The sequence below is a fragment of the Zalophus californianus genome, chromosome 3 (assembly GCF_009762305.2).
Source record: "Zalophus californianus isolate mZalCal1 chromosome 3, mZalCal1.pri.v2, whole genome shotgun sequence".
NCBI lineage: Eukaryota > Metazoa > Chordata > Mammalia > Carnivora > Otariidae > Zalophus > Zalophus californianus.
Genome location: NC_045597.1, coordinates 91,596,144 through 91,740,322, shown reverse-complemented (window position 1 = coordinate 91,740,322; position 144,179 = coordinate 91,596,144).

The following is a 144,179-nucleotide window of genomic DNA, read 5'->3' as shown; positions in this document are numbered from 1 at the left end:
TAGGTAGAGGACAATGATATAACTGGTCCTTTGTAAATGGCTTATGTCCTGCTGGAAACTAGTTCCTAAAAATTAATAAATTTCCAGAGATTCCTTGAAAGCTGTCAAGGGAAAAAACTCTCCATGGGATATGTTAGAGTTGTTTGGTTTATAGAAATGTCAGAGTCTTTCTCTTGCTGATATGTTTTCTCTTAGGCATGAAATGCATTCCAGTGAGAGCCAGAAAAGTGATAGAGCCAAGGAGTGAGCAGGACACATGTGTTTGTTAAGAGATTTGACAAAGCACCCAGAAGGGGGCATCTGTTATTAACAGTGGGAGCTAAATTGCACTCTTTTGTTTCTCTTGGCACAAGCTTAGAAATGAGCCCAAATGTCCCCTTTGGTATGATCACTGAAATGTGAGCTCGCTGGAAAAGAAGAGGGATTTACCATCTGAAATATGTGTATTTTCTTGATATAATACTCAGAATGTCTGAATTATAAATAATGGCTACGTGATTATTCCTGATTCATATTTTAACCCTCAATATTGCATAACAAGGAGAATGTTGGCAGCGTTATGGCTTCTATAATAAGAGGAACAAAGATTCAGAAGCAAACTCACCTATATCCGCAAGATAGCCTTGATATGCAGTGAAACCCTAATCTGCCTTCATCTGCAGGCTGAATGAATTAGAAAGTATGGACTTGTGTCAAGATCCTTTCTCGGGAACTAGGTCAGCTCAGTGGGGACTTTTCACCACTGAAGGGGATACTAAACCCTGCATTTGTAGCGTCAGAGGGAGAGGGCGAATTATGGATACTGGCGAGACCCAGCGGTGCAGGAAGATGGTACTGAAGGTTGATATAGAGGGAAAAATGGAAGGTGCATGGAAGGGCAGACTTGGGGATTTCCAGAGGAGAGCGAAGTATGGTTCAAGCAGTGGGCTGGGGAGAGGAGTTCACAGGTCCTGGGCTTGCTTTTCCAACTTGTGTCTGTGGAGGCTGAGTTGGCAAATCAAAGCCCCAGGGCCAGGCCTGCTAGTGCCTGGAGACCTGGTTGTACCCAGGAATGGCACCACAGGGCAGCTCTGAGCCACCACTAGTGAGTGTCCTCCATCTAAATCTCTTCTTTGTTAACTTCAGTTTTATGCCTACTTCCTCCAGGGGCAGCGTGTGTCAGCTGGGCTCCAACTTTCTGGATGTGGTGAGTACATGGTGTTGGCCTCTTCTAAATGTGCCTTGACTCACCTCATCTGGGGTAGGTCCTGCCAATTTCACATTATCTGACTTCCGCTGGAAGCCATTACTAGCCGAGACAAGCATCTGTTGAAATAGGTGATTACGTCCATGGGGGTTGCTTTGGTTCCAAGCGACAGAAACGCAACTCAAGCCAGCTTGCATCTCATTGCTTCATATAATTGAATAGATCTAGGTTCAAACAGATCAGGAGATGTTTTTCGAAAGCAAGGTGGGTGGGGCGGAGCATAGTGAAATGAGTGAAGGTGGTTGAAAGGTATGAACTTTTGGTTATAAAATATATAAGTCCTGGGGATGTAATGTACAGCCTGGTGACTGTAGTTAATAATACTGCATTGTATATTTGAAAGTGGCAAACAAAATAAAGCAAGAACGTCAGAAGACAGAGAAACAGATGATGTTATGATTCACAGGGACTCACAGGGACTCAAATGCCCTCTCTCACTCATTTGTAAGGATCTCCAACTTGGTATTTCTTTGGGGCAGGTTTTCTCCCTGTAGCTGAGGGCTTACAGTTTCATGAGCTCAGGTCCATAAGTAAAAAAAAAAATGTTCCCTTTTCCTGGTGGTTCTGGTCTAAGTCCTGAGACTGAGTCTCTTTGAACCAGGTTAGAATCTGTGGGCATCCTTGGTATCATCTCTGTGTCTCAGTGTTCTGACTAGGCGGGCCTAACCCATGTACCTGCTTCCAGAGATAGGGGTGGAATTATTAATCTGCAAGTGGGGAGGGTGGATGGTTCCCTGAAGTAAATTAAGGTTCTGTTAGTGGAAGAAAGGGCGGGAAAAAAATGTCAGCTGCATATGGGGAGCAGCAGGAGATTAGGCCAATGAGGTTGGCTCCTGGAGCATCTAGAATAGCAGTGGCAGATCTCAATCATGAATATCACTTGATTGAAATGACTGCCTGAAACGTGGTGTTGAGAAGGATTCTGAGGCTGTCTCAGTATGCAGTAACTGGTAAGCAGTGTCTATCCTGGATGCCAAAGGGAGCGCTGGTGATTTAAGGGCCATGTATTAGCCAACCCTGATGTGGAAGATGCCTCTATTTGGCCACACACATCACTAAGGCCTTGAAAACAAGAAAGCTTTTTTTTTTTTTTTTTTGTCTCCGAGAAAGATAATATGAAACTGGAAATACCTTTTCTTGTTGATGGTGAACAATGTATTTAAGTATCTCCTGCTTTGTTGAAGGCCCCAGGGTATCCTGCTAGCCTTTTCCTTTTGTGGAAATCAAGGTAATGCAGAGACCCTGGCAACTATTGTCAAGATCTGTTCATTGCAGCAATGTCCGCAATAGCCAAACTGTGGAAAGAGCCGAGATGCCCTTCAACAGACGAATGGATAAAGAAGATGTGGTCCATATATACAATGGAATATTACTCAGCCATCAGAAAGGATGAATACCCAGCTTTTACATCAACATGGATGGGACCGGAGGAGATTATGCTAAGTGAAATAAGTCAAGCAGAGAAAGTCAATTATCATATGGTTTCACTTATTTGTGGAACATAAGGTATAGCATGGAGGACATTAGGAGAAGGAAGGGGAAAAATGAAGGGGGGACGGAAATCGGAGGGAGAGACGAACTATGAGAGACTATGGACTCTGAGAAACAAATAGGGTTTTAGAGGGGAGTGGGGAGGGGGGATTGGTTAGCCCGGTGATGGGCATTAAGGAGGGCACGTACTGCACGGAGCACTGGGTGTTATACAAAAACAATGGATCGTGGATCACCACATCAAAAACTAATGATGTATTGTATGGTGACTAACATAACATAATATAATTAAAAAAAAAAAACAGTGCTCTCTGAGTGATACTGCAGAAAACAATTCCTATTCTAGAGATTACAATCTACCAGATTAATATAGTAATCTATATTACTATTCAATATAGTAATCTTGGTAACAGCATACTAACCAGAAGCTGTGATTGATCATTAACTCTGTTTTAATTTTTTAAAAAATGAATTGTTTCTTTATATTAATCTTTTGAAATTACTTTTTTTCAAAATACAAGTTCTCTCAGTGAAAATACAAATAAGCCTTTGGTTGTAAAAAATTTGAAGAAGGATTTATTGTTTAAGTATTCATACTGTATAAACATAAAGTTCTTCAATAAAGAATCAGAAGGTAACACAACTTAAAAAAAAAAAAATCTGGGTAGAAACTGCCTCCCGATGCCTGGGGAGTACTTGCATGCCTCTGCTTCTGGCATGATTACATTGTGAATGAGCCAATTGTGTGGAAGATATAAAAAGTTTCCGAGAGGATTTCTCATCTTGACAAACTCCTCTGCTAACTGCCAGGGAGCAGGGATCTCTTTAGCGGTTGAAGGAGATAGGCATTAACGATGCTGAGAAGTTGGGGCGCTAACAGCCCAAACTCCTCCTACCCCTGCCCAGTACAACCAGCTTAATCTTCCCTGGCACTGCCACTGCCCCCCACCTCCAACTTTGGGACCTCATTATACATGCTCCTTGGGCCCACATTTTCTCCTTCGTGTACCCAACATTTCCTAATGAAGACAATTAACTCAATTTTTTACCACTGCTGCCCAGAGGCAAGTCAGTTTCCACTGATGCCCTAGTAGTTGAGGGGCCCAAGAACTGACCACCAAGCTTGGGGCTCAGAGAGATGTTTTCAGGGGTGCACTCTCAGCAACACCCCTGAGCATTTGTACCTGGCATGAGGACACAGAGGTAGGCATCACCAGTCCCTGCCCTCCAAGAAGTTGAGTCCGTGAGCCAAGATGGACTCCATCAATGCGTATGTTGTCATACAGAACACTGAATTCAAAATGAAGGGGTTGCCCAGAAGATGCAATAATGAATGTAGGCTTATCCTCCTTGCCGATGCTCATGGTCATCTGGTGAGGTTGACAGGACCTTTATCATCCCCATTTAGTTGACATATCCATTCATTCATTCATTTACTTTCTTCTAGTACCTACCATGGGTTAGGTACATGGCCACATGCTGGGGATACAGAGGTGAGTAAGCTGTCCCTGCCATCTCTGATCTAGATGCTAACACGTACCCCTGGAGAGAGAAGGCTACTCAGTAAATGGACCTGGGGTGCTGGCTGAGTACTCCTTCCTCTATGTCAAGCTCTCTCCCCCAAAGACCCTGGATTGTGTATTTCACTGCACGGCAGCCTCAAAGATAAAGCATTCTTAAAATGATCTACTTTTGAAAAGAGCACAGGATATTTTACTGTCAGATTTTTCTCTGACAGTTTTCGGAGGCTTTGTCATGAATGGAGGAGGGGACCCTGAGTATACAAATACAAATGCAGATCAAAGCTAACAGTGAGAAGATAACTTGGTGAACAAAGCAAGTTGACTCTTTCAAATTGTCTCTGCTCAAATGGTTGTTGATATATCCTTGAAGAATTTTTAAAGAAAGTCCTATAAACACCATCCTTCAGAGTTATGTTTACAAAGCCATCTATTATGTGTACAAAGAAGACCGTGAGGAAGAAATCTTTGAGTTCTGCAGGCACCGCATGAAACCCCGTGGTGCCATCAGCAGGCTCTGCGCAGGGCAGCTGGAACCCACCCCCCAAGACCCTGGGGATTCCTGGGCCACTGCCACCTCTCCTTCCCTGGACAGAACATGGTGGAGGGGCCTCTAAGCCTTTCTCCCAACTTGTGCAAGGCCATTAGAAATGACATTACAGTTATTTTTCTGAAATCCCCTAATACATCTGTTATGCCAATGATTTGTTCAGACTCATTTTTACCACTTCCCTGAAAAGTCGTTTGTAAGGATAATTCTCAGCTGATATAGAGAATTCTTATTTTGCTCCTCCAAGGTTAGGCTGTCCTAGCTAGAGGCAGGAGAGGGTGATGGTTAGCCCCGAACAGCACCCTCTTGTCTGGATTTTGACAGTTCTACAGGACAACATAATGGCTCCACCTTACAGTGTGGAGGAGACTGCCTGTCTGGGCCCACAGAGGGCTTTCTGGACAGCCCTCGATCCTGCGACCAACACATACCCTGTGCGGGAAGGGTGGGGACCGTGTGGTCCCAGACATGGCTGGCATGTTGCTTTGCCCTTTTTATGTACTTCTTTCTCCCCTTGGGGGCTTGGAGGATCTTTGGGAGGCAGAACAATACAGCATGAGGCTGGGTAGAGTTGAAATGGGACCCACGGTTCTATTGTGTCCCTCTGTGTCTGATAAATCTACCTCAGGACTCAAGGAAAGCAAAGAACCCTTTCCACAAAGCCAGGTAACTTTTGCTCTTTCCTCCAGAGCATACCGTTTGGGATTATTTAGGGTCAGTTTTGCTAAGTCCATTTCAATTAAAAAATTTTTTTTCTTAAACCTCTCCACTTGACTCCATACTGCCTTCATAAAAGTTGAAGTGCAATTGCTAACTTTATCCTATCATCTTCAACTAATATCTAGTACCATAGGATTTTAGATGAAAACTTGCCATCCTCTGGAGTCCATGCCTGCTGTGGAGCCGTCACTGGGTTATCATGAGCTCCTCCCTCAGGAAGAAGCTGCCTGTTTCCAGAGTACTCTGCAGTGAAGAGCCACATGTACGAGCAAGTTTAAGATCAAAGGAGAGCAAGCCGTCCCTGCCCCTTCCTCTGGGAAAGAAGATAGGGAAGCCGCTGGAAGGCTGTGATTGCCCATGGCCACGGTGACTGACCTGGTTCTTGCCAACCCCTGGCCTTGTCCCTGGTGTCCACACTTTCTTCTGGTGGCTGTTAGCTAACACCTAGAACATTCTTTCCTCAGCCCCTTATGTGAAGAGGCCATGTGTGCTTGGCGACCTGCACTACAAGTTGAACATTTCTGTGTTTCAGATGAACCCCTTTTGGGGCACGAGCTAGTCTGAACAAAGAGAGACGAGGACCAGAGAGATACTTGGGCTTTCTCTTACCTCCTGGGGGACACGGAGCCAGGCACTCAGCTTTACCGAAATCTCCATGCCCCCCAGCAAACCTGGAGAGGTGAGGAGCTGCCAGGAGTACATTCTGTCTTGGAGGATGAGCTACTGGCAAAGAGCAGGATCTTTTGGGCTGTCAGGACTTTCCCACGGCGAACTGAATTGACTGTGGTTCTCTGTTTTGTAACCATTTGTTTGATGTCATTTTTACAGAAGCTCTACTTTTTTTTTTTTTTAAAGGATGCTCTTTCGCGTTGCAGTTTGTCTTGTGATTCCTTCCTTATTATTTCCTGCTCCTGCTATTCAGAGCTGGCTTTCCACAGGTGCTCCTGGAGCCCACTGCCATCCATCAGAGTGATTTCCTCTGACTCTGTCTCCAACGGGAGCTCCCAGGATGTCCCCCTTTTGTTAAGATATGATAAGATGACATTAACAGAAAAATTCCCACTGTTAATCCACGTGGAGATGGAGACTTCCAACTGCTTCTCTTTGCCTCTCTCCCATGCCATTATTCTCTCCGCTTGATATGATCTGATGCTACGCATGCCACATCCTTATAAATGTGAAAAGATCACAATGCCTCTTCCTCTGGAGAGTTAATCAAGCTCCTTCCAATTTTGGATGTTGCTTTCCTTCCACAAAAATTACGCAGAGAGTGGGAGAGTGGTTGATCTTCTTCTCTTGAGGCAGCTCTAAAAGGAGAAGGGAGATCAAATTGTGTTATTGAGTGCTACTTGGCCGTATTCCAGTGACGGGAGGAACACCTTGCCTTGCGAACTCTCAGCATTAAAGGAGCTGGATCAGATAGCTCAAGAGGAACTTGGAGAAGCGTCTGCGGCCACCTGCAGTGTTTATGTAACCAAACACTTTCTAAGTTGCCCGTTTTAGTCATTCAAAGGCTCCTGACATTTCTTTTCTTTCTTCCCATTCATTTCTTGGAAGTGAAACGTCATCAGTGCTCATAAAATATTAGTTTTGATAACAGTGAAATTAATGACAATAGCAGCCGCCCTTTGTTGGTATCGAGTCTACATTAGAGATGCTACCCCTGTGTCGCACTCACCGGGGTCCTACAGGATAGAAAGTATTATCTGCATTGTATAGAGAGGGAAAGTGGACCTTGGAGAAACTGAACTATTTGTCTAATATCACTGAGTTAGCAAGAAAGACGAGGCAGGATTCAAACCCGGGCTTCCCGGACTTCGACAAGTTGTGCTGTTTCTTGCATTTTAAGCCTCATCCTAATTCCCTTTTATTGTAGGTCTTTTCTCTGTCTTTGGTCTCTCTTGTCAGGGAAGATAGTGTTGCTCTGATTTTGGTTAAGAAACTTAAGAAGAAATGGGTGAGAATTTTGAGCAGCAAGATCTTGGAATAGATGGAACAGCATGGGGTATTCGAGATCTCGAATACACACACACACACACGCACACACACGTGCGTGTGGGCACTGTTATTTGTTTATTTTATTATGGAAAGACCAGTTGATTTCATTTTCACTGTGAAAGATGCAAATAATGCAAAATTATACAGGAAAAGAAAAATCACCCAAAGCCCTGGGGAGATTGTAAAAGAGGACAGATGCCTATGGCCTACGGTGGAATGACTGATCAAGGGTGTGTGTGTGTGGTGCAGCCTTGGGGTCTATATTTTAAACAGTGATTCTGATTCCCAGCCCAAGCTAAACACTCATGGCCTCTTCTAGGCTAAGACAAAGGATTGCAATAATGGTCAGGCTCCTGGCCTTCTGTGGGAGTCCAGTTGGCTTATGCCCCTTTTTCTGATTCCTTCTGACTTGAGCGCTCTCTTTCTGAGTGGGAAAGGGGCCTGTCAGTGGCATGGAAAGAGAAGTACTGGAAGGGAGGCATAGAGTGGTGGGTGTGGAAGGCTCCATGTGCCTTGCAGGTCCATTCAATGCCTTGAGATCGGGATCTGGAATTTGCATGGCAAAATTTGATAATCACCATTTCCAGGCAACCGCATCATCTTCATTCTGAGATGTAGCGTGATACAGTGGAAAGAATGTGACTGTAAGGTCAGACCCACACGCAGGGAACTGGGCTCTTCCCTTAACTGTTTGTGTGGGGACCCAGCAGGAGCCTGTGGTCCTAGCATCAGTTTTCCCCATTTGAATCCAGTCCTTCCACATATTTGGGCAAGTCACTTAATCTGTCTGAACCTCAAAGTCTTCTTTTATGAAATAGGAATGGAAATGAGTGAAGTAATTATTGATTAGCATTTGTATAAGAGTTAGCTGAGATAATCTATGAAAAGTTCTTGATGTGGTTGGTGCCTAAAAATTCTAGGGCATTAATTATCTTGTGCAAGAAGTTAACTCTCTTTTGAAAATTACCCACAAAAGCATACACCAAATGTGCCTGGTTCGTTGTAGGCATGCAATAAATTCTAGTTCCCTCTTCCTTTCCCCTGAATATACCAGACTACAGCAAGATTTCTAAGGCTAAGTCAAGGTCCTCTGGCTTAAGCCTAAAGAGAGGGCACTTGAAATTTGCAACCTTTGCACACAGAACACCTTCCTTTGACTCTGCAATGTGCCAAAGTGATCCTCAGGCAAACCAAACAGTCAACACTCTGCCTGGACCCAAGGAAGGAGGAAGTCTTTCAAAAAATGTAAATAGCGGGAGGAAAGCGTCACCTTGGTAAAGTGGAGATGCCAACTTTCCCCCCTTAAAGGGAAGGATTTATTCTGTAGCCGTTTCAAGGAGACTTGCCGAGGGTTATAATTGGTGCAAGATATAGAAGTGATTCATGGATACTTAGGTTATTAATTTGATGGCTGTCCGGGAAAGATACCTCGGCTGACTGAAGTGTAATAGGTACAGGTAGAAGAGGTCTGAGGAAGTTCCTTGACCTTGTCTCATGTCTCTTGATGTGCATAAAAAAACAAAGAAAGACCAACTTCTCTCCCCTCCACCCCGCCCACCCCCCCCCCCCCCCCCCCCCCACCCCCCCGCCGCCCCAGGCAACTTGTGGTTATAGAACAGTTCCCTGCCTCTGATCACATTTGAAATGAAGCTTTTCAAGCTTTTCTCTGTAAGCTCACTCCGTTCTCATCAATCAGCGACTGCTAGTGTGGGGGCCTTTTTGGTCACCCCATTCATCCTCGTGGCTGTCGACAGGCCTGTTGGCCTGCAAAAATCTCAGACAGATGTGCGACTGTCCTTTTCGGAGCTTTCCTGAGAAATAGATCATCGGCATTCTCTGTAACCCATGCCGGTGTGGAGTGGTAAGAATGTCTCAAATTAGCATAGCCTTCAAAAGGAGGGGAGTCAAACGTCCAGCTCTGTGTTTGGTAACATGGATTATGCATTGTAGAATAAAGGAGGCATGTGACTCTAATATGTAAGTGTCAGGAACAACTGACTCAACTCATCACCCTGTGACTTGGCCATTATTCCTGACTAACGGCTAATGTTTCCTGTGGAAAAGCACCACCACTTCCGGTAGCTACTTTTCAATTCTGTCCAATGTCGCATGATGACATTCAAGGTGTAAGTCAATGGAAAAATGCTGGGAAATGGAACGATAGTTTTTCTCTAATGCAGAGCTGGCCCTTAGTGTAGGTCCACATGGCAGTCCTTTCCTGGGGGTGTGAGGGACTCCAAAGTCCTCAGTGGTTAGCATTGTTGTTGCCTATGCGTTTTGAGTATCCCTGTCCAATTTCCATCCCACCCCAACCCACATGGGCCCTAATATTATGCCAGTATGTTTTCCCTAAATAAACTGCATATAATCACCTGAGAGTTTTCTAGGTGTTGTTGGATGATGCTAGGCTAGCGGGTTGGTACCAATGAGTGCCACCAGAGATGCCTGGCTTGATAGGATTGAGAACCATTACCTGTATTGATGGCTGCCTCCCTCTGCTCTCTTTCCCCCGCCATTGGTAGGAGTCGTTGTTGACCTGTGGTGACTTTCTGTCCCTGGTGCCTCCTCCATTCCATATCCCAGACCAGATTAGCCCATGATGATGGACTGATAGTCCTGGTCCTGTATGGTCTGTTTCTCTGCCAGGTACCCTCTTGGGGTCTGGGGAAGACATTACCTCCCAGCGCCAGCACTTACTGACCCCATGAGTTAGGACGCCCTTGGCTGTACACAAGAGAAGACAGTGACCCACATTTGTTGGAATGCTAAGGGAATCTATTTCTGCATATAACAAGAAGCTTAGTTGTAGGGCAACTCCAGGCCTCCTGTGTTGAGAAGCTCAATGATGACCTCAAGAGGAGTCTCCCTCCACATTCTGCCATCCTCAGCATGCCACCTTTGCCCTTAGGATAGCTCCCTCATGCTCCCAAGATGGCACTGTCTTCTAGGTATCACATTCAGACCTAGTGATGCCCAGGGGCAGAGGGATGCCATCTCTTCTAAGGTCTCTTCCTGAAAGAGAAATGACTGCTTTCCCAGATGCCCCTAAGGACCTCTCCTCCTGTGTCATTGGCCAGTAGGGGGAGGAGACCACCGTGATGGAACTGAGCAGGCTCCACCTTCCCCTATGGCACCAACGGGAAGAATCCTGTTAGAGAAGAGGATGAGGCAATCAAGAGTATTTACAATGAACTGTGTGATCTTCGACAAGGGATTTTCCCATTTTGAGGACTAGTTAGGATCTCACAGCTCTCTCTGCCTGACTAGCAGCAATGGCCTGGGTTCGCACCAACTGCGGAACTCAGGAGACTCCACAGGCTTCACCCAGACCAAGTTTAAGTTGAAGAAAGGATATGAGACAGGCAAAAGCACAGTATGCTCACCAATAGTGCAACAGAGATCTTGGGGGTCCTCAGGTTTCCAACGATCCCCAAATTGCTGTATACTTGACACATTCATGGTCACAAGACAAGGCTGCATGGGCGCAGACAGCAATCAGCTCTGGGAACTGTGACTTTTACCTCTTGCTACACCTCACTCAGGGACCAGTGCCCATTTCTAACAGACTACCCTGATGCCAGTTTGCCTAAGTGGACTTCCACTGGAGTGGATTTCAATGAATGAATGAGAGTCAGGTTTTCTTGAGCTATTCTGGATAATATGCTGGAGCAGAAATAAGAATGGTCCCTGTTCTCAAAGGCACACAGTCTTAAGGGGTGTGGAAGATTAGATTATTGCTCAGCAAGTACTCATTCCCCTGCCCACTGACCTCGGGCTTGGCTATGTACTTGCTTCAGCATGGAGAAAGCAGATAGAAGAGTCCAATACCCCAATTTGAGCTGAGTGTTTCTGCCTGTCCTCACACTCTGTGCCATTACCAGGGAAGGACTGCACCCCGGGAAGCCTGCTGGTCCCAGGAAGATGAGAGATGCGTGGAGCAGACCTGGACTGAGTCTGTGGACCAGCCAACCCAGGAGGACCCCTGCCCCTTCCTCCCAATGAGTGAGAAATAATACTTACTGTTACACCAATGAGATTTTGTGTTGTCTTGCTGCAAACATTGGTATCTGGGGAGACAGGATGATGATTGAGTATAACCATAGCATAATGGATGGGAGGGGTCTTTACTTAGGTTCCGCTGCAGCTGTGCTCGTCCTTACATGCACACCCCACCCTGGGCTCCCTGCTGTAGTTAACTGGGTTATTCGCTGAGAGACATGACTGTCTCTTCCACATCCTATTGTTTAATTCTCCTCACTTATCCTGCACAGTTACTGCTTCCCTAGCAACCTCCAGGCAAGTCAATTATCAGCCCCCAGTTCAGCTAGGAACACTGCAATTATTTGGGAAGTTTTATCGGGCAGTGCGCATTTAACCTTAAATGTTATAATTATGTCAAAATTTAAATGACAACCTTTTGTCCTTTATGTGGCATTGTGGGAGATCTGGAGATCTATTTTCTTTTCAAACACAGTCCAGTAGGTAATGACTCCTTTGTTGGATCTCAATGCTGAGGTAAGTGTGTTAGTAAAGCCATCCTAGTAATTATAGGCAGAGCAAGATGTCATTAGGGCAGTGCAGCCAGGGTCTAGAAGGCCATCACTAGGGGCTCCTGGAATGGTGACGTCCCGAGAAGCCATGGAGACAACATGGTCCAAACAGTATTTGTGCATTTGGAGTTCAGAAAAGTGAAGGGACATGTCTACAGTCGCAGAGCTGTTTGGCTGGAGCTGGGAAGTAAGGTTTATGGAGTACCTACCATGTGGCTTCTACTCTGCCTGTTTTGTGTGTGTGTGTGTGTGTGTGTGTGTGTGTGTGTGTGTGTGTGTGTTATCACATTTTAATTCCAACAACAATCTGTAAGCATTATGGTACTTTCTATTGTTCCACAGTTGGATAAACTGAAGCTCAGAAAAGTTACTGTCAAGCCTGCATCCCCATCCCTACCACCGTTCTGCAGAGAGGAAAGAGGAATATTCTTCTTTTTCCACTAGCTGCATACATTGAAGACTTCTAAGATTATTTCATTAATTTAAGGGTTTCAAATATCGTGAGCACTCAAACATTGTTATGCCCTTGATTTCAGTCCATGCTCATATGTCATCATGAATCACTTGCTGGGCTGAATGTCTTTGCAGTTCAGCAGATGCCCAGAGGAGGTCCTACCGCTTATGTGACCAGAAAATGGTTTTGCTGGTCTGCCAGGTATATTAAGTCAAAATAGTTAACAAATTTGAAAATTGGGATATTTCATATAAAAATCTCAATTTCCTGCTTTCTTTTGAAAGAAAAAATAAATGTCTGAGTTTGGCAATACTCAGGCTGCGTGTAGAGAGGGCTTACCAATGTCCCTACCATGTGCCATGGCCACAGGTGCTCGTTCATTTGGGTCTCACCAGTTTGTCACCTGCTTGGCCCCCATAGACAGTTGAATCTGCAATTTCTGCCTTTAAAAAAATATTTTTATTTATTTACTTGAGGGAGAGAGTGCCGAGAGAGAGAGAGAGAGAGAGAGAGAGAAAGAGAGAGAGGGAGCATGAACAAGGGGGAGCAGCAGAGGGAGAGGGAAAAGCAGGCTTCCCTCTGAGCAGGAAGCCCGAAGTGGGGCTTGATCCCAGGACCCAGGATCACGACCTGAGCAGAAGGCAGACGCTTAGCTGACTGAGCCACCAAGGTGCTCTCAACTTCTGCCCTTTATCGTGGCGAGGGTGGGCTATTCCTGAGGGGATAAGTGGCTGTTTTCTCACAGGCGGGGCTTTCGTTGACTTGCTGGGTGTTTCCCCCAGTTTACTTCAATTGCTTCCTCCACGTGCTAGGGGCTTTATCGGGGATGAGAGAAGAGGAGGCACCATCTTGGTGACCCTCCTCCTTCTGCAGGTGAAACAGGTTTAATCACGTCATGAAATGGCCACCATAACTGAGTGGTATGTATTTTGGCCAAGAAAAGTGGTTACCCTGAGATGTCTCTATTCTCTCAGAAATCTGGGGCAGCAGATTACTTCCAGAGGGCATTTTATCACTCTGATACCAGGGCACAACCAAGGAAAATGATGAGGACAAGAGCCATCCCAATAGTAGTCATTCGTGGGCCCATGGGAGCCTGGCTGGGCTCCCAACAGTCTCTGGCTCTAGAGGGAGTGGCCTTATTCTCCTTGGAGAAACTGCGAACCTGACCTAGGGCAGGAAGTCAGGAAGGCTTTGCTCCTACCTGGAGAATACCACTTTTTCTAACTTTGTATGCATTTTTGTCAGGTAGGTCTTCGTGCAGCAACTTCTTTTAACTGTGCACAATCTTTCTGCTATATTGAGTGTATCTTTTGTGAGATGATTATTATGACCCCCATTTTCCTCCAAAACGCCCATGACACAAGGAGTACATTCCCAAGTGTGAGATTCCTCTGAAGTGTTCAAAGAAATGAAATCAAATTCCAAAAACCACCATGAAACTAAATTAAAAGGCATATGAAGTAATTTCTCCTCACATTAGGTTTTAGAGTACGAGAGATCAGGCTCTAAACTCGGGTCTGTCATTTCGCCACTGTGGGATTTTGTTCTTTTCTTAGCATCTCTTTCCTTCCTCTTTCCCTCTATCCGTCCCTTCCTCCTCCCTCCCTCTTTCCTTCAAGTTGGTTACTACTTATCTAAATCGTTGAGACCAAAAAGGTATACTTTCAAGAAGAATTTGAGGTGGAAAAGATAATGATTTAGAAAAACTGGATCTTCAATTTATAGATCACAATTTTCTGCTCTTTTGGCTCCCTACCAACATTCTGAGGGGAGGTAGGACTCCTGCTCTCATCTTTGCTTATAGGAAAACGATTTAAATGCCTCCCTTAAGATTCAATCCACTGTGTGATTTGGTAAAAATCTGGGCCTAGGACCCCTATCTTGAACTTGCTCCATTCAGAGAAAGTCTATGGAAGTCTAGAGCTGATGACATTATGACACCCCTCCTCCCATCACCCAGCACAGGCATGTTCTTCAGTCACCCAGAGGTGGTGGGGAGTCGGGGCTATGAACAGGGCTGAGGAGCCACCTGCTTGGGTCAGCCTCCTCTCCTGCTGCTTACTAGCTCCATGAACTGGGGCAAACTTAGTAGCCATCCTAGCCTCAGAGTCTGTATCTGTGAAATGCATAGGGTAAGGACTGAGTTGGTCATATGAATGAAAACCTTAACATACAGCCTGGTATAAAAGGTCTCAAACATGGCGTTGGTACTATTACTTACTACAATTGACATCATTGTTGCCTTGCTATGGAAACCATTGTTCAGAGGCCCGAAGGAAGACTCGTGTTGGAGCCTAGAGTGGCAATATCAACATTTGGAATGCTACCATTATTGGGAATATGATTGATTTTTTCAGAAAGTTCTGACTATATGATGGTCTAATGATTTTATTTATACTAATTTGTCTTGCTAGTAGAATTACAAATCCTAAAACAATGAACAAACAAACAAAAACCCCCAAACCAAAACACAACCTGTTTTCTTGTTGAAGGTAGTAAACGGGCCTAAAATCCAGAAGGGAATAATTTTGCCATGATTTACAAGGTAGATGAGTGAAGATTCCTCTCACTCTAGAATGAAATAGAAAATACTCATGCTTTATGTTAGCTCTTTCTTCCTGGCTCAAAGCTTCCCTCACCTGTAATTTCCTCCGGCTTTAGGAGTAAGCACCAGTAGTTAAGCAGGGTAGTGAGTATATATTCTGTGTTATTATTTTTGCTGCAAATAATTTACACCTCGGTTGATGTTTCTGGTGCACATATTTTTTTGGACTGGGGTCGGAAAGGAATTTGAATGCTTGTAAGTAAAAGAACTGGTCTCCATAGTCAAGGATCACCCATAGAAGAGTCTTCTGGATTCTGAGCTCAGGTCCGTATCTGCACATAATGATTACTCTATCATCACTAAAAACAGACAAACAAACCCAGGAGAAGGTAGAGGAAAGCTAAGCTCTATAGAGTTTCTATATTTCATTTTCTTCTGGGTGAGACAAGGATACCTCTGTTTGTAGAAGGTGGGATGACCTCAGTGAGCCCACTTGGCAGACACATACAAACACACACACACAATCTCTACAGTCGAATTGTTTTTAGTACTCCCCGCAGGGAGGAGTCGTAAATGATATTCCAAACACATCTCGATCTTCTAAATACTTAGCTCATCTGCTCTCCTAATGGGCTCTCCAAGCTGAGAAGTGATTGCTCCCATTAGTCTTGAACGGAATATCAAATATATTTGATCTTCTGAGCACTTCGTCCCAGAGTAGGCCTCTGAAAATCACAGCAAATTACATTTGGCTTAGGGATGGGGAGGATTGTTTTCTAAACACCTAAAGCGATGTTTGAAAAGTGTGATTCACAGACCACCTGTCTCAGAACCACTGGTGACGCCTGCTCGTTAAAAATGGGTTTTCTGGGCCCCTCCCCAGACACGCTGAATTAGAAAGTCTGGGGGCGACTCTAAGAAAGCTTTCTGAAAAATCATGATGGGATTCTGTGCCCATCAAATTTGAGATGAAGTGGTGACAAAGCTCATCTCACAACTCAGGATGAGGGAACCCACTTCACGCACTGGGTGCTTTGCATTGAGTTCTTTCTCCCCAGGTGCATCTGAACATTTGAATTAAAGTTTTGCAGCTAAGAAATACAAGAGAGGAAAATGCGCCATTTAGAAAGACTCCTCTCCTCCAACCTGCCAGGGTCAGCGTGGCCAGAGGCCTGATTTAACTTGCGTAGCAAGGAAGTGCCTGGAAGTTTTGGCAGCTGTGAGAATGAAGAGGAAAATAGCAATCTTGCTATCTGCACATTTCTTTCAGGAATTTTGACCTCAGTGGAGTTTTTTTTTTTTTAAGATTTATTTATTGATTATTTTAGAGAGAGAGAGCCGGGGGGAGGGGCCGAGGGAGAAGGAGAGAGAGAATCTCAAGCAGATTCCCCGCTGAGCATGAAGCAGGATGTGGGGCTTGATCTCAGGACCCTGAGTCTGCCGCTCAACTGACTGAGCCACTTAGGTGCTCCAACCTCCGTGGAGTTTTGAGATGCTTCCAGGATTCATTCATTCATTCATTCATTCACTCATCCTTTCGTACACTCAGCAAACATGTATTCATTCGCTCTGAGCCGGGAAATGTGATGATCAGCAGGAATACAAAGATGAACCAAATGGAACCCTCGTATTGTGTGTGTGGGTGTGTGGGTGTAAGCAGATGACAGGAAGGTGCAATGTGTTCTGTGACAGAGGGAACCCATGATTATGGGAACTAAGGGTGAGCCTTCCAAATCAGACTGGTGCCATTCAAGCCTTTTCAGAAGAGGCCACCCTTAAGCTGAGTTTTGAAGAATGAGTAGGGGTTGGCCAAATGCAGGGCAGGGGCAGGGCGAGAGAGAAGTCTGAGGCAGAGAAAGCTATGTGTGCAGTGACACAGAGCACGAAGCATTGGGGACTGAGGACTGCAAATCATGCTGTAACGGGGGAGTCAAAGGGAACAGGCTGGATGGGCAGGGAGTAGTCAGATCTAAGGAGTTTGAGTCTTACTCTGCAAGATGTGGAGAGATGCTGGTGAGGTTGTGTAGGAGCATCCAAAATCAGATGTGCGTTTCAGAAAGATGACCTCATGTCAGTGTGACTAATAAATGGAGGTGATGAAACTGAAGGCAGTCCTCAGTTACGGCAGTGGTTCTGGGATAGAGGGAAGGTGACTGGAAACTCGTAAACTAAACTGCAAAATGGTAACCCATTGAATATGGATGAGGGAGGAGAGGGGTCAAGGATGACTCCTCAGTTTATGCTCCTTGGGCAGTACAGTGGGTGTTACCCTATAAGAGAAAGAAGCAGGAAAATGAAGTATTTATTGAAGGGGAAAGAAGAATTACCAAGATTGCTTTTGGACTTGTTGAATTTTAGGTGCCCTGGGCATTTTGGGGAGGAGATACTCTGTAGCAGTGGAAATCCTGGATTTGGAGCGAAGGAGCTCTAAGTGTGGGAGCCCTCAGCAGGAGCCGGTAGCCTTGGGAAGAGAGAGTAAGCATGGGGCAGACTTGGAGTGAAGGGGCCAGAAGGGCAGGACACAACTGTGAGGAGTGGGGAAGGAGGACCCATGAAGGAGGCTTTGCATGGCTGGCCAGAGAGCCTCATTTGGTGACTGAAATGTGCCTGTTCTGTTCTCCACTTACTTCCCTGTCAGACACTGCCATGTACTGGAGCCTTGGTGACTTCTGTGTTCACCAGAACCGTCGTCCCCTCTTATCTGTGGTTTCGCTTTTTACAGTTTCGGTTACCCATGGTCAACTGCTGTCCAGAAGTAGATGATCCTCCTTGTGATGCATTGTCAGAAGGTCAATAGTGGCCTGATGCCATGTCACTGTGCCCATGTCATTCACCTCATCACGTAGGCATTTTATCATCTCAGGCATCCTGCTAAGGGTGAGGACAATAAGATATTGTGAGGGAGACAGAGAGACCACACTCACATAACTTTTATTATGGTATGTTGTATAATTGTTCTATTTTATGATTAGTTATAGTGTTAACATCTGGCTGTTCCAAATTTATAAACTATACTTTATCGTAGGTATGTATGCATGGGAAAAATCATAGTATATATAGGGCTTGGTTACTATTCATGGTTTCAGGCACCCACTGGGTTATTTTCCCACTTTTGCTCTCACCAAAGAACACAGGCAGATGCTCTTGGCGACGGAGGGTCCTAGATAACCCCTCTTGTGAGTTCAATGACTTGAGTAAATTCCAGTGTCCTCGGGACTGGTTGACATCGGTGGCCAAGGGAGGGAAAAGCAAGGATGAGCGGAGTCACTCTTCTGGGTGGCTGCTGGGCAGAGGTGTAAGTGAGTGTGGAAGCTAGAGCCCAGAGCCAGAGGTGGCCATGAGACCACAAGCTGCAATTGTCCATCCCAGACATTTGAAACAATTAACCCATGGGGGAAGGGTGGTGTGATGTAGTGGGCAGGTAAGTGCCATGGTTTTGGGGTCAGATCTCCCTGTTACACTTTCTAACAGCATGGCTTTGGGCAACATGTAACATTAACCTCTTACATCTCAGTTCTCTGTCCTACATAATTGAGAGAATACATAGTTCCCAGGGTTGTTCTGAAGATCAAAGCGAGAGAAGAGTATCTGTATGAATCCCTCAGCATGGTGCTTGGAATGCAGTAACAGGTGTTTAGGAAATGACAATCACCTTCTCCTTTCCCTGCCTTTCCTTGTCCCTGGCCAGAGGCATGTGCTGCCTGCAAGGGATTCTGAGACTTGGGGCTGGGACCTACGCTCAAGTTCAGGAGATAGGTAAGCAGAAGGAGGGTGTTTCAGGAAGAGGAGCTGCCCGAGTGTAAGCAAAGAGCTGTGGAAGGTCATGGCAGGCCTGGGAGATGACAGCCGGGCAAGTATATTGTAGTAGTTGTAATGGTGTCATGAAAACTTGTGAGAGCTGAGTCCAGAAACATACATGGGGGCCAGATTTTAAACAGCATCAAAGCTCCATCAAGGAGTTTCACTGTATCCTGTAGACAATGGGGAGTCATGATAGGTTGGGAAATGTGGTGATGCCACTACATCAGTGCCTTAGAATCATTGTTTCTTGACCTCTTCCAACAGGCAGTCATGCTTTGACTCTGCCAGTGAAACTCTTATGGAGGAGTTTTAGCACCTTGGTGGCTTAGGGGGACATAAGCACTGATGGGGGGCTGGGCTTCCCAGGATTCTCACCCACAGGAATTAATAAACTGCTTACAGCTGAGATTCCACTGCCAGAAAGCCAGCTGACCACCATTGTGTCAGGGCCTGAGAACTTTGATAACAGATTCTTGACATCCACTGATCTAAAGCTGAGTGGATATCTATGCCTTCATCACCTTCATCATTTTTCTCAAGATGGCTCTTTGTGACTAGGGAGGAAAGGTAACTCACTATGTGCTTATTATGTGCCAGGCTCTGTGCTAGGCCTTTTTTTCCTGGATTCTGGGCTTTAATGCTCACAAACACATTCTGGGAGTGATATTGTCTCCCATTTTACAACTGGAACACTAAGACTCAGAGAGAGATGGATGAAGCCATCTGTTCTCAGTCACTCACACTATCCATGAAATCAGAATTAAGCTCAGGGCTTTCTGATTGTGAAGGCCTTGTTCTCTTTCCACTTCTATTTCACCCACTCCTCCTTCCTTCCTTCCTTCCTTCCTTCCTTCCTTCCTTCCTTCCTTCCTTCCTTCCTTCCTTCCTTCCTTCTTTCCTTCCTTCCTTTATTATGCAGGGATAAAATTAATTAATTAAATTCTAATATAGTTAACATACAGTGTTTCATCATAGTTTCAGGTGTACAATATAGTGATTCAACAATTCTGTACATTACTCGGTACTCATCAAGATGAGTGTACTCTTAATCCCTTTACCTATTTCACTTATCCCCCCACCTATTGGTCTCAATTTTCTTATCTTTTAATTTTTTGGGGGGGAGAGAGAGAGAGCGAGAGCGAGGAGGAAGGGTGACAGAGGGAGAAGGAGAGAGAGAATCTTAAGCAGGCTCCATGCCCAGCCTGTAGCCCAACATGGGGCTGGATCTCACACCCCTGAGATCATAACCTGAGCTGAAATCAAGAGTTGGACGCTTAACCAACTGAGCCACCCAGGAGCCCCAATTTTCTTATCTTTTAAAGGGGATTAGAGGAATGGACAGTTATACTCATAGGGTTGTGCTGAGGTTCAGAGCAAATAGTGTATGCAGTGCAACTAGGGCTGTTCCTTCCACTTAGTACATTCCAGTAAGCAGCAATACTAAGTGTCTGGCAATTTTTCTGCACATCAGTTCAGTGTGATTCACATCCAGGGGCACCCGAGGCCTGAGATATACAGATGTTACATTCTGTAGCGTAACAAGCATTAGATCGAAGTCTGAGCAGTCCGGTGCATTCCTGCATCAGCCACCTGCCAGATTCAGAAACATGGATGAGACACTGAATCATTATGTCTCAGTTTCTTCATCTGTACAGTGGGAGCTTAATCCTGACCCTTGTTCCTCATGCCCACCTCATAGGACTGTTTTGAGGATCAGTGAGCCAATGTCTGTGCAATAGCTGTGTGCATGGAAGTGGTTAATAGTTATACAAAAGAGGCACAGGACCCTATCCCCAGGCTGGAGGAAATTTTGGTGTGGTTGGTGGCATTACACACTCAGCTATGAAACTCTTGGGCACAACATTGGTAGCACGTGAGGACCAGAATGGTGCTACGGACCACCCTTGAGAGTACGGCTGATGGCCTCCTGCTGGTGTGGAGCTTATTTGGATTTGTTGCATCCTCATTGCACACGGAGGTGATCAGCTAAACTCTAGAGGAGATTTTTGCTTTCAGGAAACAAATTTAATTCCCATATTGGAATTCTCAGGGTCTGTCTGAAGTCTTGGCTGTCATTTGAGGATATTTCTGTGCATGGAGATCTTTTCGAAGAGCCTGCCCACTGGTTCTCATCTTTTCCAACTGCTCAACATTTTAAGGGAGAGGGGAGAGTAGATTCCCCATTGCTGAGTACTACGTGTGAGGGTGGGGTTAGGCTGGTTGCATCTATTTTTCTACTTCATCTTGACCGTGACTTTACCTGTGGCCATTACTGTCATTTTGCAGATGAAGAAATGAGGCTCAGAGAGGTTGCATAACCTGCTCACGTGTTCAAGGGAACAAGTGCGGAGCTGGTTAGCAGAGTTGCTGGGATTTAAGCCAAGTATATGATCTTGCTTCTGTGTTCAACTCCATATTTCCTTGCAGAAGACTCTCCATTCCTGCCCCTTGAGAGACCTTACACTGCTGTTGCCTCGCATGGCTTCCGGTTTGTACCTTCTCCGAGCACAACCCACTAGACGGCTTATGACACGTCCTGTGTGGTTGGTTTATGTGTGGTATTTGTAAGGTTGGTTGTTTCCTGGATGGAGGAGGGGAGAGTTTAGTTTACTTTTCTAACAGGTAAGATCCCTGAGGGTAGGATGTTTATTCAATCAAAAGATATGAGTTGTGTACCTACTATGTTCCAGACACCATCTTAGGCACTAGAAAAATAGTTATGGACAAAATAGACACTCTGCTGTTTTCCCGAGACTTATATTTTGGTCGGAAGATAGACAATTTAACTAACCAACCAACTAATCAGCTAATGAGCATGTACCATTTGTTAGAAGATGGAAACTGCCATGGAGAAAACAAACAACTATGTGAACAAACAAGAAAGGGGATGGAAGTATCCTTGGGGAAGGGGTTTACAATTTACAAGGGATGTTCAGAGGCAGCCTAGCTGTAAGGTGCCATTGGAACAAAATGTGAAGGTGATAAGGGATAAGAAACAGAAATAATGGGAGGAACAGTCTAGGAAGAGTGTTCCAGGTGGAGGGAATGACAAGTGCAAAGGCCCTGAAGTAAGAGGTGCGGGTCTATTTACGGAGCAGTGACTTGGACCGAATGGGGCAGTGGTAAGAGGTGATAGGGCGAGGCAGGTGATGGGGAGCTCTGGGAGGACATGAGTCATTCTGTTGAATTTGTCTTTTATTATGAATGAGATTGAGTTAGAGAAGGGTTCTGAGCCCAAGAAAGACATGACTCCAGTTATATCTTAACAGGGCTGCTTTGCAGGGAAAAGCCAGAAGTCAGGAAGGAATTGCAATAATCAAGGCAAGCGGTTAGTGTCTAGGATCGGATCTGCCCATGTTCTTTGGAATGCACTCTCCTTCTACAGCTCATAGAAGAGTGCTTGGCAGATTGTAGGTGCTTGATAAATGCTTGCTAAAACCAGAACGCAAGGAGGGCAGTGTAGTGTCGTGTCTGAAGAGGGTGGGCATTACTGTGGGAGTTCAAACCTCAGCCTTGCTGCTGCAAGGTGCCCTGCTATGTGTGACCTTCTATCTCTGTGCCTCAGGTTCCCGAGCTGAAAATGGGAATGATGACAGTGTCAGGCTTACAAGCTTTGTGTGAGGATCGCACGTATGTCATGTGCTTAGAAGAGGCCCCGGCCCACAGTCAGTGGTCAATTAATACCAGCAATCACCGAGGCAAGAGCAGAGGCTTTATGTTCTGTGCATTTGTTGAAAAGCGAAGGGAAATTTGAGAGGAAAATACTAGAAATATTTGTGCAGTATTTGGAAATGTGGGACATCCAGAGTATTTCTTTTGCTATGTTTTCATTCAAGCAATTGCAATTTTTGTTTACCATCATTTTTCTTTCTTGTGATGCCGTCAGATTTTCTTTTTGGTGACATAAGTTGCAAATATACTGGTGGTCCAATCAGGTGGGAATGGGGATATGGGTTCTGTCCTCTGCCTCTGCTCCTCCATGCGGAACAGCCTGCTGTCTTTCCCTTTTGATCAGGCTTCATGGCAACCATAGAATAAAGTTTATTGCTAATTTATTAGTTTCTAATCAGAGCCTACTGTGATTATTACCTAATAGTTATTGCTTTGCACTTCCAACCAGATGTCAAAAATAATAAGCCAATAAAACTGCTATTAATTTAGTCTGCATGACAATTTTAGGCCCTCAGAGCTCGAGATTCAGGGCCTCATAAAAGCAGGGCACACATAATTTGAGTGCTCAAAAGTAGTAACAAAAATGGTGAGAATACGAATTAATATGTTAAGTGTTTCTAATTTAAAAATGAAACGTGTGGCTCTGAATATCAACATTTCTCAGGTGCTTTTCTAGGCTGAATGGAGCCGTTCTCCCAGATTCTGTCCTGCAGGATTTGGGCAACATGGCTGAGGGAGTTGGCTTTTTATAGGAAGAAGATATGGTGCTACCGTAGATCTGTTTGGTTCTCATGAGAGAAGAGGACCAGGTCTGCAGGTGCCTGGAAGAGGGGTCTCCTGGAATCATGGAGAACTCAGTGAAGCCTGTTGGGGCTGCTGCTAGGCTCTGGGATGTTCGGATGGACCCCTGCCTGCCCTGACACACACCCCATTTTAGAGAACCATCCTCTTTCTACTCATGTCCTCTGTTGTCCTGTGTACTGTGGGGTGTGGGAGGCTTGTGTTCAAACCCTAATTGCCTCTTTATCTGAGGGAATGATCTGGAGCATCATCTCTGAATCTGAGTTCCTGAGTCTCAGAAAACAGCAACGTTAATAGCACTTACCTCATAGGATTACAGTTGAGTGTTCGAAGAAACAACAGGGAGGCACCTGGGTGGCTCAGTCTGTTAGGTGTCTGCCTTCAGCTTGCATCATGATCTCAGGGTCCTGGAATCAAGCCCCATATTGGGTTCTCTGCTCAGCAGGGAGCCTGCTTCTCCCTCTCCCTCTGCTCCTCTGTCAAATAGACAAACAAAATCTTGAAAAAAAAAAAAAAGAAACAACAGATAAAAGGAGCTTAGCGCAGTGCCTGGCACACAAATGAATTGGGTAAGAAATCAGCATTCCTTAAATGATGCAGATGCTCTCTTCCCCTTCACTTTGTTCATTCATTCCTTATTCATTGGTGGTACTTGAAAAAGTCTGCTTTTCCTTTTCCCCCATCCTCTTGTGCATAAGCCCCTGCCCTGTTTCCTTTCACTTTGCTGCAGTATTTTAAAGACAAACATGCATTTTGCAAACACATACGTGGCTCATTTTGGTGGTAGGGAGGTCGGCACAGGGGCTGAGGCTTCAGTCAATGTTTCAGGCTCCTGATATCTGGGGGCTGTAACAGAGGAGACCCCGAGCACACCAGGGGGAATGGGGTGATGTGGGGCCTGACCCTGAGAAGATGTTGCCACAGAGACACAAGCTGATTGTTCTCCAATGGCTACTTTTTCAGATACGCTCCATTTCCTAGCCAGTGGACTGTGGGAAGAAATGGGGTACAGTAGCTGCCCTTCCCTGTGGACCAACCCTTAAACCCTCCCTCCCAGTCCTCCAGGGGTTTCTTGCTTTGCCTGCTGGCTGGCTACAAAATATGTAGTGAGTACTTTGGAGCCTGGGGATGTCAAGCCACTGGATGAGAGGCACCTTATCCCTGAATGACCTCCTCAGTCACCTGCACTGAATGGTGAAGGCATTGAGGTTTGGGGCTGTTTGTTACAGCAGCTGGGCTTCCTGACTCATTCACATGGACGGGACCTTGCCAGGCAGGTGAGCAGAAGAGGGCACTGCAGGCCAGTGGGCAGCATGAGTCCAGGCGTGGAACAATGTGCTTTGGGAGCTGAATTGGTCAGCGTTCTAAGATGATCTGCGGGAAGGCTGAGGGCAGAGGAGGGTGGCCACAAAAGTGATGGAAGGGCTGTGCTTATCATTTAGGATTACACAGTAGGCAGTGGGGACAACTGGGGAGTGCTAAGCAAGAGCTTGGACCATCCTTTTGCTTTAAGGATGCTGTTTTGGGGGAAGTCCTCCAGGAGGGTGGCTGAGAGTGGCACAGGTACTTGTTCCAGGCTGGTGGATAAGGAGACTTGCCAGATGACCGGGGGGAGAGAGCGTGGAAGCCTGGATCGGAAAATGGTGGTAGCGGCACAGATGGAGCTGGCCAAGTAGCTGTTTAAGAGGGTGAATCTACAGGACTGGCCACTGAGTTGAGCTGGAGGTATGTGGGGGGGGAAACACCTACTGTTTGCTTTCCCTTTTATATCATCTCCCCCCACTCCCCTTTCATAATGACACTGGCTGTCAGAGTGTGAAATTTGATTCTTGTTTTCTGGGTGTTTTCTTGCTTGTACAGAACGTGCTGGATCCATGCTGATACCTGAGCAAACACCACCTTGCCCATCAACAAAATCACTCGTGTCCTGGCCCGGCTCTGCTGTCACCGGGGTGCATCATGCGTGGATGGAGAGGGCGTCCACATGCATGTTCTCTCACTTCTGCCTCCCTTACTGGGGCCCCCTCCATGCTTCGATTCTTCCATTAGTGGACCTGGGGTATTAGGCTTGTCACCCACTCTCACAGGTGGGTGGTGGGCATTGAGTCATTCCTTCAATTGAATCTGTAGTAAATTCATCACAAAACAGAAGAGGGGAAATTATTTCAAACTGATTCGAGTAGAATTTTAACATGTTCGGCACAGCCAACTTTATGCTCAGGTTTAACACTTGGTGTGTTAATTTAGTTGCCAGTTTGGCTGGATTATCCTGTTAAAGTAGAAATCAATATTATTTTCCTCCTCGCTGTTAATTGTCTTTCTAGAATCGGGATTTTTCTTCCTTTTCTCCTCTATGACTTTGTTACCTTTGTGTTTCTAATTGTGTCTGGAATTGATGGAGTTTTTGTTTTTTGTGTTTTTTTTTTTTTTTTTCAAAAACACAGGTGGTTTGTGATGCTGCTGCATTTCCCTTCACGTCTGGGATCAGTGTTTGTAATAGATTCGCTTTTATGCCCAGCTCCTGAAGAGCATTCTCATTATCTGATAAGAGAAGCTGATCTCTAGTAGCCTTCCAAGGTAATGAATTTTTCATTTGTTTGCTTGCACGTCCCAGGCTGGTGGGAGGTTGGGGGGAGCTTGTCTGACATACATCTTGGAGGAGAGCTTTACTGGCCACTGGCAAGGTCCCTATGCTGCCCACACCATCCACTTGGGACCGACCTGTGTTGTCAGCCCTCTCTTTCGGTGCCACATGTTCATCATCTAACAAGGTATGTGTGCTCATCTGTGTCCCCTGGAATGTTCACTCATGTGTGTTCCCCCTACGTGGGGCACTGGGGTGCTTCAGTCTGGGTGTATCACTGGTGCTTATGCCAACAAGGACTCTTGTTCCTTTTCTCATGCTCCTTATTGATTATTCTCTCTAGGAATGGCTCTTGATTGGTTAGATGTAAAGTCCTCAGCATGCCATATAAAGTTCCCTGTAATCTATCCCTGCTTATCTCCTTGGCCTCATCTCTAGCCCCTATAATGGGGGCCCAAGTTGGAGTTATGCAGAGCTGCTCGCAATTTCCCTTAGACACCTTGCAGAGCTGCCTTGCAGTGCTGTTCCACCTCCCCAGAAAGCCCTTCCCCTCTAGCCAGCCCTCTAGGCTGAGTCTGAATGGCTCTTCTGCTCAGAAACCCCCTGCCTTAGAGGACTTGGTTCATTTCTCCCTTTAGAGCCCTTGTTTGTCTTTCCCTCCTCCCTCACCAGACACGGAGTTCCCTGGGAGTTAGGGCTCTGTCTTGCCCATCTCTATTGTTCCCCGCTAGCATGCAGCCTGGCGTGGAGACGCGCTCGGTCACGGCTAGCTGCGGGACATCTTTTCGCGTGTATTATGATAACCGGCCCCCATGGTAAGTATTTCCGGTGCCTCGCTTCCCTCCATCCGCAGCACCTCTGTGAAGTAGGTGGTGTTCTTTACCTCTGTTCCACAGATGAGTCATTCGAGGTGCAGAAAGGTGAAGACCTGTCTAAGGTTGCTCAGCTTGTAAGCGGAGGAGACCGGAACCAACTGCTGGCCTCTCGTGCTTCAAACCCTACAGACTGAGCCACGTTGATATGTGGCTCTTTCTCTGCTCTCCGTTGCTCCTGCCCCTGCTTCGTGACAGGCTTACGTTCTCCCCTGTGACCTTCCCGCCTCTCTCAGAGGATAGACAGTGTTGTAAGAGAAGGCGGTGGTGTTGTAAAGTCTAAAAATGGAGCTTAAGTGTGCTGCACGCAGGCTGTTCTCGGCCACCCTCCCCACTCCCTCTCTGTATACTCTCTGGCTCTTTCTGCCCTGCTCTGTGCCCCAGGAGCTCAGCTCTGGGGGCTCTTCCCCCTGCCCTCTGACTTCCCACACAGTTGGCCAATGGAGGCACTGGGATGGGGGGAAAGGGGGCAAGGTGGCTCTTTGCCCTGCTCCCTCCCTGTGTCCTCCCAGAGCAGCGGTTGTCAAACTCTTTCTGTAAAGTGCCAGATGGTAAATATTTTAAGCTTTGTGGCCCAAGAGACAAAATTAAGGTTGTGATTTAAGTACTTATATAACCATTTGAAATGTAACCATTTGAAAATGTAAAATCGTTCTGAGCTCATGAGCTATAACAAAGCAGGCAGCAGGCCAGATTTGGCCCATTGGCCATAGTTGCCAACTGATGGTCTGGACGCTAGAGCCAAGCTTCTTCTGGAAGGCTGTTCCAGTGCAGATCACAGACCCCCACCGTCAGATGTTCTGATCGTGTGGATCTGCAGTGGAGACGGAGGGGGCCTGTCTAACAAGTTTCCAGCTGGTGTTGATGCCACTGGCCTGGGCCCTGCCCTCCGGGAACCATCAGGGTAGGGAGGGCACCTGCCAAGTGTTCCCTTGGGCTCAGGGACTCCGTTCTCTCCCTTTGTCTTTAGGCCTGAGTGCTTTCCCATCGTTCATTGGTCCCCTTAAATTCTGCCTAAATCTCTGCAAATTGTCCTTCCCTCTGGCTCTCTTCACTTAAGCCCTTTGCGCGTGCGGCCTTTGTTTGTTGGAATCTTAAGGATACTACAAGCATTTTCGTTTTGCAGAAATGGTCTGGGAATAGTGTGCCTGTGTACTTTTCATGGATAACTCTTGGAGGAGAATGTTGCATCACTGAATTATTCTTGTATTGTCTGCCTCAACATTACTTAGGGGTCTCCTCTGTGTGTGGTTCTGCAGGAGCTGGGAACAGGTTACACGACGAATAGGATAGGGCCGAGTCCGTGTTTTGAAACAGGCTTCTGTAGAGTGCTGTTGGGTGTGTGAAGGCTGCCCCCTCGGGGGAAGTGGCTCAGAGTGGGCTCTCCAGAGGAGGTGACATTTGAGATGAGTTCAAAGAAAAAGCAGGCATTGGCTCAGGGAACTAAAAAAGGGTCTTGGGAAGTTGACCGTGCAGAGCACCCATGTGTGGAGGTATTTAGGGAGCCATGGGACTTTGTTTTGGCCTAAGAATGATTGTGTGTGTGTGTGTGTATGTGTGTGTGTGTGTGTGTGTGTGTGTGCGCGCGCGCGCATGTGTGCACAAGGGAGGGGCAGAGTCTGAGAGTGGCCAATACAGCTAGAACAGCGAATAGAGGCAAATCACAAGGACTTCACTGCACCCCAAGTAAACATGAGGACACTGGGAATTTTTATCAGGGAATGACATAGTGAGATTTCCAAGTAGGAAGATCACCTCAGTGGTGATTGCGTGAATGGAGAGGCTTGGTGGCAGGGAAGGATGGGCCCCTAACAGGCTGCTGGGTTGGATCCCGCCGATCCAGGTTGGGACTAGCTGAACCTGGAGGTGGTGATGGCAAATGAGCTTTAGGATAATCTCAAATCAGTTTCTGTCATCAGGCATGGGCCCCCCCAGTAGGTCTAATTAGGCCTAGCCTAATCGAAGCCTTTGCCCCCTTCCTCTGGGAGGTGGTATTCTCGCTCTGCCAGAGGCTGAACACCCCATGACTCCACTCGATGGCTTCATTTCACAAATTAAAAATATCAACTAAGCGAATCATTTCAAAGACTTACAGTGTAAGGAAACCATTGCAGCTCAAAGTCTGTGTTTCCTGTGAAGCATGCGCTTTCTGAAACATTTACCCAACACCTCAGAGAGCTCCCACCAACACATCTACCTTTTTGGAAAGGTCAGGCTTTTTAAAGGTTAATTGTTCCCTTAAGAAAAACATAAAAACAAACTGCACGGCTGCATATTTAATAAGTGTTGGGTATAGCATTTCCCAGAAGCACAATTCCTGATGATTTGATTTAAACAAATAAAGCAGGGTCTGGAAATAAAGCGCCATTGGCAACTTCGGACTTGGAGAAAGCGTGCATGCTGTCTGTGGTTTAAGGAGTATCCTTATACTTCTGAAATGTCCTCTGGCCAAAGAACCCCAGCCGGCCAGGAATGTGAGCAGTGCTAAATCCTTGGATGTGTGTGTGTGGAGTATGGTGGCTGAACAGCTGAGCTCAGAGAGGCCTCAAGATTTCACTCCTGGCCCTCTTGTCAGACCTCTTTCTCCCTTAGCAATGTCCTCCCCTCCCAGGTTGACCAGCAACCTCTCTGAGGGGGGCTGCTCCCTCTGTCTCCTTCCCTCTCTCTCCTTGTGGTCTGCTGGAGAGCTCTCCCTGAGTGCCCTGCAGGTGCCTCTAGCCATTTGGCCAAACCAGACTGGTGTCTCTGTTTCCCTTTGGGCTGGCTCTGCCGTTCACCCTCCCTATACAAGCTCTCCCCCCTCCTCCTTGTACAAACTCTTCCCTCCTCCTCCCTGTGCTCACTGCCCCCAGCTTGAACCCAAGCTTGTCTCTTTTCATTGCTGTGGCCCCCTCTGGTCAGAACCTCTCTCCTAGATTACCACCATAACTTCCCACCTGTCTTTGTTGCGGGGCATCTGTGTTGCCCACTGACACAGACAAATTTTCCTGAAGATCCCCTGTGATTCTGTAAATCCCTTGATCAAAATTCTTGCTGTTTTCTTTTTACCTCTGAAATGGAACTCAGAATTTCAGTATTCACTACCTTTGTCCTAATCTCTTGGCTTTTCACCCCCCCTCCCCCAATTTAAATTGTAGAACATTCAAGAGATCTCCCCTCCTAGCCAATTGGTTAAGTGTACAATATGGTATTGACTAGAGGCACCTTGTGGTACAGATCTGTGGAACTTATTCATCTTATATAACTTTTCCACATCAAAGTGAATGGTCTCTATTCCCCAAACTCACAGCTCACCTTTCTCCCCTGTTCCTTTCCTGTTGCCCTTCATGCCTGGAGGCCTGGAATGCCCTCTATGCTCCCCTCCTTCAGGGGTCCACTGGGGTGCCCCATCTGCTCACCCCCTTTCCTGGTCACTCCATGTGTGTTCTTTTGGTGTCATTTCTCACAGGTTGCTGGGTCTTATGGCTATTTTGTCCATGGGTTGTTCATCCTGGTGGAATGTAACTTATTTACCTTGTAGCCTCACAGGCAAACTTTCTGAAGCTTTCTTTAAAAATCTGTTGAATAAGGATAGCCATTCTTCCAAAATAGATGTTTGGGGAATATTAAATGACTTACCTATATAAGTTCCTAACAGAGTGTCTGGGATACTGTAGTAAACACATAATTATTGTCCATAGTATGTACAGTCATTTTCGAAGGAAGGAAGGAAGGAAGGAAGGAAGGAAGGAAGGAAGGAAGGAAGGAAGGAAGGAAGGAAGGGAGGGAGGAAGGAAGGATGGATGGAAGTGAAGGAAGGATGGAAGTGAAGGAAGGAAAGGAAGGAAGTGAAGGAAAGAAAAAGGGAAGGAAGGAAGGAAGAGAAGGAAGGAAGGAGGCAGGAAAGGGAGGAAGGGGCAAAGTAAAGCTAACTACTAGAACATCCTTCACTGTATTTCCCTCTGCAGTCAGACTGTATCCTTCCTGCCCCTCTGGCATAGCAGACTCCATCCCACCTCTGTGCCTTTATTTTTCCTGAAAGTACTGGCATGTGCCAAATCCCTTAAGTATTGAGGTAAGATTTAGGAGGGATATGTTTTCCCCTCCAGATCCCTCATTGGGCTGGCTTCCTTGGAGGAAGTCTCCAGCTCTTCTACCCTCTCACTTATAGTTGTGCTGGCTCAGTGGTGCACATCAGGAGGAGAGGGAGACATAGGTATTTATTCCTGGTTTTTTTTTTTGCTTGGTTTCCCAGGCTGGCTGTGTCCCTGAGTGAAGGCCACCCCACCTAACTTTGCCATCTTGTTCTCCAGGTCAGGTGACCACTCCTCCCCCTTCCCCTCAGCTGTTGCTCCTGGTTGTTACTCACTCCAGGGTGACTGTGTATTCCTCCATCTCTGCCCACAACTTAAATAGCCTCTTTATTAAACTCCCCTAACATTTTCCAGAACTTCCTTCCAAGATGCTAATGTTTTGACTGATACACTCCATGAATGCCCAGTGGATCAAATCTCAGACACATTGTGTCCAGCAAAAAAAGTCCCACACTAAAGAATGCATGTGAAGTTCAACAACGGATAAAAATAATCCACAGTGATAGAAGTCAGAGCTGTGGTTGTTTGGTTTTGAGTTGGGGTTTGGCAGGAGGGAACTTTCTGAGGTTTTCAAAATTTCTTTCTTAATCATGATTGGGAGGGATGATGGCTATGCGACTATATACCATTGTCAAAACTCATTGAACTCATACACCCATTTCCTTGTATGTAAATTATACCCCAATAAAAAGTAAATATATGGGATTACATAGAAAAGTCCTTACACTGGAATATATTTGACAAAACATTAAACACAAGTTTGTGGTATGGCATAAAAAACACCTGCCTTGCTCATCAACACACATCAAAATCCCATACAACCGATGTCTTGAACTCGCAACCTTGGTGGGGGGCCTGTGGGTGCCATCCCTTTCTTCCAGCTCAGCACTGGAAGTCTCCACTGTCTCCACAGGGCACTACTACAGACTGTGGTAACCACTGGATGGTCAGGTGTCACTGAGTACAGGCAGTGTCTTTTCACAAGGAACGTACAGTGTTTAGAAACTGGGGCACAGTCCCTGGCACAATCCTATACACAGAGTAGATGCATAAAGCTTAAAACCAAAAGTCAGCCTTCATTTCATAAACATTCAAAGAATTCTTGTATTGAGCCAGGCAGTGAGTTAGCTACTGGGAGAACCTATTCTTCACTTTCAAAATTGAGTCTTGTGTACTCAGAAGTCTCTTTGGCCCTTGGAGATTTGGCAAACCTGGCTCAACCCTCCAAGGTCATGGGCTTGTGAATGAGCGGGACCCTCCCACATTCTGTGATTTTTTTTTTTTTTCCAGCTTATTTTTCTCAGCAGAGGCCCTCGTCTCTACTTCTGTGGTCATTCCTGTCACGTCAATGACACTCCCATGACAACCTGGGCTCTGAGGTGTGCTGTTTAAGGGATTTCCATAAAAAGAGAAAATCTACTCTAGCCAAGCATCATGTGCTGAGTGACTTTATGAAGGATGTTGGGGTGTCATGGTGGAAGGTCACCCCTAAATAAGGCCAGCCTCCTAAGTGTTCTCTGCTTGCCGGCTTGTGGTCCACTGACTTCCTTCACTTGGATCCCTGCCAGTGACCTTCCCTACCCTGAGCAGCCCCTTGGGAAGTGGAATCTATTTCTTCCACTTTTCCTTGAACCACTATGTCCCTTTCCCCACTTTTTCTGAGTTTTTTTTTTTTTTTTCAGGGACCAATCCAGCCGGGTTATTTTGCCTTTCATACAATTTTCTGAAATTCTTGTAAATATATTTTTTCCATCTTGTTACATCTGCTAGAAAAGTATTTCAATTTCCTGTGATGGTTCTAATGCAGATTATTTCTGCAGGGGATGGATGAGGAAAAGAATAAATTGTGCCCAACTGTGGCCTCTGGCCACCCCCACCCAACACTGCTTCCCCCTTAGGTGATGGGTAGTGCTTGCCTCTGAGACCCTGCCTGGGTCTGTTGCCATGGCACAGCCTGGATATGGGACATATGTTGTCCCTTCTCCACAGGGCTTCTTAGCCAGGGTGGGACACTCATGGTCAGTGGTAGTTGTCAGGTAGCCTGGGGGTATCCAGCTGTCATGGATGCAGACAGAACTGCATGAACATTTGAAGGCAGCTGGATATTAACAGCTGGAACTCCCCAGCTGGATCTTCTACATCTACTCCACTCTCAGAGCCATACGTGTCTACAGCCATATCCTTTGGGAGCTAGGATTGTGAAGGGACAGCTACACTGACTCTTCTTCATTCTCTGACCTTCATTTCTGGAGTTCCCACAAGAATTCATCTTTTTGGTGCAGTTTGTCCCAAGATGTCATCAAGAGTTGAATGCAAAACAAATGGAGTGCCGTTCCACTTCACAAAGTGTTAAGCACCATTTTGTATTTTCCTGAATCTGTTCCATGTAGTTGGGCTCTGAAGAATGCTACGGGCAGTTGCCTGGGAGATCACACATGTGCCTGGAAGGGAATGGGTATAGTATTTCTCCACAGCCTCTAAGTTGTTCGGAAGATCCTTTCTGACCAGAATTGAGGAACCTAATATGACCTCTTCTGAGAATCCTGCCTGGTTGGGGGTTTAGCCTTTTGAACAAGCTTTAGTTTGGGGAATCTGAATGTGAGCTTCTGGATTTCTGTGAGGATTGTCTCCTGAAGGTAGCAGGTTCCCTGAAGGTAGCAGTCTACCATTTCCCCAAAGTCACAAGAATTGGGAAGCCTTTGTCTCAGCCTTTTGTGTGGGCTCCGTTTCTCTAGCTGTGTCTCACAGTCAATCACTTCCTTGCCACCCTGCTCCAGTTGGGTCTGATCTTCCAAATTGCAGTCATGAGGGGTTGGTATATAGTTTACTGCCAAAATCTGGAGAGGTTTTACACCTTGATGTCTTTTCTCCTTCCTATTGGTGCAAGTTCAGAAATGTGCCTTGTGGGTCATGGTACCATCACTTTGCTGCATGCCAGTGTGAGAGCTTTTGTATATTCTGCCCTGGAGACAGATTTATGACTTTTGACCTTGTATAATTTCTAATTCTGAACCATGCATTTTTTTTTTTTTTTCTATTAGTCACTGTTTCTCCACATCCAAGGCCTGCCTTCCTTAGGGCATTTCACTGGCACATTGCCATTGCAGCTCAAAATCCTCCTCTTCAATTTGGCATTACCTTCCCACAGATGCCTTACCTAGGCTGACATCCATGTATCTGTGACCAGGGATTCCAGGCTTGCTTGAATTTACCCCTTGGCAGAAGACCAGACTCTGGGGAAGTCTGTGCTGGCAGGAGAAGCAGAAAGCCCTTCTCAATGATCTCAAGCTGGGTGATCAAGGACTGACCTTTTGTAGGATTGAGCATCACTAGAAGCTGCATTAACCACCAATTTCCAGGATTACCTCTGGTTGATCAACTGATAAGTTTATTTCTTGTTCTTCATTACCCTGGCCAGGACACCAGTGCATGTTCTGTATGCATTGCTCTCTACCTGCTTTGACAGGGATATCATTCCCTCACATTGTCATGTAGATCTCAGGGTTCTGTCACTGATGTCATCTGACCCAAACATCAACATGGCCCATGTGGGACTGATCACCTTTCTCTCCTTACCTGTACATCCACTGGTTTGGCAGTCAGGATAAGGGTGCCCTTTGGCTCATCCCTAGGGTGGTCATTTCCTCTTCATTCCATTGGGGTTCAGTTTCTCAGCTTTAAGATCCTAGCCTAGCACCCTAGGATCACTCAGGGCTGCTTTTCCTCCTGATGTTTAGGTAAATAGGACTCAAATATTCAATTTCATGGACTGTGTGTGAGCTCAGAGCTTTTCTGCACAATTCCTGTGGATTCTCAACTTGAGTCCCCAGGGTGTCCCCACGAAGATCTCTTGGCTGACTTGGGTGCAAATCTGGGCCCATTCATAGTTTTCCTTCCAAATTTGACTCAAACCAAGCTCATATTCTGCCACTTTTGTGTTCTGTTTGTTTTTGTTTTTGGTAGGAAATAAGCTGCTACAGTCCAGTCAGTTTTCTTTATTCTCCTTCCCTCAATTATGATGAATATAGTTTTCTCTCTTTCCTTAGCTAAGCATTCCAGAGTTGGACCTTGCAGTAGTCACCAATATTATTCCAGGCTCAATTGTGGGCCATATTGCCAGCATGAAATAGGTTTGTGTTTACAAACAAGGAGGTTGGCGATGATTATTAAACAGTATTTGGCTGAAGAGATGTGCTCTAAATGTAGATACACTGAGAAAAATGAGAGTTAAACCACTTATTTCCCCATTCAGATATGTTTCCATAAAAAGCACATTAGCCTTTTTCCTTACTCCTTGAGCTTACTTTTTATTAAAATAATTGCATTCCTATTATTAAGTATTCACTGTATCCATATTGTAAATAAGATTTATAATATGCCTTAAATAAATGATACATACTAAGTTACAATTGGTACTTGGCTTAGTTCAACTTCCCAGCTACTTTTAATCACCACTTAATGCAATTTTTAAACATAAGATGTTCATACCATTTTCTCTTCTTTTTTACTCACACATTTCAACATTTTTCCAGAGGCTTCAGAAATGTAATTCTTTTTTCTTTTTCTTTTTTTTTAATTTTTTATTTTTTTAAAGATTTTATTTATTTATTTGAGAGAGAGAGAATGAGAGATAGAGAGCACGAGTGGGAGGAGGGTCAGAGGGAGAAGCAGACTCCCCGCCGAGCAGGGAGCCCGATGTGGGACTCGATCTCGGGACTCCAGGATCACGACCTGAGCCGAAGGCAGTCGCTTAACCAACTGAGCCACCCAGGCGCCCCCTCTTTTTTCTTTTGCTTTTCCTTCTTCCTCTTCTTCTTCTCTTCCTCTGCCTCTTTCGCTTTCTTCTGGTTTAGACTGATAACTTATTTACTTATGAGGTATAGTTGACACAGAAATATAATTCTTTTTTTTTAAAATTTCTATTGTTAATGTTAAGCACCATACATTACATCTTAGTTCTTGATGTAGTGTTCCATGATTCATTGTTTGTGCATAACACCTAGTGCTCCACGCAGAACGTGCCCTCTTTAATACCCATCACCAGGCTAACCCATCCTCCACCCCCTTCCCCTCTAGAACCCTGTTTGTTTTTCGGAGTCCATCATCTCTCATGGTTTGTCTCCCCCTCCGATTTACTCCCCTTCATTCTTCCCCTCCTGCTATCTTCTCCTTCTTTTTTTTTTTCTTAACATATATTGCATTATTTGTTTCAGAGGTACAGATCTGTGATTCAACAGTCTTGCACAATTCACAGCGCTCACCATAGCACATACCCTCCCCAATGTCTATCAACCAGCCACCCCATCCCTCCCACATCCCCACCACTCCAGCAACCCTCAGTTTGTTTCCTGAGATTAAGAATTCCTCATATCAGTGAGGTCATATGATACATGTCTTTCTCTGATTGACTTATTTCACTCAGCATAACACCCTCCAGTTCCATCCACGTTGTTGCAAATGGCAAGATCTCATTCCTTTTGATGGCTGCATAATATTCCATTGTGTTGATTGGATTATTTGTTCTTTGGGTGTTGAGTTTGATAAGTTCTTTATACATTTTGGATACTAGCCCTTTACCTGATATGTCATTTGCAAATATTTTCTCCCATTCTGTCGGTTGTCTTTTGGTTTTGTGGACTGTTTCTTTTGCTGTGCAAAAGCTTTTTATCTTGAAGAAATCCCAATAGTTCATTTTTGCCCTTGCTTCCCTTGCCTTTGGGGATGTTTCTGGGAAGAAGTTGCTGCGGCTGAGGTCAAAGAGGTTGCTGCCTGTGTTCTCCTTTAGGATGTTGATGGACTCCTGTCTCACGTTTAGGTCTTTCAAGCATTTGGAGTCTATTTATGTGTGTGGTGTAAGGAAATGGTCCAGTTTCATTCTTCTGCATGTGGCTGTCCAATTTTCCCAACACCATTTGTTGGAGACTGTCTTTTTGCCATTGGACATTCTTTCCTGCTTTGCCAAAGATTAGTTGACCATAGAGTTGAGGGTCCACTTCTGGGCTCTCTATTCTGTTCGATTGATCTATGTGTCTGTTTTTGTGCCAGTACCATACTGTCTTGAGGATGACAGCTTTGTAATAGAGCTGGAAATCCGGAATTGTGATGCGCCAGCTTTGCTTTTCTTTTTCAACATTCCTCTGGCGATTCGGGGTCTTTTCTGGTTCCATACAAATTTTAGGATTATTTGTTCCATTTCTTTGAAAAAAGCAGATGATATTTTGATGGGGATTGCATTGAATGTGTAGATTGCTCTAGGTAGCATTGACATCTTCACAATGTTTGTTTTTCCAATCCATGAGCATGGAACGTTTTTCCATTTCTTTGTGTCTTCCTCAATTTCTTTCATGAGTATTTTATAGTTTTCTGAGTACAGATCCTTTGCCTGTTTGGTGAGATTTACTCCTAGCTATCTTATCGTTTTGGGTGCAATTGTAAATGGGATCGACTCCTTCATTTCTCTCTCTTCTGTCTTGTTGTTGGTGTATAGGAATGCCACTGATTTCTGTGCACTGATTTTCTATCCTGCCACTTTACTGAATTCCTGTACGAGTTCTAGCAGTTTTGGGGTGGAGTCTTTTGGGTTTTCCACAAAGAGTATCATATCATCTGCAAAGAGTGAGAGTTTGACTTCCTCTTTGCCGATTTGGATGCCTTTGATTTCTTTTTGTTGTCTGATTGCTGTGGCTAGGACTTCTAATACTATGTTGAATAGCAGTGGTGATAGTGGACATCCCTGCGGTGTTCCTGACCTTAGGGAGAAAGCTCTCAGCTTTTCCTCATTGAGAATGATATTTGCTGTAGGTTTTTCATAGATGGCTTTTATGATATTGAGGTATGTACCCTCTATTCCTATACTCTGAAGAGTTTTGATCAAGAAAGGATGCTGTACTTTGTCAAATGCTTTTTCTGCATCTATTGAGAGGATCATATGATTCTTGTTCTTTCTTTTGTTAATGTATTGTATCACGTTGATTGATTTGCGGATGTTGAACCAACCTTGCAGCCCAGGGATAAATCCCACTTGGTCGTGGTGAATAATCCTTTTAATGTACTGGTGTATCCTATTGGCTAGTATTTTGGTGAGAATTTTTGCATCCGTGTTCATCAAGGATATTGGTCTGTAATTCTCCTTTTTGATGTGGTCTTTTGTTTTGGGATCAAGGTAATGGTGGCCTCATAAAATGAGTTTGGAAGTTATCCTTCCATTTCTATTTTTTGGAACCGTTTCAGGAGAACAGGTATTAATTCTTCTTAAAATGTTTGGTAGAATTCCCCTGGGAAGCCATCTGGCCCTGGACTTTTGTATGTTGGGAGATTTTTGATGACTGCTTCAATTTCCTTAGTGGTTATAGGTCTGTTCAGGTTTTCTATTTCTTCCTGGTTCAATTTTGGTAGTTGATACATCTTTAGGAATGCATCCATTTTTTCCACGTTATCTAATTTGCTGGCATAGAGTTGCTCATAATATGTTCTTAAATTGTTTGTATTTCTTTGGTGTTGGTTGTGATCTCTCCTCTTTCAGTCATGATTTTGTTGATTTGGGTCATTTCTCTTTTCTTTTGGATAAGTCTGGCCAGGGGTTTATCAATCTTGTTAATTCTTTCAAAGAACCAGCTCCTAGTTTCGTTGATCTGTTCTACTGTTCTTTTGGTTTCCATTTCATTGATTTCTGCTCTGATCTTTATGATTTCTCTTCTCCTGCTGGGTTTAGGCTTTATTTGCTGTTTTTTCTCTAGCTCCTTTAGGTGTAGGATTAGGTTGTGTATTTGAGACGTTCCTTGTTTCTTGAGAGAGGCTTGTATTGCTATATACTTTCCTCTTAGACTCCTTATCCCAAAGATTTTGAACAGTTGTGTTTTCATTTTCATTGGTTTCCATGAATTTTTTAAATTCTTCTTTAATTTCCCGGTTGACCCATTCATTCTTTAGTAGGATGCTCTTTAGCCTCCATGTATCTGAGTTCTTTCCGACTTTCCTCTTGTGATTGAGTTCTAGGTTCAAAGCATTGTGGTCTGAAAATATGCAGGTAATGATCCCAATCTCTTGGTACGGATGAGACCTGATTTGTGACCTAGGATGTGATCAATTCTGGAGAATGTTCCATGGGCACTAGAGAAGAATGTGTATTCCGTTGCTTTGGGTGGATGGGATGTTCTGAATATGTCTGTGAAGTCCATTTGGTCCAGTGTGTCATTTAAAGTCTTTATTTCCTTGTTGATCTTTTGCTTAGATGATCTGTCCATTTCAGTCAGGGGGCTGTTAAAGTCCCCCACTATTATTGTATTGTTGTCAATGTGTTTCTCGCTTTTGTTATTAGTTGCCTTATATAATTGGCTGGTCCCATGTTCGGGGCATAGATATTTACAATTGTTAGATCTTCTTGTTGGATAGACCCTTTAAGTAGGATATAGTGTCCTTCCTCATCTCTTATTACAGTCTTTGTTTTAAAATCTAATTTGTCTATATAAGGATTGCCACCCCAGCTTTCTTTTGGTGTCCATTAGCATGGTAAATAGTTTTCCACCCCCTCACTTTCAACCTGGGGGTGTCTTTGGGTCTAAAATGAGTCTCTTGCAGACAGCATATGGATGGGTCTTGTTTTATAATCCAATCTGATAGCCTGTGTCTTTTGATTGGGGCATTTAGTCCATTTTCATTCAGCGTAACTATTGAAAGATATGAATTTAGTGCCATTGTATTGCCTATAAGGTGACTGTTACTGTATATTGTCTGTGTTCCTTTCTGATCTATGCTGCTTTTAGGCTCTCTCTTTGCTTAGAGGACCCCTTTCAATATTTCTTGGAGGGCTGGTTTCGTGTTTGCAAATTCCTTTAGTTTTTGTTTGTCCTGGAAGCTTTTTATCTCCCCTTCAATTTTCAATGAGAGCCTAGCTGGATATAGTAGTCTTGGCTGCATATTTTTCTCGTTTAGTGCTCTGAAGATATCATGCCAGTCCTTTCTGGCCTGCCAGGTCTCTGTGGATAGGTCTGTTGCCAATCTAATGTTCCTACCTTTATAGGTTACATATCTCTTCTCCCGAGCTGCTTTCAAAATTTTCTCTTTGTCTCTGAGACTTGTAAGTTTTACTATTAGATGTCGGGGTGTTGACCTATTTTTATTCATTTTGAGAGGGGTTCTCTGTGCCTCCTGGATTTTGATGCCTGTTTCCTTCCCCACATTAGGGAAGTTCTCTGGTATTATTTGCTCCAATATACCTTCTGCCCCTCTCTCTCTTTCTTCTTCTTCTGGGATCCCAATTATTCTCATGTTGTTTCATCTTATTGTATCGCTTATCTCTCGAATTCTGCCCTCATGATCCAGTAGTTGTTTCTCCCTTTTTCTCAGCTTCTTTACTTTCCATCATTTGGTCTTCTATACCACTGATTCTCTCTTCTGCCTCATTTATCCTAGCAGTTAGTGCCCCCATTTTTGATTGCACCTCATTATTAGCCTTTTTGATTTCGATTTGGTTAGATTTTAGTTCTTTTATTTCTCCAGGAAGGGTGTCTCTAATAACTTCCATGCTTTTTTCAAGCCCAGCTAGTATCTTTAAAGTCATGATTCTGAACTCTAGGTCCGACATTGTACTAATGTCCGTATTGAGTAGGTCCCTGGCAGACGGTACTACCTCTTTTTCTTTTTGCTGAGGTGATTTCTTTTGTCTTGTCATTTTGTCCAGAGGAGAATAGATGAATGAGAGAACAAAATGCTAACAGGTTAACAATGTCCCCAGAAAATATACTCTAAACAAATCAGAAAAGACCTGAAACCAGGGGAAAATAAAGGGAAATAAAGAAAAAAGAAAGAGAAAAAAAAAAGAAAAAGAAAAAGATAAAAACAAACAAAAACAGAACAAAACAAAACAACCAGAATATGATCAAATATGATCAGGCTAGTGCATAGATCAGTGCCACACACTGGATTTTGGGTGTATTTTGGTCTGTTAGAAGATAGTGCCTCCTAAAATTGTAAAGAAAGAAAGACTTATATATGTACCAAATAAGGGTTGATACAATGAAGGGATGGAAGATGACTGTAAAGATGAAAATTATAAAAGATTTTATAAAAGGAATTGATAAGTTGTTTGAAGAAAGAAAGAAGAAGATTTAAAAAAAAAGGGAGAGAATGTGATCAGGCAGGAGACTAGAACAGAGGCATACACTAGAACTATAGGGTATATTTTGATCTGTTAGAAGAAACTGTATCTCAAAATTTTAAAGAGTGAACAAGTTATATATATATATATGCCAAAAATCAGGGTAACTACTATGAAAGGATAGAATATGACTCTCAAAATGAAAAATAAAAATTCTTTTAAAGGGATTGATAAGATGTTGTTTGAAAAAGGGAAAAAGAAAAATTAAAAAAAAAACAGTTAAAAAATTAACTTTGAAAAACTAATGAATCATGGTAAAAAAAGCCATGAATTCTATGTGCAGTATTCCACTAGCGCTGGAGTTCTCCCTTTCTCCTTGATCGGTAAACTTGGTCTTGGCTGGCTGTTTGTGCTGATCTTCCGGGGGTGGGGCCTGTTGCCCTGGTTCCCAAATGTCTTTGCCGGAGGTGGAATTGCCCCGCCCTTGTGAGTCTGGGCTAAGCAATCTGCTTGGGTTTGCTCTTGGGAGCTTTTGTTCCCTGCAAGCCCTCGGTACAGCTTTGGAGGATGAGAGTGAAAATGGCGGCCTCCCAATCTCCGCCCGGAGGAGCCAAGAACTCGGGGCCCCGCTCCTCAGTGTGCCCCCAGAGAAAAGCAGTCACTCCCGTCTCCCCGGTCTCTGGCCGCACTCTGTTTTCACCCGGCCTGTGATCGAGCGTTTCTATGTCTGGCACCCGACCCCGTGTGGAGTCTCCAAACCCAGCAGATCCCTGCGGTCCGCTCCCGCGCCGCTCCTCCCTGGGGAGGAAGGGGAATCTCCCCGGCTTTGCTGCTTGTTGGGTCCCTGCTGGAGGAGCAGTGGCCTGACTGTGCCGCGGATCACAGTTTATGGCAACTTCGAGCTGAGAGCCCGCGCCTCGGCTCCGTCTCTGCAGCCGGCTTCCCGGCTCTGATACCTGGGAGCTCTGCTGCACTCAGGCACCCCTGGTCTTTCTGTGACCCGAGGGTCCTGAGACCACACTGTCCCGTGAGGGTTCCCCCCTGCTTAGCCCCTGGAGCGACGTCCCTCAGCGGAGCCGACTTCTAAAAGTTCCGATTTTGTGCTCTGCGGCTCTATCACTTGCCAGAAGCGGCGGACACCCCCTCCCCTGCCATCTATCCTCCCGAATATCGCCTCGGATTCACTTCCCGCACGTCCTACTTTCCAGAAAGTGGTCGCATTTCTGTTTAGAGAGTTGCTGCTATTCTTCTCTTCGATCTCCTGTTGAGTTCGTAGGTGTTCAGAATGGTTTGATCCCCATTCAGCTGAATTCCTGAGACCAGACGAAATCCAGGTCTGCTACTCCTCCGCCATCTTGCTCCCGAAGCCAGAAATATAATTCTTAACGCCCATACAACCTGTCATACTACCTGCATCTGAAAAAATCAAAATTTTTATTTCATTTCTGACATCTACAAGTGCATTTGCACAGAAACCTTTTAGCCTAGGGCTTTAGGTCAGACTGCCTGCTGACTGTGGAGTTGGCTCGGCGGGGGCTCTGTGACTTCGGCTAGGTCCTCCTTGCCCCACTGTTCTCATCCACACAGGTCTGATAACGAGAGTACCCATGCCAGAGGATTGCTGTGAGTACCAAATGTGAATTACATGAAAAGCCTTTGGGTCAGTGTCCAGCACAGAGTAAGCCCTTGATAAAAGTTGCCTCTTAGTCTTTTCTCATTCTTATTCTTAGTTTTTGCCAACATCTCCATTAGAAATTACCATCTTAGGGGGGTAGGGGGATGGGTTAGCCTGGTGATGGGCATTGAGGAGGGCACGTTCTGCATGGAGCACTGGGTGTTATGAACAAACAATGAATCATGGAACACTGCACCAAAAACTAATGATGTAATATATGGTGAATAAGATAACAATAAAAAAAACAAAAAAAAAGCCAAACAACAAAAAAAAAAAAAAAAAGAAATTACCATCTTGTTCCCCAGGCTGCCTGCATTTCTGCACAGGTTGTGCGTTGCATATCCTTAATTCTCTTCATTCTTCACAGTTTATGGAGAATCCCTTGAAAATTCTCTACTCCTTGATTTAAGTGGCTTTCCGGGGAGAGTAAAATAAAGTAGTTTTGTGTGGGGGCCAGCTGGAGGCCTTGCATTAATTAGAGGAGTAATAATAGTGCTCCCTAGGAAGGCAATTGTTGCTTTTTGGAAATCTCAGGTGAACAGTGCTTTCTAGAATAAATACGCTTGGTTGGGGCGCCTGGGTGGCTCGGTTGTTAAACGTCTGCCTTTGGCTCAGGTCATGATCCCAGAGTCCTGGGACCGAGCCCCTCATCGGGCTCCCTGCTCAGTGGAAGCCCGCTTCTCCCTCTCCCACTCCCCCTGCTTGTGTTCCCTCTCTCGCTGTGTCTCTCTCTGTCAAATAAATAAATAAAATCTTTAAAAAAATAAAATAAAATGCACTCTGTTCAACAACAAGCAATTTTATTTCTTCACAGGTAGATGCAAACCAAGAGTCAACTAAGAACTTAGGAAGTTGTGTAAGGAGCTGTGTGGAATCAGAATGACTGCATTGTCTAGAAACCAACCTAGCTGACTTTCTGAATGAATTTATTTTCAACTAATTTACTGTTAACCTGTATAGCTAACTGTATAACCCCTATAGCTAACTATATTGCTTACAAGTCCAGTTAGATCACATGAAGTCTGCCAAGTTGAATTTCATTTCTCTGTCTCAATTTTTCACTTATCATTTCAAGAGAAACTTCACAGGGATGTAAAGTCTTTGAAATGTAAATACAACTATATATTTAATTTTATATATATATAATAAACTACAAAATGCTATGCAAATATCTTATTAAAATTGTATGTTTTCGGGGCACCTGGGTGGCTCAGTCATTAAGCATCTGCCTTTGGCTCAGATCATGAACCCAGGGTCCTGGGATCCAGCCCCGTATCGGGCTCCCTGCTCGGCGGGAGGCCTGCTTCTCCCTCTCCCACTCCCCTTGCTTGTGTTCCCTCTCTCGCTGTGTCTCTCTCTGTCAAATAAATAAATAAAATCTTTAAAAAAAATTGTATGTTTTCTCTGAAAGAAGATAAAGGTCCAGAGATTGTTTTAATTCACATTTTTTAGGAAGACTATCTTTCAGTTAAAATTAGGAATAGTGGTCTTTGTGAATAAGGAAAAGTCTATTTAGATATTGGTTTCATTCATATGGTGAGGGACTCCAGTTCAGATCTCTGTATAATATAGTGCTGTTTTTTTCTTTTCAGAAATGCCTTTAGTTTTCAAAGGTCATCTCTGTAAGCAGGTAAGACCAAGGTCATAGACCTTCCCTCACTGTGTCCTGATGAGGTTGTACTTTGGGTGAATTTTATTTTGGATCAGCAAAGACAAAGGGTGTAATATGGTAGAAAGCACAGTGGATTTAAAATTAGCAGACCTGCATTTGCCTTTGATTCTCCTGAGTAATCTCAGATAAATTAATGAATCTCTCCCTACTACCTTGCTTTTCTATCCTCTTGCTGATCCCTCTGAAATGTATTGCATGTCTTAATTGTTCAGACACCCACCTACTGAGTATCAGTGGACTCAAATATAGCCATTTGTTGTTATCTCCATAAAAACAATAAACATAACCTTTTTAGCTAGCTAGATTATTTTCTAGCACTTCCTTGGAATCTCAGAGATAAATTTTGGTTCAGATCTCAGAGATTATCAGATGTCTGGTTTTTTAATTGCATATTAATTTGATACTAAGCTTTAATTAGAAAATATATGATATTTATTAAAGTAAAAATGTTCTTTCATGTCCTGATATTCTATTAAAGACTTAAGAAATTATATACTTCCAAAGGAAGAAAGATATATTTAAAAAGTAAAAAACATATATGAAAAAAATTTGTTGCAGTTAGAAATGTGCTCCCCAAATTCATATGTGGAAGTTCTAACTACTAGAATGTTATCTTACTTGGAAATAGGGTCATTGCAAATATAATTAGTTAAGATGAGGTTGTCCTAGAGTAGGGCAGGTTCCTAATGTGATATGACTGGTGTCCTTATAAAAAGGGGAAATTTGGACATAGGCACACCCTGGGAGAATGCCCAATGAAGACGAAGGCAGAGATCCAGGTGCTGCTTCTACAAGCCAGGGAATGCCAAAGATTGCCAGCAAGCCCCCAGAAACTAGAAGAGAAGCCCCCACAGGCTTTTAGGAGATTGTTGGTAGAAATACAATTGTTAAAGATGCTTCTGGTGAGGTCTCAGGTGGAAATGAGGAACATGTCTTTGGAAACTGTAGAGAAGGAGATCCTTGTTAAAACGTGGCAGAGGATTTGGCTGAATTGTATTCTATTTTTGGAAAATAGAACCCATAAACAACGGACTTGGATATTTAGCTGAGGAGATTTCTAAGCCAAGTGTTGAAGGGGTGGCCTGATTTCTTCCTGTTGCTCACAGTAAAATGGAAGGTTAAAAAAAAGTTTAGAAAAGTTAAGTCTTCTAAAAGCCACATCTGAAACATTTCTTCAATAGAAATTGATTGGACCATAATTTAATCATGAAAAGCAGAGAAAACATGCAACTATAGGAGATTTTAAGGAAAGACAAGAAAACACTTTCCAACAATATTCAGGAGTTTTAAAGAAGGCACCAGTGTAACAGTGGCCATTTAACTTCATTTTGTCAATGAAATTAAATCTGAAATTGGAGAACTAATTCAAAAACAGAAAATAGAATGGGAAATAGCCCCTTTATTTGAACTACAATAACTGGAAAGCCATTTCGAAGGAGCTTTAGAATAAAAATGAAATAGGACCCCAAATAAACTTATGCCCTGTAGATCAAGTAGCTAGGTATCACACTTCCCAGTTGATCACCTTCTGACAAGGACATTTACAGTTATTGTAAATAGAAGGGAACCTGGAAAAAAAGATGGTCTCATCTTGCCAAGTAAAGACAAGACAAGGAAAACTCCTTCAAGGGGGCGTCTGGGTGGCTCAGTTGTTAAGTGTCTGTGTTGGGCTTGGGTCATGATCCCTGGGTCCTGGGATCAAGCCCCGCATCAGGCTCCCCGCTCAGCGAGGAGCATGCTTCTCCCTCTGCCTCTGCTGCTCCCCCTGCTTGTGCTCTCTCTCTGTGAGATAAATAAATAAAATCTTCTTTAAAAAAAGAAAGAAAATAAAACTCCTTCAAGTCAGATCAGTGAGCATGCTTCAAGGAAAGCAAAAGCACCCAACACCCTGCCTTACCTTAAAATACTCATGGTGAATTAGCTATATAGATAGAGGGCCAACCTCATCAATTCCTGGTGGGTATGGTTGCTACTCTTTCTATGTTAAACTCTGACATCTTTGCTCAAACTCTTCCAGATAAACATGCCAACAGGTGGTAGATGTTTCAGATAACACACAGCTTTTCCCAATCTCCCAGCTTTTATTGGTAACCTTTTGGCCCTTTGGCTGGAACATTCCTTACTTCTGTGATACCACCCTTGCACATTTAATAGAGAGAGACTTATTTTGCAAATGGAATTGTAATATGATATGCACAGCAGAGGAACTGTTTCTTGAGGTTCTAGTGGATACTTCTACTTATAATCGGATGTTTTCTGCTCTGGATATACCTTTGCCTTCTCCATTATGTTTGATGTATACCCCAAGTCAAGGTCTTGACCCCATACTTGAAATTCTATGGGCTTAAAAATTCCACTGAAATATGAAAAAAAAAAATGAAGCAGAACCCATTAATTCAAAAGGATCCACCAAACTGTTAGATAAATTTCCCTAGTATTCCTTAAAACCAGAAGCAAAGGAAGGGCTCAAATCCCTAGTTAAAATGTTTCTATCCAAAGCCCTTGTAATACTCTGTACTAGCCTTTATGACTCTGGTCTTGCCAGGAAAGAAACCAAATGGGCAAGGATATTGATTTGTTCAAGACATCAAGGCTGTCAACAAAATTATCTCTTACTTTGTAGCAGTACCCAACCCAAATACCAATGATGTTCTTCAATTCCATCTGAAGCCACTTGCTTTACTGTAGTATGACTTTGCTCTTTCTTTATTAGTGTGCCTTTAGACTAGGACAGTCAATACCTTTTTGCCCTCACTTGGGGAGGACAACAATACACCTGGACAGTCATGCCCCAGAGGCTCACTGAAGGCTCCTCCTATTTTTCCCAGGTCCTTAATACTTTAATCTAAATTTTCCTTGTGATTCGCATCACTATTCATTGTTACAACACCTGACTTTTGCCAATCGCCTGCCCCTGTAAGAAGGGGAACTTCACTATTTTCTTACCTTTCTTACCTATATTAGGAGATATTTTGTACTACACTCAGATTTATTAGAGATCCCCACTGAGAACTCAGACCTAACACTATATGTTTATGGATCATTCCTCAAAGCTGAGACTAGAGAATATGCTACTACCAGTTTAAGCTGTGCTCTAGAATATAGTCCTTACCATAGGTAAAATCAACCCAGATGGCAAAGTTTATTGCACTTACTAGAACTTGTCAACTAGCCAAAGAAGAGAGTGTGAACATGCATACAGATATTGGTAATGCTTTCGGAGTAGTGCTTGACTTTGGAATGCTTTTGAAACAAAGAAGGGTTCTTATCTCTATTGGAATCCTTATCAGAAATGGGCAACGAGTTAGGGGACTTATAGATGCACTCCTACATCCAAAAGAGGTGGTTATTATAAAGGTCAAGGCCCATGAAAAGAAAGATACTACGGATGCTAAAGGAAATACTCTAGCACATCATTATGACAAATAAGCAGGCTTAACCAAGGTTATGATCTTAATTAAACCCTCAAAGGATTTAACCAGGTCATTATAAAATATCAGTGATTACCCCTGATTTTGAAAAGGAAGAATGGAAAAAAAATCTGGTTGCACGACTCACTCTATTTCTGGCACTACCAAGGTGGCCACTTGGTGGTACCAGATTATTTCAAATAGGTATTAGTTAAATTTCTCTATGAACTACTCATTATAGTACAAATTGGTTACCCTCTTAAATCAACATTTGCGGGGAAACTTTCAAAGAATGGTTGGTTATTTTGAGGTCATATGTCACCTGTCAAGAACATAATCCTGAATTATGTTATCCTGAATGAAAAAAAACTATAAAGAGGCAGAGCCAGAAGACAAAGTCTTAGGGACCCTTTTGAACACCTTCAGTTGGATTTTATCCAATTTCTAGCCGCCATGGGATTTGAATATATTTTAGTTATTGTATGTCTATTTTCAGGACAGGTTGAAGCCCTTACTTGTCAAAAACAGTAGTACAGTAGTAAAACACTTGCTTGATTCTCTGTTTCCAATCTGGGCATACCAACTTTTATATCATGTTACTGAAGTGCATACTTCATGGGAACCTTTATAGAAAAACTCTGTAAGATATTATCTATTACTCAAGAGCTACATTACTTTTACTACGCATTATCTGGAATGATCCAAAGAACCAACGGTATTCTTACTTTAAAACTAGCAAAATTTTCAGAAACCCTATAGCTCCTTTGGCCAAAGCTATTCTGAAATAGCCCTTATGGCCATTAAGTTTATTCCCTCTAAAACACATTAATTATGTCCCTATTAATTGGTAGGTTGAAGTCCGATGAATTTAAGGTTTTACTTCCAATAGAAGAGTCTGCCATGCTGCATGGAGACCTAGTAAAATATTGCAAGTAACTCATGTACTATACCCAGGCTATCACCAGCAGATTAACTCAACATCCCACAATATCTTCCTGAACAGCTTCTTCATGAGACTTCAGTTGTGAGATTTTGTGTATTAGAAGAGACATCAGAGAAAAACTGTTCTTGAGTCATTTCGGAAGGGATCATATGTTCTGTTAACAACAAACACAGCAGTGCAACTCCAGGGAGTCAAGTTTTGGGTTCACATTTCACAACCAAAGAAGGAATTCAGAGGAGCACACAGTTGGCCAAAAGGGGACCTCAAACTGTGGATTCTTAGAAATCTAGTAAGAGCTGGTCTTCAGAAGTATACAATTGACCCAAGACCTTTGGAACAAATATATGCCTTCAGATAGTGGAAGCTCTGCCCAAGAATGTGGACAAAGACCTCTGGTCTAATTCTTGTTTTGTGTTCATCTGTTCCTTTAGCATCATTCTTCTTATTTTCTCTAGACCCCTGGTTGTTGTCAATCCATATTGGATCTTTTAATGGCTTCTTTTGTCTTTTTTATAACTTAAGTATGAACCTACTCATGTTCTAACACCATTCTTAGATTATCCCAAACAGTACCCACTGCCTTCACCCTACTGATTGCTGGATATGCCATCCATCATCAACCCCCCATGACACAAACCTCTGGGCCATTCTGGTTTCATCCAATGAGACAGTCATAGACAATGGCATTGCCATTTGCACCATAGACAACTGACCCTAAACAGGTCACCTTAATTACACCTTAACACTTTGACTTTGCTCATGTTTCTCTCTCCCAGAAAAAGAATTATTTATTACAATCTGTTGATCAGACCCTAGGAAAGTCTAAATTTGAATTCAACAAACATTGTAGGGTGATAAGCCAAATACACTCTAATAGAGATCCAAATGTAACCCAGTTAGTGTAAGGCCTTGGTTTCAATTTCATGTCACAAAGAGCTGCTTTTTTTCCTGATCTTCATGTGCCCCTATAGGTATTGTTTCCTTTACAGCCGGGATGCCTTGTTCTGTTTGCCTTTAACACCTCATGTACTTTAAAAATAGTATTATGAGACTTGTTGATACAAAGAGGCCATATTTCTATAAGTCATGAAGGCTGGAAATTCTGACTCTCATGTAGGCTCCAAAACAAAGCCACCCTTGATTGTTCAGGCACTCTACTGGGAAGAATTATTGACCCACTGTTTATGTGACTGATCAGAGCAGTGTTACCAATGGGCACTAGCTCTTGTACAGGTTATTAATGATACCACCTCTGCCCTCACTGGAATACAATTTGGTCTCAACTCATTGGCATGAGGAGTAATGGACATTGCTCTAGATGTTTTCGTTGGTTAGTTATGGTGGAGTCTGGGCCATTGCTAATACTTTTTGCTGAGCTCAGGTCAATATTACAGACAGGGTGGAGCAGGTTTTACATTGCCTTAGGGAAAAAGCTACTTGATTCTCTTAAGGTTGATCCTCATGGCCAGTATGGGATTTGTTCTTGGCTTGCGTTGGGCAGTTGGGATTTCCAGGTCTGAAGCATTTTACAGGGACTATAAACTGTTCTTGTTTTTGTCAGGATGCTGGTCTGTTGGCATTCTACCCAGAGTCTTAAATGCTTCTCCGCAGTGTTCTCTTGTTGCCAAGATGCTACAATAATAAAAAGATTAAGAAGATCCCACAATGCAGTTGACCATGGAGAAAACTCTACAGTCCAGAAATGGTGACAATCTGGATCCCTAGCCTTCTCTGTATTGGTCAACCTCTCACGAGCAAGAGGTTGACCAAAAGGCGGGGTTGAGAGACTGAATAGACAAACGGACAGTGGCCGGACCATCTATGACAATAGAATTCTGACCCACACCAGCAGCAACCGGTCCAGGGAGCCAAACCAGAACCTCTTCAGTAACTGCCCCAGAGTGGTCAGCTTGAACAATGACAGTTTCCCTAATTTTTGTTCCCACCCCCAACCTGTTTCTGGGTCAGGACCAACCAGAGAAAGCCAGATATGCTCCGCAAACCAATTCAGTCAGATGCCTCACCTCTAGTTAGCCCACCCCTACCTACTACCCTGGGGCAATACCCTCCAGGCAGGGCAATCCTGAAGCCTTGCTTTTCTTCCCTGTGCCACTCTCCTGCTCCCCTGCCTGCCTTTGAGTCTCCGCCAAGCTCACGGTGGTGGCTGACTCCCTGGCCACAGCAAGTGCCGAATAAACAGGCTGTTTGTTCTCACTTGCAGAGTCTTCATTTATTTCCACACTTGCCAGCAATAAAGAATAAAGGGCATTCTCTCTAATTAAGAATAATGTGCATATGGGTATGGGGGAGGAGGGAAGTCTGGATAGGAGAGGGAGGAAAAGGGCAGTCTGATTTAGTACAAGGATGAAATAGAGAATATTTTCCGAGTTGCAATTTTCTTTACTTCCAGATAATAACCTTTTTCTAGTCATCATCTTGCACATGGGGGACAACTAATACATGTTTGTCAGATGAATGGGTGGATGGAAGCTTGTTCTCCCCCTCCTGCATCCCCCACAGTAACTCTCGGAGCTCCTATTGTCTGCAAGATATTATTGAGCTGGACAGCTGGCCCTCGACAGAACTGCATAAGCTGGTTTCATGCTCATCCTTCTGATCTTTCTTTTGGTGCTAAGGTTAGGTTCTATTGTTCTAGGACCCGTAAGTTCAAAAAGGTTGCTATTTAATATTAGATTCCTGAGGCGCCTAGGTGGCTCAGTCAGTTAAGCCTCTGCCTTTGGCTAGGGTTGTGATCTCGGGGTCCTAAAATCGGCTAGGGTTGTGATCTCGGGGTCTTAGGATGGAGCCCCAGGGTCGGGCTCCCTGCTCAGCAGTGGGGGTCTGCTTCTCCCTCTCCCTCCTCCCCCCTGCTCATGGTCTGTCTCTGTCTCTCTTTCTCAAATAAATAAATAAAATAAAAAAAAAACATTAGATTCCTTTAATTCAAGAGAAAGACCCTGTATGTTTTCAAGGGCAGCAATGATTTAGGAGTATTTTGTTCTGAAGAAATTATACAAGGGGTATTTTTCAATTGTTGAAGTCCTAGGATTGTGGTTTTATAGGATGCATGATTTATTCCTGCAGCAAATGATTATAAGCATTTAAGCAAGTTTCAGGAGATTAAGCTAAAGTAAAACACTGGTGAAAGGTATGACTTTATATTAAAATCTCCATGGAGACAGTGCATCTGGTTGGACTAAGTGAGTCACGGTTCCGGGTAGGCATGATGTACACAAGTTCACCCTGCACTTGCTCTAGTCTTCTGCTCCTCCTGATAGTCTCCTTCTAATCATGCCTCCCTTATTTTTTTTTTCTTGTGACAGTTTACTCACCAACTGTAAACATGCTTTTTTTTTTTTAAATAAGTGGGGGACACCTGCCTCAACTTTCCTGACTTTGGTCGCCTTCTGCAGCTAACTTTCCTGACGCTGTGCATCTCTCTTTCCTATCTCTTACCCTGGGTGCTATTTTATACTCATTTTATGATCATTTGATCAGTAGGCTAGGACAACGATTTTTTTAAGGTTTTATTTGTTTATTTGAGAGAGAATGAGAGCACAAGCAGAGACAGAGAGGGAGAAGCAGACTCCTCATCGAGCAGGGAGAAGGACGTGGGGCTATCCAGGGACTCTGGGATCATGACTTGAGCTGAAGGCAGATGCTTAACCGACTAAGCCACCCAGATGCCTGAAACTATGTCTGTTTTGCTCATGCTTGGCTCTGTAAATACTTACGGAATTAGTGGAACAGAAGCATTAAAATCATCTAATTACCTGTTTTCATATCTCTCTCCTCAATAGGCAAAGCTGCTTTCTGAGAACCCAGTGGTGAGCTGTTTCATCATGTTGCACTTTGGACACGTAATAAATGTCTGTTGTTGAAACGAACTGGTTCTGTCTATCCAGTGTCATTATACCATCCCTGTGGGAAGCCTGAACCAAATAAAGTACCAACATGCCTGACCGAGGAGAAGCCAATAATAAATTACAAAGGAAAGATGTGGCTATATCAGGGAAACCTCTATTTCTTGCAGAAAATGCGTGATCAAATCAAGGGTTAATTTACCTTGAGTGGCACTGGATTTATTGTCCTTTTGGTTTCTAGGCTGTTTGATAATTGGGTTAGTAAGTTGGTGAAGGAACTAGGAAATTTTTATTAGAATGTCATGGAAAACTTGGTCTGAGAATCAGACCTGGCTTCTTTCTATTGTGTGTTTGGCTAACGATGGGCAAAAATATTGTACTCTCCGTGCTGCAATTTTCTCAGCTTAAATGAAGATTCAGGAAGAAACATCTCTTAAATTTTTAACCTCAAAATCCTCCGTGTCTTGTAAAATAAGACAGGGTGTTATGTTTGAATTTTCTTTGATTTTATTTATTTCAGCCACGCATTCTGGCAAGTTTTGTTTCCTATAACATTCATATAACAGAATAACATTCTCTCTCTATTTTCATACCCACCTGGTCTTTCCAGGCTGTCTTCACGATGATTTCTTACTCCTCATGAACATATATGTCGATTAATCGTGCTCTGGCCCAGTTCCCTAATTATCTATGTATGGTGCATTTTACATGTGTAGTAATAATTCTTTTCTCTAACTCATTATGGAGACATGGTGTAGTGCATGGACTTGTATGTCAGACACAACTGGGTTCCAGTCCCAGATCTGGCACTCAGTAGCTGTGTTATGATGACAATCTATACTACTGGCTTTAATTCCCATTCCTTCCCCTAATAAAGGATGATGGGGATATGATAGCTGTACCATGTTGTAGGGTTTGTAAGGATAAGATGCAATAATGCGGAGCCTCTGGGAGTGGCTTTGATTGAGTTCCCACTGTGTTCCCAGGGCTGTAGTTCATAGTAGGTTCTCAGGCGACGGGCTCTTCACCTTCTACACATTCAGGAAGCTTCTTGAATCAAGCAACTCTTTCCTCTTTGTAACTGCTACTTCCCTGTAACTAGAAATTGTCAGAGTAGGAGCTTAATGTTGGTGGATGTGAAAGAAAGCTTAATACCTAGAAGGAATATAGAGTTGAAGAATGTTTTCTTCAGGTCAGGGAATTAGAAGGGGGATCAAACCAATAAAATGTAAATGTCATGGGGAACAAGGGAGACAGGAGACTTCCCATGAAGGGTGAGGTACAATAGTGGCTGAGCTCTCAGGGTAGACTGAAAAACAATTCTCCCATTAAAATGTGTCTCCTCTGGTTCATCTCAGCAAGGTGGCAGAATTGTAAAACTATTGTGCATTATTTCCCGGTAAATCATGATGGAAATGCTATGAGTTTGTGCAGGAGAACTTAAAGGATTCATCATGGTTTATTCCATTACAATAAACACCAAAGAAAGTAATAATGGTATGCCATTTATTATGTAGTATTGTCAACCTTTTTATATGTTAGACAGGATCTCTACAGGCTTGCTAATGGTATATAGGCCATAAAACCTTTACACAATAATGTTTAACTGTATCTGAAATAGTGCAATCTTCTGGTGGTTGCATAACTGGTCTGGTTCTAGAATCTTTTCTAGGAGAATAGCAGAGGCGCAACCAAAGGCCTCTGGGATTTTTTTTTTTTTTCCAGAACAGATGACAATCGATTAACAAATACTTGTTGCTTGTGTATGATTTCCAAGGCTTCATCCTGGTCATGTATGATAGCATGTGTCTGTGAGCAGTCATGATTACAGCAGGTACTTCAAATTAACAAGTCAAACAAAAAGTAAAATTGAGGCTTAACATTTGGGGATGCAAACTCCCAAAATCTGAACTGGACTTCCTTGTTAGGCTTTATTCTGTTTTGCTTTAACTAGATCTCTAATCAAATGTTCTTTTTCACTTAACTCCTAGAAAGCAAGTATCAATGCATTGAGAACGAACAGATAGGAACTGTTAAAATATTTCCAATAGTGAATCTGAAATGAACCATGTTTTGTTCCGTGGAAGTGCCTGCCACTGGTTTTCTCCCCCACTTCTCCTCCCCACGCCCTGGTTTCATGCTTCCTCCTTCTCTCCACTTCTTTGTCTTCATCCTTATCTTTCTCCAAGCTGGAGAGATCCTTTCTCCTCGTCAAATGAATGGCTATATCGTAAAACACAGCAGTCCTTCGGCAGAAAGGATTTGCAGGATGTCACAAGATCCAAGCCCATAGTTTCAGATTCAATCACCCTGAAAAACCCATTGTTGATGGGTTGTTGATGATTGTTGATCTGGTTCTTACACCTGATTGCCTCATTCTCAGCTGAAGTGGTCATAAGGAACAGTAAATTTCTATGGGGGAGAATGTCTCCAAAAATTACCCTGCTTTATATAGTAGGGTCTATTCCTAGAATTCCAGAGAAAGGTTCAGTGCCAACTACCCATGCATATATGAGGCAAACGGCACATAGAACAGTCTCATGATGCCACAGGTTAGGGTGTAATACATGGAGTGATTTATCTCATTATAAACTAAGATTTACCCTTTGTCTGTACTTCTTCCCAACTGAGTGAATACTGATCAGTGGGAAAAATCGAATGTTTTCTCCCATTTTAGCAGAGCGCTGCAATGTAGACTATGATTCAGAGTGCTTAGTTTCCATGTAAAAATGAAACATGTCCTACTAATCCCATGCCTACCAAATACATTAGACTTTTCCTGTATCAAATGAAAAATTCTCTTGTGAGTAATGAACAAGAATTTACAAAGAACTTGGCTGAGGCTATGGACAAAGAAAGACCCTAAATACGGAGCTGAAGGTTTCCTTTTGGCCTGTGATCTCTTGCAGTAATCAATCAAAATGAGCCCAACTGGAACCTAGAAGAATTGAAATGGATCATTTAAATCAGGAGTATGGTAGAGTAGTTGTGAATGTCTGGTGGGTTTTAAGCACCGGAAACAGGAATTCCTTTTGCTGTGCAATGGCAGAGCAATCTGTTATTTCTGTAAACGCGTTGCTCAGCTCCATCAGAATAGAAGGACATTGTCTGAAGATGGGTCAAGGTTATTCCAATTAGAGGAATTCCAGAAGGTGGTTTCTGTCGCAGGTGTTGCAGGGAAATTTCTGGTGACCCAATCCAGTGTGGCCTGGGTCCCTGCCAATCCCACTATTTTGGTAGGCCTCACAGGTGCCAGAGATGGAACCGAAGCAAAGTCAGCCCTGAAATTAACATTGACCTCCTTTTTAAAAAAGGCATAACTGCGTGTTAATGTTCGTATAATTATTCTTTATTTTTTAGATGATAGGTCTATTTTATAACTTAAAAAGAATGTGTTATATTCCTGTGATACTAGACTTTTGTGATGGAGAATGACAGATTGGTCAGGGGAAAGGAGATCTTCATTTTCCAAGGGAGGAATGCATGGGCAGTCAAATGAGCTCAGGCTTTGAAGCTGGCAGGGCAAGCTGAAAGCCTCACTGTCTCTGGGCAGAGAGGCAAATCACTTACCCTCTCTGATTGGCAGTGTCCCTATCTGTTAAGGGAGCAATGATAAACCCTGCTGGTAGAGATAATGTAGCAGCGTGTGGGACATAGTAGACGGGCAATACATTTCCGCTATTATAATTAAGAAAATGTTTGTCTGGTAAATGCAGAATGTCAATTAAATCCCAGGGGAAAGTTAGAACTACATAAGAAATCTCTGTGACACTGTTTACGTGCAATTGATTTGACCGTGTAAATAATACTTACCAATAAATGGAGCCTTTTCCCCAGCAAATAACTTCCTAAGGCAAAGCTTAACCAGACTCCATCAGCGTGTATTTGAAAACATTTTGTAATTCTGAGCACTCTTACACGTGATTAGGACAGAGAGGTGGTGCAGTGCTGTGCCCAGCTGCCTGGATTTAAATCCCACCCCTGCCGCTGTACGGTATAGCAGAGTATACTCTGAGAGTATAGCAGAGGCTGTGAGGACCTAGCTCCCCGATCTGGACCGAAGTTCTTCATCTGAGAAATGAGGAAAATCGTAGTACCCATTTCGAAGATGGCAATTAGGATTAAACACAAACCATGCAGAGCATGTAAAGCGAGCAAGTGCTCAACATATGCTTATTATTTTAAGTGTTTGTAGTTTGAGTCAGAGATTGGGGCAATACAAAACTTAGAAGAGTCTACCCTGATAATGTAGCGCCATCTTGTGTCTTGGGGGTATTTCAGGAGGTAACTGGTCAACAAAAGAGATGGACAGCTATTAAATTTAACACTCTGTCAAAGGTGATTGAGACTTTTTCCCTCCATATTCCATGTCTTTAACATTAGATACGATATTTTGGATGCCTTATCAGATAATGAATAAAAGACTGGTTTGGCAATGATTGGGATCTAGGAACTGATTGATTAGAAGCATGAGACCTTTAGAAGCATACTGTTAGAAGCATAATACCTAAAAACTTTATACCCATAAAACCATTAGAAGCATAATACCTAAAAAATTAAATTGGCTTCTTGTCAAAAGGGGCACTTAAATGAGCCAAGGCTGAGGTCCGAGACGGATTCTTCATGCACAGAACAGATGGGAAACAATAAGGTCAAAGACGTTGAATGTCTTGCTAGCATTCTTGACTTCTATTATTCCGCCAGAATTGTCAGTCGCTCATGCATACAAGTCAACACCCCCTTGAGACTTCAGACAGGATGTGTTCTCATTAAAATTAAAGATAAAAAGATTAGCACTCACTGGAGGAGACGTTTTGTGGATATCTTCAATTAAATCTCTGTAGTTTATAGCTGTATATTTAATTTCCTCACACAGAACCTGGTAAAGAGCTACAATACCTTCGAGGACCACAAACATTTCGTGACAAAAGGAGCCCATGAGATAAATAAAAAATGGAAAAAACCTACAGAATAGATGAAAACTTCACTAACATCTTTAATTTTTTAAAAATTGGCTCTGTGCCCATGTTTTAATGATCTAGAATTTTCAGTAACTCCCTGAGAAATGGAGAATTCTATAAGAGCAAAAATATTGAAGAAGAGAGACATTTCACATAAAGGTAAAGATGTACATATGGCCTGTTTGGTACTGTGAGTCTTTGGTTCCACCTCCCACTGCCACCAGATGTGTTCTGTGTATTCCCGACATTGACCTTTGTCTCTAATTCTTTTATCTCAGCTGTAGGTGTATTCTACAGCTCTGTATCTTCCATCAAGCCTTTTACGAGCCATTCACCAGGAAAATACTGGCTCCCAGACAATTTTTAGGCTTCAGTCCTCTCCTTTTTCAGGTTAGACTCATGTACCTTAAATTTAACTGTTTTCTCCACCTGCACATGCTCTCTGTTTTACAGGCTCAGCTGATGCTAAAGGGGTGTATGTAGCTTACAAGGTTTTTCATTCTGGAGTGGTAAATACAGATTTATATAGATATATAAAATTGGAGTTTCTTCTGTGTCAATTATGGAAAGATAACTTGATTTTTTCCCCATAATGGGATTTATCCCGATAACTTTCAAACCGAAGACCATACCCACAAAATTTGTAATACGTATTCATGACTTCCAAAAAAAAAAAAATAGCTATTAGTGGACACCACATACTCTTTTCTATTGTATTTGCCTCCCTTTTTACTTTATTTTCAAAACTCCTTATGGAAATAGCAAACAGTAATTGAAAAAAATGGTATTTTTTCAAGATAATGAAATTTTAACTTGCTGTTATAAATAAAGGAGAAAATAAGTGCATGAAACAAAGAGCCATTAGCATCCCATTTTCAAAGTGTTTTTCTCACTGTTTGTTATGTGGTGGGGTAAGTTTGCTCACACATATACAAAAAATGCTGTTATCTTAGTGATTGTTGTTTTTGTTACCATTTTCAAAGGGAGAAATGATCATCTTTAGGAAGTTTGATACTGGTAGATACATCTCTATATATGATCAAACTGGCCAGATGTCACTCTAAGGCTTAGAACTGTTATATGTGAAAATAATTCTGGCATGATAAAAATTTAGCCTCTCACCAAGCTCAGATCCTAGCTCCACGCATGTGACCCCTTGCAATTTGGGTCTTGTGAGTACTTCCAGAAAATGTTCATTGCATGGTCACTCACAAACAGGCACATGAATATTTATATATATCCTCTTTTTGAGGATACAATTATTGTTCTAGGTAGATTGATTGTTCTCCCTTAGATTTTCTTAAGCTATTAGTAAACATAGATGTACTTCTTGCTTTTGAAAAATAATTATTTAGGATAATCTATTATATACATGTTTATCCTATATACTGCATAACAGAGGTTGGCAAATTCTGGCTACTGACCACTGCCTGTTTTTATAAAGTTTTGTTGGAACACAACCACATTCATGTATTTACATGTTGTCCGTGGCTGCTTTTCCACTACCGGGCTTGTTTGAGTAGTTGTGACAGAGACCACATGCCCACAAACCTTGATTATTTACCAGCTGGCCCTTAAGAAACTGTTTTTCGACCCCTGCAATTATGATATGATATGTATGACGTATAGGAACAATGCACGTATGTGTACAGCTTGATGAATTCTAACAAAATGAACACACTCATGTCACCTGCATCCAGATCAAGTAGACAGAATATTGCTAGAGCCCCCTCACGCTGACTTCCTTTCAATATTGACAGCCCTTTTTTAAAATTGCCTTGTAATATTCCATCGTTTGGATGGAATAATTTGTTAAAACATTTTCCTATTCATGGGCATGTATGTGCTTTTGTTTTTGGTTACAAACAATGCTTCATTAACATCTCTGTACATATTTCTTTGCACCCTGGAAGCTATATATGTAGGATAATTTACTAGAAGCAGAATTTCGGAGTCAAAGGAAATGAGCATTTTAAATTATGATTCTTGCCATGTAACACTCTAAAGATGTTATACCATTTTGTACCCTATACCACGAATCAGAATGCCTTCCACATTGTAAGCTAGCTAATGGGTTAATCTTTGCCTTCTGGTATTTGACAATTGTATGTCATTTGAAACTTCCTTTTTATTATTTTAATTTGGAGTGAGATTGCACATCCCTTCATTTGTCATAAAAATGCTATTTCTTTTGAGGGGGATTGTTTTATGACAAGTTGTTCTAAATTTCTGTAGCAATTGATCTGTTAAATATTTTGTCTTTTGTCAGTGAGAATTAGCTATTTACAATTACTTAGATTAACGTCCTTTTCATCCAATTCTGCAAATATTTTTATACAGGAACAAACAAAATCTCCTTGTGATTCTTTTAATTTCTCTCTGTGTTGGAGACTATGTCTCAATTTTCACTTTTAAATGCTATAAGCTTATGCTTTCTGGTTTTCTTTATACACTTTTTTTTTTCCCCTAAGAAAAAACTCTTAGGCCTATTGTTTCAATAGTTTTCTTTTGTTCTCTTATTTCATTGCTTTAATTTTTCTGCATTACTTTTTATATTTGCTTTTTTGTATTATTTTTTTGTCCATTTCTTCAGCTTTTTAATTTTAGTGAATAACTCAATTATTTTAATTACTTTTTATTTAGCAACTTAGTATTTAAAGGTGTAAGTGTTCCTCCAAATACTGTTCAAATGATGAATGGGTAAACAAAATGTGGTATATCCAGACAATGGCGTATTATTCAGCCATAAAGGGAAATGAAGTATAGACAAAAGTTAAAATGTGCATAAACCTTGAAAAACACTATTATGATATTTATTGTGTTATTACATATTACTTGCTTAAATAATGATATATTATTACATTAAAATTCTGATAGTACTATCAATATTAATATTTTTTAGATATTGTACAACTTGACTTTTTATTTTCCCTTTGAGCCAGGGAGTATTTAAAGGAGAGTTTCAGAAATTATTGGTGGCTTGACATTCTTATTGTCCATTTGCACTATTAATTTCCAAATTTTTATATTGTTATCATAGAGCTCAGAGATTATAGGCTAATTTGTTGAGTATATTGAAGGCTTCTTTGTGGCAAAAAGTATGGACCATTTAAAAATAATGCTTTTTGGGTGTCTAAAAAGGAGATACAGGTTCTGGTTTCATGATGTAGAATCTGATATGTCTATCAGATAGAACATGTTAGTCAGGTAGTTTAGATTTGTAATTGTCTAATTTATTTTTTTTACTTTATTTTTTAAAGATTTATTTATTTATCTGAGAGAGAGAAAGAGAGAGTGAGAGCTCGTGAGTGGGAGGAGGGGCGGAGGGAGAGGGAGAAGCAGAATCCTGGCTGAATGGGGAACCCAACGCGGGCTCGATTCCACGACCCTGAGATCACAACCTGACCTGAAACCAAGAGTCGGACACTCAACCGACTGAGCCACCCAGGTGCCCCTCTACTTTATTTTGATGGCCAGAAAACAAGGAGTAAAAACATCATACTGGCTCCATATTCCGTTTGTCTCTGTCTGTTCTTGCTTCATAAATGTTTCTTGCTTTCTTGTGTGAAGATTTGTGGACAGGGCCTCATGTGGCTTGTGACTTCTGTCATCACGAAGTTCACTTCTTGGTTTCACTGACTGCTTCACGCTTTGCATTCAACCAGGACTGGTCTTCATCGTTGCCTCCTGATTTCTTTTTGTTTCCATTTGCTTGTATATTGTTAACCATTGCTTTTCTGTCCAACATTTCCACATCTTTGATTTGGGTCTCTTGTTTACAGCATGTGGATGGATTTTTATGTTTTATGCAATCTGAGAAATATTTTCTCCTAAAAGATGAGTTAATCATATTAGCATTTATTGATGTGACAGTTTATTTGATGTGTTCATTTTTGTTTAACCTATGTTTTCAGTTCGTTGTCTACATCTTGGTACATAATTTGTGTTTTCATGCCTGGCTCCGTGCTGTGTTCTTTCTGGGAGGCTGCTCTGTTTTCAGTTTTTGTCATTAATATTGTTGTTGTTTGTTTTTATTTTGTTGTGATTGTTTAACCTGATAGCTTTTAATAATAGACTTAACCTGATGTTCTTTGATTTATGAACCTCCGACAGTGCCTATTGATGTCGCATCTGAAAGAGGAAATAATTAGTGCAGATTTAATGGCTTTTACTGCTTTTGTGTCTTTGACCTCTGGTTTTTGGCGTGCTTCTCTTTTATCTTTTGAAGGGGAATCTCACTTCTGCCGTTCACCTTCCTACCTCTGCCCCTCCTCATGAACTGGGGGTATTCTAACCTGACCGTAATGCCGTATGTGATTAAAAATTTTTTAATTTAAATTTAAATTTTTTAGAGAGAGAGAGAGCATGTGCAAGCCTGGGGGAGGGGTAGAGGGAGAGAGAGAGAGAGAGAGAGAGAGAGAGAGAGAATCTCAAGCAAGTTCCACGCTGAGCGTGGAGTCCTGAGGGGGCTTGATCTTACCAGTTGGATGCTTAAGCAACTGAGCCATGCAGGTGCCCTGTGATTATCTCTATAGTTTGTTTTTTTTAAAGATTTATTTATTATTAATTAATTAATTAATTAATTTGACAGAGAGAAGGAGAAGGAGAGAGCACAAGCAGGGGGAACAGCAGAGGAAAAGCAGGCTCCCTGCTGAACAGGGAGACCAACATGAGGTTTGATCTCAGGTCCTGGATCATGACCTAAGCTGAAGGCAGATGCTTCACCAACTGAGCCATCCAGATGTCCCTCTATAGTTTATATAACGCACTCAAACTTCCATTTCTTGCTTTTCAGTATTAAACAGTACCCATCGCGTCTCTGGTATGAGAAATGAGCTAATCAACAACTGACTGTCCTTTACTTTCTTCAAGAAGCTGTATTTGTAGGAGTGTCTTTCTGTAAGTTCATCCATATGTCACTGAATTCTACACCTAGTTTTCACACACTGTGGGTTGGGGTTATAGCAGTTTTGGGGTGGCTATTTTTGTGCATATATACATTATATACATGCATTATATCAGTATAAGAATAATAAATTTATATAAGTCTTGGTATTGTTTTATATTACATAAATACATTATACATTTTGTTATATAATATATTTTATATCATATATATTATATAAGCTATTATCTTTCTATATTTTAGACTATGGTAAAATACACATAACATAAAAATGCACCATTTAAAGTGTACGGTTTCGTGGTATTTAGTACTTTCATAGTGTTGTGTAATCCTTACGCTATCTAGATCCAGAACATTCATCATCCTAAAAGGAAATTTCTCATCTATTAAGCAGTTACTCCTATTCTTCCTGTCCCACACCTGGCAACTAATCTCTTCATTTCTTGTTCTGTTCTTCTTCCTTGCCTCCTTCCTTCCTCCCTCTCTCTCTCTTTTTCTTTTCTTTTTCTTTCTTTCTTTCTTTCTTTCTTCTTCTTTCTTTCTTTCTTTCTTTCTTTCTTTCTGTCTTTCTTTCTTTTTTTCTTTCTCTCTATTGGTTTGCCTATTCTGGATATTTCATATAAATGGAATCATACAATATGTGGCCTGTGTGTCTGCTTCTTTCACTTGTATAAGACCCAGCAACTGTACTTCTAGGTATACAAAAATATACACAAAATAATTGAAAACAGGGAATACTCTTAAACTCATTTTATAAAGCCAACATTATCCTGATACCAAGGCCAGAAGAAAACTGGAAAAGAATACTGGAAAAGAAAACGCAAGCCAATACCCCTGATGAATGTAGATGTAAAAATCCTTAGCAAAATACTAGCAAACTGAATTCAGCAACACATTAAAAGAATCATTTACCATGATCGAGTGGGATTTATCTCTGGGATTCAAGGATGGCTCAATGTGCACAAATCAATCCATACGATACATCACATTAACAGAATGAAAGAAAAAACTCATACAATCATCTCAATAGATGCCGAAAAAGCATTTGACAAAATTAAATGTCCATTCATGATAAAAACTCTTAACAAAAAATTAGGCATAGAAGAAACATATCTCAACAGAATAGAGACTATATATGACAAGACTGCAGCTAACATCACACTCAGTGGTGAAAAGTTGAAAGCTATTCCTCTAAGATCAGGAGCAAGACAAGGGCACCAACTGTCACCACTCCTATTAACATAGCACTAGAAATCTTAGCTAGAGAAAGCAGGCAAGAAAAAGAATAATACATATTAAAACTGGAAAGGAAGAAGTGGAATTGTCTCTATTTGCCAAAGACACAATTTTATATATAGAAAAGCCTAAAGACTCAGCCAAAAAATTGTTTGATTTAGTCAACAAATTCAGTCAAGTTGCAGGATACAAAATTCACATGCAAAAACCACTAGTGTTTCTGTATACTAACAATAAATTTTCTGAAAAAGAGGTCAAGAAATCAGTTCCATTTACAATAGCATCAAAAACAATAAAATACTTGGGAAAATTTAACTAAGGAGGTGACAATCTGTACTCAGAAAACTGCAACACTGATGACAGAAATGGAAACCGTGAAGCTCCTAGAAGAAAACACAGGAACAGAGCTTCTTGACACGGACCTTAGGAGTGACTTTTGGATATGACACCTAAAAGAGATGCAACAAAATAAAAAATAAACAAGTGGAACTACACCAAACAAAAAAGCTTCTGCACAGCAAAAAAATGAAAATCAGACAGAAAAAGACAATTACCATATGATCTCACTTACATGTGAATCTAAACAGAACAAAACAAAACAAAAAACCCCCAACCTCTTAGAAAAAGAGATCAGACTTGTGCTCAGCAGGGTGAGGGGTGGGAACAGGTGAATTTGGAGGAAGGTGGTGCAAAGGTACAAACTTCCAGTTATAAGATAAGTAAGTACCAGGGATGTAATGTACAGCATGGTGACTATTGCTAACGGTACTGTATGATATATAGAAAAGTTGTATGAGAGCAAGTCCTATGAGTTCTCGTCACACATACATTTTTCCTTTTCTCTCTATTTTTTTCTTTCTATTTTATCTATAGGAGAAGATGCATTCTAGCTGAACTTATTGTGATAATCATTTCACAACACATGTAAATCAAACCGTCATGCTGTATGCCTTAAATTTATACAGTGACCTACGTCAGTCACTTCTCAAAAAAACTGGGGGACAAAAACTTGTACTCAGATGTTCACAACAGCTTTATTCACAATAGGCGAATTTGTGAAAACAACGCAAATTTCCCATCAGCGGAGAAATAGACAAAGAAAACGTGGTATACCCACCCAATGGAATATCAGTCAGCTGTAAAAGGAACTTAAAGGCAGATACATCTTACAGATAGACAAACCTTGAAAAACATATTATTTATTGTGTTTTACAAATTATTTGCTTATTCATAGAATTGTGTATCTCTATTTGGGAGACTGTGGCTTTTGTGCTCCAAAAGACTAGAGCATTACAGAAAGTTATTAAGGAAGGCAGACTAGGGTGCCTGGGTTGTCCAGTCAATTAAGCGACTGACTCTTGATTTCAGCTCAGGTAGCGATCTCAGGGTCGTGGGTTCGAGACCCCCTCCTCCCCCACCACCCAACTGGGAGCCTGCTTAAGATTCTTTCCCCGTCTCTCTCCTTCTGCTCCCCGTCCTTTCTTAAAAAAAAAAAAAGGCAGACAAGGTGCCCCTCCCTCTCCCACCCTCTCTCCAGACTAGACACCAATACCCTAATAGTTGGAATGGAGGCTGAGAGGGGTTTGACTGAGGATGACAAAGAGTTTGTTCAAACCCAGAAGAAGGGATTCAGTGCCCTGCTCCCTGTCTTGCTGCTTGTTCTGGGCACAGGGCAAGACCCGGAGAGCTCTAGAGGGATCGAGGGGTGAAGGGGATGTGCAAGCATTTCATGTACTGGGAGGGGAAGAGTGGTGCCTGCCCTGAGGGCATGCTGTATGGTACAGGTCTGCAGGGGCCAGCCAGTGTGGCCTGGAAGCCACAAGAGGGCGGCCACACCCTTAAGTCTCACCTGGAGTATCAGGGAAGGGCAGAGGTGTGTGCAAATGGGAAAACGGGCCCAGCGGCCAATCCTGCAGCCGCAACCTATGTGTACCCATGCCTGAGCATCTCTGAGGCATGGGCAGAACATTTCTTTCTGAGGACTTGTAAACTTGATTCTAGATGGCTCCCCTCTGCCTTCCCTGCCTCCCCCATGGACAACAAAGTACAAAGTCTTACCTCCTTGTTGTTACACAAACCTCTGGAATTTGGACATGGCCTTAGGGGAAGTCTGAGGGAAAGCAGAATCAACTGAGATTAATTTTCCAGCACTTCACTGGGTGGGTTTTTAATTGTTAGAGAAAAAGAGAGAGAATGATAATTTCTTTTTAACAGCTGGTTTGTATACTTTACTTAACCTCTTCATATATGTTGTAAATGGGGATTAGAGTTCTTTCTTCAATTTTCATTTTTATTCTTTTTGTTATTCTGTTGCTTTTGGAGAGAAAGCGGAGCAGAAATGTTTTATTTCAGCACCTGGTAATCGGAAGCTCCACATTATCTATTTTAGTATAGGTGCCGTGGAAGCGAGCACTCCACATTATCTATTTAAACACTCAGATTAAAAATAGAACTGATGTAAAAGCTTTTGGTAAAAATAAAAAAGCCTAATATTACCATGGTCAAGTTCTGGGATGGTCTAAAGGGTTGTCTTTGAATTTTCTAAACTTTGCCAGCAGACAAATTTCATTTGGGAAGAAACGAGTAGCTGCATAGATAAGGAATCATCACCTATCATTTGCACATGGAAGAGAATGAAGCCACCCCAGGATGGTGTCCTGCTCCCCTGCCTCATGTCTAGCTGTCTTTGGGTGTCTTGAGGTCATGCCTGAAGGACTGTATCAGGCTAGGCCATACACTGTTTGCAAGAAGAGAGTAAACCTCTCCAAAACGTCTTAATTAAAACTCAACATACAAACTCGAGGGAGATACAAGCAGGGATTACAAAAGCTGAACTAGATAAACCTGAAGGAGAATAAACACTTTGGCTTCAAAGAAGCAACCGAGAGGAAGCTGAATTATTTTTGAAGACAAGATGCCCATCTCTGGCCCACGCTTGGCAAATCTGCATCATCTGGAAGGGGAGAGTTTGGGTGGCGGTGAATTGGTGAGGCCTTTATCATCAATTCTGAACAAAATGAAACAAATAAAGAAAATCATTCAGTTGGGCACACCAGCAGCTCTTCTAGCTGAGTCCGCAATCTGTTTTGGAGATTGGCTTCATCATCAGGATGTTACACAGTGGAGTGACATGACCATTTTTTCTCCTTTCCAGCTGTTATTGTTTAGACACCCTCTTTGTGTTAGATATAAAATTACCTGACAAGGTAAAATGAAATGATGTTATCTTTTAATAAACGTGTAATGGCCAGGCTGGTTTCAGCAACATGATTGAGAAGCCCATCTCTGCGATCCAGAAGAATCATTAGAAGTGCAATTAGCAGTTCTCTTCTTGATGCTTTTGGGAGGGGAGTGTGGTGAGATGTCACAAGGAGCTTGCATTACTATGCTCTTTTTCTTTCTTCCAATGGCTCCTTAGCTATGCTGTGAGCATTTCCCAAGCATTGCTTCTTTGCGAGGTTATTCTCAGATGCTCCAGGGAAGGATTTGCACTCAGTAGTCAGTTTGTTCTGCCAAAGAGAAGCAGCAGCAAGTTGGATGGCTCTTTTGACTCACCTGCATGAGCGGTGCTCCTAGAGGCATCCTGATGATTCCATGACATCGGCACAGACTCTGATGATGCCCAGGAGCTCCCCAAGTCTCACACTGGAGGCGGCTGATGGAGTGCAGTGTGAGAAAGCTTGGAGCCAGGCAGGCCATGTTCACATCAAGTGCTCCAGGACTTTACTACTACTTCTTCTTCCTTTTGTCAAAGATTTTATTTATTTATTTGAGAGAAAGAGTGCCCATGTGCGAGACAGCACGAAAGAGAGAGAGAGAGAGGGCATGGGCATATGAGCTGGGGGGAGGGCCAGAGGAAGAGAGAGAGGGAGAAGCAGACTCCTTGCTGAGCAGGGAGCCCAAGGTGAGGCTAAAATCCCAGGACCCTGGGATCATGACCTGAGCCCAAGGCAGACGCTTAATGACTGAGCCACCCAGGTGCCCTAGCACTTTACTACTCCTATGGCCTGGAATGAATTTTGGAATCATTCAGAGCTCTAGATTTCTTAAATGGAATCTAAATGAAAACTTTATCCCAAATCTTTCAATGGAGTCAATACATGTATTGAATACCTACTGTGTACCAGGGTCCATTTGGAGAGACACATTTGTTTTTATTCATTCAACAAATATTATTGAGAATTTATTACGTGCCAGGCACCAAGTGAATGCAAAAAAAAAAAAAGTTTCCAGGAAATGTGTAAATACAAAGATAGAAATCATTAAGGTTTAGTGAGAGCATATAAAAGAGTCCACAGGACTGGTGGGAATAGGGAAGGCTCACAGAAGTGAGCAGCCAATGCTTAGCTTTGAATGAGGCAGAGAACATTCCAAGCAGGGAACGGTCCAGGCTCCCCTAGTCAGCGATGGAGAGAGACCCAGACTTTGGGCTTTAGGACTCTTAATCTAGTGCTCTTTTCCACTGCTGTGTTCTGCATCTTGGTTTAAGCTTTAAATGATTAAATGCTAAATGTGATAGTAAGGGTATTTTAGGAAAGAATGGGTAAAACCACAAATGAATCAGATGAGAAGAATCATTTAAAATGCAGGCTTCCATCAGACTCTCATAGCCAGGCTTGACATTTTGATGCTCTCCTGAAAGGATAATGTCCAACATAGAAAAAAAAAACCAATATTAAGGCCTAAACTGTGGGGGGGTGGGAGATGGGGGTGGAGAGAATGCATTACATGATAAGAATTATTTAAGTCATTGAAATAATAAAACCTTCATTCTTATAACAAGAATGAGATAATGAGATGTTAATCCTTCCAAGATTTAATAGATTTATTATTCTAATGAACTTATAGCTGACAGCTTTGAACTGTATCTAAAAACTTATTAATCTTTTGACAGACAGTAAGGGTTTTCTTTCTTTCAGTATGATGAAAGAGTTATGGTGAAATTGCTTACTGAAATTTTCCTCATGGCATGGTGGAATATTGAGAATCTCTCTCTCTGCCATCCTGACTTTATTGAATTAAACTGTGGAAATAAAACTCTGCAAAGTAGAATGAGAGGAGGAGTGATATGTGTGGGTCCAGTGATAAACAAAATTAAATACAAACAGCGGAGGCTTCCGTTAGCCTGCTCAGCAGGACTCCGTCTCGTTAGTTTAACAGCCTTGTAAATTTAACAAAGATGTTCCAAACACCTATTTTGTGCCAGGCACAGTGTTGGTGCCCAGAACGCAAATTTCACCAGGATATGGGTTATCTTTTTTAAGAAGCTTGGCATCCCATCCAGGGAGAAGCTGGGATGGGTGACCACAAAACTGCTTCTTAACCAATGCTCTGAGTGAGCACTGAGATGGGGGAGGGGTAGGAAAAGGGGCGGAGTTAAGGCACAGGAAGGCTTGGTGTGGTTGAAGAATTGTCAGAGCCAGGATCCTGGAGAGAGTGGATGGGACCACAGAAGGTGGTGACGACAGCTTGAAGATGCTTGAACTAGGAATCTAGGAAGGGGTGTGATTACTGGTCATGTTAAGAGCGGTGTTTTTCAAACTTTTTTGACCATGACTTAACAGAAGAAAAATACATTTTATAACTCTGCCCAGGACACATGTATATAATTGAAACAAAGTTCTATGAAACAATTCCCACCCGGACTACAGAAAATGTACTCTGATGTTTCCATTCTACTTTATTCTATTTTGTGTAATTTAAAAATTGATGTCATTACCTCCCGATAAACTGTCTCTCTGGCTTGTAAATCACTAGAAATGAGTGGCTGATAAGGGGCAGAAGGCAAAGTCATTGGCAGTGAGAAGGTAAAGGGTCTAGGTGTTGGATGGATTGTGCAAGTGTTTGAAGTCACCAAGCATCAGGATAGGAGTCGTGGGGAGAGAAAGACAGTGGTCCAGGGGATAGACTCTTCAGTAGTGAGGGGAAGTGACCAGGAGGTGAGGAGACAGGCCCAGCAAGGAGCAGGGGTGGTGGCTCATAGTCTGGAAGAATGTGCTTCAGAGGAGCCAAGAGGAACATGGTGTGAAGCAGCTATGAGGAGCAAGAGGGTACTTGACTCATGTCTGTGAGATAAACATAGCTGTCCATTGAAACGATTGCGGGAGAAACAGAGTCATCAGGGAGAGACTTCCAGTTAGCTTCCAGGGAAGCTTCTAGTTAAAAGGAGGTATAAGATAGAGAGGACTTTGCCTTCTGGAAGTTGCGGTCTGTCATCAGGTTTGGAGGATTGAGGGAAGATGGAGTTTGGGTCAGTTTAGGGGATGTGTCAAGCTTTGAGGGGATGAGCCTCAGGCATGAGTCTCAGGCTTGTCTATAGTGACTGAGGTAAAGGGAGAGTATTGCCCCATGGGCTTCAACGTGACACTCTCTGGGCAAAAGTTTGATCATTCTTTATGAAAAGAGTTATGGGTTGCGGTACTTCGTTTTTTAACAGGATGGGGGGCACATTTATATATCTGTGATTGGAATCAAGTTTTTAATGCAAGCTACAAAGAACTGTAACTTGTTCTAGACTTTGGAAGATCATAGAAGTAATAAAAAATAATGCAGAAAATAGAAATCTCCAACAGTGTACAGTATTGAGTCAGGGTGCATTTTGGGGTTCATGTCTGATGTCTCACAAAGAGGAAGGGAGATAAGACACCCTTGTTATCCTCTATGTGAAAATTTAGGAGTTTGCTCAAATGAGAGCCCACCATGAAATCATAATGCAGTTTGCAGGTGCCAATCGCCATGGGAGAGAAAGAAGAATGAATTTCTCAGAGGAACTGGGGAGGCTTCACAGAGAGGGTGAAATCTCAGTTGAGTGTTGAATAATGATGAAGACTTTGTCTGATTGCAAGAGAACAAACTAGTCCAGGCAGCGAGAACAGTGGGTCAGAAAGGACAGAGGTATGAAATCGATCAGCAAGTGGAGGGAATAGGGGCGCATCCAGGCCTGTGGAGGACGTTAGTTCAGATGAGCACGCCATTTTAAGGGCTTTGGTCATCTTCTACCAACCTGTGGGATGGTCCAGTCATCTTCTACCAACCTGTGGGCCCCCCTGCTCACATGGATGCACATGGTTTATGCTCACGGGCTTCACCCAGTAGGGTCTGCTGCCTCCATGGGAGAGGACCCTGGTCACTTGTTCAGAGCCGTGTCCCCTAGCCGGTGACAATGACAGGCTCAGAGAAGGCGAAGAACCATAGACCTGGAATTCTTAAATTCCCAGATTAGGAAGATTGTGCAGGATGGACTCTCTTTGGTAGTTTTTTCCAGGCCATTCATTCACTTGTCATTTTTTCCCTCTTTTTCAACAGCATGCACTGAATAACAACTATAAGGAGGAAAAGCATGTGGTTAGGAAAAAATCCTCCTGAGGGAGTAAGACCCTGAGCTGCATCTTGTCTCTGGTTTAGCACAAACTGTGGATTTTAATCCATTAAATGCATTAAATTAGGTAAACCAGGGGGTCTGCATTATCATCAAAAAAGCATATAACATTAGATTAAGAAATATAATACAGTAAGGGAAAATATAAATTTCCTGAAGCTTTTGCGTGATAAACAGCTAGAGTAAATGTTCTTTGTGGAGGGCCGTAACCCTTGGCGTTAAGAAGTAGAAAGGATGGTGTTCAACTAGAGCCCCCAAAAGGGATAACTCTGACACCATGCTTTGAGGGACTTGGGGTACCATGGTCCCTCCCTGTACCCTCAGCATCGTTATCTGCAAAGCAAGAGTTGGGTGATCTTTTTATTTTCTCTCAGCTCTAACATTCTCTAATTCCCTGAGTCTCATCTAGGAATATAGCTGCAAAGCTCGCAGTAGGCAGAATGCTGATGTTTATTATTTGACAATGTATTTTATCTGAAGTTTTCTGTCTCATGGGGTCAGAGAATTAAACTCATTATCCTTATTGCTAATACGATAAAATGTCTTTGAAGCCAGAGATTTCATTTCTATAGTCATCCTGATCACTGAGTGATAATTATGTGGTCAAATAATGAATTATATTATCAGCTGCATAAATAATGAATCACATAATCAGTTATTTAAAAGCTATATTAAAGTGAAAGAAACTGACTTAATCTCCTAAACCAAGGAGGTATTTCTCAGAGCTAAGTTAATTCTTTTTTTTTTTTAATTGATAACATTTAGAGTCTGGCTAAAAGATAACTGTGGAAGTAGGAAACGGTCTGTCTGAGAGGTTTTCAAGCTTTTGTATTAAGTTGCAGTCCTGTATAGAAGCAGGAAACTTAGGTGATACAATATAGTTGTTTTTCCCTAGATCCATCTTTCTCTTTCTTCCTGACAGTACATTTATCCATGTGCCTTTCATGCTGATCTTTCTAAATGACCAGCTTCATTTGCAATTTGCTGGGAAGAGGCAGAATACAACTTCTGAGTTTTGAAAGGAAATATTTTCGTATAATAGAATGATTGAATGCAAGGTACTACTGATACAGTTTCTAATAACTTTCTGGAGATTAGAGAGAAAGCCGTGAATAGAAAACATGATTATCTCTGAGTTTTCAATGTGTATGGTTAAAATGAAAGATTTAAAAAAAAACAAGGCTTGATGTAGGCTTAGAAGTTGGAGACAACAGAAGGGAAAAATAATAGCCTCGCTCTACTGTTATCTATTGTGGCTTATCATTGAGGATCAGCTAATGGGTTGCAGTACTTTTTTTTAACAGGATGGGGGCACATTTACATATCTTTGATTGGAATCAAGTTTTTAATGCAAAGTTACAAAGAACTGTACTTGTTCTAGACTTTGGAAGATCATAGAAGTAATAAAAAATAATGCAGAAAATAGAAATCTGCATTACATGGTTGCTATGAATATGAAAGAAAATATGTGTAAAATTCCTAGTTCAGAGCCCGGCACAAAGTAGGTGCACAGAAGGTGCCAGCTAGTATTATTCTTAGAGTATTTATTAGAAAGTAAGTTTTGTGACCAAGATTATCTATCTATCTATCTATCTATCTATCTACCTATCTATCTATCCATTTATCTATCTTTCCGCAGATTCCTCTCTGTTTTTCTTTTAACTTATCTGGAAATAACAAACTTTAGAAGAGCGGCAGGAATAAGAATACATAAAGAATGCCTATGTGCCCTTTACCTAGATAATAACTTGCATACACCAGGGCCCTTGACACATACATACTTTAAGTATTTCCTAAAAATATGGCCATTCTCGGTAAACAAACACAACGTAGTTATCAGCTTTAACAAATTTAACAGGGATGCAATGCTTTTTATCTGATCTGCTCTTCGTATTCTGAGTCTGTCAGTTGGCCTGATAATTGTTTTATGGCGTTTTTCACCCAGGGCCCAGACAGGATCACGTATTGCATTTAGTTGGCACGTCTGGGACATTTCCACAGGGATTTTGTTTGTTTGTTTGTTTGTTTTGGTCTTTTATGACATGGATATTTCTGAAGAACATAGCCTCCTCTATTCTTTTAAGTAGAATGCTCCTCATTTGGTGTGTGCATGTATTTCCTTATAATTAGAATCTGGTTGAGCATTCTCAGCCAGAATCCTGCAAATACTGTGTTATGTCCTTCTCAGGTATCATATCCAGAGGCACATGATGTGCACCTGTTCCTCACTGGTGATCACTGGACTCAAGACCAATACCTGGGGGCTATGTGTACTCATTACTACCAGGCAGGGGTGGGTCTTTGCTTTCGGAGGGCCAAGCTAGTGATGTATGCATCTATGTACACATATGCACCCACACACATGCAAAAACACACATGCACACATATCAACATGCACATAAACATGCAAACATACACACATACCTATACACATTTTAGAAATTGTACATTCAATTTTGTTACTGGTTACAGTGATCAAAAACCTCCCAAAAAACAAAAGAGTCCAGGGCCTGATGGATTCCCTGGGGAATTCTACCAAACATTCAAAGAAGAAATAATACCTATTGTCCTGAAGCTGTTTCAAAAAATAGAAACAGAAGGAAAGCTTCCAGACTCATTCAATGAGGCCAGCATTACCTTAATCCCCAAACCAGGCAAAGACCCCATCAAAAAGGAGAATTTCAGACCAATATCCCTGATGAATATGGATTCCAAAATCCTCAACAAAATCCTAGCTAATAGGATCCAACAATACATTAAAAAGATCATCCACCACGACCAAGTGGGATTTATCTCCAGGATCAAGGATGGTTCAACATTTGCAAGTCAATCAATGTGATAGAACACATTAATAAGAGGAGAGAGAAGAACCATATGGTCCCCTCAATGGATGCAGAAAAAGTATTTGACAAAATACAGCATCCTTTCCTGATTAAAACTCTTCAGAGTATAGGGATAGAGGGAATATTCCTCAAGTTCATAAAATCCATCTATGAAAAACCCACAGCAAATATCATCCTCAGTGGGGAAAAGCTGAGAGCCTTTCCCTTAAGATCAGGAACACATCAAGGATGCCCACTCTCACCACTATTGTTCAACATAGTACCAGAAGTCCTAGCAACAGCAATCAGACAACAAAAAGAAATAAAAAGTATTCAAATTGGCAAAAAAGAAGTTAAACTCTCTCTTTTCGCAGATGACATGATACTTTATGTGGAAAACCCAAAAGACTCCACCCCCAAATTACTAGAACTCATACAGCAATTCAGTAATGTGGCAGGATACAAAATCAATGCACAGAAATCAGTTGCTTTCTTGTACACTAACAATGCAACTGTAGAAAGAGAAATTAGAGAAACAATTCCATTTACAATAGCACCAAAAATCATAAGATACCTCAGAATAAACCTAACCAAAGAGGGAAAGGATCTATACTCTAGGAACTACAGAACATTCATGAAAGAAATTGAAGAAGACACAAAAAGATGGAAAAATATTCCATGCTCATGGATCAGAAGAATAAACATTGTTAAAATGTTTATGCTACCCAGAGCAATCTATACCTTCAATGCTATCCCGATCGAAATTCCAATGACATTTTTCTAAGTACTGGAACAAACAATCCTAAAATTTGTATGGAATCAGAAAAGACCCTGAATCACCAAGGAAATGTTGAAAAAGAAAAACAAAGTTAGGGGCATCATGTTGCCCGATTTCAAGCTATATTACAAAGCAGTGATCACCAAGACAGCATGGTACTGACACAAAAACAGACATATAGACCAATGGAACAGAATAGAGAGCCCAGATATGGACCCTCAACTCTATGGTCAAATAATCTTTGACAAAGCAGGAAAAATATGCAATGGAAAAAAGACAGTCTCTTCAATAGATGGTGCTGGGAAAATTGGACAGCCACATTCAGAAGAATGAAACTCGACCATTCTCTAACACCATACACAAAGATAAACTCAAAATGGATGAAAGATCTCAATGTGAGACAGGAATCCATCAAAATCCTAGAGGAGAACATAGGCAGTAACCTTTTTGACATCGTCCACAGCAACTTCTTTCAAGATACATCTCCAAAAGCTAGTGAAACCAAAGCAGAAATGAACTTTTGGGACTTCATCAAGATAAAAAGGTTCTGCACAGCAAAGGAAACAGTCAACAAAACAAAGAGGCAACCCACAGAATGGGAGAAGATATTTGCAAATGACACTACAGATGAAGGGCTGGTATCCAAGATCTATAAAAAACTTCCCAAACTCAACACCCAAAAAACAAATAATCAAGTCAAAAAATGTGCAGAAGACATGAACAGACACTTCTCTGAAGAAGACATACAAATGGCTAACAGACACATGAAGAAATGTTCATCATCATTAGCCATCAGGGAAAATCAAATCAAAACCACAACGAGATACCACCTTACACCTGTTAGAATGGCAAAAATTGACAGGACAAGAAACAACAAATGTTGGAGAGGTTGTGGAGAAAGGGGAGCCCTCTTACACTGTTGGTGGGAATGCAAGTTGGTACAGCCACTTTGGACAACAGTGTGGAGGTGCCTCAAAAAATTAAAAATAGAGCTACTCTATGACCCAGCAATTGCACACCTGGGTATTGACCCCAAAGACACAGATGTAGTGAAAAGAAGGGCCATATGCACCCCAATGTTCATAGCAGCCATGTCCACAATAGCCAAACTGTGAAATGAGCCGAGATGCCCTTCAACAGATGGATGGATAAAGAAGATGTGGTCCATATATACAATGGAATATTACTCAGCCATCAGAAAAGATGAATACCCAACTTGTACATCAACATGGATGGGACTGGAGGAGATTATGCTAAGTGAAATAAGTCAAGCAGAGAAAGTCAATTATCATATGGTTTCACTTATTTGTGGCACATGAGGAACAGCATGGAGGACATTAGGAGAAGGAAGGGAAAAATGAAGGGGGGGAAATCGGAGGGAGAGATGGACCATGAGACACTATGGACTCCGGGATCAGACTGAGGGTTTTCAGAGGGGAGGGGGGTGGGGGGATGGGTTAGCCCAGTGATGGGTATTAAGGAGGGCACTGGGTGTTATATGAAAACAACGAATCGTGGATCACCACATCAAAAACTAATGATGCATTGTATGGTGACTAACATAACATAATAAAATAAAATTAAAAAAAAAAGAAATTATACATTCATACCCAAACATCGAAATCCAAACTGTCCCTAAAGGATTTTTTTCTTATTTCCCCAACCCATCCCATATTTACATGTCTCTTCTTCTCAACTACATCAACACTTTCTCTAATTAGCTCAATTCCATAGAACATCTACAGTTATTTCAGAAATGCTTTGCCTTTACCATATAAAAACCCAAATCTACTGAAAAGGAATTTAGCTGTTCGCAGTTTTTCTTTTCCATCTTATTCAAGACTGAGGGTCTATGGCCACATTTATAAGTTACTTGGATAACTTCTTTCTTTCTCTCCCTTATTTATTTGAGAGAGAGAGAGAGAGAGTGAGAGAGGGAGAGGGTAGGGGCAGACAGAGAGGGAGAGAGAGTATCTTATGAAGACTCCCCGCTGAGCACAGAGCCAGAGGCAGGGCTTTATATTAAGACCCTGACATCAAGACCTGAGTGGAAATCAAGTCAGACACTTAACCGACTGAGGCACCAGGGTGGTTCTGTTTTTTCTTCCTCTTCGTTGTGGTTATGGTATTTATTTGAACTACAACAGGCTTTCTTTGTTTCAGTTGGCTTTCAGTTTTAGGTCTACACCCCCAACATCCTTTGCTGATTTAGTTCTATTTTTTGAATATGAAGTCCACTAACAAGCTCCTAAAAGTAAAGATAATTCAAAAAGCACTCACTGGGGCGACTGGGAGGCTCAGTTGTTAAGCATCTGCCTTTGGCTCAGGTCATGATCCCAGGGTCCTGGGATTGAGCCCCGCATAGGGCTCCCTGATCAGTGGGAAGCCTGCTTCTCCCTCTCCCACTACCCCTGCTTGTGTTCCCTCTCTCGGTGTCTCTCTCTCTCTCTCTGTCAAATAAATAAATAAATAAAATCTTAGAAAAGATGCACTCAGAAGAGGTCACTCCCACCCACCCTGCTGCCTCATTCGTAAGAACCCCTTGCAGGTAACTAACATCACTGTCTTCCAGTGTATCTTTCTTGTGTTCCTGTTGGTGAAGATGAGGAGATACAAGTATGTTTTCTTATTTCTCTTTTTTTTTTTACCAAAAAGTAGCATATATAGATGGTCTTTTCACTTTGCTGTACAAAACCCCACATATTAGTTCATAGAAATCTTCTTATTCTTTTCCATGTTTGCATAATACTCCAACACAGGTAGGTAACAGTTTATTCCACTAGTCTGCCTATACTTGGACTCTTAGCTGGTTTCCAAATTAACATTTTGAAAAATCAAGTGATGCTACAATGAATAACATAGCACAATTAGCTTTTGTATTGTTTGAAATGGATATACAGGCAAGTGGGATGTTGAAGTTCAGGGTGAATGCCTGTACGTATTTGTTAGAGATTGCCAATTCTGTAGGGGGTTGGACAGTTTGGCATTCTCACATGTCCTGGGATTTCTTGAGCTGGGAAGGCAATTTTGGTCCACAGTGATGTGCAGTATTGGCCGGTGCCTCTAGGGTGCCTCTAAATCTGGTTTTTTGTCAGAAGTGTTTACCGTTCTTTCTCTCCTGTATAGCCCCAAATCTTACCTCGGTAACCAAACCTGCTACAGCTTTTCACTTCTCACCTGGAGGGAAAGTAGTGCTGACTGCATTTAATCTTCACCCGGATTTTGCTTCTCACTGTGCAGTAGAACCTCCCTCTTTTCTGGTGGTCAGGATTTACTCTTTTGAGAACCCCGCCTTAGGGCTGGGACCTCCTGCTGAAATCAGAAGACAGAACAGAGTCAAGAACTGAACATGGGAAGAAAGGAGTAAGTCAGAGAGGAGAATCAGAATGTGTGGGCAGAAATGAGCATTTGGAAGGGGCACATCTGGGATGACTTGTGCCCCAGGAATTCAGGTAGACTGGGAAGAACTGTGGGTCGGGAGAAGGGAGCTGTGAACTCAACCATAATCTGGAACACACGATGATGTGTGGGAGGACAGTTCCTATTTACCTGAAGAGGAAGGTAAGTGAGTGACCACAATTCTCAAGTATCTTCTATGTGTTTGGCATTGGGTTGGTGTTTTAAGCCTGCTGGTATTTTTGCTTCATTCATGTGAATAGAATTAGTTGGGGGACACCTCCAATAGCTAAGTTTCGGTAAATCTTAGAGTGAGTAAGAGGAAGCTAATCCAGAGTAGTCCATTCTTCTTTAGATTTCTATTCCTTTTCCAGCTTAATTTGGCTCAATAAATAAGCACGGAGTGCTTTTTGTAACTCAGGACCTTGTGGACCACAGGTAGATCCTAGCCAGCCTTTGCCTTCACTGCTCTCTTGGTCACCACGCCCTCATGAGGGTGACACGGCTCAGTCAGGCAGTGTCAATCCAATGTGGAAGGTGTGAGAATAAAGTGATGTCTTGGGAGCCTTGGGGAGCCCCCAAAGATTTCTAGAAGAGGTAGTGCCTGTCTGAGCTAAGTGTGGGAAAGAGAAGGAGAGGGAACTGGAAGAAGGGGATGGAATTTCAGGCAGGGAGAGGATCCTCTAGTCTGCACACCTGGCCCAAAGAATGAAACACCAGGACAGATGTGGGGGAAACTGGGGATACTGGATATTAAACAGGAGGAGGAAGGTGTGATGGGATGGGCTGTCTTTGGGAGTCCCTTGTTACCTTCTGTCACGGGGAGGTGCACATACTTCTTGTAATCCATAACCCAACTATCTGTGCATTGTTTTTAGTTGTTAAAAATCAGGAATAACATAGCACTAGTACAATATTAGTAATAGTAAATGGTCTTTTCTTGAGAAGGTAATTGGGCAGTGGGGAACCTAGAAATTTGTCATGTCTAGGATAACCCAGTGGCTGCATGATATTTGGCCAGAGGTCCTGGGTGAGTGCTGCTGGACTGTAAGCTTACTTGGATTCATGGTATTCATTATCCTCTTCCAGAAACTGTCCCATGGAGAATAGGGAGTCAAAACAAGCCTGAGCTCTCTACTAAGATGGGTCTTGTCTGTAGTCTTCTACAGTGGGGCAAGACTTAGCATCCTGGCCTTGTTCCAGAAATATTAGAGTGATGGGTGTGCTCAAAAATGTTACTGCACCCAGAAAGCTGCGAAGAACATTTTTGTAGGTGATATGTTGGACTCACCAAGAACTATATTACTTAATTATATTTATTTTCATGTTATTATTTAATAATATTGCTTCTAGTAACCTTTGGGACAAAATCAGTGCTTCCCACAGTTACAGTGTTCTTTCCAGGTCTAAAAGAAAAAGAGTGACTTCCAACCCGCTGAAGTTATAGGATCTGAGTTATCAGCAGACTGATTTTCTTAGTACGAGCATCGGACTTGGGGGTTTCCCTGAAGAATGTAACCTGAGTTACTCATCAACTACCTCAGAGCTTCCTTTTTAAAGATAAACATTTCTTCTTCCAGCAACAAAGATGTTTTACGTATACTCTTTGCACATTTTTTTCTCTTTCCTTTCCTATCTTCCCTGCAATCTGTTGTATCTTTCCCAAATTATGTGCTTTTAAATCTCAGTTGGCCTTTGTTACCTAATGCATCCTTCCAGTGTGATAATGGATTGACCTGGTCTAGTAACATTCTTAAAACTTGTGTGTTCCTTATTATTCTTTTGTTGCAATTGATAGAGCCATCTAGAACTTTCATCTCCTAGCTGGAGGGGGATTGTGTCTCCTTAGGTTTGTTCTCTTCATTAGGAAACTTTTTTTTTTTTAAAGATTTTGTTTATTTATTTGAGAGAGTGAGAGAAAGAGCATGCGCACGAGTTGGGGGAGGGGCAGAGGAAGAGGGAGAAGCAGACTCCCTGCTGAGGCTTTATTCCCAGGACCCTGAGATCATGACCAGAGCAGAAGGGCAGACGCTTAACCTACTGAGCCACGCAGGCACCCCTTCATTAGGAAATATTTTAACATTGCAGAAAGCACCCTTGAGCCATCTCTTCTTTTGGTTATTAAATGCTGTCACTATATTAGTGAGCTATTTGAGCCAATTCTGCTTTATTTTGTGAGAGTGACCCTGTTGGCCAGTCTTTGCTGCTCTTTCTCTGAGTTCCTACTTTTTCTGGGATTGCTTGGCATATTCAGTTCCTTGGGTTTATTCCTTTGGGCTCACGAGAAAAAAATGAAGTGCCACTCTATAGTCTAGGAGCAAGTATATACAGATGAAAGGAAATAAAATATTCACATTAGATGAACATTTATGAAACTCAGTAGCAAATGTATCCTATTAGAATAGAATCATTGTGTGTTATAGACAATGTTGTATATTTCATGCTAATTTTCACCTGAAACCTGAGGTCAGGGTGTAGAGGAGAGTTCCTTGATTTTTATCAGTTGATGTCAATTCTAAGTGCCTTGTTGAACTCAATTTTTATAATAAGTCAAGTGATTCTCTTGTATTTCCTAGCTAGATGAGCATATTGCATACTAAGAATGACAAAAATACTATTTCCTTCCTTATAGCACTGGCTAGGACCATGGTTAAAGGTACAATTTTGAATTGTATGACTGATAGTGGTTGCTTTTAATTTTCAAATCAAGTTTAAAGTTGGCTATGGGTTTTTGAGAGAGAAAATTTTCAATTTAAAGAAGTTTTCGTTTCAATCTAGATAGCTGTCTCTTTTAAAAAACCAGGAATGAGGGTTGAATTTTATCACATGTTTTTTTCAGATTCTATTGAAATGATAACATGATTTTTATCCCTTACGCCATCTCAAATATAATGCAATTTCATGTAGTATAATGTATCAGCCTGAGAAATAATCTGATGATGCATGATCACACTCCTGAGAGATCCTATGGTTACGAGGTTGCCTCCGTAGTTACTGTTTTGTGTTTTTTTCTTTAACTCTGCTGTATTCAATTTTTTAATAGTTTTCTATTGTCCATTTGTTCTTCATCCAGTTTAGTATAATTATGTTCGATGGATAAGATGAGATAGGCTTTTCCTCTTCGTGTTCTGGAAGAAATCACAGAATTGCCTCTTGAAGATTTCTTAGAACTCAGAAAAATGATCCGCTCCTGTTCCTAACTTGTCAGTTACAATTTTGGTTATTGGATTATTATTTCTATTGGGTCAGTTTGAATAATTTAAATTGACCTAGCAATGTTTCATTCTAGGTTTTCAGATATTATTGAAAGGTTATACGTACTATGCTCCTATCACTTTAACATTTTTCTCTTCTGCATGTAGAAACTGCTCCCCAATAGTGTTCCAACGACGTGGATGGAACTGGAGGGTGTTATGCTGAGTGAAATAAGTCAATCACAGAAAGACATGTATCATATGACCTCACTGATATGAGGAATTCTTAATCTCAGGAAACAAACTGAGGGTTGCTGGAGTGGTGGGGTGTGGGAGGGTTGGGGTGGCTGGGTGATAGACATTGGGGAGGCATGTGCTATGGTGAGCGCTGTGAATTGTGCAAGACTGTTGAATCACAGATCTGTACTTCTGAAACAAATAATGCAATATATGTTAAGAAAAGAAAAAGAAGAAGAAGATAGCAGGAGGGGAAGAATGAAGGGGAGTAACTCGGAGGGGGAGACGAACCATGAGAGACGATGGACTCTGAAAAACAAACAGGGTTCTAGAGGAGAGGGGGTGGGGGGATGGGTTAGCCTGGTGATGGGTATTAAAGAGGGCACATTTTGCATGGAGCACCGGGTGTTATGCACAAAGAATGAATCATGGAACACTACATCAAAAACTAATGATGTAATGTGTGGTGATTAACATAACAATAAAAAATAAAAAAAATCTATTTTTCATCATTGGTCCTCTAATTTTCATCTATTTCAATAATTTTTCCAAATTATCTTTTTATTAATCAACTAAAGTTGAAGACTTTTTTTAAATTTGTTTTAATCTTTATCAATCCTATTCTGCTCATTGAGTGTATTTTTCTAAGCTTTGGACAAAGGAAATGGGTTGTTTTTTGTTTTTTAAATTTTTCAATAAAGCCTTTTATATTTTTCTCTTATTACTGTCTTAGATCTCTCATTTTATATGTACACTGTCATTAAAGTTTCTGTTAAGATTGTAATTTTAACATTGATTTATTCTTTAACCTGCAAATTAATTAGGAGTATGTTTTAATATCCAGGCATATGGGTTTTCTTTGGATGGCTGTGTGTTGTTTTGATTGCATTAGTATTCAGAGAAGGCAGCCTCTTTGATTTTTATTTTTTAGAATTTGGTGGGATTTTCTCTGTGCTCCAACACATGGTGGATGTTGTCAATGTTACTTGTATGTTTGAAGAGAAAGTGCTGATTTGTTAGAGTTGCATTTTTATGTATGAATAGACACTAGGTCAGGCTTTAAAAAGCTTATGTTATTGAAACATCATTTAGTTTTTCCTTTTTAACTAATTGATCTCTGAGAAAGGTGTATTTAAATCTCCTTCCATGATTTTAGATGTCAGATTTTCTTTTTTTATTTCAGTTTTTTATTTCAATTCTAGTTAGCTAACATATAGTAAAATTGGTTTTAGGTGTAGAATTTATTGATTCATCACTTACATATAACACCCAGTGCTCATCACAAGTGTTCTCCTTAATACCCATCACCCATCACCCCAACCCACCTCCTTCCATCAACCCTCAGTTTGTTCTCTATTGCTAAGAGTCTCTTATGGTTTGCTTCCCTCTCTCTCTCTTCTTTTCTTCCTTTCCCTTATGTTCATCTATTTTGTTTCTTAAATTCCACATATGAGTGAAGTCATATGGTATTAGTCTTTCTCTGACTGGGATGTCAAATTTTCTTATATTTCCAATAGATTTTGCTTTATATATTTCTAATCTATGTGGCCAGGTACATAAATAAATGTTAGTCCCTATTTTCATTGTCAAGTGAATTATTTCTTTAATCAACAGGAAATATCTTCCTTTGTCTCTCTTAATGTTTTCCAATTTGAATTTGAATTCTGTTAACATTTATTGTTAGTATTTTTTTTAAAACAGATTTTATTTATTTGTTTTTTAGAAATAGATAGACAGCACATAAGAGTTGGGAGAGGGGTGGAGGGAGAGAGAGATAATCTCAAGCAGGTTCTGTGCTGACTGTGGAGCCTGATGGGGTTCTTGATCTCAGGACCCTGAGATCATGACCCTAGCAGATATCAAGAGTCTGACACCTAACTGACTGAGCCACCCAGGTGCCCCTATTTTTAGTATTCTAACATTACTTTCTTATTTCTTTGGTTAACATTTGCATCTCATGTATTTTTCCATTTGTTTCAACTTTCTTGTGATGTTTTTGTTAGAGGTACATCTCCTTTAAACAACATGTAATTGGCTTTTGTTTATTATTTAATATGAGTTTATTTAATTTTTTTTAAAATGAATTACTCTTTTGTGGTAAAATAAGAAACATAAAATTTGCAATTTTAGTTATTTGTAATTGCACAGTTCTGGATATTAATTACATTCATAATGTTGTGCAACAATTTATTTATTTCCACAACTTCTTCATCACCCTGAATAGAAACCATAACCATGTAACAGTAATTCCCCCTTCTTTCCTCTCCCTGTCCCTGGGAAACTCTAATCTGCTTTCTGCCTCTATGAATTTGCCTATTCTAGAAATTTCATATAGGTGGAATTGTATAAGATGTGTCTTTTTGTGTCTGAATTGTTTCTCTTAGCATAATGTTTCTCTTAGCATTATTGAATCATATGGTCATTCTATGTTTAGCTTTCTGGGGAGCTGCCAAACTGTTTCCATAGTGGCTGCACCATTTTACATTCCTACTGGCAATGTGCAAGTGTCCCAGTTTCTCCACATCTTAGCTAACATTTATTTTCTGGATATTATTATTTTTTATTATAGCATCCATTAGGTGTATACTGGTATCTTCCTGTGATTTTGATTTCATCTCCCTGATGATTAGTGATTTGAGCAGCTTTTTATGTGCTATTGGCCATCTGTTTATCTTTGGAGAAAGGTCTATTCGAGACCTATGTTCATTTAAAAATTGGTTCCTTTGTCTTTTTCTTGTTGAGCTGTCATGCTTTATATATTCTGCATATCAAATATTTATCAGATACATGATTTGCAAATATTTCCTACCATTCCGTAGGTTGTCTTTTCACTTTCTTGATAATGTTCTTTGATGCATAAAAGTTTTTAATTTCAAGGGAGTCCAATTTAATCTTTTTTTCCTTTTTTTGCTCATGCTTTTGGTATTATAACTAAGACTTGCCAAATGGAGGGCGTCATGGACATTGACCCTTATGTTTTCTTCTAAGCATTTTCTGGTTTTAGTTCTGAAATTATGTTGTTTATCCATTTTGAGTTAATTTTTATATATGGTGTGTCGTAGGGGTCCAATTTTATTCTTTTGCCTGTGGTAATCCAGTTGTTCCAGCACCATTTGTCAAAGAGATGAGTCTTTCCCCATGCCATGAACTTGGCATGCTTGTCAAAAATTAATTTGCCATAGAGATAGGGGTTTATTTGTGGATTCTCAATTCTGTTCCAATGGTTTATATATCTATCTGTTTTGGTTACTGTAGCTTTGTAGTAAGGTTGAATTTGGCAAGTGTGAATTCTCTAACTCTGTTCTTTTATGAAGTTGTTTGGACTATTTGGGGTCCCTTGCAATTCCATATGAATTTGAGGATTGCTTTTTCTATTTTTGCCAAAAAGGATGTTGTAATTTTGATACAAATTGCATTGAATCTATAGATTGCTTTGGGTAGAATCAAGTTCTTACCAGTATTGAGTCTTCCTACTCACAAACATGGAATGTCTTTATTTTAATTTAGGTTTTCTTTCATTTCTTTTAGCCATGTTTTATAATTTTCAGTGTACAGATCTTCCTTGACTTATGATAGACTTACATCCCAGTAAACCCATTGTAAGTTGAAAATATTATAAGTCCAAAATACATTGAATACATCTAACTTACTCACCATCACAGCTTAGCCTCACCTACCTTAAATGCACATAGAACAGTTACATTAGCCTACAACTGGACAAAATCATCTAACACAAAGCCTAATTTATAATAAAGCATTGAATATCTTATGCAATTCATTGATTACTGTATTGAAGGTGAGAAACCGAGTGGTTGTATGAGTACAGAATGGTTATAAGTGTATTGGTTGTTTGCAGTCGTGATCCCATGGTTGACTGGGAGCTGCAGCTTCCAGCATCATGAGAGCATTGTCCTGAATATTGCTAGCCCAGGAAAAGATCACAATTCAAAAATCAAAGTACATTTTCTACTGAATACGTATTGCTTTTGCCTTGTAAAGTCGAAAAATTGTAAGCTGAACCACCATAAATTGGGGACCATCTGTACAAGTCTCTCCTCCTTGGTTGAATTTATTTTTAGGTATTTTATTTTTTTTAGATGCTATTGTGAATGGAATTGCCTTCTTGATTTCCTTTTCAGATTGTTCATTGCAGGTGTATAGAAACACAACTAATTCTTTCAATCTGAGTGTCTTTTTATTTCAATTCATGTTTTAATTCATGGTGAATTAAAAATATATTTGGTCTTATTTAATTTTTTTGGTAGTTTCTATTTAATGTGTTTTACTTCTTTTTTCCCTTTTCTTGCCTTTTATTGAATTACTTTCAATGGCTTTGAAGAATAAATCTGGAAATGGATTTAAAGAATGTCTGTTCTTGGGGGTGCGTTGGTGGCTCTGTTGGGTAAGTGTACAACTCTTGATTTTGGCTCAGGTCATGATCTCAGGGTTGTGAGATTGGGCCTTGTGTTGGGCTCCGCTCTGGATGTAGAGCCTGCTTGAGATTCTCTCTCCCTCTGCTCCTCTCCCCACTCTCTCCCTCTCTTAAAAAAAAAGTCTGTTTTTTCAGTGGTTTCTCTTAAATTAAGAGATATGATAAATATTAATACATATATATTTATTTTAAATTAGTTTCTAGAATTAATCAGAAAACACATATTTAATTAGAATAATAAAAAATCATATCTTGTTATTTCCTTTCCTTTCCCCCCACCTGCTGCCCTTTTTGATATAATGTAGGATTTTATTTATATTATTATTTCTTTTTATTTTTGTCCTTTATTGCACTTAGTATTAAGTTATAATCCTTTTAACTTTTTTTTAATCCTTATTTGTCCTCATATTGACTTTTAAAAATCACTCTTGGATGCACTTTTGTTTTTGTTTTGCCAGAGTGTACCCTTTAGTAGCTGTTCTGTAAAGAGTTAAGTTATTATCATCTCCAATTCTAAATTAAAAAAAATTTTCTATTTTACTGTTTTACTTGAATAATAAGTAGATTCAGTAGAGAAGTCTTGATCAAAATATTTTCCCTCAGAATCTTGAAGAAATTATTTTATTGTCTTTCTGCATTCAATGCTGTCAACAGGGAGTTTTATATCAATTTAATTGGGAGTAGTCTCTCTCTCTTTAGAAGGTTTTGAGTACTGTCTTTTTCTCTGACATGGCATTGTTTGGCCCCTGTCTGAGATTTCATATGCCTTTTTTTTTTTAATTTGAAGAAGTTTCTTGTGATATTGATTTATGTATATTTCTCCCGTCTAGTTTCTGCTTTGAGAATTGCTCTTAAAGGGTTATTAGGATATGCGTGTCTTACCTCTCTCTTTACTTTCTATTTTTTAAATCTTTTTCTGGGGTTTTGCTTGAACTATTTGTCAGATCAACCTTGCAGCTCACTTTTTTATTCCTTTAAAAATATATTTATCATAGAACATATAACTCAACACCAAAAAAACACAAATAATTCAATTAAAAAATGGGCAGAAGACAGGAACGGACATCTCTCCAAAGAAAACATCCAGATGGCCAAGGGACACAGGAAACGATGTTCAACATCTCTCATCATCAGGGAAATGCAAATCAAAACCACAATGAAATATCACCTCACATCTGTCAGAATGGCTAAAATTAACAGTATAAGAAATGAGTGTTGGCGAGGATGTGGGGAAAAAGGAACCCCTGTGCACTATTGGCGGGAATGCAAACTGGTGCAGCCACTGTGGAAAACAGTATGGAGGTTCCTCAAAAAGTTAAAAATAGAATTACCATATGATCCAGTAAATCCACTATTGGCTATTTACCCAAAGAAAACAAGAGCACTAATTCAGAAAGACATATGAACCTTTATGTTTATTGCAGCATTATTTCCAATAGCCAAATTATGGAAGCAGCCCAAGTATCCATTGATAGATGAACAGATAAAGAAGAGGTGCAATATTAGTCATATAAAAGAATGAAATCTTGCCATTTGCAACAACATGGGTGGAGCTAGAGGGTATAAGGCTGAGTGAAATAAGTCATTCAGAAAAAGTCAAATACCATATGATTTCACTCATCTGTGGAATTTAGGAAATAAAATAAATGAACAAAGAAAAAAAGAAATAAACCAAAAAAACAGACTCTTAACTATAGAGAACACACTGATGGTTACCAGAGGGGAGGTGGGTGGGGAGATGGGTGAAATAGGTGATGGGGATTAAGGAGGACACTTGTGATGAGCACTGGGTGATGTATGGAGGTGTACACCTGAAATTAATATAACACTGAATGTTAACTGTACTGGAATAAAAATTTTAAAAATATATTTATCATTAAAATTTCAATATATTAAAGTTAGAATAATAAAATAAGAATTTATGTACATAAAATCTTATTTAAGGAATAAAATAACACCACGATATTGAAGCCTCTGGTGTTACTCTCCCCAATCAGAACCTTTTTCTTTAACCAGAGGAATCATAATTTTGCATTTGGTGTTTTAATATTTACTACATGTATGACATCACATTCCCTTTTTAATATTACACAAATGGTATTATATATATATCTTTTGCAACCTTGTTTTTTAAAAACTTCAGCATTATGTTTATGATATTTACTCATGTTTATAGTTATAGTTTCAGTTCATTCTTTCAAACTCTTGGTTAGTGTTGAAATGTGTGGCAGACCTCAGTTTACTTACCCACTGTCCTTTTGGGTATGCATTCAGGCTGTTTCCAGATTCTTGTAATTAAAAGTGGCCATACTGTGAATATCCTTGTCCAGGTCTTTTTCTTACTGAGCTGTTGATTGCCTAACATATCTTAGATAGTTATATTTTGGGGGATTACATATATTTCAAATATTGTCATCCCAGTTGATTATACCTGCACTCCCCAAATGGCTTCTTTGAATAGAAGAAAAGAGAAATTCGAATATTAGTATGTGGTTGAATTTATTACTTTCTTTAAGATTTGTCTTTGTTACGTAATATTAAGAAATTTTTCCTTATGTGAGGTCATAAAATACTTTTCACTGTTTTCTACTAATTGTTTTCAAGATTTGATTTTTTTCATATTGACATTTATGATATGCCTGCAATTGGTTATTGCTTATGGACCAATTAAGGTATCCAATTCTATTTTAATTTCCATAAAGATAAGGAAATATCCCAGAATAATTGAAGCATTATGCAAATAAGAGCAAGGCAAGATGATAAATGCCTAGTGAAGCTGACCATTTGCAATATGTCCATGAGTAATTTAGACTTGATTGCCATCTTCAAGACTTTGGGAAATATCGTCTCGTAGAATTTACTCTTGTCAGATGGGGAAGACCTGAGCTAGGAATGGGAGGGACTCCTGTTGTCTTGGCCCAGAATGTGAGAGCCAGAAGAAGGTTCAGGAGACTCGTGTTAAAGACATCACTGAGTGGCAGCCACAGAGGACATTTCTACTTCACTGAAATGTGCCAGAAGATAGTGGGTCAAATGGCAAACTGATTCAGTAAACTTGTGCCTGGGAACTGCTGATTTATTTTTGTTATTTAAGTTATAGTCATGACCTTGATATCTCTAGGCTTTCTATCTTGTGGAATGTCATTCGAATCCCGTGTGCCTGCTGCTTTGTATTAACTCTCTCGTAGAAAGTAGAGGAAGCCCACCTCTCAGGACCTGAAATAAGAAAAATAAATATATAATTGGCTGTCATCACTGTCAATCATCTGAGGCATAAGAGAGGAGGCAGTGACTAGGTTGAGCCCACGAAGCATAGTGTGGATTAATTTGTTTTTGCTTTATTAGCAGGAGCCTGCCAAATTATTACATTATAAACATTATTTTATGGTATATCCTTTGTAAAGAAATGAAGGGATCTTTAAATAAACCTATCTAACTGATGAGGCTATCTTTTAAAGCTCAGAACCTTAAAAAATAATGATTTAGTAATTATCTTTGTATCTCGTAAGAGAAGGAGTCTTCCTGATTATTAACCCAAAATTCTCCTTAAATGAAATGCTATCTAGGACATAGTTCTATGACTGTGGTCCAGGTATCATCTCTACCTGGCAGTGTATCCACCTTCTTCCAGCAAATAAGCTCCTCTTCACCCTCTAAGAGCTGTGGTGTCAACCCTGCCAAGGATTGCCTTCTGAGCTAAGTAAGAGTGACTCTCAGCCAGTGTCCCCATCACAGCACTCAGCAGATGTACCAGGGTGACCTCTTCATGTGTCTTTCTTTCTCCTGGACTGTGAGCTTCTGGAGGACTTGGACTTGTCCTCTTCAACTCTATATTCTCTCTTCTTTGTTTTTGTACACACACACACACACACACACACACACACACACACGATCTCTCTCTTTCTTGCTACATTTCTGTCGAATTGAACTGAAATGAAAGTTTCATTGCCCGATAACCAGAGAAGCAGAAATAATGGAAAGCCCAAATGCTGGAGGGTCAGAAAGAACTGGATTCAAAACCTGCTGTGGGCATTTATTGCTCAGATGCCTTTAGAAAGTTAGTATCTAAGTCTTTGTTGTATAAAGTGAGAATCATAACTAGTGTTAGATGAGAGCACTTTACATACTGACTGTCACACAGCAGGACTTATATTTAAATCTACTTTCTCTCTTCCAAAAGGGGTCACTCTTAGGTTATTTTCATTTTAAAAGAGGCCTATTAATGACAGTCCCTTATATAAGCAAAGGGTCAAATCATGCCTGCTCCTTAGTTCTTGGTTATTTGCAGGAAAGAATGAGTCAATGAAGATTGGGCATCAGATTCCAGGGATCAGAAACACCTGAGCGAGCCACTTGGGAGCTTGTGAGAAATGCAGAATCCCCAGTGTATTGAGTTGGAAATGTGCATTTCTGGATGATCCCTGGGAGATTCAAATGCCCATTCAAATTTGAGGAGAGCTGAGCCAGAGCAGGTGCTGACCCCTGATTTGAATAATTCTAGGGATTTTATTCTGGCTTTTGTGCTAAGGGAAGGGCATTTGTGGGGTAAATAGGGCCAGTTGAATAAAATTTCACTGTGATGAGATGAGGGATGGACTTTAATGGCTATGAATGATGATTTCCCTGTTGCATTTTATTTCATGGGGTGTACCGGCCTGGAGCAGCTGGAGGTTATGTGACAGCTACTGTCCCCAGAAAAACCAGCCTGAATGGCCACCCTGATGAGCAAACAATGGCCTGATTTCATTTCTTTGCTGATAGTTCTTTCCTCTGCCAGCAGAATGTAAAGGCTTCCATCTCCCCAGGGATTTAGAAGACAAACAATACTTTCCTCTTTTGATGTTTTATTAAAAAACCCCTCCAAAAGCAAGGCTTTAATACAATATATATTGATCTGAAGTGTTCCATGTCTCATGGAAAACCCATTATTACTTCTTGAAGGTACAACATTTGCTGCCATTTTAAGTCAAGGATATTGGCGTGGTTGAGTATCTTTTTCTCTTAAGCATCTGTAATTTGAGATTTGAAGGTATCAATTAGATGTCTATACTCTGAAGATAACCATTCATGAGTGACTCCAGAGTTTCATCAGTGGCATATGAATGTAGACTTGCACATTCCTCTAGGTGGTGCTTTGTGTCCTGTCTTGCATGATAACTGACCAAATCCCACTTCTGAGGGTTGCATGGCAGCTTACGAAGTGCTTTTCAAAAGGAAAGATGGCTTCCCTGTTTTCCCAAAAATCAATGTGTTGATTTTATGTGTTGATCAACAAATATTTCAAACACACCTACAATACAACGTGGCTACACCCATGGACAGTACGATGGCTGCTTGTATATAACAGTGCCTAAATTTCTCAATAGATCCGTGTATACTTAACTGCTTATGTATTTACAGAAGTGATCTACACAGTTTAAGTCTTGACTTTCCACAGGGACAATTCCATCCCCCTCAAATTTTCACAGGCTCTACTGAGTTTCAGCGGCAAAAGCCCAGATATGCCCCACCCTCAAGATGGAATCAAGATCTTAGCAATCACATTTAGCCAGGGAGAAGTGATCCCTTTGGATCGTTTTTAAATCCTAGTTGAGGAGGTAGCGCCTTGCTATGGCAGATTTCTCAAGGAAACTTTTGTTCACTCATTCCACAAATATTTATTGACCAACAAACAAATAACAGGATCTGGCCAGATAAGTATGGAGGTGGAGAATAAGTTTAGATTCACCTACCCTGGTTCCCCAAGAGGTTTCTTAGTGATAGCTACCATCACCTAGATGAGGCATTACGGGGCCGTGAAGTACTTATCAAGTACACTGGCTTTGCCAAAATTAGAGGCAGATATAACAAGCCTGCAGTTTCTAGCAACTTCTGGGAGAGCAGACTCAATCCAGCTCTTCAGGTCCTCTCTTTATTTATTTATTAAGATTTTATTTATTTATTTGACAGAGAAAGGCACAGCGAGAGATGGAATACAATCAGGGGGCGTGGGAGAAGGAGAAGCCGTCTTCCCACTGAGCAAGGAGCCCATCGCAGGGCTCAATCTCAGGACCCTGGGATCATGAGCTGAGCCAAAGGCAGACACTTAATGACTGAGCCACCCAGGCACCCCAGGTCTTCTCTTTATTATCTCATTCTTTGATTTGGAACAGCCCTGGCCTAGATCCTCCCTGGACCTTACAGCAAAATGCAGCCTGTCTATGCCATGTGTTGCTTTGCTCTGATTATTATTTAGTTAATTTGCATATGCATTTCTGTATAATAATATCTTTGTCATTAGGAGGGAGTCCCATTGCCCAGGCAACTAAGAGTGGTACAAATACAGTTTGTCCTTTACCCCAAATTTAACTCTCTTCAATCAAATACCAATAATGTTCCTGGCTCCTCTGTTTTGTGTTAAAATTATAAATCATTCTATAGGTCTTCTGGTTTCTCCTTCTTGTTTTGTCTGTCTGTCTGAAAGATCTCATTGCCTTTACCCCATTATATAGTTTTTAAATTTAATTTTCACAGTAATAGGTGTATGTTCTTGAAAAGTTAAATAGTACCAGGAGATCTATGACAAAAAAACCCCATAATTTTCCCTACTACTTCAAGCCCCACCATTATCATCCCTAATTCTTGCTCCCATTAGATAATCATTTTCAGTAATTTTTAGCTGATTATTTAGTATTTTCCCTTGTGTTGCTAAATAATGGCTTCAAATGTTACATCCAGGTTTTTCAGTTTTAGTTATGATCTATGAAATTTCTACCATGGAAGATATGGATTTAGTTTTAGTTTTCTCTTATGCTTCCTATTTCTCTCCCTGATCTTCCTGATAGCATTTAGCTCAGGTTTTCCTCACAGCCACCGTTCCTGAAATTCAGTAAAGACATGGAAGATGTGGCCAGAGAGGTAGGCGTGTAGGGCCTGTGGATGCTGTGGATGAGTTTCGGTTTTATTCTAAGTGTGATGGGAAGCCATTGGAGAAATTTAACCAGAGGACTCACATGATTTGCCTTATTGAAAAACCACTTTGACAACTGTGGAGAATGGATTGTAGGAGAAAAGATAAATCAGAGACTGGGAGGAAACTGACAGTAGTCTTGGGAGACATAATGGCAGCTTCAACCCATGTGGTTGCTACATCAATTTGGAGAGAAATGGTCAGATATGGGCCATGTTTTCAAGAGAGAGCCAGTCTTGTGTCATGACTATGTGTTAGGAGCTTGGAAAGGGAGAAGAGATGAATCAAGAATGACTCCTAGGTTTTGGCTTGAACAACTGGGATAGATGGCAGAATCATTTGTTAAGATTGGGGGTGGGCTTATGTGTATTACTGTGCAGGTTGAAGGAATGGTAATCAGGGATTCTATTTGAGATAAATTTGAGATAACTATTGTTATCAAGGGGGAGATGTCAATTTGATAGTTGAATAGATCAGTAAGGGGCTCAGTGAAGACGTCTGAGCCTCATTGCATAAATGTGAGTGCCACTGGCAGGTGGGTGGCATCCAAAACCATGGGACTGACTGAGATCACACAAGGATAGAATGCAAATAGAGAAAAATACAGGGTCTAGTTTTTAGCTCAGTGTGCTCCAAAATTAAGGTATCTGGCTGAGGAAGAGAAAACAAAAGCTAAGATTGGGAGCTGGTGGCTAATGCAATAGAAGGTAGACTTGGTGGTTGTGATGGTCCTTAAAAGGCCATCAGGGATGAGTGTTTTCAGAAGGAAAGTTTCAATTATTTCAAATGCAGAAGAGATGTCAAGGGGCAGGGAAGAAGTCATTGCATTTTACAACACGGATAATCGTGGTGGTGTTGGAAAGAGTAATTTTGGTAGAGGAATGGCTTTGGGAGAGAGTCTGGAAGGGCTCGAAAGCTGAGGATATGGAGACTGTGACAAGTGCTATACCAGAACCCAGGAGGCGGTGAGAACACACTCTAGAGGGACATGGACCTGGTTAGGGAAGTCAGGAAGGTGTTCCTAGGGAAGTGAAGCTCTGAGATCTGACTCAAGGTGTGAAGGAGGAGGAGAAGTGAACTAGGTGAGAAGCTGGGGAGCGAAAAGAATGTTTCAGGAAGAGGGAACAGCATGTGGTAAGACTCAGAGATAACATGGCATGGCATATGCCAAGAAATGAGAAAAGGCCAGAGAAGACGGGAAAGTGGTATGGCAGGTAGTCCGAGGGCTACTCAGGGTTCTTTGCTTTGTGAGACATGCTAATCTTACTTGTGCATTCCAAGTGCAATGGAATGTTGTTGATAGGTTTTCAAAAGGAGAGTTTTGTGGTCTTGAAATATGTGGATATATATGAAGAGCAGACACGAAGTTGTGAGAGTGGCTAACAAGAGACAAATTAGGAGGCTTTTGCAGTGGTCCAGGTGAGAAATGGTGGCAGTTCCTTCTGAGCATTTGGGTCAGTAAAGGAATTATGCCACAGAAACCCTTCATAGAACAAAGAAGCAAGTTCAACAATAGCAGTAAAAGTGTTTTATCTTTGGAAATGAGCACGAGCTTGCATTTGACAATATCTCATGTTAATTTATTCCGTGACTAATTGTTCTTTGGAGAAATTGAACTCATTCACCATTAGGTTTGACATGTTAAATTAATCAGATCTCTTAAAAGGCTTCCAAATTCTGAAGGCATCAGACAGTTCAAAATTGCATCCACATTTATCAACACTGTTTTTGACATGATATGCAAAGAAAAATAGCCTCATTCATTCCTATCTATACACCAACACACTTCTTGCAGCATGGGGCATTTACTGGGTTACAAATTATTTCCCTGTTTTTCAAGATGAACTGATTGCCTTAAACTTGACTCTATTGTCCAATCTATTATTGGTTAATAGAAGCCTTCAAGTAGTGTTTTAAAAATTGTAACTTGCCATAAATCATGTTCCAATTCCTTTAATTTCTCATCACTCCTTTTCTGATTTTGATATTGCTTTCAAAAAAGATTTTCTCATCTCTATAATGAGATCCAGTGTCTATAACACATTGTCTATTACACTGCCATTTCTCTTTAATGGAACTCCACTCGAAGTATCCATTCTTTGCTTGGAGCAAAATGATTCTTCTGCTGAGTGAGTGCATTAACGATCCCTGTTGTGTTGGCTCTCGCTCTTCAAAACCCTAAGTGATGTACTTGATGGGTCTTCTCACACCTCACCCATCTTTCTACATTTCTGTCAGATGTTAAATATTTTCTGCCCCAAACCGGACTTCATGCCATTCTACTAAGCTCTCCCCTTACATTTTAATGCCTCACTCAGATATAGTTTATCACTGTTGTACTTAAAGATGCGCTCCTTGTTTTAAGAGGTGCTTGTACCTAAAACTAACTTTTGCAAAACTTTCAGATAGACTAAATTTTTCAGGGGCACTTTTCAATCTTGAACAAAGATTTAACTACATCTCTGTCTGCAATTTGTAAAGTCTCAACATGAACAAATACTCTAGTGGTCTTAAGAATGTTCAAAAAGTGTTTCACTTTCTTGGAGTGGGATTGCATTTGTGCTGTCTCTCTCTCTCTCTCTCTGTACCTTTCTAGAGTCTCCTGGCCTGTCTTTCTTTGCTCTTCTCTCACATGCCTCATGCCACTCTTCCCCTAGCTCCTAATAAAAGGTTTGTAGTTGTACCTTTTTCCTCTACCACCCATTTTAATCCAGAGATTATATTCATCCTTCTCACCAACCCTCTTTCTTTTTACTACAGCTCTGAAAGTTTACACTTGATCTTTTTTTAAAAAAGATTTATCTATTCTTGGGGCAGGGCAGAGGGAGAGAGAATCCCAAGCAGACTCTGTGCTGAGCAGGGAGCCCCAGGCAGGGTTCCATCTCACGATTCTGAGATCATGACCTGAGCTGAAATCAAGAGTCGGACACTTAACCAGCTGAGCCACCCAAGTGCACTGCACTTGATCTTTTTATCCACTTGTACATTGGCCATGCTTTAAAGGTACTAGAACAGCAAGCATCATTCATTCCTTTGTTCAGGAATGAATGTCTACCTCACTAGATAGTTGGCATGGTGTTATATACCAGGAATACAGACATGAATGGACTGGATTCTTGTCCTAAAGAACAGCCATGAGGGAAGGACATGTTTAAGCCTGGATTCAGAAGGAGGACCATTGGAAGACTTGCTGAGTGGAATCTGCCCACTTGGAAAGACTAGTATCAACAAGATGTTAAGGATTTTCTTTGGATTTTCTATAGTATCTACAAAGCATTTTTTGCATTATTAAGTACTTACTGGGAGCCTGGCATTATACAGGCCTATTATAATTATTAATCTCCAAAGCAATCATGGGAGGGAAAACATTATCCCTGTTTCATTGATGAGAAAAGCAGAACTCAGAAAATTTAAAACTTGTCCAATATCACACAGCTAATAATTAATTTGCAAAGGTGTATTTTTTTTTTTTTTGCCAAACAAAAATGCCCTGAGCAGACAAAACCATTAAAGCCACATAAACAAAACTAAATCTAGCTTATTTCATTAGCAGAAATGAAGCTTAACTAGGTCATTTCTTATAAATGCCTTTGATAATCATGAAAGAAATGCAAGTTATCTTCCTAAAATCGTGTGAAATAATCACTTTTAGCCAATCCCCTGTCATCTGGAAATCCTCACTGTAATCACTGATCACTGTCAAGGTCAAACAAGTTCTGCATTTCCACTTTGTAAGCCATCCTGTGGCGCCATGCCCCTGAGCTTAGATCAGTCCTGAATTCAAAAGCTTCCAGTTTGTGAACTTTTCTTAGAGTCACAATAAACTCTTACTAAATGTTATTTTACTGATCTGGTGGTTTTAATCTTGCTGTTTCTGGATTTTGGACACCTTTTATTAGAACTTTTTAAACATGCATTACTTTAGCACCTATAACCCGCCTTCATCAATTATCAACATCTTGCAATTCTTCTTTCATCCATCATGGTCACCCCCCATTTCTTTTTATTTTTGGCAGAGGAGTGTTTTAAGCAAATCCAAGATGTCGTATCACTTCCTCTGCACATGTTCAATGTGTGTCCATAATAGAAATGAACTTAAAAGTGTACAAACACAATATTATTATCACAACAAAAAAATTAGCCATATTCCTTAATAATTGCTTACTATCATCGAATACTCAACTCAGGCTCACTTTCTCCTGATTGTCTCAAAATGTCTTTCTGGTTGTTTATTCTGTACAATTTCCCACATTCTGGATTGGTCTGATTGCTTTTATTTGATTATGCTTCATGTTCCTCTATCGCCCACACTTTCAACAAATTGGCAGGTCAATGTAGTGGGATCATTAGATTCAGATTAATGTGGGCTTTTTTGGGCAAAATTTTGTCCTCATAGGTGGTACAGGTGACTTCCTATTGCATCACTTCCGGAAACACATCATGTCTGGGGTCTCCAGTTCCAGTTGGTAACTGGATTCAGGTGTTGTCATTCGGAGCCACGCTTTGTAAAAATCCCCAGGAATCTTTCACTCACAGGTTTGAAACCATGATGATTTTGTCAAAGCTGATTATTTCAGAGGGTGTTGTAAAATCGTGATTTCTATAATTCTATCACTCTTATTACATTCATTAGTTAGTATTCTTCTGGAATAAGAATTTTTCCTTCATCAATTACTTAGTTATCCTGAAATACAATTCCTTTCCTAAAGGCAGGTTAGATGCTTGATTCTGACCCTGTTTTTGCCAAGTGTCAGAACAATGAGTTGGTGCATTACAATACAAAGCTGGAAACAAGGATCATGTGACTCTAAGGCTTTTTAATTTCCACGTAACTGCAGAGTTTAAAAAGCTGTAAGAATAAAAACAAAGTCTGAAAGCCCCAGTGCTCTTTGGCAGGCAAGAAATTAAGGAGCCGGGATCCCTGAGACTTCCTCACTCTGCTGTTTCAGGAGAAATGTCAGGGGTCACCAGGTGTCACCCAGTCGCATTTCATAGCAGTTAGTGCCCTTTGCAGGCTGATTAACCATTGTAATCAGCCCAGGCTCTCAGCACTCAGGGGGTCAACAGTTACATGTAATTAACAGCTTGTGCCTGTGCAGTATCCATTCATCTCCTCCTTCTCCTCTCCTGGCTCTGCGCTGGAAGAAGAGCAGAGAGGGCGCTCCATGCTCACTGGGGCATTTCCCTCTATCTCACTTTCTGCAGTGGTCATACACCTTTGAAAGAAGAGCGGAATTATGTGAGTAAATATAGTATTTCCTCTCCAGCCCCAAGGGGGCTGCCTTTGTCAGCATCAGCAGAAAATCGTGGATTGGAGGTGACTCGGTATTCCTCCTGAGCTCTGCAGGGACAGCAGCTGGAACCAAACATGTTTCTGCATGCCCATGTGAATACTTGAAAATAATGTGTTTATCCTTGTGTTTTAAATGAAAATGATGTTTTAAAAACCCTCCAAGAGGCACCAAGTCCATCCTGGGAGCTTTGATGAACTGCTCTTGTTGCACCTGCTGCTCTCCCAGGCTGGGGACTGGGAAGGGGTCATCTCCAGCCACCACTGTCCTAGGAAAGGTTGGGTCCTTCTCTAGACCTCGCCCCCTCATCTTTGCAAAGTTCTCACTAATCTTACATGGGCAGATGAAGCCCCACCCTTAGTCTTTTTAAAGGGCTGCTGTTGGATAACAGAGATATTTAGAATTGTAACAGATGAATTTCTCCCTTCCTTCCATTCTTACTGGCAACCTTAAAAGGAAGAGAAGATGCCTGCGCACAAGTGTCTTGGAGAGGCGGGAGAAGGAAGGGTCAGAGGGTAGAAGGTTGGGCAGGCAGGAAGGGCAAGGGGGCCCAAGGAGAGGGGAGAAGTGCAGCGGGGCCTAGGAGTCAGATGCATCCCCAGGGGAGAGTGCTGGCTTCTTTGCTTGCTCCCAAGTGCCCCAGTCCTCCTCCTTACTCTCCAATGCCCCAACTGGGTAGCTCTCCACAGATGGTCCAGTGCGGAGTCTTTGGAAGAGCCTGAGGCCACAGAGTGGCTGTGTTGGGCAGGCACAGGGTGAACCCTCAGCTTGTCCCCATGCTCATATCCATGTGGGCTTAAGGCATAGACATCAGGTGCAGAAAGATGGGAAACGGTGTCATGATGGCACTCTCTGAGGCTAACTGTGTTGCCAGCATGGTCCCACGGTCTGAGCCAGCAGCTTCATGTTTTCTGTTAAGGGATAATCTGTCTTCCCATTGGTGATGGGTGGAGTGATAATGTTGGGACCAACATTATCCAGGCCAGGTGCTCAGAGTACCCCACACCCGCAAACACACACAGTGAACACAGATGCCCTTTCTTTGGCTAATTCCAGCTACCCCTGCCCTTTGAAGCTTTTATTTATTTATTTATTTATTTTGAGAGAGAGAGTGAGAGAGAGAAAGCAAGTGGAGAGAGGGGCAGAGGGGGAAGGAGAGGGAGAGCACCTCAAGCAGACCCCATGCTAAGTGCAGAGCCTGATGGGGGGCTCCATCTCACAACCCTGAGATCATGTCCTGAGCCAAAACCAAGAGTTGGACGCTTCATTGACTAAGGCCCCAGGCACTCCACAAATTACCCCCACCCTTTGAATGTGGATCCTTCTTTAGAAATTTTATTCTCTAGTAGTGAATCTTCTGTTCCAGGAACATTTATTTTGTTAGTAACTGTTACATAAGATAGCATAGTTTAAAAAATATCTGTCTCTTTGGAAGATAGGGAGAATTTATTTAAATGAGGTTTGTCGAGTGAGTAAGTGAAAGAAGCAATGACAACACCACCAACAGGAAGCTGTCCCATATGAGGCACTTCAGAAATCAGTAAGATTAAATCTCAATACTTCTCTTCCAGGGCTTTACTAGTTTTAGACCTGCTGGCTTAGATACCAGCAAAAGCTTGCATTTGTGAGCCATTCTGGCACGTCCACTGGCTCTAAGTCTCACCCTAGTCTTGAAGGCTGGTGTTACCATGATTTCACAAATGAGAACCTAGAAGCTCAGGGAGCCAAGCCCAGCAAACCAAGTGGGAATGCTCCCAGGGCTGCGGACCTGATCTGTGTCTGTTCTCCTGCGTCACACCTCTTTTTTCCAGGTGACTCTGGTCTGTGCTGCTCTGTGGGGCTGTGCTCACCCAGGAGCAGGTGGATGGAAGCCTCAACCAGGGCAGGGATGCGCAGGGAAGGAGGCCCACCGCTCAGGGTGTGCAGGTTCACCAGACCAGACCAGTAAGAAGCAGAGCTAGTTCTCACTGGTGGGCACCTACAGAGCTGTGTGTATGGTGGGGGGTGGGGACCAGGGGCGGGGAGAGGAGTGGTGGTGGTTGCAGATTCTTATTCATAAAGACTTGGGATCCCCTTTACATCCACCCAGAGAGAGGGCATTTTTCTAATTTATAAAAGTTGTGCATGGGGGAAGCTCTGTCTCCCTCCAAATTTGTTTTAGAACCAAGAATTTCATGAATACTTAGTGTCTCCATCTAAATGGTAGACTGAAACTTACCTGGCAAATCAAATCATGTCCCTTCTTTGTTTCAAACCCTCCAGGGCCGCATCACAATCCCAATCAAATCTGAGTGCCTGACAAGGGCCTCCACGCCTCACAAAGCCCAACTCTTGCCTGCCCCCCTCCCCACCTCCTGGAACCTCTTTTCCCTGGCTTACTTCCTCCTGGTCCCAGTGGCCAGCGCAGTTCTGTGTCCGGCTCTGTTCTCTGAGTCTCTCCGTCTCCCCATCTTGGTGCATTAGGATCAGTTCCGCATACAGCCCTTTACAGAATACACTAAGCAAAAGACACAGCAGAAGCCTGCAGGTTTTTATCTGTTCCATCCAGCAAGTTCTTCTGCAAAAATTGGTCAGAAACTACCTATTGGTGGATACTCTGCTGCCATCCCTGTCTGAGCCACTGAGGGACACAGGGTCAGAGATGGACACAGCCCTGTTCCAAAGAGTTTGCAAAGACATTAGGGGTAAGAGGCATGTGAGAAGCAACACTGAATGATTCAAGGCAGTGCACACGTGACTGCTAAGCCGGTGCTGTTGGAGCGCAGCCCCAGGCCCTGCCTCAGTGCCACCTGGAAGCTAGTTAAGCGGCGCCTGGGTGGCTCAGTTGGTTGAGCATCTGACTCTTGGTTTCTGTTCATGTCATGATCTCAGGGTCATGGGATCGAGTCCTGGGTCAGTCTCCATGCTCAGCAAGGAATCTGCTTGAGATTCTCTCTCTCTTCCTCTGGGCCTCCCCCACTCGTGTGAGCTCTCTCTCTCTCAAATAAATAAATAAATCTTCAAAAAAAAAAAAAAAAAGGAAAACTACAGACCCCATCTGAGCTGTATTGAGTTTTGCAAGATAGAACCCAGGCATGTGTATTTTAAAAATGATTGTTACTTGGGGTGCCTGGGTGGCTCAGTTGTTAGGCATCTGCCTTTGGCTCAGGTCATGATCCTAGGGTCCTGGGATCGAGCCCCGCATCGGGCTCCCTGCTCAGCTGGGAAGCCTGCTTCTCCCTCTCCCACTCCTCCTGCTTGTGTTCTCTATCTCACTATGTCTCTCTCTGTCATATAGATAAAATCTTTAAAAAAAATGATTGTTACTTTTTTAAAGGGATAGATGTAATTTTCTTTCTTTTTTTTTTTAAAGATTTTATTTATTTATTTGAAAGAGAGAGAGAGAGCACAAGCGGGGGTGGCACAAGGGGAGGAGAGAGACAAGCAGACTCCCTGCTGAGCAGGGAGCCCAACGTAGGGCGCAATTCCAGGACCCTGAGATCATGACCTGAGCTGAAGTCAGATGCCTTATCAACAGAGCCACCCAGGCACGCCAAGACTTAAAATTTTTAGAGCAGTTTTAATTTTAAAGAAAAATGGAGCAGATAGCACAGATCCCATATAACCAACTTCACCCTTCCCTTGCCCTTGGTTTCCCCCATTATTCACATCCTACGTTGGTGTGGTGCTTTTGTTTCAATTGATGAACTCATATTGACACATTATTATTTACTGAAGTCTACACTTTACAAAGAATGAGTTCATCCTTTGTGTTGTGCAGTTCCCCTGGGTCTTACCAAGTGCATAATGTCATGTATCCACCATTGTATTATCAAACAATATAGTTTCACTGCCCTAAAAATCCCCTGTGTTTCATCTGTGCCTGCCCTTTACTTCCTCCTTTCTCCGTCCCAACCCCTGACAACAACTGATCTTGTCACTGTCTCCATAGTTTGCCTTTTCCAGACTGTCACAGAGTTGGAATCATACAGTAGGGAGGCTTTTCAAATTGTCTTCCTTCACTTAGCATTTAAGGTTTCCTTTTTTTCATTGTGTGTTAGCTCATTTCTTTTTAGTGCTAAACGATATTCCATTGTCTGGATGTCTCAAAGTTTACTTATCTATTCACTTAGTGAAGGGCATCTTGTTGTTTCTTGTTTTTGGCAATTATGAATAAAGTTACTATAAACATTTAGGTACAGGTTTTTGTGTGGATGTAAGTTTTCAGCTCACTTGAGTAAATATCTAGAAGCACAATTGCTGGGTCCTATGATAAGACTATGTTTAGCCTTGTAAGAAGCTGCGAAGCTGTTTTCTAAAGTGGCTATACCAGTTTGCATTCACACCACCAGCAATGAATGAGAGTGCCTGTTGCCCCATGGCCTTGCTAGCATTTTGAATTAGTATTTTGGATTTTAGCTTTTCTGATAGTCATGTAATGACATCTCATTTTGTTTTAATTTGCATTGTCCTACTGATATTTGATATTGAACATCTTTTCATATGCTTATTTGTCATCCAGATACCTTCTTATGGCGAGGTATCTGCCCACTTTTTTGTTTGTTTGTTGGTCTCAATCCATTTTATTGCATATTTCTTTTTTTAAGCTTTTAATCCCAGTTAGTTAATGTACAGTGTAATATGAGTTTCAGGTGTACAATATAGTGATTCAACACTTCCATACATCACCCGGTGCTCATCCCATAAGTGCCCTTCTTAATCCCCATCACCTCCCTGCCTTATCCCCTACCCACCTTCCACTGGTAACCATCAGTTTGTTCTCTATAGTTAAGAGTCTATTTCTTGGTTTGCCTCTTTCTCTTTTTTTTCCCTTTGCTCATTTGTTCTGTTTCTTAAATTCCACATATGAATGAAATCATATGTTATTTGTCTTTCTCTGACTGACTTATTTCACTTAGCATAATACACTCTAGCTCCATCCATGTCATTGCAAATGGCAAGATTTCAGTCCTTTTATGGCTGAGTAATATTCCATTGTGTACATATGCCACAGCAACCTACAGAATGAGAGAAGATGTTTGCAAATGACATATCTGATAAAGGGTTAGTATCCAAAATATATAAAGAACTCGTAAAACTCAACATCCCAAGAAACAAATGATCTAATTAAAAATGGGCAAAAGACATGAACAGACATTTCTCCAAAGAAGACACCCTGATGGCCAACAGACACATGAAAAGATGCTCATTATCACTTACCATCAGGGAAATGCAAATCAAAACCACAGTCAGCTATCTCCCCACACCTGTCGGAATGGCTAAAATCAACAATACAACATACTTGCCCACTTTTTAATTGGCTTGCTTGTTTTCTTATTGTAAAATTTTAAGAGTTCTTTGTATAGTTTTAATGCAAGTTCTTTATCAGATGTGTGTTTTGCAAATATTTTCTGAGTCTGTGTTTATCTTTTCATTCTCCTATAGGCCTTTAAGAGATGCTCCAGGTGTTTGAGAAGCACTAGCTACACTACTGGGTGTTATGGGGCTTCCAAATAGAGGACAGAGTCATCTAAGGTAACTTCATAGAGTTGGTATTCACAGCCACTTAAAACAGTCCTGGAATTTTGTGAGGCCTAAAAGTGTTTGTAAGATAAAATAAAATGGAACAAAATTCAAAGAACTAAATCAAGGATGTTGTAGGTAGGTGGTACTTTATATGAGCAGTAAAGATAGAGAAGATATTAGGGAGGATGATACAGAATTCAGCCAATTAAGACAATGTGAGCAAAAGTCACAGCATGAACATAATCAGTGATGTTCTTAGGACAGGAAGGAAGCTATAGGGTAGAATAGAGGATGATGTTCTTCAAAAGAGAGAAAGAGCTGTGGTTGATAATAGAATAGCAATCAAGTTGAGGGCCCATTGTATATAGGATAGCATTTTAAAAGTTCAGATGGCTGTTAAACATGAAAATATTCTTTCACTTTGCTGTGTATTTTGCTAATTGTCCTAGTAGTCTCATTCAGATCATTTCCTCCTCCCCCTAAGCCACGAGAGTCATGGACTCCTGGAATCACCAGGGTGACACAGAGACAACAAAGACTGGAGTGGCTTTCAAAAGTGTCACTAGTATCATGGGACCAAACGATGTGTTGTTTCAAGTCTCGCTGAAGAAACAAACATTCAGAGTTCTAAAGTCATTACCTCCCACACAGTATCATTTGTTAGACACATTCAGCCACTTCTATTCTTATAATAAGCCACATTTCGCTCTACAAAGGGCCATTGTCCAAAGTACCTGAGAGATATTTCTTTTTTTAAAAATTTTTTTATTGTTATGTTAATCACCATATATTACATCGTTAGTTTTTGATGTAGTGTTCCATGATTCATTGTTTGTGCATAACACCCAGTGCTCCATGCAGAATGTGCCCTCTTTAATACCCATCACTGGGCTAACCCATCCCCCCACCCCCCTCCCCTCTAAAAACAAACTCTCAGTTTGTTTCCTGAGATTAAGAATTCCTCATATCAGTGAGGTCATATGATACATGTCTTTCTCTGATTGACTTATTTCACTCAGCATAACACCCTCCAGTTCCATCCACGTCATTGCAAATGGCAAGAACTCATTCCTTTTGATGGCTGCATAATATTCCATTGTGTATATATACCACATCTTCTTTATCCATTCATCTCTTGATGGACATCTTGGCTCTTTCTACAGTTTGGCTATTGTGGACATTGCTGCTATAAACATTGGGGTGCACGTATCCCTTCAGATCCCTACATTTGTATCTTTGGGGTAAATACCCGGTAGTGCAGTTGCTGGATCGTATGGTAGCTCTATTTGCAACTGTCTGAGGAACCTCCATACTGTTTTCCAAGGTGGCTGCACCAGCTTGCATTCCCACCAACAGTGTAGGAGGGTTCCCCTTTCTCCGCATCCCCGCCAGCATCTGTCGTTTCCTGACTTGTTAATTTTAGCCATTCTGACAGGTGTGAGGTGGTATCTCATTGAGGTTTTGATTTGGATTTCCCTGATGCCAAGCGATGTTGAGCACCTTTTCATGTGTCTGTTGGCCATTTCGATGTCCTCTTTGTGCAAAAGCTTTTTATCTTAATGAAATCCCAAAAGTTCATTTTTGCCCTTGCTTCCTTTGCCTTTGGCAATGTTTCTAGGAAGAAGTTGCTGCGGCTGAGGTCAAAGAGGTTGCTGCCTGTGTTCTCCTTTAGGATTTTGATGGACTCCTGTCTCACATTTAGGTCTTTCAACCATTTTGAGTTTATTTTTGTGTGTGGTGTAAGGAAATGGTCCAGTTTCATTCTTCTCCTTGTGGCTGTCCAGTTTTCCAAACACCATTTGTTGAAGAGCCTGTCTTTTTTCCATTGGACATTCTTTCCTGCTTTGTCAAAGATGAGTTGACCATAAAGTTGAGGGTCCATTTCTGGGCTCTCTATTCTGTTCCATTGATCTATGTGTCTGCTTTTGTGCCAATACCATACTGTCTTGAGGATGACAGCTTTGTAATAGAGCTTGAAGTCCGGAATTGTGATGCCGCCAGCTTTGCTTTTCTTTTTCAACATTCCTCTGGCTATTCGGGGTCTTTTCTGGTTCCATACAAATTTTAGGATTATTCCATTTCTTTGAAAAAAGTGGTTGGTATTTTGATAGGGATTGCATTGAATGTGTAGATTGCTCTAGATAGCATTGACATCTTCACAATATTTGTTCTTCTAATCCATGAGCATGGAACATTTTTCCATTTCTTTGTGTCTTCCTCAATTTCTTTCATGAGTATTTTATAGTTTTCTGAGTACAGATCCTTTGCCTCTTTGGTGAGATTTATTCCTAGGTATCTTATGGTTTTGGGTGCAGTTGTAAATGGGATCGACTCCTTCATTTCTCTCTCTTCTGTCTTGTTGTTGGTGCATAGGAATGCCACTGATTTCTGTGCATTGATTTTCTATCCTGCCACTTGACTGAATTCCTGTATGAGTTCTAGCAGTTTTGGGGTGGAATCTTTTGGGTTTTCCACATACAGTATCATATCATCTGCAAAGAGTGAGAGTTTGACTTCCTCTTTGTCAATTTGGATGCCTTTTATTTCTTCTTGTTGTCTGATTGCTGTGGCTAGGACTTCTAGTACTATGTTGAATAGCAGTGGTGATAGTGGACATCCCTGCTATATTCCTGACCTTAGGGGGAAAGCTCTCAGTTTTTCCCCATTGAGAATGATATTGGCTTTGGGTTTTTCATAGATGGCTTTTATGATATTGAGGTATGTACCCTCTATCCCTATACTCTGAAGAGTTTTGATCAAGAAAGGATGCTGTACTTTGTCAAATGCTTTTTCTGCATCTATTGAGAGGATCATATGATTCTTGTTCTTTCTTTTGTTAATGTATTGTATCACATTGATTGATTTGCAGATGTTGAACCAATCTTGCAGCCCAGGGATAAATCCTACTTGGTCGTGGTGAATAATCTTTTCAATGTACTGTTGGATCCTATTGGCTAGTATTTTGGTGAAAATTTTTGCATCCATATTCATCAAGGATGTTGGTCTGTAATTCTCCTTTTTGATGGGGTCTTTGTCTGTTTTTGGGATCAAGGTAATGGTGGCCTCATAAAACAAGTTTGGAAGTTTTCCTTCCATTTCTATTTTTTTGGAACAGTTTCAGAAGAATACGTATTTATTCTTCTTTAAATATTTGGTAGAATTCCCCTGGGAAGCCACCCAGAGGGATCTTTGCACTTTAAAGATTTTGTTGCCACTTAAATTGGCATGTGTTTGTCCCAACATCCAACATCCTTACATCAAAATAAGGTATGTGCTGAAGTTCCTTGAATAGCACTGTGAAAATGTAAGAAAGGTGAAAGATCATCCCTAATGATAGTACCTAGAGTTACACGACCCTCCAAAAAACAGGCAAGGCATTCAGATGCCATCAGATCCTGGAAAGCAAAAGACAGGAAGACAAAGAAATAACAGTTTTTGACCTGGATGCAAGGGGGAAGGAGATTACAAACCCAGGCAGGCTGAATGTGGACTCTGCACTTGGTGCCTTGTAGAGACCAGTCCAATTTCATATGAATATTTTCCCCATTACATCCTCTTTGCTATAGAAAACTGAGAAGCAAGGGTGCCTTTCCTGTACTCTGGCAAGGTACACACCACCGTGGGGACATTCATCACAATATCAAGAACTAAGTTTAAAGAGAAGTGAGTGCCTTGTTCAAGAAATAAAATGCCTGCTGATTATAGTTCTGTCCCCATTAATACCAAATGAACATTTTCCATTTCACACAGCTGTTTGAATCCCAAGCTGGGTGTTCTTTTTAAGATCCACAATTAATCACCTGACAAGGAAGGCAGGGGATGTGGGTGGGAAATGAGCAAACCAAGTTGGTAGGAGAACCGTGGCAACGGAATTTGCAAGAAAACACACAATTATAGCTGCCTAAGGGGCTTACACCATGGGTGGTAATTTCCATTTACCCACAGGCTTCCATTCTGCTGAATGGAAACAGCAGGAAAACAAGCAGATGGACCTATGTGATCGTACACATTTTAAGCACTCTTGGCTGCCCCCTTTCCTTGGTCTCTGTGGGCCACATAATTTGGGAGGCTGGGGTCAGAAGAAGCACAGTTATTAGTTTTCAAATTCTGAAAAATTTTCTCTGGTTCTTGAAAGAGAAACACATGTGCCTGGAAGAAGATGAGCACACCTGGGCACAGCCCAGCGACATTCCTCCGTCTTACCATTTAATATCTCATCAACATGTGTCAGTAGGGAATGTGAGCACCTGGAATCATCCCACCAGTCCCCAAACATAAGAACTCCATTTGCTTCTCTCTCTTACTACTTTCTTCTTTTGCCTCTCCCTCTGAAGAATGCTTAGATGGGCATGCGTTCAAATGGCCTATTTAGGATTCCACTTTTGGAAAAGGCCACTTTTGGATTCTAAGTTCAGCATTTACTAATACAGCTATGTATCTTGCAGAAATTTTTTTTTTAATTTAGAATTTTTGTTCTTTCTCCTTTTGTAACCAGCGTCAAGTTAGATGTGTAATCATTTTTATTTTAAGTTCCTTTTACTTGATTTCAATCTATTGGAATATTAGTTGTTCATCTTCTGCTCATTCCATAATATTTTATTAGGCATCTATTGTATGTGAGTAACTCTGGGCTATAAGGATGAATAAAGCATAGTGGCTGTCCTCAACGGGCTCCAAGTGTAGAAGGATCCCTGACATTCACAAGAGAAGCCACGTTGAAGCTTTTAAGTTTGATTCCATGGCCTATTATTGACCCCTTCCCCCATAACATGCAATAAATGAAAATTAAAAAATTAATCTCATCCAGGTCCTTTATGATGCTCAAAGAGTCATTAATTAATTAAGCTATTAGTTAATTCAGCAAATAATTAGGGAGCATGTACGTGTCAGGATGCTCATGAAACTTACATTTGTGTTGGGTAGTCATGAAAGCAGTGAAGTGTAAAGTCAAATAAGGGGTTAGAAAGAAGTAGTAGCGGTCAGGGAAGGCCTCTTGGGCATGATGACATTTGAACAACGAAGTGAATCTTACAGGTATCAGTTCCCTGCGAGTGCAGAGGGGCTGGGGCAGGAATGACCCAGGCATGCCAGCTTGGCTGTGGCAGAGAAAGGGGAAGTGAATGATAAGGAAGAGAGGAAGTGAAGGCTCTCATGTAAGGATGCTTGGTGGCAGAGGCTTTGGTAAGCCTCTTTTGGATTTTACAGAGTGGCTAAGAAGCCCTGACACAGATGAATATAAAATACATGTTATTTAATATAATGTTACAGTGCAATAAAATAATACTATTTCTGTTTCCAGACTTTATGGCCACCTTGTATAAGGAAAGAGGTGGGTAACTTGTGGTGGGTTTTGAACAGAAGAGGTATATGATCTGGCTTTTGAAGGGGTTCAGAGTATGCCACCCAAAATATGCCATGCAGACCTAGGATTGTTTTGAGTTAGAGACATTGAGAACAGAGAGACACAAAAAACTCTCTGCCCTCTCCCTCTATACTAGAAGGGACAGATTTAGTTCTTTTTTTTTTTTTTAAGATTTATTTATTTTGAGAGAGTGAGAATGAGAGAGAGAGAGAGAGCACATGAGAGGGGGGAGGGCCAGAGGGAGAAGCAGGTTCCTCGCCGAGCAGGGAGCCCGATGTGGGACTCGACCCCGGGACCCCAGGACCATGACCCGAGCCGAAGTCAGTCGCCTAACCAACTGAGCCACCCAGGCGCCCGGGACAGATTTAGTTCTTAATCACCCCAGAGACAATTTCAGATGCTTATCAGCCCACAGATGGAACCAGAAGAATCTACATAGCAAATCTTGCTAAAACTGTCCTTTTCTTCCTTAGTTTCTTCTATATAATTACTTTCTCATGATTTGCCACCCCTTCAAGCTCAAAGTCCCCTTCCTTTCTCTTGTCACTTCTCTACAGAGTTATTACTCTTTCGTTAAGATGCTACACGAGCCCAAATTCTAATCAACCCTTTGAATTACTCACTGCTGAGTGCTCACATGTATAAGCGCAAGGCACACATTAATGCATTTCTGTTTGTTCATCCCTTGTTAATCTGTCTTTTGTCAGTCTCATTTGCAGCGTCCTACCTAGCTGGAGACCCTGGGAGGGTAGAGAGGGAAAAAAGGTAAGTTTTTCCTTCCATATACTTTTCATTTTACCAAATCATTCCACCTGCTACATTGGGAATAACCGGGGAGGTGACAAGGGTGAAGCAGGGAAAGCAGGTGAGGGACTATGGAAAGAGTTTTGGTGTAATATGCTGACGGTCAGATTATAATGGAGGTGGTAAGAAGGGCAGATTCAAGACATATGTCCAAGGGAGAGCAAACAGGATTTGATGTTGGGTTGGGATGTGGTATGAGACTTAAAAAGAACAAGGACTATTCTAGGCTTTTGTCCTAAGTGACTGGTAGCCAGGAGTGGATGCTTACCAAGATGGGGAAGACTAAGGGAAGAACATGTTTGGGGTATGTGCTGGGGAGAAATGAGGAGTGGGTGGGCTTGGGCTTGTTGCCTAGTAGGAAACAAGTGGAAATGATGATTGAGCACTGGGGTATGGGTCTGGAGTTTGGGCTGGGGTGAGGGAGAAGTCTGGGCTGGCGGTCGAGATTTGAGGTCTCCAGTGTATGGCATTATCAGCAGCCCTCGGTGAGGCTGAGGTCTCCTGGGGAGTAAGTTTATTGAGAGGAGAGAAGTGAGGGCTGAGCTCTGGGCCGTGTTAGATGTTGGGAAGACAAAGAGGAATCTGGAAAGGGGACTGGGAAGGAGTGGATGGTAGGATACAGGAGTGCTGAGAGAAGGAGGGCTCCCGAGTGCCAAGTGAAGAAGATGTTTCAAGGTGCTAACGTTCAAATTGACATATGGCTGAGAGTTTGACTTAAGGAGGAGACCCCATTTTTCTTTTCTCATTTTTTACCAGCCCTGAAAGTTGACTTTTATGTCTGCAGGTATTAAGAGCTAGTGGTAGCTTTTTTTCTTTAAAGGATATTTTCAACTTTTCATTATATATATAATTATATATTATATATAATGTATATATACATAATTATATATATATATATATAATTAGAGAATAAAGTAAAGTGGGTTTGTGTTGAGATGAACTGCCTCACTGAAGGTTTGGCTGTCTCCCTAGGTATGTTGATCTTAAACATTTGTATTTCATATTTATACCTCAGCAAAGAGACAATTTTCTGTATATTGCTGACCTTTGGGTCTCATAACACATAATTGAAATTGCAAAAGTTAAACTCACAAACACCAAGAACCAACAATGAAGAGTTACAGGGGTTGTGATAGAGGAACATGTACAATTTGGGCACAAAAAATAGGAATAGTCAATTTTGCTTGCTCAGTGGTTTGTTTATTTATAACTGGCTTTGTTCCAAACTGTAATCTTCCAGTAGGTAAAATCTGTGTCTAAAAATACACATTGTTCACAGAAGTTTAGACTAAGTGCCTGGGGGTGTAACAAAGAATTAAAAAAAACAAAAAAAGAAAGGCAAGAATCTTCTTGGTGACCTATGTTGGTCAATGTGTAGTTGCTACAGACCTCTCAAATTTTCAGTTTTTCACCCATATGGTCGTTTAGATTCTAGGCCGTCAGATCAAATCCAGGCAATAGGCAAGTTTTTTTTGATGTACACAATGTTGGCTTATATTTTAAAACTGAAAGATTTTACATTGTTTTGTTTAAACTGGCCCAATAATAGGCAGGAGCTGAGTTGCAACCACCCCATCTTCACAGGGTATGCGTCCAATCTTCAGCTTGTCAAAATCCACACCGAACCTAATTTATTGATTTGAATTACTTGAGTAAGACTTATAGACAACTGAGTTTGCAATCATTGACCTACATGATTTATTTATCGTGTAAATTATTACAACCTGAGCCTTCTTTTAATACAGCGCCATGTAGCTCCCCCATATACACTTTTCAAGATGAGAAAATTAAGTCTTCATCTATGTGTTACATTGTTTTGGATGCTAATTTGGATGGTGTACAATTTCATTTAAGAATTATTTTTGATATGTCAAAATAAAATACATATGGTTCTGATCCAGTTAATAAATATATGTTGCCATATTTTCCAATGTCAAAGTATTGTAGAGAACTGACAAGCTGACTCACTTTGGTAGTCCCTACCCCTCACATTAGATCAACCCTCAGAGCCCACTGTGCTATGATCTCTGAAATGGCTTTCATTAGCTGGTCCATTTGATCATTCATTCAGGTATTTTGTATTGATGCCTTTTATGTGCCAGAAACTGCGAAGAGACTGAGATTAGAAAGGAGTAAACTTGTTTCCCTGACATCATGATTCAATGGGAAGAGAAATACAAAAGCAGACAATTGAGATCCAGTGGGATAAATTCTAGGAAAATGTCCGCCCCAGGTGCTATGGAAACAGAGCAGAGGAACCACTGACCTCATTAAATGAGGAGACCCAGAGCGGGTAACTTCCAAGATTTTTTTGTTCTTATCCATTGAATGAATGTTAAGCACCTTATTTAACACTGCTACCCTTATGTGTTGGTGTGTGATGGGCACATCAGCTCTCATTCAAGGATATTCTCTCTCTCAATTCATTGCTAGACAGATGGGGGGAGGGAGGGAAAAAAAGAAGTGGGGAAGAAAGGGAGAAAAGGAGAAAGAGGTGGAAGGAAAGGGAGAGGGGGGAGAAGTTAACATAACATTAGGGTTTCTATAACACGAGGGGCTATTTAGCAAGGAACTTTGCTGTCTTTAGCTTTGCCATATGCCATGGATCAAGCAAGTCATTCATACTCTCTGCCTTCACTTTGAATATCTATTAATGAAACATTAATTTAAATAAGCCCTCCTCAACGAGGGCCCCCCATATGAACTATAGAACACAGAAAATGATTTGAGTGACTAATACCTCGATTCTTCCAAGGATAATATATAAACGTTGCCATTCTAAATGCATAGCAGAGAATTAATTCATTCCATACAATGGATGCCTTAAGGCATTTGGCCTTATTTCTCTCAAGAACCTGGCTGGGTTCTGCTGCTGCTCTTAATTGGATCATTGCTGCTCTGTCCCCCAGCACCCTGCAAGTCAGAAGTTCACATTATGAATGAGGAGTCTAGGTCACCAGGTGTCAGTGCAAATCTCACCTCTCCGTGTGATATGAGTCTCAGCTGGAGTTATGGGGTTTGATCTGTATGGCTTATTACTGCTGAGGCCTAGGTTGACATGGTTATTGTAGGCTCCTCTTCCTCGAAAATGGAAAACTCAGTAGTTTGAGAAAAGTAAGGGAGGAGAACTCTGGTGATCTAATGTGATTTTATGTCTAGTCTTCTGATAGAGTGGCCAGCAGTCCCACTTAGCTTACCAAAGAGAATTCTAAATTCCAAAGAGAATTCTAAATTTAAACTCAATCCAGTCCACCATTGATACCCTAGGAAGTCATGGTCCCAAGAGAGATAATTAAAATAGCAATAACAGTGAAAAAGGCAGCTACCATGATCAGGTGGTTGTTTTATACATCACCACATTAGATTCTCACAAGATCTCCTGACTTTTAGTTTTCTTGCTCTCCACTGAACAGCTGATGAAACTCAGAGGGGAGTTGGGTTACTTACCCAAGATTCAGGGCTGGTAAGGGGCAGAAGCAGGTTGCAAGCCAACGTCTTGATAACCTTCACAACCTTATACTATGCAGCTCTCTGTCATGGCTTGGAGGAGTTAGGTTATGCTTCTCAAAGAGAGGAAATGGCAAGATTCAAACAAAGACTCCAGATGTGCCAAAGTACTAGAAAGACTGGACAAACATGGTGATAAATAGCCTGAGGCTTGGAGGTACAGGGGTAACTGGGGGACATACTCCAGGTCCCCTGAGCAGATACCTGAAACTTAAGAAAAGATCCCCAGGTCTACAGTTGGGGTTGGTGGCACCGAGTTCAAGGCCACTGCTGCCCTGGTCAGATGCAGTGACTAGGGGAGAGAGGGACAGATACGGGGGGAATCCAGGCCCTTGTTTCCAGGTTAGTTAGGCAGGGACTGGTACTGGTGCTGTTTGTGGGTCTAACTGTTGGAGAATGAAGATGTGCCCAAATTTTTGGCTGCGGGCATTTGCTTTGATCTCCTTTGAGATCTGTTTCAATGTTTCCATGTAATACTCCCCCAAATTTGGTGAGTTCTTACCTTATTTCAAGTACCATCTTCAGGCAAATGGAGTGATTTCTGGGAGAGCCAGGGTGTCTACGTTGACATTATTCCAGGGTGGCCCTTCCCAGTCACCTACAGGTGCAAGATATTGGAGGCCCGGCTCCTTACCTGGGCAAGATGGCTCTGGATGTAACTTACACCCCTGGTTTCCCTGCAGGATTGGCTGAAGCTGCTTCTGCAGGATGTTCTTTGTTTGAAACGGCACCTTTACTTGGCTTCTTCTCCTTTTCTGTCTGTCTGTCTCTCACCAGTTTCTCCTTAATAAATAATTTGCTCATTGTCCTTGTCTCAGGATTGGCTTCCGGGGAAACTCACCTAAGACATCCAGTCTCCGTGTTGATATGTTACGTATTTAGATACTCAGTCATGTCCCAAGCTCACGGAGAGTGGGCTTTCTTCATGGAAGAAATAGCACAGTGTTTGGATCCAGACGAGTCTTGTTTAAATACAAACTGCACCAGTGCTACTGAGCCCCTTAGGCAAGGTAGCTCCCCAACCTTGCTTGTTCCATAATGTGAGAAATGTCAATAATGATACTTAAATTGGAGGAGTCAGAATTTAATGGGATAAAGTATTTAGAGCAGCTGGTACTATATGGTACTACTTATTATAACCCCGACCAAAATAAGGTTTGAGGCCTCTACTCCCAGAACAGTCATGAAGAAACTGCATTTAAAATATAAATAATTTTCCTTTTATTATGTTTTTGCATAGTTGCTCTCTTATGAAGAAAAGAAAAAAAATGTCTTATGGCGCTGGCCTTCATAGAGACAGTCAATGTCTGCTTGGAGTACTGTATTGTTTTTGCCAATTTGTTCTCTCCCTCAGGAGGCACTGTGGTCTGTGGACAGAGAAATAAATATTTTTGTTTGTTTCTTCATTCAGTTTACGTCACTCCTGCATTGATCTTGGCTATTTCCCTCAAAGGGATGCATGTAGAAGAAGTTTTCACAGCACAGATAAATATTAAAGGCATATTTAACTCCCCATAGTGAGCCAGGCTGGAGAGACAGATGGGCCTATCAGTGAAGGATGTGTTTGAAGGTATTTTAAGGGCTGGCCATCAAAGTGACCCACATGTAAGCCCTAAAAAGTGTGCCTTTCAGAAAATTTGATGACCTGTCATCTTCCTTTGGGCTTTGGTAGTGTAGGTTGAACTGAGCCCTGCATCATTTCTGTCCCTCAAGCCCCCAAGTGCTTCTTGCCTGACTCAGCGCTAACTATTCTATTCACAGAAGCATGTGCGGGCTTGATCTTTTCTGTCTTTTATAAAGAACTGGAACTTCTTTCTTGGAAGTGGTATAGGCTTTGGGTTGGGACTCATCTGCCCCAAGAAGGGGCTGAGAAAGCCTTGAAGTTTATTCCATAGGACGCCATCTCTGGTTTAGGATAAGGGACCATGTATTATCTTCTGGCCATTCCAAACCCACCAGGTTGCTTTTTTCTCTCTTTGTCTTGGTTCATACTATTTTCTCTGCCCGGAGGGTCCATCCCTCCATCACCGCTACGCTTGGCTCCATTTATCTGGGCATCAGCTACTTCATACTCCAAGATTCAGCTCTAGCAGCACCTCCTCTATAAAACCCTTCTTGCCTCTCTAGTTCTCTTGTCCCCATCTCCTGCTGCTCCCCTGGCCCTGTGTGGAATTCTGCTGCAGCTGCTCTACCAGGCTGGTGCCAGGGACTGTGACATCCCATGAGCAAGGACCAAAAATTATTCATTCTGGATTCTTCAGTTTGAAGCACGTAATATGCACTCAATGCACATTGGCTATTAAAGGAAGAGTCATAAAGCCGGTGCTGTGTCAGATACCAGACAAGATATTGAGGAAATAAAAATATAACCCTACATTCCAGAATTAGAAGCTCCCACAGATGTGCAATTCCCGGAGGACAGGGATTTCAGTCTGTTTTGTTAGCTCTGATGTGTCCAGTCCCCTGGAACAGTGTGGAACAGTACCTGACAGGTAGGAGACCTTTAATAAGCATGTTATAAATGAAAGAATGCTTTCCACTTGGTAATAGTTACGGCTCTCTCAATGACAGGCCTTGTTTTACATTATAGCATGAGAAACGTATTGCTTTGGATTGTCAAATCAGGCATCTCTGTTTAAAAGGCAACCTTCTCTGGGAAAATGGGATGGAGGTATTTTGAATCTTGACTTAACCAAAGAGAAATAAATTAAACCCTTGTTTAAATTTGCTTTTCAAAGATTCTGGTTCATTAGAATCGTTAATGGTACCTGGAGGCCAAGAGAATCTGGTTGCTTTGGAGCTCAAGCTCTTGCCATTCAAGGTGCTATTGTGTCCATGTTCTCATACATCTAGCCATCAGCAGCCACCGAAAAAATATGTGTGGAGCTGTAGATTGTTTTATCCAATTTAGGGAGTTAAGTAGAAAATGTCTTCCTGATTGGAAGTCATTTCTGCTCTCCCTGGGTTGTTAGGTACTTCATCACGAGGGTAGATTTTGTCTCCTCTTTCTTTATACAATCTGGAAGGTTTAATAGAGGGCACTAAAACCTTTAGGAAACGGCTTCAATAACAGGCTCTGTCACTGGAGTCATTTCTGAACGACCCATGGCGGGCATCTCCGTAGGGAGTTTTGACGACAAAGTGGAATAGTGTCTTGATGTCCTAGGATAGTTTTGACTCAAAGAAGAGGGGGTTAAGGAATAACAAAGCATAACTCCATTCCCAGACTAGAGAACCTAATGAGATTCAAGATGGCTATGATTGATAGCAATTAAAGAAGGGGGAAAAACAATAACAAAATCTGGAAACATTGACCCTAGAGGTTTTGTCTTTGAACACGCTGTTATTATCCTCTGTTTGGTGTTATAGAGGTATCTGTTTAGAATGATATACTCTTGATTTTAGAAAAGATTAAGCTTTCCAGTTCAAACTAGATAATTAAGATATCATTGCTCCCTAGTGGCAATTTTCTGGAAGAAAGAAAGGGGGAAGGAATTTAAGAGAGGCAGTCGCTTGGCGTATGGAGCCCCAGAGGAGGTGGGAAAGGCACCATTGGAGAATTGGGGCAGAAAGGAGAATTCTGGAGTCCCTGAAGAAGAGAAGACAATAAGCTTTAGCTGAGTAACTTCTTGTGAGTGCCTGTCACATAAATTGTAGGATGTATATCAGAACTCTTCTTGGCTCTTCTTTCCTTCAGGATGTCATAAAGGGTCAGTGTTTGGGGGTGGGGGGGAGGTAAGGAGGACATGACCAGAATGGAAATGACGATTTAGGGAGTCCCGTGGAGGGTCTCCTATTGCCTAAATAGCTGGTGGAATAAAACAGTCCTGTATCTGCCTTCCTGAGTGTCTTTCCTTCCTGACTATCCCTCCAGCTATCTCTGCCTGCCGCTGAGGTGTGGAGCTGCATCCATTAGGATTTCTACCCAGGGGTCTTTGTAGATTTAGTGATTCACCCTCCTGGAAAGTGTGACTTTATTAATATTGATGCCCCTGGGAGAAGGGTTATTGTAAAAATGGACTCGTGGAACAGTCATATTTACTGCCTCAACCCATTTGCATCCGTGCTCTAGAGGGATGCATAGGTATTTTATGTTTTTTAGCATTGCTTCTTTGTGAGCAAAAGAAAAGAAGTTATGTTCCCTGAAATAAGATCTTGATTTTTCAAAGTAGAATCATAGGCTGCCTCATTTCAGGGAAGAGAAGATGCTGCAATTGGTCTGGAATCTGCTAATTGAGCAGCACAGGGGATTCACATTTATCTCACCTGTTCTGTCCTGTGGAGGAAAGCCCAATGTCCTCTCTCACATCGAAACCCTCCTTCATCCATGTCCTCACTCAAGCCACAGAGTGCTTGACCTTCCAGCCCCTTGACAGGGGCTTTCGTGACTGCTTAAGAGAACTCTTAAGAAGTGGTGCTTGCTATCCCCATCTAACTTGATGCCACGGGACTCTGGAATTACAGAGCTGGTGAACAATGAAGCTAGGACTCGAACCTGGCTTTTCCATCCTCAGGAGCCTGCACATTGAGCAAGTAAGCTTTCTTCCCTGTTTATTAATTGTTAATTAATAACTGAGTAATCCAGCCCACATTTCTGCTTTTGTATTTTACAGAGAAGCAGTTAGGACACTGCTGTATTAGTTAGGGTTCTCCAGAGAAACAGACCAACAAGAGATAGATATATATATATATATACCATAAGTGTATATGAGATATGAGATATATATATATGGCATATATATGAAATTATATTTTTAATTAATATTAACATTATATTAACATATAAACTATATTTTATATTATTTTTATAATAAATCTCTCTTTATATATATATATATAATATATGTACATCGTATAGCTATCATCAGCCACCATACCTACATATATTGTGTGATTATGAGAAGTCCCACCATTTGTCATCTGCAAACTGGAGAACCAAGAGAGCTGATGGTATAATTCTGTCCAAGTCTGGGGACCTGAGAATCTGAGATCAGGAGGCTGATGGTTTAGTCCCAATCTGAATCTGAAGGCCCAAGAACCAGTGCAGACCCCAAAGTGGAGAGTTATCCAGTCCAAATGCCAACACTGCTGAGGGTGGAGCCCTGCCTTACAGAATGCTGGCAGCTCTAGGCACGTGACAGGTGTGCAGTATGCTCTGGTGCTTTTCTTTTTTTCATCCTCCTCAACCTGGACCATTGTCCATCACCTTTTTTTCTTCACTGGTGTGCATTTATAGTCAACAGGTTCTACTTGATGCTTTATCCTTCCTTCAGGAAGACACCAGCTATTGGGCTTTTGTGGGGATGTTGGAATAATGAGTTACCTCATCAAGTGACATTTTTGGTGGTCCACCTTGAGAGCTGCCAGCAGACAATGGATGAAAGAAAACCAGCTCTGGTTTGGAGTTCAGAGTCCTGGAATCTACAATCGTTTGGGAATCATTGTTTCCATTCCTAAAATTCTGAGTTGACCAGGGCATGCTGTCTGTCAGTAAGTTTCCTGAGGAGTCAGAGTGAAATCTCTGAGAAGAACAGAGTTTTTGGTCAATTGTAGGGAGAGTTGTTCAAACCACTCTCCTTGATGAAGATCCTAGCAATTGGGAGTGGTTGGTGTCATGGGTGGGAAGAAGGAAATAATGGGCATGCAAAGGATCATTTTAAAAACCTGGGAGAGCTGGGCTGCCTGGGTGGCTCAGTCAGTTAAGTGTCCGACTCTTGGTTTCAGCTCAGGTCATGATCTCAGGGTTCTGAGATCAAGCTCTGGGTCGGGCTCTGCACTCAGCATGGGGGTCTTCTTGAGATTCTCCCCCAACTTCCTCCTCATCTGCTCATGCTTTCTCTCTCCTCAAATAAATAAAAATTAAAATAAATAAGTAAATACATACATACATACCCGGGAGAGCTTCCATAGTTACAAGTTAATTTATTGTTTGAAGATATAAAATTTATCTAAATTATTATGACAATAGTTTTGGCTCCCTATAAACATTCCCGACAGCAAGAGGGTTGTGTGCTCTACCTATTTTATGTTGACAAATGAAAAGAGAAATATCTTGAGCATTATGGTGCTATCCAAAATCTTCTTGGTAAATGTTCTAGTAATTAGATGTGTGTTCGGAGGAAACTTCATTGGAATCAAATAAGCCATTATTAATTGCTGATCTCAAACAATGCCTTACATTTGTGTGGAATGTAGTAGAGTATTAATCCTTACTTCTATATTTCACTGACCATTTTTCCATTTTCTGAAAGCTCTTTAACTGTCTTTCCTATTTAGAAACTGCCACATTCTTCTCATAGATGACTTATGGTTTTAGAATAAGAAATATAAACAGGAAGGAATTTTCCTGATACATAAGCCAGTATTTTATTTTCAGGATTATAGAGTGTTATTGAATATGAATGCAATGTGCCTGTAACCTCTTGGCACCTACATTATATTAAAAAATACGCATCTGATAAAGCCTCAGATATGAACCATGAGTCAGGGCAATTTTTCAAAGCCATTGTGCAGAGTTCTTATGACAGCAATAAATACCTAGATATCAGTTTAATAATTGGATCCTGACAAGTTTGCAATCATGGCCACACATCACCAAAACTGTTTATTCAGCACCTCTCAGAAAAAAAAAATCAGAGGATGTTTTGTGCAAGACATTTTTAAGTATTAAAAATAAAAACAGAAAACAAACAGAGAGGAAGTGCTAAAAAGCCCAGTTCTGAGTCTATTGCTAAGTATTTTGCATTAGTCCCATTTGAAGAGCAGGATGAGAGGGTGTCTTATATTGGATAGGTAGTCAGACCCATGCTGATATTTTGATTCCTCCTCTTAATCCCATGATGACCTTGGATACTTCATTTAACCTCTGGTTTTAAAACTTTTTTTTTTTAAATATAGGGATATTGTAAAAATGAAATGAGCTAGAGAATATAGATATCCTTGCATAGGTGACTGGGGCATAGTGGGCAGTGCTTAAGAAATTGTACCAAAGCTCCTTGGCTGAAGGTAACATGTAATTCACAAATCCCATTTTGAAATTTTAATCCTCTCATTTCTTTTTTTAGAAATCTTTGAAATTGGGGGAGATGGAAAGAAATTGGATGTATGGTCAATTTCTAGTCGTATCCAGCTCAGAAGAACACAGGACACAGGTACAGTACTGTAGGGATTGAGACTGTCTGGAAACATTAAGGATGCCATAGTCAGATTTTTAGGAACATTATGAGTAGGTAAGACTTTGTTGGATTTCTTAAAATGCTGAAAGAATGAGTCTAGTGGAAAGATCATTTGCTCACATGCATGACCATTACACTTTTCTCTTCTTAATTCAAGTTCAAAGATGAAGAAGGAGAATCATATAGGGCATTTCAGCTTTTTTGGTGTGTGTTTCTATTGCTCTCCAAATCCAGTTGAAAGTCAGCTCTTTTCTAGTTGTATATCACTTAAAACAGTATGATTTGGGTCAAGTTCCTTAATCTTTCCAAGCCTCAGTCCCTTCATCTATAAAGTGGTACTAATCTGGGTACCTGTCTCTAAATGGACTCATGAAGAATAAAAGGATATAGTGCATATGACATACTTATTGATCATTGACTCTTTTTAAAATGTATATATTTTTGTACTTAATGATCATTAGCTCTTTTTAAAAAGTATATATTTTTTAAAGATTTATTTATTTATTTGAGAGAGAAAGAGAGAGAGAGAGCAGGAGGGAGGGGCAGAAGGAGAAGGAGAAAGAGAATCTTAAGCAGGCTCCACAGGCAGTGGAGTCCCACACGGGGCTCCGTCTCACGACCCTGAGATCATGACCTGAGCCGAAACCAAGAGCTAGATGCTCAGCCGACTGAGCCACCCCGATGCCCCAGTAATCATTAGCTTTTATTATTATTCATCTCCCAGAATTCTTTTCCGTTTGCCCTGGCTCTTCCAGTCAGGTTTCTCCAAGGAGGAGATGAGGGTTTGAATGGCAGGTGAGTTTGTGGGCCTCCGCTAGCTGCTGCTACGACATCTTAGGTTCAGGAATGCTGCCAGTTGTAGTGATGACCTTGGAGTCTGGTAAGAAGATGAAAGTGTGACACTGACAGGAGCTGAGGCATCTGTAATTAAGAACCTTGTCTTTGAGCACTTGATTTCATCTATCTATAGATGTATATATGCGTATATATTTATTTATAAAGTATAATTAAGTTAAATGTTTCTGGTGAGATTTTTAACCCGTCCATGACGTTTCCTATGGCCATTTTCACTGCAGTTGCTTCTAGAACAAAACTTTGTTGCGAGACATTCTAAGGAATTTCAAAACTATGCATATTTTAGCTTTTGCTTTACATTTAAAAAAAAGTCTTACAACGAAAATATTCACTGTGATTTACAACAAAGTGAAAACTTCAGGAATTATAGTTGCTTTCATCCCGGGATAACATTTGCTGTTTGCTGGGAATGAATATCAGCCATAAAAAATAGATGGGAGCTGCTTATTTAGTGTTTTCATTTGTTATAGCAAATCTATCTGTCAGGTGAATTTGACAACAAGATGAGCATCCCCAGTTTGATTCATACAGGAGGAGCAGGGGAGCTCTGCAGAGATTGGACTTAGGCCTGGTATATGAGGGAAATGCAGTTTCATAATGAAATCCGAATAAACGCCACAGCCAGCATACTTGATGGGATAGCACTTTAAGCCCACCTAATAGTGACATGCATTTTAGAATGTTTCCAGCTTTCAATTTATACCACCAGGGTACCTCTCTTCCAACGTGGATTTTTGGTTACAAATTACTGTTACATTACTCTGAAAGCTTAGTTTTTTTCATAGAGTTCCTTATAGGCAAAGGCCAGTGTGCTGCACAGTCATTCCTTTGTTCCACAGGACTTCTTAAATCCCTACTATGTTCTAAGTAAATGCCAGTGGCTGGGGGAGGAATGAGATATGGTTGCTTGTTCCAGGGGATGAGAGCCTGGAGGCAGAGTCAACTCACCTACAAACAAGCAAATGCAATGAAATGTTGGGAGCATTCCAGAAGTAATAGCTTATGGGGCAAGAAAGAGTTGTCATTTCCACTTGTGGGTAAAGATGTCCATATTGGAAAAGGATTCAGAGAAGAGACGAGGCTCAGGTGAAACTTGAAGTATTAGCAGGTGCTTTCAGAGAAAAGATGGGAAAAGCATTTCAGGAAAAGATATCATTTGAGCAAAGGTACAGGGATGTGCAATCCATGAGCCAAATGGGAGGATCCCATTTGACTTCAAGTGGGGACTCTGATCATGCCCACCAGCTAAAAAAATGTAAGAGTTATGTGAGATGCCCAATTTTAAAATGCACTGAAAATAGGTTAAGAGTGGCTTGCCTTGCCTTGTGTAGAAATATCTTATTTACCCCTTCCCAAAATTCCACTGATTGGAAACTGCTCCATTAGCTTTATAATAGCATCCTGGAGTGGGGGTATGGTGGGGAGCTACAATATTTAACTGATTATAGATTAGTTGTAAGATGTATACAGACTTCAGATACATTAACATGCGAATAGAAATGTATGTTCTAGAACTGAGGAAGTACAGTCTCTGGAGCCGCTCTGTACCACCTACTCCAAGTAGGACACTACCATAGACACTTTATCAGTAGGGCTGGTTTAGAGTTCACTGAGTCACCCAGATAACTGGGTCTCATCAGCATCTCTGGCTTTATACTTTACCAAGGTGGAGCAAAAATAGGCATCTGCATCTTGTTTCAGACCTCCAGGTTCACCAGCACCACTATTCCTTACTGAATACATTGCTGGTCTTCACTGCCCAAGTTTTCCATTAGTAGACTTGGAGAGGTTAACCACTGTATCCAAGGCCACACAGCTGGGAATGAGTGGACCCACAGTTTGTCTCCAGGCTGGGGAATCTGTGCTTTTTCTGTCATACAACGCTTGCTCTTTTGTTTTGCCCCTACTCTCCTTGATGACGTAGTGCTGAGTAAGGCTGCACTAACTTAATATCTCATTTGTATTGGGTGATGAAGACATGGGCCAGGTTGAGGGTGGTCTACTTTTCTAAAGAGAAGACTTTCATCTGTAGAGCAGGAGCAAACTAATGAAACAAACCTGACAAAGACTAGATTCACCAAATATGTCTATTTTAACTCAAATATGTCTATTTTAACTCTTTAATTATGCATACTCTAAAATACTGCAAGGTACAGAAACAATCACCAAGGGGATAAATGCTTGTGTTCAATTTTGTATTTGGGTCAAGCAAACTAAGAAACTGCTGATGATGAAATAATCCTGGAAAATCTTTAGCTTTCAATAAGTTAATAAAGAGACTCTCCAGTAAGCCAGAAGATGATTGCCATTCTTTATTTGTATGTAAGATCATGTGCATTTTCTTCGACTGTCTTGCTCTCTTGTTCCAGCTCTCAATGGCAGGTGAATAGTATCTTAACTAAAGGTGATGCAGGGTTCAGCTTTCTCTAGTGTGCACTGGTCCAGTCTGGAATTTTATTTTGATTTGCTCTTTTCCTTAAATCCTTTCTCTGTAGGGTCAGGAGTCTGCTTGCCTGCTAGGCTGAAATCTTGGGCTTTCACTCAAGAGTCAAAGAACACAATAGTCAAGAACAAAACCCTGTGGGAATCTAGCCTGCTGAAACTTGTTCCCAGTTCACCATTCGAATAGGAATGGTGGAGATGACCCTTTGTTTGTACGGTTGGAGACAGTGTGGACTCTAACAATAATCACTGAGGGCAATGAGGATCGTCACTCCTCCTGGCCTGCAATCCCTGTCTCTCCATCTCAACAGTTCTGACATCTCAACTCTCCTCTCCATTCCGCAGCCTCTGCCTCATCCATGTCCTTGTCACTGCTTGCCTGAAATGGTCACTATCCCTCCGGATTCATTCTATGAGCCCTGCCTTTCACTCTTCTTCATCCTCCTCACCGAAGTTGGAGGTTTCTTCAAAGCACAACTGTGATTCGATCACTTCCCTGCTTAATGTTTTTAGAGATTCCCCATTCCTTGTAGGGCTAAACTTCCAAGCAAAGCCAATTAGACCTTTATCTGGAACATAATTGTCTTTCCAGTGTTAGTTCTTGAGACTGTCCCCTGGGCTGCCCTGCTCTGGCTTTGTCAAAATACCTGCAGTCCCTCTAACCTGCTGGGTGTGCCCCGTAACCAGCTGTTATTTTTTCTTTCTCCTGTTTCATCTACTTGGTAAACAACAGGACTATTTCAAGATTAAACTCAAACCTTACCTCTTCTGTGAAGTCTTCCCTGAACTTATCAAGGAACTGACCACTGCCCATTTTTGGTTCCTCCTACGTCACTCAAGTACATGGACTTTGGGGTCATGAAGTATAGAAGTAAGTGTGCTATGGACTGAAACATTCTCTAAAATTCATATGCTGAAGCCCTAATTCCCAGTGTGATGGTGTTTGGGGGTAGAGCCTTTGGGAGTGTCATGAATTTGTCAAATTAACGCTTGTTAAATGAAGCACCGGGTGCTGGATGGTTGAGCTGTGGTTCAACAACACACCACAAAGGAAATGTAAATAACAAAGTTTATTACTCACGGGTCCTGGAAGAGTCCCTGGAATCCCTCGAGGAGTCACAGGGTGAGGTCAAGGCAGAATGCAGAGAGAGAGAGAGAGAGAGACAGGACCTGGGGCACACGCCTTCATGAGGGTCTGTGGGTGAAATGCTTTGGGGTTCCCAAGCCAATGCTGGATTGGTCAATTCAAAGCAAAAGCATGGGGTTCTGGTAAGCCTCACCAGGGTCTTAGCTAAGGGGTGCAGAAGGTGAAGGCCCTGGGAGACAGAAGAGACTGTTGACCACAGGGGCTCTTGGGAAAGTCATATCAGGAACTTATATCTGCCTGCAACTCTGCAGGCTGCTGTCAAAGGCATGAGCTTTCAAGAGGGGAAGGAGTTAGTGTCAATTTGAGGTCCCCACAAGCCACTCAGCTAAACAAAATGGATGCCCAGGGAGCAATACCATGGGGTAGCTTAACTAAACTCTCCACAAGGAGGTAATTAAATTGTGAAGGTGGAACCCTCATAATGGGATTAGTGCCCTTCTATGGGGAAACAGGGGAGGGGGGGATGATCTTTATCATGTGAGGCCACAGTAAGAAGGCATCCACTTGCAAATCAAGAAGAGGGCTCTCACCAGGAACCAAGTCAGCTGGCCACCTGCTCTTAGATTTTCCAGCCACCAGGGCTGTGAGGAATAAATGTTGGTTATTTAAGCCATCCAGTCTAGAAACTAAAAAAAAAAAAAAAAGTTCACAGACACAGGGAACAGAATTGGTGGGTTGAAGACAAAATGGGTGAAGGGAGTCAAGGTACAAATTTCCAGTTATAAAATGAATAAGTCATGCACAGCATGGGGACTATAATTAATAACACTGTATTGCATATTTGAGAGTTGCTATGAGAATGAATCTTAGAGGTTCTCATCACAAGAAAAAAATTCTGTAACCAGGTATGGTTAACTAGACTTGTGATGATCATTTCACAATATATACAAATATTGAATCATTATGTTGCACACCTGAAACTAATGTAATGTATGTCATTATACCTCGGTAAAAAAAACTAAACACAAAGGAATTAAAAATGCAAAAAAAAAAAAAAAGAGAGAGAGAGAGTAAGACTATCTTAGAAAGAACTTTGGGTATTACTAGAGCTACATAGGTCAACTGGAATCAGAAGACATCAGAATTTAAATGCATTTTTGAAGACTTACTGCCAACAAAACTTCAATCCTGGAAAATACACAAACAGAACAAAACGGGCTTTCAATTTTGGAATAAATAAGTCACAGGGATTCAAGGTACAGCACAGGGAATATGTCCCTATATTGGTTTTGATATAGCACTGTCTGGGGACAGATGGTAGCTACCTTTGTGGTGAGCACAGCATAGCATGTAGACTTGTCAAATCTCTATGTTGTACACCTGAAACTAATGTAACATTGTGTGTCAACCCTACCTCAACTTAAAAAATACAAATCTTTTTCCCTCAATTAAAAACCCTGTACTTGTTTGATCTTGAGTTTGATCTACGTTTGCTGCAGCAAGAAGGCTGGGGAAGCAGTGACTTTCCCAAGGAAGACCCTGCCCACATCCCCTTCAGCTATGACAGAGAGAATGGCGGAGAGTGGACCGAGGCATTCCTCCTGGAAAACAGAATCAAAGCTTAATCATGGAGCTTCCCTCACCCCGAATCAGCTGGATCTCATAACTAGGCCAGAGACTTCTGTGTGTCCTCCTTTCTTTCATGGTCAGGCTGGGAATTTTTATTTTCCTGGCCCTGGCTCACTGTTGCTTATTGAGTGTGCATATGCATATGGTGAGCAGGAGACTCTCACTGGACCATGAGCAACCACACAGGTATCTATGTGGTCTCCTGGGGGAGGGGCTGACTGCTCCATGGCAACCAGTAGCCTGGACCACGAGGGATACAATGCTTGATGCTCACCAAACCCATTTCCTTTTCCTCCTGGTCATCCAGAAGGCATTTCCCAGATCCTTTAAAAAAAATCTGTACTTGCTGAAGTTAGATGGGACTCTGGGTTGGAATTCTGGCCCCTGGAATGTGGGTGGAATTGGCTAGCCCTTCAGGGCTGGCCCTACAACCTCCTCTTACAGAAGCCTCCACAGTTTCTCTCATCTCCATCTTCCAGCTAGATTTTGAAACCCAGGGCCACTTGGGGGACTATACATGGAAGACAGTGAAGCCTCTATACTGAGACAGAGAGCCCCCCCACCCCAGCTCAGGACTGTGCCATAAGTGAGCAATGAGCTCTGGTTGTTTTAGGCTTCTGAGATTTGGGGTTTATTTCTTATATCAATTAGCTATTCTGACAACTCCTATCAAACTTCTGCCTTTAACCTCAGTAGTTAGCAGGGTTTCTGGAAAATAGTAGGTACTCAGTGCATATTTGTTGAGTTAGTGTATAAAGTTATCTACCGAATTTAAGGTAAGCATTTAATAGTAACTGCTATGTGACAAGAATTCAGAAAAGTGCCATAGGACAATAATGACTAAGAGAGTGTTTTCATCCTCAAATAGTTAAAAATCAATTTTTTTTAAAAGTTGTATTTTACTTTATTCAATTATTTTTTTCTTATTGGCTTTGGAGCATCTTAGAGTAAATGCAGATGCAATAGAATGAAATTCAATATCAGTAAGAATGAAGAATCAGGATCAGGGAAATAGAAGTTTTAACGGGCAGTCAAGATCAAGATGAAGACATGAGACTGATAATAGCAAGCTGTAACACTCCCACCTCCTGGTTCCTGGAGTTGAGCATCTTAGCTTCTTGGAAGCTAAACTGGAAAGTAGACATGGCTAGAAACGTAATTTTTATGCAAGAGAGGGAAACCCAGGAGAAACAAAGCAATGGACATTGTGAGGTGTAAGTAGCCACTTTTTTTCTATTCCAAAAATTCCCTTTGAACTTGGAATTGAGAACATTTCACTTTCCTTTAACAACCTAGTTATTTATTAGCATTGGGAAGGCCATTAGCATTCAAAAAAATTTTTTTAAGGTAAAGTTTTATTTACAGTGTGACAGAAATAGTTCTTTAAAGTGCTAGTGACAATACTATACATTTAGGTGTACTTGGATCTAATGCAAAATTTTGAGCTAGTTACTCCATGCTGCATACCTAAAGGGAAGGAAAAATGACTGTTGAAAAATACTTCCTAAGTGCCTATTACATAGTAAGCACTCGATAAATATGTGTTGAATGAACACTGTAGCTACTATCAGATTAAATTTCAGTTGAATTAGAGTTGGTTACTTTTTATAGATTGAACTTTATTAAAGTTCCTTTCAATAGGCCTTACATAATAGACCACATTGATTTTAATAAAATGTGCATTGATTAAGGCAAAATGTCAGTTTTCTACTCAGAACACAATCTCCCACAGTCATTAAACAACAATATAATTTTATGAAATCAATTCCATCCATTCATTTTAATTAAGGACAACTTTTTTGTTTGACGTTCCTTTTATTTTGGAGGACACTTGATTAAGATTTAGTAAAGATTAATCATGTCACTCAAAGCACTCTTAGGATCTTAAAAAAAAAAAAACTCAAAACAGAAACTGCAATTATGTTGTCTTGATGGCCTTACCTAAAGACATAAATAAAATACATCCATCACATCACTTTAAATTTCAGGTTGAGGTGAGAAGGCCGAGTATTTGAAAAGTTACTTTTTTTGGAGCCAAATTCCTCTTATCTACTAATCTAGAGTCAGATTCTGAAGGCAAATGATAAAGCAGAAGAGTTTGGCCTTTGGAACCCCCCCTCTTCCAACACTTTTCTTCCCTTTCTCTTTTATCACTATTCAACTCACTTTCATTTCACATTAGAGAATATATGTTCACAAGTGTCCCCCAAGGTGCTAATGGCAGATTAAGGTTCATATGCCTTAACATCCAAGGGTTTTTGCATCAGAACAGAAGAAAATGCCTTGGTTCTTGAACTGCAACCTTATTTCTGACTCCAGACTGAATATGACTGCCTGACCCACAGCGACAGCAGACTGGAGATGCTGTTTAAAAAAAAAAATTTAATGAGCTTTGTACCTATGTCAAGGAGACCAGTGGGGACTGACCCCTGCCTCTTGTCACTGCTGTGTACCTAATAATAACAAGAGCCAACAGCCATGCCCGCAGGATATCTCAAAGACTAATTATAATCAAGTATCGGATTATAACTAATTATCCAATTTTGATGAGCTGTTTATATTTAATTTTTTGAATATTTCATTATTAAAAGGATGACCTTATAAAATGTTCCAGGTGAAAGAGAGACATGTATAAATTTTCTGGGTACAATTTATTTATCTTTAATCCCATCTAATTCTCTTACTCTATGTGTGAATTTATCATTATTAAAAAAAAGATAAGCAATGTGTCCTGTACATTCATGAATTTCAGGGAACATGGCCACCTACAGAGGGTGAAAAACAAAACTAAAGTGGATAAATTGTGTTTTAATATCAAACAATAAAAATCTAATGAGTTCCAGTCATTTCTCTCCTTCCGCCTCTCCTCCCTCCCCTTCTCTCACTTTGGCTTTCCTGTACTATCTGTTTGGTTTCTGATTCTTCCTCTTCCAAGTAGAAGACGAGCATTTTGAGAATAAGGCCTGTCTTCTATCTTCATCCCACTTGTGTTCATTATGGCATCTAATTCATGGTAAGTCCTCAATCCATGCTTATTGAATGAATGAATAAACGAATGAATGAAAATCACTCTTCTCTGTGAAAATTTCAATAACCTTTTACCCCTGCACTCTGCAAAACAAAAACATCCTTGGAGAAAGTCAATGTAGTATAATAAAAACTTATTCAGGATTAAGCTCTTTGAAAAAAAATCTTACATGAATAAGTGTAATTTTCTTAATGATAAAGTAAGGCTTCCTACTCCTTCCTGTGGTCATTTCCCAGCTGTTCACTGAGGACTTGTTAGACAGACAGCGTTGAGCTAAGCAATGTGGAGAACTGATAAAAATACTACAGCATTCCTGTCCACAAGCTGTAATTTGGGAAAACAAGCAGGTGTAGGTAACAATCTCTGAAAACACCAAAGATTCCTAAAACTGAAAGAACTATCACAAGAAAGGCTCTGCTATGAGGCAGATGCAAACCAAAGATGGGCTGGATGAAGCTTCATGAAGGGGTGAGGCATTCACTTGTGTTGAAGCATGGGTGGTTCATGGATTCAACAAAGCAACACTGTATCATGAGTTTCGGAGATCCCCATGACACCTGGTTGATCCCGTGTGGAGAGCAGAGTGTCAGGAGCACCCTGCAAAGGAAAGATGGCATCAGTGTTCATACAGACCCAAGTCTAGGCAAGGGGCAACTTCAGATGGCACCACCCACCCCAGCCAACCCCAGGAACCTTTGGGTACTTAGGAACTCTTGAGAAAAATGGCCATGCAAAGCATGGGGTCCTTGTGGAGCCAGGTCTGGGCCAGGAGCCCAATTTCTTTGCTTGTGACTAAAGGTGATACAGGACAGGTCTTGGTCCCAAGTTTGCTTCTTACTAGATGTGAACACCAAGCAAGTTTCAACCTCTCTGGGCCTTATTTTCCTCTTCTCTAAGATAAAGATAATAATCTCAGAGGGTTGTTTGGAGGGAAGAATGAATGAAATATTTATTGAATTCCTGTAATATGCTCTGGAAAAACAGCAGTGAACAAGACACCTAGAAACTCCTCTCCTATAATTTACAATTTATTCTATGAAGTCAGAACTGTGCTGAGCAAATCATATGTTCTCCATAAATGTAACATAGCTATTATTATTGGTCCAAATGGTAGATCTTCTCCCCAGGGCATGTTTCAGGCCTGCCTAGTTTCTTTTTTGATGCTTCAGTGCGAAGCCATGACTTCTCTTGGGCTTTACAGGGTTGGGGAAGAAAGGATAGTGTCCAGGGGAGGAGCGGTTTTGCTTGTCTGACAAAACCCAAGGATTATTGTAAGAGTATCTAGAGGAGAGGAACACAAAGACCACAAGGCCCTCTCTGTGTCTTTCTTCCAACAGAGATTTTTCTGGTGATTGGGTAGCAAAGAGTTAAGGTTCTACATGCTGGTGAGGCAGCTCTCCCCTGGTTAGATAAGTGAAGCTTTCTCTGCGTGAACGGTGTGGAGACCCTAAATCACAGCTAAACGTGTACGTAGTCACAATATATGTGGTAGGTTTACGTTCAGGGATGATTCCTCCTGATGCCTTCAACATAAATTCTATTAATAGAAAAATGCACTCGATAATTTTTCTAGAATGCAGACATTTCTAAAAGGAGTGCAAAGTTCCATTTTTCTTTCCATTCTGTTTTCTGGCTTTCAAACATTTTTGGACCTGAAAAATATATTTAAAAAATTCCCTTCCTGGATTTGCTTCTAAAAAAGGCTATGTGAACCCTGGAGACACTGTTTGTCCTTTGAACAAGTGCCTCCCATATATCCAAGTGTGATTTAACACAGTAATTAAAGGATACCTTAGTCATAATTGGGTTTAGCTTTATTTTCTGCTCAGGAGGAATTCTGTCTGAAGTTCACTTCCTTTCATGTTTAAATGAATACATCACATGCACTGTAGTTGAATAACAGGAACACCAATTATATTTGCTACAGTTATTTTTTCCCTTTGTCCCGCAATAAAGCATTATCTCCATGTAGAGAGTAAAATTGACATTTGTGGAGTAAGTTTATGTAGAGGTGTTAACTTATTTGTGATCAACACTCTAGCAAGAGTGTAAGGCTACTATCTGGGACCATTTTCTTTATTTGATCTCTTTAGAAGATAGTCATAGTTTGGTGATTGTTAATCACCTAATTAAGGTAATTAAGTTAAAATAAAATCATTAGGGTGGGCCATAACTGAGTATGACTTGTATCCTTATAAGAAGAGGAGATTTGGACACACACACACACAGAGGGAAGCCCCTGTGAGAAGACAGCCATTGATAAGGCAAGGCGAAACGTCTCAGAAGGAACCAATCATGCCAAAAACTTTGACCTTGGACTTCCAGCCTCCAGAACTTCGAGAAAACAAATTTCTATTGTTTAACCCCCCAGTTGGTGGTACTTTGATATGGCGGCCCAAGCTGACTACTCTAGTGAATCAATACTTTACAGTCACACAAAACAGCAGGAGAAATCGGTCCACTTGGGAATTTTACTTCCTTGATATTTTAGCTGAATCATAAGAACTGAGTGTAGACCCAAGAGAAAGGTGAGCAAAATTGGGGAACAGCAAGCCTTCCTCTGCCACAATTTTTGAAAGTTTCCTTTCTCTCCAGGTCTTATGCTATAATAATGACTTGTAAAAAGTGCAATGAACATGAGATTAGAGAGGGTATGTGATGTGTCTGAGGTCATAAAACCGATATGTGATGCAACTGAGAGTGAAATCTGAGCCCAAATGTTTCCAAAACCTCTGATATTTTTACTATACTGGTCTAACAAAGCGAATTTAGAAGAGATGTTTTAAAAGAGGGAAAGCTCTATGGTCACATATATTTAGAATACCACATACACACAGCCCTCTCTTGAATATTTAAAATGGACTTTGACTATGGACCCTGAGAAACAAACTGAGGGTTCTAGAGGGGAAGGGGGTGGGGGGATGGGTTAGCCTGGTGATGGGTATTAAAGAGGGCACGTTCTGCGTGGAGCACTGGGTGTTATGCACAGACAATGGATCATGGAACACTACATCAAAAACTAATGGTGTAATGTGTGGTGATTAACATAACATAATAAAAAAAATAGACTTTGATATATTAAAGGACATGAAAACACTGGAACCCTGCCCAGAGCCACCTCAGATCCTCCTTTGGAGTCATCCCCATGATATGGTAACTCAAGGTTGCTGATAGCACAGGTGTGGGCCACCAGCACCCTTCCTTCTCTAGCACTAAGACTAGTGTCTGTTCTGATTATTCACTGACGATGTCATTTAGCTTCCAGAAGTCCCCACTTCCTGGGTATCCTGATGTGCTGCTTCAAACCCTGACCACATTGTTATCCAGATTAATGGAGCCATAGGAGGGCACCACAAAAGGATAGTCCTGGCCTCTGTTGACCTTCTGTCTGCCAGCAAATGGGGCCCCTGATTAGAGTAGCCATTCTCTGGTGATAGACGAGGCACCCTCGGTAGCATCACTGGCACCTCAATGCTAAGTGTCTATTGTCTATCTGGTTGCCCGCATCTGCGGATACTCCCCATTGTTTAGTGTTTTCCCAAAGTTCGCTCCACATGGCCATTTTTGAAGCAAACACTTCAGCTCTGAGAAAGCCAACGTTGGACAAGAAAGCAAATCATGGGACAGTCATGGAGGCCAATGTAGACACCAGCTGTGTATCTTGCAATCTACTAGCACAGAGAAGGCGTTACTCCTGGGATAGGACTTAAAGAATGGCTGTGCCTGTGGGGTGGTTTGGGATAAGGGGGTGCCAAGGCATTGGGTCCCTCTTTTAAGCAATGCTATTGAAGTTCATCTCCAATTCATTAAAACATAAATGCTGGCTTATCATAGATATTGAAAATATCAGGCTTATTAATAAAATGCATAATACTTACATAGCACTTGCTCTATGCCAGGCAATACTGTCTAAATGTATAATCAAATCAGTAGTGTATTATAACTATCATCATCATCATCATCCCCTTTCCAGGTGAAGAAATTGAGGTAGAGAAAGGTTATTTAATTATAGAGCCAGAATTTGAGCCCAGGCCCATAGAATCTCTGCTGTTAATTATCAAACAACTACACTACTTTCTGGTCAGGAAGGCAAGATTTGACCTAATTATCTATGGCATTCCAATACATGACTTTTGTGGCAGTCAATATAAAGGTAGTGAAAATGTAAAAAATTGGACATTTTTTTATTTTAAATTTTAAACTTTTTTGGGCTGGTTCAGCAGAAACTGAGAGGATCAGCAATAGAATGAATATTGTCAGTTTTAGGAGAAAATTCTGACTTCTTAGGACTAAAAGTGGCCTAATAACTATTGATTCAATGGAAAGTCATCAAGATAGGTTGATGTGGTTTCCTATGTCAAGTGGCATCAGTCATGTCACCAAAGATCATACTAGCGATCATTTGGACATTTTTGGAATGATTTGATGAATAATTTATGCTATAACATGTAAAAATTGATAATTAGTTTCACAGTTTGGTTTGTTTAGAAAAAACCCTAAATGTAATATTTTAATATGTAAATGTATAGATTTCTATATTAATATTACTGTACAACTGGTTAAATAATTTGAATATACACCTGTGAATGCCAAATTTCACAAAAGTTGTTCTCATAGTCCACACATTAAGAGTTATATTATATAATCTGATGCATTCATTTGAATTATGTTCTCCCCAAATTTATGTCACTCGGAACCTCAGAATGTAAGGCAATGGAGTCTTTGCAGATGTAATTAGTTAAGATGATGTCATAGTAGATTAAGGTGGATCCCAAATCCAATGCCTGGGGTTTTTATAATAAGGATTCAGATAGGAGTAGAGGAGACCTGGATTTCGTCTGGTCTCAGGAATTCAGCTGAATAGGGATCAAACCATTCTGAACACCTACGAACTCAACAGGAGACCAAAGAAGAGCGTAGCAACAACTCTCTGAACAGAGAAGCGACCACTTACTGGAAGGTAGGACGTGCGGAGAAGTGAATCCAAGGCGATATTCGGGAGGATAGACGGTGGGGGAGGGGGCCTCCATCGGCAGCTTCTGGCAAGTGATAGAGCCGCGGAGCACGAAATCAGAACTTTTAGAAGCCGGCTTCGCTGAGGGACGTCACTCCAGTGGCTAAGCGGGGGGTGGAACCCTCGCAGGACAGTGTGGTCTCAGGACCCTTGGGGTCACAGAAAGACCAGGGGTGCCTGAGTGCGGCAGAGCTCCCAGGTATCGGAGCAGGGAAGCCGGCTGCAGGGACGGAGCCGAGGCGTGGGCTCTCAGCTCGGGGTTGCCATAAACTGTGATCCGCGGCCCAGTCGGGCCACTGCTCCTCCAGCAGGGACCCAACAAGCGGCAGATCTGGGGAGACTCCCCTTCCTCCCCTGGGAGGAGCGGCGCGGGAGCGCACCGCAGGGATCTGCTGGGTTTGGAGACTCCACACGGGGTCGGGTGCCAGAGATAGAAACGCTCAGTCATAGGCCGGGTGAGCACGGAGTGCGGCCAGAGACCAGGGAGATGGGAGTGACTGCTTTTCTCTGGGGGCGCACTGAGGAGCAGGACCCTGAGTTCTCAGCTCCTCCAGGTGGAGATTGGGATGCCACCATTTTCACTCTGGTCCTCCAAAGCTGTACCGAGAGCTTGCAGGGAACAAAAGCTCCCGAGAGCAAACCCCTGCAGATTGCTTAGGCCGGACCGACAAGGGCGGGGCAATTCCGCCTCCGGCAAAGACATTTGGGAACCACAGCAGCAGGACCCTCCCCCAGAAGATCAGCACGAACAGCCAGCAAGCCAAGACCAAATTTACCGATCAAGGAGAACGGGAGAACTCCAGCGCTAGGGGAATCCTGCACATAGAATTCATGGCTTTTTTTTTTTTAACCATGATTCATTAGTTTTTCAAAGTTAATTTTTTTAAACTGTTTTTATTTTAATTTTTCTTTTTCCCTTTTCCAACGAACATCTTATCAATCCCTTTTTTAAAACAACATTTTTTATTTTTCATTTTTAGAGTCATATTTTATCACTTCATAGTAGTTACCCTTATTTTTGGCATATATATATAAGTTGTTCTCTCTTTAAAATTTTGAGATACAGTTTCTTCTAACAGATCAAAATATACCCTAAATCACTAGTGTATGGCTTTGTTCTAGTCTCCTGCCTGATCACATTCTCTCCCTTTTTTTTTTTAAATCTTCTGCTTTCTTTTTTCAAACAACTTCTTATCGTATCAATTCCTTTTATAAAATCTTTTATAATTTTCATCTTTACAGTCATCTTCCATCCCTTCATTGTATCAACCCTTATTTTGTACATATATAAGTATTTCTTCCTTTAAAATTTCAGGAGACACTTTCTTCTAACAGACCAAAATACGCACAAAATCTAGTGTGTGGCACTGATCTATGCACTAACCTGGTCATATTTGATCATATTCGGTTTTTTTGTATTGTTCTGTTTTTGTTTTTATCTTTTTCTTTTTGTTTTTTTTTTTCTTTCTTTTCTCTTTCTTTTGTCTTTCTTTCCCTTTCTTTTCCCCTGGTTTCAGGTGTTTTCTAATTTGTATAGAGTATATTTGCTGGGGACGTTGTTAACCTGTTAGCATTTTGTTCTCTCATTCATCTATTCTCCTCCGGACAAAATGACAAGATAAAAAAAATCACCTAAGCAAAAAGAACAAGAGATAGTACCGTCAGCCAGGGACCTACTCAATACGGACATTAGTACGATGTCAGACCTAGAGTTCAGAATCATGACTTTAAAGATACTAGCTGGGCTTGAAAAAAGCTTGGAAGTTTTTAGAGAAACCCTTTCTGGAGAAATAAAAGAACTAAAATCTAACCAAGTCGAAATCAAAAAGGCTATTGATGAGGTGCAATCAAAAAGGGGGGCAGAAATGAGGCAGAAGAGAGGATCAGCGATATAGAAGACCAAATGATGGAAAATAAAGAGGCTGAGAAAAAGAGAGATAAACAACTACAGGATCACGAGGGCACAATTTGAGAGATAAGTGATACGATAAGACAAAACAACATGAGAATAATTGGGATCCCAGAAGAAGAAGAAAGAGAGAGGGGGCAGAAGGTATATTGGAGCAAATTATAGCAGAGAATTTCCCTAATGTGGGGAAGGAAACAGGCATCAAAATCCAGGAGGCACAGAGAACCCCTCTCAAAATCAATATAAATAGGTCAACACCCCGACATCTAATAGTAAAACTTACGAGTCTCAGAGACAAAGAGAAAATCCTGAAAGCAGCTCAGGAGAAAAGATATGTAACCTACAAGGGTAGAAATATTAGATTGGCAAAGGGCTATCCACAGAGACCTGGCAGGCCAGAAAGGACTGGCATGATATCTTCAGAGCACTAAATGAGAAAAATAGGCAGCCAAGAATACTATATCCAGCTAGGCTGTCATTGAAAATAGAAGGAGAGATAAAACGCTTCCAGGACAAACAAAAACTAAAGGAATTTGCAAACACGAAACCAGCCCTCCAAGAAATATTGAAAGAGGTCCTCTAAGCAAAGAGAGAGCCTAAAAGCAGCATAGATCAGAAAGGAACACAAAAAATATACAGTAACAGTCACCTTACAGGCAATACAATGGCACTAAATTCATACCTTTCAATAGTTACCCTGAATGTAAATGACCCAATCAAAAGACACAGGCTATCAGATTGGATTAAAAAACAAGACCCATCCATATGCTGTCTGCAAGAGACTCATTTTAGACCCAAAGACACCCCCAGGTTGAAAGTGAGGGGGTGGAAAACCATTTACCATGCTAATGGACACCAAAAGAAAGCTGGGGTGGTAATCCTTCTATCAGACAAATTAGATTTTAAACCAAAGACTGTAATAAGAGATGAGGAAAGACAGTATATCCTACTTAACGGGTCTATCCAACAAGAAAATCTAACAATTGTAAATATCTATGCCCTGAACATGGGAGCAGCCAGTTATATAAGGCAATTAATAACAAAAGCGAAGAAACACATTGACAACAATATAATAATAGTGGGGGACTTTAACACCCCCCTGACTGAAATGGACGGATCATCTAAGACAAAGAACCACAAGGAAATAAAGACTTTAAATGACACACTGGACCAAATGGACTTCACAGACATATTCGGAACATTCCATCCCAAAGCAACGGAATACACATTCTTCTCTAGTGCCCATGGAACATTCTCCAGAATTGATCACATCCTAGGTCACAAATCAGGTCTCAACCAGTACCAAAAGACTGGGATCATTCCCTGTATATTTTCAGACCACAATGCTTCGAAACTAGAACTCAGTCACAAGAGGAAAGTCAGAAAGAACTCAAATACATGGAGGCTAAAGAGCATCCTACTAAAGAATGAATGGGTCAACCAGGAAATTAAAGAAGAATTAAAAAAATTCATGGAAACCAATGAAAATGAAGACACAACTGTTCAAAATCTTTGGGATACAGCAAAGGCAGTCCTGAGAGGAAAGTATAGAGCAATACAAGCCTCTCTCAAGAAACAAGAAAGGTCTCAAATACACAACCTAACCCTACACCTAAAGGAGCTGGAGAAAGAACAGCAAATAAAGCCTAAACCGAGCAGGAGAAAAGAAATCGTAAAGATCAGAGCAGAAATCAATGAACTAGAAACCAAAAGAACAGTAGAACAGATCAACGAAACTAGGAGATGGTTCTTTGAAAGAATTAACAAGATTGATAAACCCTTGGCCTTACTTATCAAAAAGAAAAGAGAAAGGACCCAAATCAACAAAATCATGAAGGAAAGAGGAGAGATCACAACCAGCACCAAAGAAATACAAACAATTCTAAGAACATATTATGAGCAACTCTATGCCAGCAAATTAGATAACCTGGAAGAAATGGGTGCATTCCTAGAGATGTATCAACTACCAAAACTGAACCAGGAAGAAATAGAAAACCTGAGCAGACCTATAACCACTAAGGAAATTGAAGCAGTCATCAAAAATCTCCCAACAAACAGAAGTCCAGGGCCAGATGGCTTCCCAGGGGAATTCTACCAACATTTAAAGAAGAATTAATACCTATTCTCCTGAAACTGTTCCAAAAAATAGAAATGGAAGGAAAACTTCCAAACTAATTTTATGAGGCCACCATTACCTTGATCCCAAAACCAGACAAAGACCCCATCAAAAAGGAGAATTACAGACCAATATCCTTGATGAATATGCATGCAAAAATTCTCACCAAAATTCTAGCCAATAGGATCCAACAGTACATTAAAAGGATTATTCACCATGACCAAGTGGGATTTATCCCTGGGCTGCAAGGCTGGTTCAACATCCACAAATCAATCAACATGATACAATACATTAACAAAAGAAAGAACAAGAATGAGTGCTTTTCCCCTAAGGTCAGGAACGCGGCAGGGATGTCCACTCTCACCACTGCTATTCAACATAGTATTAGAAGTCCTAGCCACAGCAATCAGACAACAAAAAGAAATCAAAGGCATCCAAATCGGCAAAGAGGAAGTCAAACTCTCACTCTTTGCAGATGATATGATAGTGTATGTGGAAAACCCAAAAGACTCCACCCCAAAACTGCTAGAACTTATACAGGAATTCAGTCAAGTAGCAGGCTATAAAATCAATGCACAGAAATCAGTGGCATTCCTATGCACCAACAACAAGACAGAAGAGAGACACATCAAGGAGTCGATCCCATTTACAACTGCACCCAAAACCATAAGATACCTAGGAATAAATTTAACCAAAGAGGCAAAGGATCTGTACTCAGAAAACTATAAAATACTCATGAAAGAAATTGAAGAAGTCACAAAGAAATGGAAAAACGTTCCATGCTCATGGATTGGGAGAAAAAACTTTGTGAAGATGTCAATGCTACCTAGAGCAATCTACACATTCAATGCAATCCCCAACAAAATACCATCCACTTTTTTCAAAGAAATGGAACAAATAATCCTAAAATTTGTATGGAACCAGAAGAGACCCCGAATAGCCAGGGGAATGTTGAAAACGAAAAGCAAAGCTGGTGGCATCACAATTCCGGACTTCCAGCTCTATTACAAAGCTGTCATCCTCAAGACAGTATGGTACTGGCACAAAAACAGACACATAGATCAATGGAACAGAATCGAGAGACCAGACATGGACCCTCAACTCTATGGTCAACTCATCTTCGACAAAGCAGGAAAGAATGTCCGATGGAAAAAAAGACCGTCTCTTCAACAAATGGTGTTGGGAAAATTGGACAGCCCCATGCAGAAGAATGAAACTGGACCATTTCCTTACACCACACACAAAAATAGACTCAAAATGGTTGAAAGACCTAAACGTGAGACAGGAGTCCATCAAAATCCTAAAGGAGAACACAGGCAGCAACCTCTTCGACCTCAGCTGCAGCAACTTCTTCCTAGAAACATCGCCAAAGGCAAGGGAAGCAAGGGCAAAAATGAACTGTTGGGATTTCATCAAGACAAAAAGCTCTTGCACAGCAAAAGAAACAGTCCACAAAACCAAAAGACAACCGACAGAATGGGAGAAAATATTTGCAAATGACATATCAGATAAAGGGCTAGTATCCAAAATCTATAAAGAACGTATCAAACTCAACACCAAAAGAACAAATAATCCAATCAAGAAGTGGGTAGAAGACATGAACAGACACTTTTCCAAAGAAGACTTCCAAATGGCCAGCAGACACATGAAAAAGTGCTCAACATCGCTCGGCATCAGGGAAATCCAAATCAAAACCTCCATGAGATACCACCTCACACCAGTCAGAATGGCTAAAATTAACAAGTCAGGAAAGACAGATGTTGGCAGGAATGCGGAGAAAGGGGATCCCTACTACACTGTTGGTGGGAATACAAGCTGGTGCAGGCACTCTGGAAAACAGTATGGAGGTCCTCAAACAGTTGAAAATAGAGCTTTCATACGATCCAGCAATTGCACTATTGGGTATTTACCACAAAGATAGAAATGTAGGGATCCGAAGGGGTACGTGCACCCCAATGTTTATAGCAGCAATGTCCACAATAGCCAAACTGTGGAAAGAGCCAAGATGTCCATCGACAGATGAATGGATAAGGAAGAAGTGGTATATATACACAGTGGAATATTATGCAGCCATCCAAAGGAATGAGATCTTGCCATTTGCAATGACGTGGATGGAACTGGAGGGTGTTATGCTGAGTGAAATAAGTCAATCAGAGAAAGACATGTATCATATGACCTCACTGATATGAGGAATTCTTAATCTCAGGAAACAAACTGAATGTTGCTGGAGTGGTGGGGGGTGGGAGGGACGGGGTGGCTGGGTGATAGACATTGGGTAGGGTATGTGCTATGGTGACCGCTGTGAATTGTGCAAGACTTTTGAATCACAGATCTGTACTTCTGAAACAAATAATGCAACATATGTTAAGAAAAAAGAAAAAGAAGAAGATAGCAGGAGGTGAAGAATGAAGAGGAGTAAGTCGGAGGGGGAGACGAACCATGAGAGACGATGGACTCTGAAAAACAAACTGAGGGTTCTAGAGGGGAGGAGGGGGGGGTAGGGTTAACCTGGTGATGGGTATTAAAGAGGGCACATTCTGCGTGGGACACTGGGTGTTATGCACAAACAATGAGTCATGGGACACTACATCAAGAACTAATGATGTAATGTATGGTGATTAACATAACAATAAAAAAAGAAGGATTCAGATACAGAGACACACAGAGAGGCGAAGGCTATATGAAGAGACAGAGGTTTGTAGTCATGTTGTCACTAACCAAGGAATGACAAGGACTGAAGGTAACCACCAGAAGGTAGAAGAGGCAAGGAAGGGGTCTTCACTAGAGCTTTTGGAAGAAGCTTGGCCCAGATGACCCTTTGATTTTGGACTTAGGCTCCAGAATTGTGACAGAATGCATTTCTCTTTTAAGCCATCTGGTCATGGTTATTTCTTATGGCAGCCCTAGGAAATGAATACATCTGTCTCTGCACATCCTACTCATTCTTCAATTCAAATTCAATCTTTGTCTCTTTTGAGAAGCCTTCCTACTTAAGGCACGGAGATACTGCATTTCTCTAAACTCTACAAGGTCTTAATGTTTTAACCACTCCTACTCATCCTTCAAGATCCAGCACAGACTTTACCTTTCCAAGAAAGACTTCCTTGAATACCACCAACTCCTGCATAAGCAAGGGGCTTTTGATCTACACTCTCATGGCTCTCAGATTTTTACCTTTATCATTGTACTCATTATGCTATTTTTGTTGTTCATTTATCTGTGAACAACTTGAGTGTAGGGATTGTGTCTTTCATTTGTGCGTAATGTCCTTCCTTCAGGGGTGTGTTTATTGAATGATATGCATGAAGGAAGGCTGGAAGTCAAGGAGTTTAGTTCAATTGCATTTGGCAATGTTCTCATGATTTTTACTCTAAACTCCCTTAGCCCTTTGCCGTTATTTTTCTCAGGGCCTGTGGGCTTATAAGATGTATATACTTAATGTAATAACACATCATAACCCTGGGTCTTTTAATAGCTGCAGCATCTTCAGAGAAGTTGAAAATATATCAGAGGTGATTACAACATTGCTTTGCATTTTCCAATATGTTAATACCCATAATTTTTATCAGCTTCCTTTGTTAGTTTTTCCCTATGAATTTTTAGTTCTTGCCTTATTATTTTAAATTGAGAAATCATTAGTAAAATGGCATAAATGGTTAAAAATTTTTATTTTTCTTTATGCTATTTCATAAGACAAATTCATTCCTATTCTATGTTCTTTACTATTCTTTATTCCATTATGCTGAAACCTCATGATTTTATTTTCATCAATTCTGGTTGCTGCACATCTGTACTTCATCTTTGTAAACTTTACTCGCCATGTTACTATAATCTTGTGTTTATAGTGAATGTCTGTTGCTATATTTGATTCTTAACTGGTAGAGCATCCTGAATCTGCTTTGTCACTCCGTGTCTGTTCCATTCTCAGTCTTTGTGGCTCTGATGGGATGACTCCAACCCTAGCTCTAGGAGTAGGTATATGGCCCATACTTTCTGGAATTTCGAGCAAGGAAACACAGACAGAATAAGGCTGGGATACATTTATCCTGATATTGGTTTCCAAATGACCAATCTATATATTCCTTTTACTTAGAGTTAGTCATTCATTTATATAACAAATGCCAGTCGAGCACCTACTATGTGCTGGTTTTGGCCTTGGGGATGCAAGCTGAGCAAAACAGAAAATCTACTTTCTCATGAAACTTGCAATAGTTGGGTTGTGGGGAGGGGAGAGAAAAAATTAATTAAACCTATAAATGGGCAGATTATTTCAGATGGTGATGAAGTATTATGAATGCAATACAAGATGATGTTCTATGAAGAAAATAGAACACAGAAGTGTGGTCAATAGTATCTGGTGTGTGTGTTGGGGGGGGAAGGGGGGTTAATTTAGGTGATAAGGAAAGGCATTTCTTAGGGACAACATTAAATCTGAGACTAAATGATGAGACGGGAAGACAAGCAAAGACAGAGGGATCTTTATTATAGTCAACTGATTTTTGATAAAGGTGCTGAAAGAATTCAATGGGGGAAAATAGTCCTTTTCTTTTTGCAAGTGATGCTGGGACACTGGGATAACAGTGGACTGCTGCCTCACACCATATATAAAACTTAAAATAGGTCAAAGACCTAAATATGTCGTAACTTTTTTTTATATATCATATGTATGTGCGTGTCATAACTTTTTGATGGTGTTATTTCTTATAAAACTCTTATAACACCAAAAGTACAGAAACCAAAGAAAAATAGATACATTGGGCTTCATCAGAATTTAAAAAGTTGTACAGGAAAGGAAACTAAAAAGTCAAAAGACAACCAACAGAATGGGAGAACATGTTTGCAAATCATACATTTGATCAGGTTCTAGTGACCAGAATATATAAAGAACTCCTACAACTCGTGGTAAGCAGAATAATGGTCATCTAAAGATGTCTATGTTCTAAGCCTTGGAAACTGACCCAGTGTGATTGAGCTAAAGGCCTTGCATTACCTAGACAAGCTCAATGTAATCACTCGGGCCTTTTTAAGAGGAAAGCAAGAAGGTGAGAGTCAGAGGTGGGACAATGAAAGCAGAGGTCAGCATGCTGCAGTCATGGGCTAAGGAATAGGAGCAGCTCCGAGAAGCAGAAAAAGGCTAAGGATGAATTCTTCCTTCATGCCTTCAGGAGGAATACTGCTCTGTCGACGTCTTGAGTTTAGCCTAGCAAAACCCATTTTGAACTTCTGGTCTGCAGAACTGTAAGATAATACATTGGCATTGGTTTAGGCCACTGTGTTTTTGGTAATTTGTCACATCAATGGTAGGAAACTGGTATGGATTTTGGCACATGGAAATAGAGTGCTGCTGTGACAAATACCTAAAAATGTGGAAGTGGTTTTGGAATTGGGCAGTGGGCAGAGGTTGGAAAAATTTGAGAAGTGTGACAGAAAAAAACATAGATGCCTTGAGCAGATTGTTAGTAGGAACTTAGATGTTTAAGACTCTGCAGGTGAAGGTTCAGAAGGAAGTGAGGAGCACAGTAGAAGAAACCTACTTAGTTCTACTGAACACCAAAATTGTCATAGACAGACTGTTGGCAGAAATCTGGACACCGAGTGCTGTTGATGGGTCTCAGAAGGAAATGGGA